The sequence below is a fragment of the Phodopus roborovskii genome, unplaced genomic scaffold, assembly GCF_943737965.1.
Source record: "Phodopus roborovskii unplaced genomic scaffold, PHOROB, whole genome shotgun sequence".
In the NCBI taxonomy this organism is placed as follows: domain Eukaryota; kingdom Metazoa; phylum Chordata; class Mammalia; order Rodentia; family Cricetidae; genus Phodopus; species Phodopus roborovskii.
The window spans coordinates 28,531,801-28,675,038 of NW_026126470.1; the positions used below are offsets into that span (position 1 = coordinate 28,531,801).

Genomic DNA, 143,238 nt, shown 5'->3' on the forward strand with positions numbered 1-143,238 from the left:
CAAAGGACAGTTTGGCTCCCTGCTACCTATGTCCTGATGAGGCTGGTCCATGCCTGAACAGACTGGTGGCCGCTTACTTGTGTGTGGAAGGTGATGACAGCCTTTTACAAGCCAGGAGGGCTACAGCTATGGCTCAGACAGTGCCCTCCTGACAAAGGACAGTGGCAGTGTTAATATTCTCCAAAGAGCTCCGGCTTTGTGTGTGTGTACATGGAACTTGACAAGCGACCGTTGCTGACTGTTCTCACTGTGTCTACTTACGGTAAGAATGTAGACTCCGCGTGACGTGTGTCCCATGGTGCATCAGTCAGTTACTGGGCAGCTCATGCATACTCTCCTGGCAGGGTCCGTCACTCCTGCCAGGCTGGGAGAGTCTGGCGGACGGGGGCGTCCCTGTGCTCTGAGCTACACAGAACAAAGCGAGGGCGGTTGCTAATAAATGTAGCCCTGCTGTGGCTCCTGGGTCTTTAAAACGAAGTCACTTTGTGTGACATCCCCAGCGCCCACATGTTCCAGGTGATCATCTGCCACTCAAAAATGTACACGACCCAGAAGGTGAATGTCGATCCCAAGCATTCGACTCCAAGCTCAGCCTTCGTCCATGACAAGAAGACATCCCTTTGTCCCCCGGAGCCATCCCTGAGCCCCTCTGGGAACCCCCAGCCCCACTCCAAACTGTGGCTTCTGTTGTTTCTTCTTATCATGCCGGAGAACCCTGAGAATAAGCTGCTGGTGACAGTTCACACTCAGACGTGTCCATGGCCAGAGATGCTCACCCTGCCCTAACCCAGGGTTCCGTTCCTTTCTCAAGATCCCAGGCAGGCCCCGAACTGCTCCACCCATGAAGGGCTCCCAGTGGCGGTCTGCTGGCCTTGACTTTCGGGGGACCCCGTGGGCTCCTGTGTGAGCCTGTCACCCTCACTCACCCTTTGGTTCCAGGCCATCTTGAGGCTGATGGGCAGCGGGGTTCCTGATGATGAGAGAACACTCGGCCACTTTGCTCTGAAACCCTCCTTTCCTTTCGAGTTCAGAAGTTAAGTTTGAGTAGTAAATGTCGTCCAAGGACCTCTCATCTCTCCTGAGGATGTTGCTGGCCATCTGGAAGATGAAGATCACACCATAGATGCCGATGATGGCGAGGATGTACCAGGCGGCGCCAGTGGTATCCAGCAGCCTCAGGTTCCTGGTGGAATTGGTGCAATTCCTCCCCTCCACAGGGTCTCGTAGGAGCGGGCTGGACTGGGTCTGGTTGAAGGCTTCCTGGGGTTTCCACTTGATCACTGCGGAAACAGAGACCCAGATGAGACAGAGTTTCCTGTGCTAAGAATGCAGGTCCATATCCAAGACCATGGCGGTTCGTGCCTGGGACAGCGTGTGAAGGCTTTCTCTGCAACAGGCGAGAACCTACCAACATATATGCCACACTCCAGAAAAAATCAACACTTCAAAACAGAGTCTTTGAATATAATATCAAATTTAACCACACTTAACATTGTTTAAATGTGCTTGCATGCCAGAAAAGCAGAGTCCGGGAGAGCAAAGAGATGGCTTATGGGTAAGAGTGTGTGTTGCTCTCGCGGGGTCTGAGTGCACTTCCCAGCGCCCATGTTAGGTGGCTCCCAACTGCCTGAACTCTGACCCTGAACTCCAACCCCTGAACTCTGACCCCAGGGACCTGTGCACCTTCTGGTCTCCTTCACACATATACAGAGACAAATGCGTCAGCACATAATTAAAAATAAAAGCTTTAAAAAACGTGCAAATGGCGAACTGCATAAACAGCGCCAATTATACTACTCAACAGCCTTCAGTCCTAAAAGAAAAGAATCTAAAGTCTCGGTAGAAAGACATGCAGTCGGATCACAGGAAAAAGGCAAAGGAATGTCAGCCTGAGAAATGTGTGCATTAAAAACGGGCTCGTGTGTATGGGGCAATGAGGGCCGCTGGCAAGTGTACGTCTGTTCTGTCCATAGAGAGGGCTTCTTGGCAGGATCTGTGGACACTGAAGATGTCCCCTGACCCTGCCACTTGTCCTGAGCAACTTGTCCAAAGGCACTCCAGCACAGGCCTGAACTACAGAATCAGGCCCCACACCCCCAGATCCAGCTAGCCACAGATAAGGAGCATTTGCAATGAAGACACTGAGCTTGTCCTGAATGCCTAAGGGCCTTTCTCCTTCTGTTATTCCCTAAACAGTACACTGGAACAACTCTTTACATGGCATTTACAAGTGGCTGCACCGGAAGTAGTGTAAAGATGATTGAGACACACAAGAAAGCACACAGGGTATCATTTTATGGAAATGACTTGCGCATTCACGGATTCTCTTATCTGTGGGAACCCTGGAGCCAGTCCTCCAAGGATAGCAGGGAACTCTGCTCTCTGAGGTGAGTCATGACGGCCAGCAAGTGAGAGGGTGAAATACACGTGGAGTTTCCATGCAGAGAGGCCATGTACAGGGTCTCAGATCTAAATATTAACCCGTGTAAACTTCACTAAAGCAGATGTGTGTAAAACCCGTGGGTGCATTGACTGCCCTCAGTCTAACCAGATTCCCTGGCCTGAGGTGAATGAATGTATGGAAAGGAAAGGTCGTTTGGTCCCAGTGTCAGAGGTTATAGCCCATGATCAATCACTTGGTGCCATTGCTTCTATCTGTGAAGGGGGTGTGTGGTAGAGGAAGGGGCTCTCCATATGGTGGCCAAGAAATAGAAGGGGCTGCTGGATTCCCAGAGTCCCCTCAAGGTCACTCCTCCAGTGACCTAATGCCCTTCTACCAGGTTGCACCTGCTCTCAGCAGCCACGTCTCCAAGCCACGGATGGCCACGTCTCCAAGCCACGGCAGCGTGCTGTAACTGTGGGAGAATATAAAGAAACGAGCACCGTTGGTCACCCCTAGAGACGGGAGCTGGGGGTAGGAGACGGACCTCCCATGGCGCACCCTTTTGGGCACTTTGTGTTACACAGTGCGTACTTATTTTCAAAAAGAAATTAATTTTCAAAAGGAAGGGGCACAATTTTCCTGTTCTGGTCTCCTTGGCTCTGGGAAAAGACATCATGCTCCTGTCTGATGAGAAGATTAAGACTTCCGCTGCTGTGTAGCTCCGAACTGTTGTCTGCGGAGGGAGTCAGAGAAGCCGCGTCCCCCACGTGACTGCTGGCTTCGCCTCAGTCTGCAGGGCCCACCACAGGGCTCGCAAACTGCCCACTGGACATTAGTTTGCTGCTCTCCTCTGTTTCCTAAAGCAAGACACCAGAGCTCTGCTCTGTTTTAAATCAGAGTTCCTTGGCAGAGTAAGTAGATAATCGTACTCATTTTATATAAAGGACTGCTTAAATGTGAATCTCCCAGCCACACTTGTCAAAGCCCAGCACCAATGGGATTAGAATCTCACAGCTCTCAGGAGCATTCTACACTGCTGGTAGAATACTTTGAGACCTTGAACACAAGGTGGGGGGGCAAAAATCTCACAATTACTACTATTTAAAATATCAAACCAACCCGGGAAGAATACAGTAAGTTTTAATTACCGCAAGAGAATTTAAACTTAAAGGGGATGCATAAACTCGTAGAACTTTCTGGAAATTGCTAGAATGTTGCTACATATTCAAGTACCGAATTAAATCTACCGAGCTAGGAGCCGGGTCTCAATTCAAAAGTAACTACTTTGATGATGCAATTGATGTGCTCTGTCTATTTAGGGTGAGAGTAAGTTTTACGGATAAATAGATCCTGTGCCAGGGGTGTGCCCACCAACACCTGTTATTTACTGATGTGAAACGAACACCCGGAGCTGCCAACCCCACTACTCACGGTCCATGAGCTGCTCTTGGCCTTGACTCTCAGGAGGCGAATTCAAGAGGCTTCCACAAAGGGGAGAGGGGACGATGACAGGGCTCTGTCCTGCAGACCACGGCCCCCGTGTGCCCAGGCTGCACCCTGAACACCGCAGAGCAATCCCAGGCAAAACTCAGCCCATGGCAAGTGGAGACTTCTCTTCTTTAGCTGAGCAGAGGGTCTGAGTCCTCTGTACCCACAAGAGAGAGCGCAGCCTGTCTGTGGCTTGTTAGAAAGGGCCAAATCAAAGGTCTTTCCTTTTAAAGTGCAGGCCCTAGGAAGCCTGCCGCCCTCCGCAGGGCACATGGGAAGCCTGTGGTGCTCTCTGAGCCGGATAACTCCTGCACCGCCCTGTTCTGCACTGCCCTGTCCTGTATTTCTGGGCAAAGGGTGGAAATATGAACCCTGCTCAGCCAGGGAAAAAAAGAGTTTGTTTGTAACAAGCACACTAGCCCTTGCAAGGATCCAACCTTTTCTGTGTCTGTGGCAAATTCTTGCTTTTAAGTATTTGAAATCGATCCCCTAGCCTTCTGTCTGTGTTCCTGGTCTGCATTTTCTTGTAGGGCTGTTCCCTGTAAGCTACAGTCTGTCCCCAGAAAGAGAATTAAGAGAGAGCAAAATAAGCCATACATGCTGGTTGCCCTGACTTCAACACCCTCCCCCTAAAAGTCATTCAGCACCAACTTCAGGCCCTCCTCGCCCTTTGGAAGCTGGTCTGAAGCCAGAAATTGGGACCAGAATTCTTGTACTACAGAGCTAGGTGGTACCCATAGATGCTCTGCTCCCTTGTGGTGAAAATGTGTTATAACAACCAGGCCATTGCCACATAGGTGTGTGATAGATTCTCTATGTGATCAGTCCACAAAATTTCAATAGGCAGCTATGCAGGTGTCATGATATGTTTTCTATCAAAATAATGGTTATTGTTGTGCCGGGTTCACAGAGCCCCAGACTAACCCAAGGAGACACACAATTCCAATGCGGAATGAGATGCCAACCAGCCATAAAGGGAAGCTTTTAAAGGGGAAGACCATGAGGTTGAAGGTCACAAATTCCAGAGTTTCCATGGTTACAGAGATTTCTTAGTGTACAAGTTTACAAAGTTTCCATACAAGGTAATTGAGAAACAAAGGGTATTTAGCAAAGGTGCCTTAACTATTGTCTGCTCAGGCAAGGTTGATTAACACATGCTGGGGTTTGGGAGAGGTAATCTAGTTCCCTTTTTCTTTAAGGACATCCTGGGGCCTGGGGGAATCTATGACTGGCAGGTCAGAGAGGCTACCTGGTTCCAGTTTTCTTAAGAGATAATGGGGAGTGTTATTTACACAGTTGGTGATGAGCTCAGGCTTCCCTATTCTTGTGAGAACTGCTCCTGACTTCCTGTCTCATAGCCTAGAGTCGAGGGTCCCTTGCTTAGTTGGGGTCTTTTATTTTTCTCATTACAATTATATATGTGGATTTTACATGGACATGCAATAATAATTTTTTTCGCAAATTTTTCACAATAAAAAAATCGTTTAAAAACTGCAAAACCAAAACCCAGACCAACCCAAGCATGTGTACACACACAAACACACATACGTAAACACCACCGAAATTCCGATAGTTATGCGTAGGTGATAAAATTTCTGCAAAGGATTGTGGGGTATGTTCAGCCTGGTCCTTCCTCAGAAGGGCTGGATTCTCATCACAGCTTCCTTGAATGTCCCCAGTCATGCATCACATAGCCGCCAATGCTCCATGAACACACAGGGGAAAAAAAAAAAATCATGGTGGCCCTAGAATACAGCTCTACCATGTGAACTTTCTATAAGGAGCAAGATCATAAAGAGACCCATAGAATCTCTTCTGTTGTTTTTGTGTGGGTGTGGCATATGTATGTGTATGTATGTGTACATGTGGATGTGTACCCATGTATGCGCATGTGAAGGCCAGAGTCGGTGCCAGATGTCTCCCTGGATCTATGCCTACCTTGTTTTTCCATTGGTTGGCCTGGTGCTCACTGTTTCAGATAGGCAGTCTGGCTGGCAAGTCCCCAGAATCCACCTGTCCCTGCCCCCAACGCGGCTACAGGTATATGGAGGGACCTCGTCATTTTTACATTCTCGCTTAGGAACTAAGTTCGGGTCCTCATGCTTGCCAAAGGATTCATCTTAGATTGTATGTAAGTGCCTGTGTCCCAATAAAATTTTACTTACAAAAAGGCATGGCGTGTATGGACCTACCAGAAAGGCCCAAACGCAGAAGGCGGACAACAGCAGGTCCTGCGGCAGCTCAGGCGACAGGAACCTCTCACAGGGCGCTCGTGGGAATATGGGAAGGGACAGTCACTGCATAACAGTGGAGGGCTCTTACCTATGACCCAGCAATTGCCATCCTTAGCATTTACCACAAGCAGTTGAAAACGTCTGTGCACATGAAGTCTGCTCTCAGATGTTATGTAGCTTTACTGTCTTTGCACAAACTCAGAAGCAGCCAAGATACTCTTCAAGCAGAAGAGTGGATCAATAAACCACGGTACCTTCCAAGTAGACTGTTATTCAGCACTAGAAACCGCGTGTGCGTGCGTGCGTGCGTGCGTGCGTGCGTGCGTGCGTGCGTGCGTGCGTGCGTGCGTGTGTGTGTGTGTGTGTGTGTGTTTGGGGGGGTGAGCTATGAAAAGACAAAGGGAATGTTAATAAGCACTTGCTGCCTGAAAGAAGTCAATTAAGAAACGAGAATGTTGTGTGATTCTAACTATGACACTGAGAAGGACAGATAAAGTTTGTGGGGAGACAGGGGTGATTGGGTGGAGCACCGGGCACTGGAGGGCAGGGAACAGCAGACACATGCCCAAGGCTACAAGATACATAATATCAAAAGTAAGCCTGTTATGGTTTGAACCTGAAACATTCCCCAAGGGCGTTATTGCTTAATGCCTGCCCCACAGCTGGCGGCTGTGGTGCGCTGTGGAACCCTAGGGGCCCAGCTGGTGTTTGCATTGGTACTCTGTTTCCTGGTGTCCAGTGCAGTGAAGAGCCTCTGCCACACCCCTCCTCCGCCGCATCCCTCCCATCGTGTCCTCTCTGCCTGTTGACTGGCATGTTTTGAAAGCTCGAGCCCAGGGACTGGGAGGTAGCCTAGCCAGCAAAGTGTTTGCAAATGCGAGGATGTAATCTATCCCAAGACCATGTAAAAGTGCCAGGCATGGCGGCATGCACTCACATTTTCATGCTGGTGAGACTGAATGGAGTGATGGAGAGGAGACAAAGCTCAGATCCCCCAGAGCCGTGTACCTGGAGGGGGTGGTGGTCTTCTCTCCAGGTGGAGCACCCATGGTCCCTTATGGCTGAAATGTCCTCTGGCCTGGAAAGGAGGTTATTTTCCTGGGGCTTGGAGGGATGATTGTGCCATCCCTCGAATGAGAGAGGACTGATGTCCTCACAGCTTTCCCGGGAACCTGAGCAATGACCTCGAGGTCTTCCCTGACGGATTGTCTCACATCACACCTGGAGAAGGCATCTCTTCCGGGACAGTAGGTACCATCTCCCAAGCACCGTCGGTTGATCAAAATTTCAGCCTCCCAACAGTGTCTCGAGGCTCTCAGAATTACCTAGGCAAAGGCTCTAGGCTGTGCTTAGAGAAACATCCTCAAAGTTACCACCAGGGGGCAGCCACACCCAGCAGTCTGATAAACCCACCAAAAGACAAGAAAAAGTCCAGCATTTTGAGATCTGTGCGATAGTGTGATGTGTACCTCGGGTAGACATGGCGACTGAAGGTCTCGCAGTGACAACTGCTCCGTCTCCTTTTCACGTTTAGGTTGGTTTTACACATCCCATGGCTGCGCATACAACAAGAAGCCAAACCTATCAACCCAATCAGAGCATGCGCACATTTCCCGGGTCCTCATGGCCTCCGGGCTTTTGCTTATCTCCTTCGGCCTGGCTGGGTATTTATGTCCCATTTGTTCCCATAAAGAGTCGCTACTGATGAGGACTCAAGATAGATAGCCCCCCTGGCCTGTGGACTCAGGCATGAACTTGTTGAGGCTACTGAGTTACAATAGAGTCCAGAGGGGACCCGCATCCAGATTCAAGGGAAAAGGTGTTGTTTCCAGGGAAATGGATGCAACTGGAGGTGATTGTGTTAAGTCAAATCAGCCTCAGAAACAGTGCTGTAGGCTTCTCTCGTTTGTGCTTCCTAGATTTTATAAAGATGCGGAGGACTGGGTGTGTACCCAAACTGCAAAGCTGTTCAGGGAGCAAAAGGACTTAAGAGGGAGGATGGAGAGCAGGGCATGGGGGGAGGGGGGGGGGGGGGAGGGGAGGGCAGGGCATGGGGTAGGGGGGAGGGGGGAGGGGGAGAGCAGGGCATGGGGTAGGGGGTGGAGGCGGAGGGGAGGGCAGGGCATGGGGGAGGGGGTGGAGGCGGAGGGGGGGGGGAGGGGGCAGGGCATGGGGGGAGGGGGAGGGGGAGGGGAGAGCAGGGCATGGGGGGGGGGGGGGGGGGGGGGGGGGGAGGGGGAGGGGAGAGCAGGGCATGGGGTAGGGGGAGGAGGGGGAAGGGGAGAGCAGGGCATGGGGGGAGGGGGGAGGGGGAGGGGAGAGCAGGGCATGGGGTAGGGGGAGGGAGGGGAAGGGGAGAGCAGGGCATGGGGTAGGGGGGAGGGGAAGGGGAGAGCAGGGCATGGAGCTGTGATGTCATCCCTATGGTGAGCAGTGCATGGGAGAGACAGGCGAGCAGGCTGCTCTCAAAGTGCCAGGTGAGGACAACCGATGCAGTATTCCCTCATTGATCTTGGGGTCCCCGTCGGGGCCCCCGGGGGATTACATGTTTCTGGTGCCATGGCTGGGCAGGGTTCCCTCCGTTTATATCTTCTGTTTTCTGTTGTTACAACAGAGTACCCATGGCTCATCTGGCTCACAGCTTTGGGTACTAAAAGCCCAAATCAGGCATCTTATCACCTGCTCAGCCTCTGGCTAGGGCTCCCGCGACTGTCTCGTGGTGGATGGCATCACGGAAGACATACAGGAGAGGAGGCGATGGCAGAGTATGGAGGGGCAGGTCTGACTCCTGTTTCAAAAAGTGTTTTTATTTTAGTGTGTGAGTGCTTTGCCTGAACGTGTGTATATGTATTATATGCGTGCCTGGGGCTCACGAAGGCCAAAAGAAGGTGCCAGGCCCCCAAACCAGGACTGAATTTACACTGTGTGGGTGATGAGAACCAAGCCCAGGTCCCGGGTAAGAGTGGCATGTGCTCTTAACCACTGAGTCATCCCCCCTCCTCCCCTCCCCCTCCCCCTCGCTCTTATAATAACCTCAGTCACTGGAACTGGCTGAAATTCCAGGAGAACTTCACTAACCCCTCCCAAGGGCACTCCCCCCCCCCCAGTGATTACCTATTAAAGGATCTATCCACACAATACCGCCACACTGACGATGATGAAGCCGCTACTGCCAGCCTTTGAGGGAAATGATGTCTAAAGCACCATGCTTCCTGTGAGGTGTGGGCTGGGGAGCTGGCTGAGAGTTAGAAGCCTGGAAATCCGAACCTCCCACCAGAACTGTTGTTACTGCTGTGACCAAACACCAGACAAGAAGCATTTTAAGGATGGAAGGCTTCATTGCGGCACGGTTTAAAGTTTGTATGTTAGTGTATGCGTCCATGTGAGTGGAGCATGCACAAAGTGCAGGTGTCTGCAGAGTCCAGAAGAAGACATGTGAGCCTCCTGGAGCTGCAGTCACAGGCATGTGAGCCTCCTGGAGCTGCAGTCACAGGCGTGTGAGCCTCCTGGAGCTGCAGTCACAGGCGTGTGAGCCTCCTGGCATGGGTCCTGGGCCTGAACTCAGGCTGTCTGCAAGAGAAAGTGTTTCTTTCTCCTTCAACTATGGCAGAGAGCTTTGCTGGGTATATATATGCCAGATGGTTTTGCTGGGTATATTAGTCTCGGTTGGCCCTGGTGGCCTCTTAGGACTTGGAGTGCATTGCTCCAGGTACTTCTGACTTTCCAAATTTCCATTGAGCAGTCAGCTGTAGCCAGATGTTTCTCTCCTGCCAGCCAGTTCCTGAATAACCATTCAGAGGCTTAATATTAATTACAAACTGTTTGGCCTGTTAGCTCAGGCTTATTGACTAGCTCTTATAACCACACTAACCCATTTCTATTCTATATTTTACCACAAGGCTTGTGGCTTGTTACTTCACGTCTAGCTTCCCCAGTAGCTGCTGGGGGCTCCCTGATTCCATCCTTCTTGTCCCTGTACCTCTGCTTGGATTGCCACTGACGAGATTCTTCCCCGATTGTTGCCTATCATAGTGTTACACACCTCCCCGTATGTCCATTTCCTGTGGGGTTTTTTTTTTTTAACTTTAACTGCTTACTTATTTTTATTATTTAGTTATTCCTTGCTTATTCAGTGTAAGGTCTGTTAATTTCATTGAGCTGTTTTGTTGTTTCCTCTAAACTGCTTGAATTCTTTGATTTGATTGTTTACGATTTTTTTTTTTTAATTGCGTGTTCTGGAGTCCATCTAGGCAATTCTCATTGGCAGCAACGAGATCTGCGCATGAGAACTCACTCACTAGTTCTTTGTCTGATGTGGACAGAGCCCGTGGGAAAGGAAGAAGGGATGCCTGAGCCAGTTGCCTTAGGTGGAATGAGGTCAGGGGAGCAGAGGGGACTGGACTGGTGTGCCAGATGTGTCCTGGTCCAAGCCTGGAGTGTGTAGATCTGGCTGGTTGGGTGTGCTGGGGGTGGGGTGGGGTGAGGGCTGTTGCTCTAGGCAGGCTGGGGAAGGCGTGTGAAGGGGATGATCAGGCAGACACACAATTGCTTGTAACTCTGGTTCTAGAGTCCTGATGCTCTCTTCCTGCTTTCCTTGGCCACTTCACACACTCGGTGCGCGCACATACACACATGAAATAATAAACAAGTCATTAGCTTAGAAGAAAATAAGATGGAAAGTGATTGGGGGAGACATCTGACATTGACCCTGGCCGCCATGCACACACATACACACAGACACACTCATACAGACACACACATACACACACAGATACACACACACACTCATACACACACACAGACACACACTCATACAGACACACACACATACTCATACACACATACACACACACTCACCCACATACACTCACACACACCCACTCATACACACACACACACACTCATACAGACACACATACACACACACACACACACAGTCATACAGACAGACACACACGTACATAGATGAAGTAATAGTAATAGAACTTAGTAGTTAACTTAGTCCTGACACGTGAAAGTCAGGAGTCTTCTCTTACAGAAGCCAAAGTCCATCGTCATTCTGCTTTGTATTCCCCACAGACGCCAAGTGTTAACGCCTGGCCCCCTTTTCAAGGTGTCTTGGTTTGGTTTCTACAGCTGTAATACAAATCAAAACCAAAAGTGACCTGGGGAGAAAGGGGTTTATTTATCTTACACACCCCAATTACAGTTCATCACCAAGGGAACCCAAGGCAGGAACGCGGGCAGGGCTGGAACCTGGAGGCAGGAGCCGACGCGAGGCCATGGAGGGAGCCGCTCACTGGTTTGCTCCCTGTGGCTTGCTCAGCCCGCTTTTGCGTACAGCACAGGACCACATGTCCCTGTGCTGGCCCAATAGGCTGGGCCCTGCCACGTTAATCATCAGTCAAGAAGAAGCCCCTAGCTTCTGATTAGTCTGATGGGGCATTTTCTCAAATGAAGACCCTCTTCCCTTGCTTGTGACAAGTTGACGAAATTACCAACCAGCATAGAAGAGAAAGGTACCCCCTGGGTGACTGACATCCCTCTGGGGATGTTCCCCTACTTTTGATCAGAGGGGCCCACGATTCTCCACCCTGACACACTGTGCCTTGATGACTGACTTAACTTCCCCAGGCAGTCCATACTCCTCATCCCACGGCTACCGGGGTTGCCTCTGAAGCCCCTCAGACACCTCTCCCTTTCCCAAAAGAACCAGTGATGTGAACAGGACAGCCTTGGGGCATGGAGAGATAGCTTAATGTTAAGAGCATGGATTCCTCAGCGGGGCGCTTGGGTTCAGTTCCCAGCACCCACACAGCAGCTCAGAGCCATCCATAACTCCAGGGGATCCAACACCCTCTCCTGGCCTCCACAGACACCAGGCACCAAGTACATTTGCATATATGCAGGCGAACAGTCAGGCACATAAAACTAGAGTAGATAAATCTTGCTTTTTAAAATACACACACACACACAATCATGTTTTAAAAGCTTTAATTAAAAAATGTTAACACAGCAGAAGGCACTGTCCTAACAACAGCAGTGTGCAAAATATCCACTGAGAATCCGTGGAGAGCTGGGAGTGATCCCTGCACGACAGGTGACAGTCCTGTGTGCATGTGTGATCAGATGTGACAGGTGACAGCCCTGTGTACACCTGTGTGTGTGTGTGTGTGTGTGTGTGTAATCAATCAGTGTTACAGTGTGACAGCCCTCTGTGTGTGTGATCAGATGTTACAGTGTGACAGCCCTCGTGTGTGTGCGTGCGTGTGTGTGTGTGTGTGTGTGTGTGTGTGTGTGTGTGTGTGTGTGCGATCAGATGTTACAGGAAGACATCAGGCAGGTAACATTCGAGGCTCAGTTCAGTTCTTACTTGTGCCTTCCCTTCTGCCTTTTAAATGAAGGGGCCAGAAGAGGGGAGAGATAAGGAGTCTGCAGTGGGTGGAGAGTGTGTGACCCAGTGCTCCAAGGGCAGATAGCTAGCTCCAAGGCCGGGGCATCTCCCTGCCTTAAAAGGCACAGGAATCCTGTGGAGAAAGGAGCTGGTGACAGGGAGTCTGTGTGCCAGGGATATCAAGGTCACTGTGTCACGAGCTAGTCACAAGCACTCTGGGTCCCTCTCCAAGCCTTCCCTCCAGTCTGGGCAGCAGGCGTCCGTTTGGAGCAGTTTGTTCCCACAGGGGCCATGGTTGCTGTAGCCACAGCTGTTCCAGGTGTCCATGAACCCCGGGCACAGCAGGGGAAGCGGCGTCCGTGGGCGTCTTGGGGTGGGGAGGAGTCGAGCATTCATTGGAATTCAAAGGACTCTGGCACACAAATAATTATTCAAGGGCAGTAGCAATTCAGAGGCGAGTCCATGCCAGGGTTTCCCCTGGAAATGTCCCCCAGCCTATCCCCAACATGGGAATCGCTGCTTTGTGGGAGACGAAGGGTGTGGTCATCAGATCAGATGGAGCCAAACGTGCTGGGGGACAGTCAGCGCTGCATCGGGCTGCTTCTCATGAGACTGTGTGTAATTCTTTACTACTGTTTTATGTGTGTACGGTTGTGTGTGTGTGTCCGTCTGTCTGTCTGTCCGTGTGTCTGTCTGTCCGTACCGGGCATCATGTAGAGGTCACAGGACAACTTTCTGCAGTCTGTCCTCTCCTTCCACCATGGGTTCTGGGGATCAAACTCAGATCACCTCTGTCTTGCCAGCCATAATTCAGTTGTCCAAAACTTTGGCCTCATTCCGTACTGTCCAGTAGTGCCAGGTGGGTGAGCTTTTAAAGAGCCATGGTACACAAGGTCCTCGTATCTCGGGTGGCAGCTGGGGACGGGCTGGCGCGCAGGGCGCTGGTTCCCCATGCTCTCAGGGCAGACGACCTGAAGTGTCTCTGCCTGTCTGCTGTGAACAGCGACTCTGGCCACCCCTCTCCACTCCCATTGTCCCTTCTGGTTGGAGGTGGGAACGGCCTCAGATACTGTATTAGCTGGCGAGACTGCTTTATCAAAGTCTACCAGGCAACAGACGGGCATTGTCCTGTGTTCTCAAGGCCGGAGTCTGGAAGGAAGGCTGGGGAAGGCCTCGTGTCCTTGAAAGCTGACAAGGAGAATTGCTCCGTCCGTAGCTTCTGTCCCCAGGCCAGGGGCCATCTGTCTTCAGCCCTCCATCCGTAGCTTCTGTCCCCAGGCCAGGGGCCATCCATCTTCAGCCCTCCTTGGCTTTCTTTTTAGCCCTCCCATCTCTGTGTCTGGCATCTTGTAGTTTCTGTGTGTGTCAAGTATTCCCCCCCCCTCTTAGAAGGGTGCCAGTAGGACCCACCTCAGTCGCTCACTGAAACGTGATGGTCGGTAAAGACCCTACTTCCAGACAAGGTAACATTTACTAGTACTGGGGATTGGAACCTCAACATGTTTTTAGGAACATAATTCATCCTAAGTCAAACCTGTCACAGCAAGGGCCTTGCTACATCAGTCCCATGCTTCAGTGCCCACATGCGCACCTTCCCCTGTGGCCTTTGGCATGGTGGGGTGGCCACTTTCTCTCCAGTCATAACTGCACACCTTGCTCTTGGTGCCGACTCTGAAGGAGTCATTTTCCGACTGTCCCAGCCCTATAAGAAGCGATTTCTATGCGGATTGAACAGTGTGTGTGAGTGTGTGTGCGCGCGTGCGCGTGTGGATAAGGAAAGCTGTGAGGGAGTTGGAGGCAGGAGGCTAGAGTGTTTGGCCACTGGCTCTTCAACTTTAGCAGAGGTTACAGGAGTGGGGCAAAGGCCCTTTCTTACCACCCTGGCAGCTGGACAGCGCAGGAAGGTGCCGGGCCCTGGGTCATCTGTGCCTCCTGAGAGTGCATTGCTGTTTCTATCAGAGCTGCCTCCAGTGTGTCGACGTCCTTAAAAGGGACAAGGAAGATGGAGGGCACACCCTTCCCTTCTCAAAGGCTGTTTACGAACCGGATTCATCACGTCCACATCCTCTGACTAGAACTTACTCGTGTGACCCTGCTAATATCCAGAGATTTGGGGGAGAACTGGGCTTGCATTCCCAGAGACCATACTGTTGGGGGCTTGGCTCGACTTAAAGAGACAAGAATTAGTTGATCATCTACTATAGACGGGATGTGAGTTTAGAAAACTTGTATTATCGATTCACCCCTTGATCCTTCAATAGCAAAAAATGCAATGGTACCCCTACAATAAAGACTATGACAGGCGTGTGACTAGAGGGACCAGATTGTCCCATGCAGGGTTTGTCTATTAACGAGCTATGGGGTTCATGACAGAGGCTTCAGTTCAGGAAGGTGTGTGACAGGCTGTTCTACAGCCACCTGGTTCTCAATGATGTAGCAAGCCCTGCAGCTCTCCAGAACACGGGCCTGGAAGAAGGCCTTGTCTTTCTCCTGCCAGGCATCCGACTCGATGTACACATTGAAGGGGTCGTGAGAATGCTCCAGTTTCTTAGACCGGATGTAGCTCAGCATGATGCCCAGGGTGAAGAAGCCAAAGAAACCCAGTACCATGAGGATGTAGAGAGCTTCTAGCTTGCTGTCATCTCGGAGCTGAGACTTGCGAGCCAGGCCCGACACGTTGCTGCCCTGTTCGGCTGTCTCCTGCCACAGCGTGGCCAGAAAGGGCACCACAGTGGTGGAGTTAGACAGGATCATCCTGGGCTTCAAGCTTTCCCCGGATGTAGAGCAAAATCCCTGGAAGGAAAATGCAACTTGAAATCAAATAGTGTGAACTGGCCCACCTCCCGCCCATGCTCACAGTTCTTTAGTCTCAGGTGACGGGGGAGTGGACAAACATCCTTCCGTGGCGTATGCCATCGGGAAACGGACAAACATCCTTCCGTGGCGTATGCCATCGGGAAACGGACAAACATCCTTCCGTGGTGTATACATACCATCGGGAAACGGACAAACGTGCTTCTGTGGTATCTGCCATTGGGAGTCTCATTGACCTCTCTTGGTCAATCAGCTAACAACTTGATTCACTGTAGTTCTCCTCACCATCTTCTCTAGTAGGTGGCCATTGGAATGAGTCTCCTCAATGTATGTTACTGCGTATTGCTATGTTGCCTGTCGTAAATGACGTGGGGTCTCTTTCCTGTTTCCTTCATTACTGTCTTTACGGCCCTTTCATGTGCTGTATGCATGTTCACTTCCTTCCAGTCAACCCATGTCCACGGCAAACGCTAATTTCTCTGCCCACAGAGATGGACACCGTGGTAACTACTCCATAAACAAAGCAGATAGCCTGGCTAAATAGCCCACTGGGTGAAAGTTCTGGTTAAAACCAGGCCTGATGACCCGAGTCCCATCCCTGGGACACACAGGGAAGGAGGAGAGAGCTGACTCTCCCCTCTTAACACACGCGTGCGCACACACACACACACACACACGCACGCACACGCACGCACACACACAGAGTAAATAAATCAATAAGTGTGTGTTTTTAAAAGTTAAAAATAAAAATGCACCCGGAAGCAGAGGCAGGAGAATCCCTATGAGTTTGGGTCTACGGCTGGGGATAGTGAGATCCTGTCTCAGAAATAATGAATAAATAATAAACGAACGGGAGGTAAAGAGCCCCTCTCTGCTTCTATGCACCTGGGAATTAATTACACGTCCCTACACTAGTTCCTGGTGGCTGTGGTGGTGAGTGGGAATCTCCCCCATAGGTTCATGTATTTGAGCGCTTGGTCCTGAGCTTGTAGCGCCCTTGGGGGAAGCTGTGGAGGCGAGGGCAAGGGCACCGCGAAGGAGGCACAGCACTTGGCGAGGGCTCGAGGGCCTATGGTCCCGCCTACTTCCAGTTCAGTCTCTTTTGTGCTTTCTTGTTTGCAGATGAAGACGTGATCTCTCAGCTTCCTGTCCCGGCTGTCTGCTCCCAAGCCTCCCCCACCGCATGGACCCTGCAACCGTAAGTCAAAAGAAACTCTTCCATAAGTCATTTTTGGTCATGGTGTTTGTCGTCGCAGCAACAGAGAAGTAACTACAATGGTTTATGTACCTACTCGGACTGAGGCACCGTCCGTCACCTTTGGAAGGGTATGCAATGGGTGGTTGCTATAGTGTGAATGCATCTTCCCCAAAGGCCACACCTTGGAAACTTGGTTCTCAGTGTAACAGTGCTGAGCAACAAGGTCACCCAGTCATTGTGCTATAAGGATATGCTGCCCTCATAATTGGACAAACCCATTTAAAGATGAATATGTTACTGAGGGAATGGCTTTGTTATCCTTGAATTTATTCTTAGATGGAATGGGTTATCCATGGCGGACTTGCTCTGTCTAGCCTTGTGATGCCCTCTGTCATGTTGTAATGTAGTACAAGGTGCTGACCACCCCACACCATTGGATATCTTCAGGACCACGACCCAAACCAAGCATTATTATTCCTCACAAACTGCATAGGTGTTCAGATCTATCGAGAATGGGGGCGGGTCCGTTCCACTGTGGCTGTCTCTCGGGGCAGCTGTATCCACTGAGTAGAAGGCATACCCTATAACATGGCAGCCCTTGTACTGAGTGCCAAGTTTACCAGCACTCTAGTCTGAGGACCTGGTGCTCCAGGCCTCAGGCTCCCACCCTCCAGCTTTGGACTCTGGCTCCGCAACTTCAGGGACGCAGGGTTATAGGAATGTCCCTCAGCCCCTCTCGGGTTGTGTCTTTTCCTCTTTGTAAAACGGAAACAACTCAGCGCTGTTTCCAGGCTGTTGGGTCCCTGACCACGCATGGAATGTGGCCGGGCTGGGTTGACAGCTGGTGGTCCTGAGTGTGAACGTGGATGGTTGATCTTGACTGTAGCCTTGACGGGTTCGAGAGACGCCTAGGATACTGGTGAACGGCACCTCTGGGCACATCTGTGAGGCCCCTTTCCAGAGATTAGATCATGCAGGCTTTGACCTAATCAATGGTTAAGTCCATAATGGACTCGGGATTTGGGTAGACTAACAGGAGGCGGTAGACCCGCAGAGCCGAGGCCGAGTTGAAGAACGTGGGTGGTGGCTGTCGTCTTCGAAGGGTGTGCATGCCCCTTGGCCCTTTCCTGATACTGCTTGCTGCCTTCCGGCTGCAGCACGGTGAGCAGAGCTGTGCGCTTCTCAGCCCAGAACCGGCAGAGCCAAGCAACGGAGGATGGAAACCTCTGAGAGTGTGAGCCAAGTCAAGTCCTTCCGGATGGCTTCCTTAGTGTTTGTCACAGTCAGAGGACATGACTGACATAATGAAACCATTGGGTTTTCTGCCTCACTTAGGAGCTGCATTCCTAGAATTTGTGGCTTTTGGTTTTAGGTTTCAGTTTTACCATGGTTGAGCACTGGCTCTCTCCCGCACTTTCTGGAGAGAGCTGTCCTGAACGAGAAAGGAAGCCCATCTTTCTGATTGCCAGCCTGTTAGGGGTGGGGAGGGTGGAAGGAACACCAAGCTACCAATTCCTCAACAAAGGAAAGAAGTCTAGCCCCGTTCTGACCACAGCGGCAAGCAGGAGTCATCTAGAAACAGATCAGAACTCAAAGCTCAGCGACGTCTTCTTAAACAAGCTGAAACCATTTAGGGATTCTCAGGCCCCTCCCCCCAGAGAAGAGCAGGCATCCAGCTGACAGTATAATTTTATCTCCAAAATCCCAGAGTGACCGACCGACCGACCGCACTGACAAACAACCCTGCTACCATCAGGGAGTTCTTACAGGCCAGTGCCTATGTGGGTGACGCAGGCAACACAAGGGGACCCAAATGTTAACTGATTTAGAACCAATGACTCTAAACAGCAAACTAATTTCAGAGTCAATTCTGTATTTAATTTGTACTTGTAGGTTTTTTTTTTTCCCTCCTGAAAAGACCTGTTTCTTAAAACCAGACAGAAATCACCACGGTTAGAAGAAACGGCCCCAAACATCTGTTTCAAATCCCCCTGAGCCTCCACTACCCTCTGCTCCTTCTGAGGTTGAGTTTAGCAGGCCCGCCCGCCCGCCCGCCCGCCCCAGAAGCACCTGTTGAGCTGGGGACTGCCGAGCCCCCCCTTACAGGGCTTCGGCCTCCTAAGACTCAGGTGGAGACTGGGAATTTGTCTGCCAGGTGCCATCTGACACCTGCTCTCTGGGTTCTCACTGCTGCTCTGGGCACTAGCTTTGAGAAGCCCATTGAGAAAATGATGACGCCTGGATCCCGCCTCAGAGACAGAGACGCTAACGATTCAGCCCCTGGTTCCTGCCTGACGAGAAGCGGCACTTTTAAAAATGCTCCCCGAGATGGCGTGAATGTGTCCCCAGATCAGGTGCTGGAAAGAATTCTCAGGGAAACTGTGCTGAGAAATGGGGGCTGTAAAAGGTGCTTAGGCTGAGTTCTGGGCTGTTAACCTCCCTCCCTTCCTTCCCCTCCCACCATGGGACTGCACAGATAGAAAGAAGGCTCTGGTCAGGTGTGAGCCTTTGGCCTTGGGCTTTCAACTTCCCAGGACGGGGTGAAGAGATTTGTCTCCCGAGAGTGTCTCATGTAGTCCACACTGGCCTTGAACTTACTGTGTGCCAAGGGTGACCTTGAGGGGTCATGCCTCCACCTCCTCAGCTGGGGTTCTACGATGTCACCACACCTAGGTGACTCTTTCCCAGGATTGAGCCAAGGGCATCAAACGAGCTACACACCCAGCTGGAGATGAATTCCCCGCCTTATTGAGTCCAGGTGCTTTTTGTCACAAACAGAGCTCTGTACTCCCGACTGACATTGCCAGTCAGGTCTGAGGCATCGGGGCTGTGCAGTGGCAACTTAGAAACAGACCGGTACTTTCTACAGAACACCTGGCAGAATTAACTGACTAAGGACGTAAAGCACAGTTCCATGGTCTGCTGTTCACATCTTCCTCGTTTTCTAGATCTTTCCTAGTCTTGCATGCGCCTCCACAAAGTATTGCCTTCACTACGCATGTGCTGACTCACCCTGGCGCCACCTTACGCCGTGATTATCTTTATGCTAGGCCAGAAAAGCCTGCTTAAGTCCCCGCCTTTCACATAAAATCTCTACAGTACTTTGCATGAATGCATTGCTTTGCTTTTGCTAAATGCCCCCGCAACCCCACAAACCTTGCAGGTCGTTCGTTCACTATGTATCTCATACACCGAGACTCCAAATGCGTTCGCCAGTGGCCTTGTGGTAATCCTGGCAGAGACTGCACAGGGTGCCATTTGGGAGCTTATGTCACATTCTCCAAGTTCACTTCCATGGGTGTAAGGGCATCCACAGCCCGGGGGCCCTGGGGTCAAGACTGTTGGGCTCTGATGGGTGTGGAGAGCAGCTGGTCCCAACAATCTTGATTTACAGAAAAGTGAGCCTCACGGCACTGAGATGGGCCTCCCACGGTTATCCCTCCTATCCAAACACCTGGGGGCGGGATCTTTTAGCTACCAGCTCCCATTTTATCGGCACAGAGAGCAGCGTCCCCAGGACCTTAGAGAGAGGAGATGGACACCTTAGACCCAACGGCCTGGGGAAGCAGCCACTTCTCAGGTGTAGCTGGGCCTCACATGTGAGGGCTGGCTTTGTCCCTAAACATTTCCTAAGCTATTAGTCCTAGGTTCCACACAGACAGCGCTGCCCTCAGAGGATGGTTGGCGTGAGTCCCTGACGCTGCACGGGCAGCAACACCAGGACCCAGGAATGCCCAGTTTCTAACACAGCCAACCAGGGCTCAGCTTGGGCAATGGCTGGGATTTCTACCTATGTCTGCAGGTGCTGGGGCTTGAAGCAGGGGCATGGTCCCTGTTACAATAGTGCATGTGTGCTTTTTCCTTGAAAGCTCAGACCCAGAGCTGCAGGTCCCCTGGGAGTCACTGGGGACTCGGGGCTCTGGGAAGCCGAGCAGAGTGAACAGCTCTGTGTGACGTCCTCCGCTGCACCCTTCTGCATCCGGGCCCTGCCCCACGTGCTCTGGTTAGGTTACCTATCAGCACCGATAACAGTGTGGAAGCTTCAGAACAAAAGGCTTTCCCAACACTGGTAACCTTCTGAGAATTTGAGGTTTGCTCACTGGGCAGGGCTTTTCTAGCAGTTTAGGTTCCAGGAGAGGTGGGGGGTCACGGTCAGAGCTGAGGTCTGGTTCCTGTGCCTCTCAGGTTTGGGCGAACCAAAGAGCCCTCCCCTAACCACTCCTTATCTCCATGGTGTGGGTACATTCTTGTTCTTACTGACAAGATTCCTGAAGCATTTCCTCGAAAGCACACCCCTCAAGCAAGACAGGGCGCGCTGAGTTACAGAAGCATTTGGCCTTATCTATCTATGGAGAAGCAGACTGAGAGCCAAAGGGACTCCAGACAGCCCTGATCTAGATGGCCGTGACCTTGGCTGAGCCTAGAATTTACACCGATTGTCCTTGGAAGCAAGTGTCTATTGCTTGTGGCTTCCTTTCAACCCCATGTCCAAATTCTGGGAAACACATGCTACATTTATCCCTCAGCAAAGGTCCTCCAGACTCTACAGTCTCCCATACTTCCCTTGGGGACTGAGGCAGATGGGGCTTCTCAAGGAATTAGGACAAAGCGTGGAGATCCAGAACTACTCTCCCCAAGCAGGGAAGCTGCTTTCCGCCACCTCCTGGTGTTACGAGGTCTGAAGCCTCTGAATCTGGTTCTACCCCCCTGGCTTCCCCAGAACTCCCCATGGGCGGGCGGGCGGGCCACAGACACAGAGGTTGGGGTCTGGGCAATGGAAATGCAGACACTGAATATTCAATAAGGGAGGAGTGTGAGAATTTTGGATAAAGAACAAATGACAGCTGAAATTGTTCCCAATGAAGGAGGTAGGAACGGTACCTTCAGCAAACTTAGTAAACCCAAGAAGCCTCAGCTGCCCCATCTAAACCCTTAGAAGGGAGAACTCTACCCTCTCTGCATGCACACACCACAGGGTCAAATACAGCACAAATGACCCTGGCATGACCTTTGCCCCTGCCCTCTTCAGGAGCATGCGTAGGACATCACTGTGGTAGTGTGCTACAGGTCCTCCAAGGGCTACATGGGACAGCACAAACCCCACCCGGCTCTCCCTGTTTCTGCCCCCCATGGTCCCAGCCTCTCTGGAGTAGTTCGCAAGTATGTCTGGACATTTCCTTCCAGGAGCCTCTCGAGTCTGTAGACTATTATCTGCCTCCAGCACTTAGATTATTTCAAGGGGTAGCTATGTAAACGAGAGCTTCGAGTTAGCTTTGATACCACTGCAGATAGAGTAAGTAACTGAGGGGGTACAGTGCATGCTGGGAGGAAGAAGTCTGTGAGGCCCCGGCGACACAGAATGTTTTCCTGTTAAGATTTTAGTTTTTTATTTTTATAAATCTTTTGCATGAGGCGATGTTTATTACCTGTATTGCTACCAGTAATTATTAACATACTATACGTTTGTCCCTCTCTCAGTAATGCTTACGTTCCTTTGTTTGTCTTTCCATAGTATCGATTGAATGCTACCACAGTATGCTATAGTTTTCTTAATCATTGTGCTCACTGTTGAATGTTTATCTTTCCCACCAAAAGGCAAGCTTTTAGAGCAGGGATCTGTGTGTGTGTGTGTGTGCTGTTTTTCATTCTGTCTAAAACAGCTGGAACCTAGACTGCATCTGGCAGGAATGCTGTAATCATTCATCAGAAGCAGGCTTGAATGCATGGGTACCTCTGAGTCCCACCTGGCCTCCAGAGGCACACAGGAGTCCTCGGTGTGTCTGTATATGGGATTCATTCCCGGTCCACTATCACAGGCAAGCCCTGAGGGATGATGGCTGTGCTGGCTCCCTGGGAATTTGGGGTGCCTTCCTCACCCGCTGGGAAAACCACACTGGCAAGGGAGGCAGAGGGTTTTGGCCTGGAATTCCCACCGCCCCGCAAGAATTCCAGCAGGGCCTGTGACCTCAGCAAAGGGACCATCTCCCTGAGCACAGATGACAGCTACAGTTAGTCTTCCTCCTCCGTGGAGGTGGACAGCACTTCTCTTGCTGAAATGAGGGATCAGTGCACAGAGACTTCCCAACAACCCAGGGCGGGGGTGGGGTGGGGTGGGGGGGGTGGTGGTGACCTGCATGACCCGAGGAGCCCTCTTGACCTCAGTGGAGGGTTAGGGATTAGGCTGTCATCTAGCTTTCTCCTACAAGTTTCCTATTCCCTCATTACTGCAATCATGATCAGATACCAATCATGCTCTCCATGTCCCATGCCTTCCCCATGGGAAAAAGGTCAAACCCCAGGAACCTCCCTGAGCAAAAATAATTCAATAATCAAGCAAGCGATAAAAACAAAATGGGTCACCTTCAAATATTTCAGAGCTGGGGTCTCTGAACTTGAGAAATGGGGTGGGGGGTAATTTTCTTTTGATGCGTTTAGGTATTTTCCAAATTTTCTCCGAATGCCTTTGAGTTAATAATACAAGCAAAGTGTTTCCGTATGACTTTCCTATAAGTAAAGACAGGCTGACAGGGGCTTGGCCCCAGTATGAGGGGCGTCTGTAGGCTAAGACTGAGGCATCATGGTCCCAGGAGAGCAAGCATCTGTCACAGAGCAAGCATCTGTCACAGAGGCAGGGGCCCCACACTTACCCGCCTCTGGAATCCAAGGGAGCCGGGTGTCCAGCCCGAGTTCTTGGCGAAGGCTGAGGTTGGGATCCTGGAGCCCTAGGAACCCTGTGCTGTATGACTTGGGGCGGGCGGAGCCTCGCAGAGCCCGGGGATGGGGGTGGGGGGAGTCCAGCCCCGCTCCGCCTACACTGGCCAGCCCAGGTCCCGGAGGTCACCCAGCCCACCCTGCATCCAGCACCAAAGGCGGGGAGCCCTTTGAATGTGGCGGGTGGGCTCAGGGCAGTCTGTAGGGGAATCAAGAGGCAGATCCAGGCAACACTGGACAAACATCCCGTTAATCAGCTCCAAACATATTCATCCCAGAGATGGCTCAAAACCTCTCCAGATTCCTTTCCTTTAATAACCCGCTGGGCCCCTGAAACCCTGCAGCTACTCAGCCAGGCTGCCTTGAGTATCTACTTACTGGATGCTTGGTCCTGGGTCGAGAGGGCAGAGGGGAGGCTCTGCTGTGGGCAGTCAGTGGCTGGAGGCACCCCAGCCCTGGCACCAGCTCCAAACCTCGTGGGCTGGCCGGTATGAACTGCCCTTCTGTCCCAGCGGGAGCAAGCCCTGGAGTAGCTCAGAGAACTTCCCGGTCAATTTCATAGTTGCGCCCACCAGCTTGACAGGTGTGAGTAGGCAGGAGGCAGTCCTCGGGAAAGGGCCTGGCCGGGATGTGACCTACAGCTGGAAGACAGCCACAGTCCAAGGGGCTGCGGTCTTCCTCATCATCTGGTCACTCCCATGGACCACAGCCTCGATGAGTTCCTGGGAACAACTGGCCGCAATTGAGCCCCCCCCCAGGGTCTAACCGCGACGTCCCCAGGCAATCCTCCTGTTGACAAGGCAGCTAAGGAGCTGCCCTCATGTGGGCGGCAGACTCGATCCACACCCTTGGCCACTTTGTGGAGCTCTGAGATGCCTCTGGCTTTGGACAAGTAATTTTACTCCGAGAAATGTATTTCAGGGAGAGGATCTGGCTTTCTATAGTTGTATGTGCAATAACGAAAATCTTGATGCCTAAACCCAGAAAAAAAAAATAACTAAATTATGGCATAGGTGATACAAGAGAAATCATATGAAGTGACTAGCCAATGTTTACACGTGGATTGTAACGAGTCTTTTGCTTGTTTGTTGGTTGAGGCGGAGTCTCTCACGGTGTGTCCCTGGCACCCTGTGCAGCTCAGGCTGGCCTCAGGTTCACAGAGATCCACCTCTGCGAAGTGCCAAGATTAGAGTCGCACAATACCACAGCTGGCTCACACAAAAGTATCTTTATGCTGTAGTGTTACATCAAAAACACAGGCCCTGGACTTTACATAGAAACACACCACCTCACGTCAGCATCGTTTGCCGCCGCCTAGCATCATTGTCCCCAAGAGTGACTTTCCTACTCTGTACCTTCAGCGCGCGCACACACACACACACACACACACACACACACACACACACACACACACACACACACACACGCGCGCGCACACACACACACACACACAAACACGCACGCACGCACTTCCCTTCCAGAGGGGAAGACCCTCCATAAACCTAGTCTACAGATTCGGATTCTTTCTCCTCGGTGCCATGCATGTGGAATCTTCCTGCCCACCTTTTCAAAGCCAGGTGTCCAACGCGGGATGGGGGGTGGGGTGGGTGAAGGCTGGAAGCAGCATGTTTGTCCTACCAAGAATTTATGTGCAGTCCTTTCATACCCAACCCAGACCCAACCAGCTTCCTGGATCACTATCTCTCTCATCAGGGGCCTCCCACCTGCCCCTGGGCTTTGTGAACGGGAGCATTTCCAGAAGCGTGGCGGCGTCTCCAGCTCTCTTCCGGGTTCTCTCCGTCCCACAGGACGAGTTATTACTACACTGCAGTGCTTGGCGTCCCCTGATTGTCACTGTGGGGCATGCTCTGCCCTTGCAGAACTTGACCTGGCTTCCCCCTCTGTTCCTCTCTCCCCTTTCCTACTCGCCTCTGACCTTAGGTATGATGTACATGACCCCAGCCCCTCCCCCCCTCCTCCTTTCTTCGTGGTCCCTTTAGTAAAGTCATGGCAGATATGGCCCTGTTCTCCTCAGTAGATTTAGTTTCATCTCCCACGAGCCCCTGCTCCAGTGAGCATGACATCCCCAGACCAAGCACTTCCCATCATCCTCTGGTAGGAATTCCTCAAATCTAGACATCCTGCTTTCTCCTGACTTTTCCCATTCGACGATACATCTGGTCCTTGGCCGTCCCCTGTTCAGCTGGTGTGCAGCTTCCTGCATCGAGCTGGGCCGCTCCCCACCCTCTGGCTTCCCTATTGTCGTCCAGGCTAGTTAGCTTTGCATTACCTCAACAGTCACCTTAGAAGAGGAAAGGTTCACGTTGGCTTCTCTCCACGCTTTGTTGGACCCATGGCTTTGGGCTTGTGGTGAGTGTGTGTCACTGTGGGGACACAGGCACAGCAAAACCAGCCAGACCCTGCCCCTTGCAGAGGTGTTCCCCAAATGTCTTAGCACCAAGCTGAGGATCAAGCCTTTAATACACAACCCTCTGGGGAACATTTAAGGCCCAAACCACAAGGCGGGAGATGCTCAGTGAGTAAATTGCCTGCCTTGTTTGTATGCAAGGGGGCCTGTGTTGCCCCCCCCAGAATGCAAGCTTTAAAAGAGGGTGCATGTGTGCTTGTGTGTGTGCCTGTATGTGTGTGCGTGTGTGCCTGTGTGTACATGTGTGCCTGTGTGTACGTGCATGTGTGTTTGTATGTGCCTGTGTGTGTGCGTGCATGCGTGCGTGCGTGTGTGTGTGTGCGTGCGTGTGTGTGTGTGTGTGTGTGTGTGTTGATCTGCCCTTATAATGAGGTCAGGCAGCTTACCTCAGTTGGGGAGTTCCAGTCAGTGAGAGACATACACACACACACACACACCTTTTTTAAGGTGGACCGCACCTGGGGCCAGCACTGGAGGTCGCCCTCTGTCATCTATGTGCAGGCGCATGTTCTGTGCACAGATGTGCAGTCCTCACATCTGTCTTCTCCTTTTCACCTACACTCTTAAGGACCTCCTAACATGGAACCCCGGGCTGGCCCAGACCCCAGCCCCACAGCAGAGGTCACGGACCAGCTTTGAGCCTATAGGTCTAGGTCTGTTTGTTTACTTAGTTTCCATTTAATTTTTAAAATTAAAAGTGGAAACATCTAGATTTCTGGTTTCTATTCTCAAACTCAAGGAATCTGGCAAGGACCCATCTGGTAAGGTGAGCCCCTCTATGCGCAATTGGAGCTACTCAGCACAGACCTCCAGCCCAGTCCCTCCCTCCAACAGGGGATCCCAACAGGCTCACCTTGCCATGGCCTGCCTAGCTCAGCAGGGTTGGGATTTGTTACTCCCTTCTGGAGTCCACTGACTGTAAAATCCTGGCCAGCCTGGCTGGCCCTTCCTTCCTCACACCCGAGAACTCCTTCCCTGTTTACTTTGGTCTTGGTCGTTGTTGGGGTCTAAGTACCTTTAGGCCGGTCAGTTGTATCATCTTAGACCGATAGTTACCAGCTTTGCCCAGGCAGCTCTTGGGAATGTGAAATAAACAAAACAAAACAACAACAAAAACCTCTATCAGTCTTCCTACTTCCAATTCAAACACCTATAACCAAAGCTGCTGGGATCACAGATCCGTGGCGCCCGGTGGCAGCCAGAGCCGACAGACATGGCTGCACTCAGACAAAGGCTGTTTTTTCCAGTCACCTTAACTGTGCGTCCGTTCTGTGGGACTATGATGGACAAACGTGCCCAGGGCCCAGCCACCCGCTGGACAGCAAGGCACTTATGAACTCTCCAGGCCTCTTGCCCAGGGCTTGAGGGCGTATCTGTGAATGCGGCACACCCTTGAATGACCACGCGAAGAAGTTGTAGCTGACTTTAGACCCATGGCTGCCCTTGCCCTTCACAAACCGCCATAATCTTTATATAGCATTGTGAAAAGAACACCTACCCAATCAAGACAGCTTTTCCAAAAGAAACAATAGAGTCCCCCCCCACCCCACCCCCCCAGCCTCTCCCTACCGTTGCTTTTGTCTGGGGAGTGATGCTGGGCTGATGGGAACACGGATAAATTAATCGCGCCATGGAATGTTATTCGTGGGTGTAAACGGACACCAAATCTGCCCACACAGGGTTTGACATTTGAACATAAACATCGCCTTTATACTTTTCTTTTTAAACTGAGTCGGTCCAGTTTACCCAGACATGGGTATAATCCCTTTAAACACTGTGGGTTTAAGGTTGAAAAGGTAACAATATGCTGGGTGTTCTCCCAGGCCGGGGGGGGGGGGGGGGATGGAGATGAGGGAGTGAGCCTGACATCTCAGCCCTTTGCTTGTCTGTGGTCTATCTCCAGTTCTGAGAACACAGAAGCCTTGAAATGGAAGGGCACTGGCACTCACTGGTACAAGTGGCCTTCCTGGGAAGTGTATGAAGGGTATGTGTGTGTGTGTGTGTGGGGGGGGTTACAAGCACATGTGCGCATGTGTGGGCATCAAGGGAGGTTGATACTGGTGATTTCCTTACTCCGCCTTCACCCTGGTTTGTGAAGCGGGGTCTCGTGCCGAGCCTGGATCTTACCACCTTAGCTAGACTGGGTGGTCCCCTGCCTCCACCTTCCCAGGGCTGGGGTGCCAGGCGTCCACCTCAGTGTCCACCTTCTTTATTTGGGTTCTGGGGATCCAAAAAGGTCTCTGGCCTTGCAGTTAACCAGCTGAATGGTCTCCCCAGCCCATGAAGATTCCTGGGTTTTTTGAAACGGTTGTCTACAGTCACAGTTGTGGAGTTTCTGAGTTTCTGTTTTGTTTTCCCATCTGGAACTTAAGCCCCGAGGCCTAGATAGATATGGATGGTTGTATGTGTCCCCATGGGTCAGTAAGTGGATAAAACAGAAGCAGAGGCAGAAGTAGGCAAGACTTAAAGGAGAGAAACAATAGATTCAGATGGAATTTTCAGGAAAAGCAAATGTGAAAAATCATAGCGTACAATTCATAAAAAAGTAAAATGATTTTAAGGACAGTGTTGATCTTCCAACTGTGTTCTTGTTTTACGTGACATTCTGATCCATTTCATTAATTTTTTTTTTTTTCTCAACAAAGAAAGCGCTGATGGCTTCTCAGGGGCTGATGGCTTCTCAGGATGTTTAGTGTTTTCTGAATTCTTAGGTGGAGCGGGCACAGAGCCCTGGGTCAAATGTATGTATGTGTTTGCCCACCTTGAAGGGCAAAGGCAGAATGCCAAGCCCCCTCTTACCAACATGCCCTCCTAGGCCCATCCACACTTTCTGACAGAATAATCTCCACCCTTGCTGGGAACCCTTCGTCCCGAGAGCTCTTAAGACTGTTTTCTCTTTTCACCCCTTACGCCCTCGCCAGACGCCATCCCGTATCTGCATTAGACAGGGTTTGAACAAGAGCCCCAGGCTGATCGCTTGGTCTGAGGTTACCCTGCTCCTCATGGCCTTGAGCGCTCCATTTCAGGACAGGCCGTTTCCCGTCTTAGCTTGGCTATAACGGACCTCGTCTTCACCTGTAAGCTTCCGAAGGGCGGCTTCTAACAATTTTGCTTTATTTTCAGTCCCCCCATGACCAAGGAGGGACTTGGTCACATTGCATGGCCTGTCCATGCATTTCTGAAATATCTGGTTACTAGTCTGTCCGTGATTTAGGGGAGTACCCTTTCCTGGAATAGTGGTGGGCCAGCCTGAAGCTCCTGGTGGTATTTAAGCACAAAGAGCCTCTGTGACCTCAGGGTTGAGTTGAACTCAGGTGAGGGCTGGAGCATGGACATTTGGACTAGAGCCATGAGCAGGAAGAAACAGTATGAATGGCAATCTAAATGCAAGTCTGCTGTGGGGACAGCAGCTCACGCCATGTCTCCCTGACATTGTTCTTGTGGAAATCGCAAAATGCCACGAAATCTAATAGCTGAATAAACGGACAAGGACATAGTCCTCAACAAAGGCCGCGTTCACCTCATGTTCTGTTACACTTGGCAAGAGTGACCCAAATGAGGTGGATTCTGGGATGCCTCATGGGGTCCCAGGTCCTGCAGCCAGCCAGCCAGCCAGCCACTCACTGGCCCTGAGCAGGGACTACAGCTCAGTTTCTGGTTTTCTGCATGTGTCACTCACACAGTAAGAATGCGTGTTCTATTTAACTTAGACTGGTGTTAGGTAGAAATTCTATGATGAAGTAAAATCACTTCCTGCACAAGAAATTGAGCTGTAAATAAAGACAGGAAGAGGGAGTGAGAGAGGGAATTGGTGGAGGCAGATCTGAGCAGAGCACATTATACACGGGTACAGTTATGTCGTATGAAACACGTTCTTTGTACAGTTAATTCACACTAAGGGAGAAAGGAAGGCTAGAGAAGAGCATCGTAGCCAAGGAAGGTCAGCGAGGCCATGCTCTGACTGTCCTTACCTCTGAACACAAAGCCATAACAGGTAACGTGTTACAAGTAAAGAGCTGAAAAGAAATGTCTGGTTCAACAGAAACAGGAAAGAGTGGCAGATAGTACGCCAGCTCACTGGACTCTTTGTCTAAAACCAGCAAGGAACTTGGCCCTTGCGGGGCAAGCCCAAAGTGTCCCATAAGGAAAGCCCACAGGAACCAAACTCAGCAACCCTGAGGGTGGGGGGGAGGGTCGGGAGAGACTTTGAAAGGAAGAACAGTGACTCATCCATCATACTCAGAGGCCAGAGCAGACCTAAGGCTAGTGACATACTGGCCTCATGGTGGGAAATGGCCCCTAGGGTCCTGTCGGGAAGACCCCTATGTTTTTGTTATCTGGTCTAGGAGTCAATGCAGAGCTCAGGCAGAAAGTGTTGTACAATGATGGTCAAGGAAGGACCGGCTGGATGGGATGGAGAGGAAAGGAGATAAAGACAAAACTCACCCGTGATGAGCCTAAAACCTACAGCATATGATGAGTTCTGATTCTCAGGGCATCCAGCGAGTCTTACCTTAGGTTAAGGAATTAGCACACACTGACACCAAATCAAAAGGGAGAGCCCAGAACGAGATGGAAAATCACAGGACAACACAACTCTGAAAACAGATGCCAAAATACTAGCATTAGCAGGCAGGACCCAACGATTCTTAAATAAATAGCATTTTAAGCTAACTGAGGCAAGTTATTCCTAAATACATTAGGTTGCTATGGCACTCTGTAACACTGGGATCAATGGCTGCATTCACACATCAGCAGTATTGATGCGAACACAATGGTACCACGGTTATCTCCATCAGCTCGCCCAGGACATGAAGTGCCCGGGTACTTGGTCACACATTATTCTGGGGCTGAGGAGATGACTCAGTGGGTTCAGGTCCCTACACTCATGTAAAACGCTGTGAATGGTGGTGCGTGCCTGGTGCTCTGAGCTGTGTGGGGAGACACAGGTGTACCTGGGTGCTCACTGGCCAGCCAGTCTAGCAGGAACTGCAATCTCCATGTTCAGAGGGAGCCTGGCTCAAAAAAGGTGAAGAGAGGTAGGAGAAGACAGCTGACATCAACCTTAGGCCTCCACAGTGTGCATCCATGGGCACCAGCATACCTACACATACATGTACACTCATACCCCCACACCCTCACACCACACACACACCCATATCCTTACACACACACACATCACATCCATACACATCACATACACACATGCCACACATATCACACCCTCCACACCACACATACATACACACATACCCATATACATCACACCCTCCACACCACACGCTCACACACACACACACACACACAGCCCACACACACCAAACACACACAGTGCACACACACTACATGGTCACACACATACACTCACACATGCTCACACACACATGCTCATATACACACATGCTCACACACAGTCCACACACACCACAAACACACACACACACATACACACACTCTTACACACACACTCATGCACACACACTCTCTCACACACTCTCTCACACACACAGTCCACACACACCACAAACACACACAACACATATACACACACACTTTCACACACACACACTCATGCATGCACTCTCTCACACACACACTCTCTCACACACTCACATACAGCTCACACACACCAAACACACACAATGCACACACACTACATGCTCATATACACACATACCACATGCTCATATGCACACATACCACATGCTCACACACATACACTCACACATGCTCACACACAGTCCACACACACCACAAACATACACAACACATACACACACACTCACACAACACACTCTCTCTCTCACACACACACACTCTCTCTCACACACACACACACATTCTGGATGGTTGCTTTGATGGCGATGTCTTGGGATGAGGTTAATATTGAAATCCACACACTGAATAGAGCATCTTCCCCCCTGGCTGTGGGTGTCCTCATCCATTCAGTCTGTGGCTTCACTAGAACCAAGGCTTCTCCCTACTGGGTACAATATGGAAACAAAGAATAACTTCTCAGCGCACAGATCTGATAAGCGCTGCTTCAGACAGGTGACCGAGGCCGTCGTCAGCACTCATAAATCACGATGACAGTTGGTACACTTGATATGATGTGAAGAAAATAGCCCGTCCCCTCTGCTGCTGTCCTCTCAATGACCTCTAACCCCAATCTCATCCTAAGGCAAACATCAGACAGGCTCCCCAGTGGGACAGCCTGCACATCACCAGGTGACCTCCCTCCTCTACACCATCAAGGGCAAGGAGGAAAACGGATGCCTGAGAAACACACAGCCCGGCCCAGAGTGACAGGAGGAGGTATAGCGTGAGCCCGGGATATAGGAGATGGATATCGGGCAAGGGTCTCAAAAGCAGACACAGGTTAGGTTATGAATTTACTAATCACGCATCATTCCTAGCTCTCTGTAATGGACGGGGCAGACAGATGCAGGTTTTAATAAGAGAAGCATCATTCCTAGCTCTCTGTAATGGACGGGGCAGACAGATGCAGGTTTTAATAAGAGAAGCTGCTTGTCGGGGACGCGGGGACCCTGTTACTACCTTCATCACTTCTGAAATTCTAAAACCTACATTAAAACGGGTCAGTTAGCTCACTGTTGCCCCGCCCACAGAGACGAAGCCCCTCAACCAGGAGGCAGAGCTGACTCCTTGGGCATGAATGACATCTGAACCTGGGAGAGCGTGGGGGTGGGGCTCCTTCACGGACGCAGGGACGCAGACGGGTGCTGACTGGGTGCTGGGTTTCTTGCTCCGGTGGGATGAAATGGGCGTGTCCCTCATTGAACCAACACTCATAATTTTTCTCTTCCCATAAACGTTAACAAAGGGAACAAAACAAGAATGAACCAGAACTGCGTGCGCCCACACAGACAGATCTCACAAAACAATGCTGGGCTCAAAAGGTGTCAAACAAAGGACGCGAGCAGAATTTACTCCAGAACGTTCAAAGTACTCAAAAATCACAAGACGTAAACAGCATCCACCCCCCCCCTTCGGTCCCGATTTCAAGCAGGTGCGCCCTGGGGTGTTAGGATAAAGCTCCAGGCGGGGGACAAACACGCCGGGCAGACAGAGCTTAGGGAGAAGTTTTATTAGAAAGGGGAGAGAGGGGGAAGGAAAGGGAACAGAGGTAAAGAGACAGACAGTAGAGAAGAGACAGGAAAAGTCCCGTCTGCCCCCTGCGGAGAAGCGAGTGGAAAGAGCCGGGAAAACAGAGCTGGTGGGTCACCAGCCGGGTCCATCCTTTAAAGCGTCCTTTGCACCTGCGTGCAGACTAGGCAACCATGGCACCCTGGGCTGACCAGGGGACTGCCTGAGTGCATTCTGCCAGGTGACGGGTGGGCTAGCATCATGCCGGAATCATTACTCCGGGGAACTGATGAATTTACTGAGCCGGAATCGTTACTCCGGGGGAACTGATGAATTTACTGAGCTGGTTTGAAGAACAATGGGTGGGAACATGGGTGACCTTAAAGCAGACACGCTGGAAGGCCTGCACCCGGCATGGAAGATGGCTTCCCCAGGGCTGCTCAGACAGAGCCCCATCCCCCAGCCTCCACACCAGTATCCTCTAGCCCCTAGGCCAAGCAGAGCTAGGGTAGAAACTCGTACAACCTGTTGTGGGGGTGGGTGAGTTGGGGGCTGGGGGGGGGCTAGATGTGGAGGCGAGGTCCTTATGACCCCCTTGGCCTCTTCCTTCTCTGATGGGAGGTGATGGTACCACTGGCTCAGAGGAAAGGATATACATGCAACACAGGGGTTCATGTCGCCCAGGTCGGCCTCAAGCTTACCATTTAGGAGGAAATGATCCTGATCCTCCTGTTAACAGCATGCACCACCACACCTGTTTTACTCAGCGCTGGGGACGGGACCCAAAGCTGTGCATGCGCCAAACAGGCCCTACACCAGCTAAGGGTCGGCGGCGTCAGTCCCTACAGCTCTTTCTGCATCGTAAAAAAACGGAGCTGGACCGCAGCTCAGCAGCAGAGCGTTAACTTAGCACGTCCAAGGCTCTAGATTTTATCTGCAGCACCACAGAAAAATTTGAAGGTCGTATTGCAAAGTGTCGCTAGGAACAGTTGGATTCGGCTACATGGGCAATTGCGCTTTGTGCTCGTTTCCAGTTGAAATGTGTGTGCATACATACATAACTGTGACCAAATGCATACTTAGAGGAAGATAACTAGGCAGAGTCCCGCAGGAACTCGTGACCGACACCGGGCAGAAGAACAGCTGAGGAGCTTGACGTGCCCACCGTCCAGTCACACCCACCTGCTCTGCGGCTGAGGACAGCAGACTCAGCAACCTAAACGGACAGCAGCTTTCCGTTGACTGGTTCTAAGCCCAAGTCCTCGGACCTTTCCTCCTCACCAGCTCCTTGTTACCCTCCTATCATCTGTGAAATCTGCTCTCCCAGGGAACTGGGAGAGCAATTATACTTGCTGACGAGCTTGCCAGGTGCCTGGAACAGTCAGTAGCTGGAGGTCGGTGGTAAATCCACTCGGCTGCCTGAGCTGACCGTCTGCCTGGCTCCAGCGGACTGAGCAGGCAGTGAGCCTTGAGCGTGGCTGGAGATGGCGAGGGGGGCAGGGGGTGAGCTCTCAGGATGCAGAATGGGTTTTAACAGCCTGTCAAGGCCTACGTCTTAGAGCCTAGGAGACAGGAGTGAGGTTGGTGAAGGGTTGATGTGCACAGCTGTGTGGAGGTCGAACTATTTATTAACAGCAGCAAGAGCAGGAGGAAGGGACGGACGGGGAACGTTCTAGGCTAATCAAGTCTGTCTTCTGCATGTGTCATGTTTGAGGTATCTTCCGAAGTCTATGACTAAAGACAGGGAGTTGACTATTGCATCTGGAGCCAAAAGAGGCTCAAATCCAGAAGCAGGATTAATACCGGGGAACTCATGACTCCTTACCCTAGAGGGGTCTGGGCATCAGGTTCTGAGCCACTGCAGGGAGAGAGGCAAGCAAAGGCTGCTCTCAGCTAATGGTAAAGCCCGCCTCCCGCAGGGACCCAGAGCCAGGCAGGAGAGCAATATAGTTGCACAGAGGGACAGGGGGGAGGCTTCCGGGCTGTCCAACCTAGAGGCCGCTGGCCTAGGAAGCTGCAGGTGGGCTATGGTCAGAGGGTGTGTTTGGCTGTCTCCGGCAGTGACAGACACTGGTCGAGAGAGACACCAGGGACTTGATCATGCCCTGGCCATCTGTGCCTGTTGCTAAAGATGTTATTTCTGAGCTTCCTCCAGGCCTGACCCATGGCAGACTGGCTTCCCTGGCTGTTCTGTTTTCTTACTTGCACACAAAGGAGATGGTTTCCAGGCAGGTTGCTGCAGGTGCTGAGCCAGAGTTGTGTTGTCCACGTGGTTTGGCCACTGTCCATTGGTACACTGAGTCTCTCTGGGCATCAAACAGGGCAGGGACCCACAAGGGAAATTAAGCAGAGGAGGGGGGAGGCGAGGAGGGAGACCAGGGAGGGAGGGGCAGGGGAGGAGAGGAGAGATACCTACCCGCAGAGACATCCTCTTGGAAGTCATGAAGCCTCTGGGGGCTGGGGGAGGGGGAGGGGACCCGGGGCAATGGCAAAAGCTGCTTGCTAGTCTCCTGTCTGCTAAGAAGTTGCCAAGGAAGGTGAAGATGATACAGCCATCGTTCCTGTTGAGTTCTCAAATGCAAAACACGCATCTTCCCGTGGCTTCAGGAAGAGTGAACTCAGAAATAACTTAGGAAGGGACACAAGCTGCATCCTCGCTGAGAACTGAAATGCCGAAACACCAGCCGCCATGTTCATTACTTGTCTCCTTCCTGTGAAAAAAGGGTGGTCTGTTTTGTCCTCACCTCAAAGCAGGGAAGGCAGGGAGCAGGAGGTGCTGGTCAGTTTCCAGCCAGGAAGCAGAGAGAGATGAATGTCCCTGCTTAGCCTGTTTTCTCTCCTCCTTCATCGGTTCACGGAGTCCGTGGACTGGAACCAATAATTTAGGGTGAAACTTTCCGCCTCGATTAGTCCGGTTTAAATATAATTTCTTGCAGGGACACCTAGAGACTTGTTTCCATGGTGACTGTAAATCGTGTAAAATTGTCGATCGGTATAAACCACCACGGCCTTGTTCTGAAGGTGCAGCCCTGGGTTGCATGACAGTTAGAGGGCCCCAGCCCAGCCCAGGCACTTCAGCTCTAAGGCTAAACCTCTCTCTCTCTCTCTCTCTCTCTCTCTCTCTCTCTCTCTCTCTCTGTTTCACAACCTCGTGTCTCACCTTGGGAACTTTACATCAGCCACTAGACTGCTTAATAATGCTTCCCATCATCACAAACGCAGATTTCTTCTACTGAAGTAGGGCAATCACGTTTCAAAAATCTGCAAATTGGGAAATGGGTGAAATTTACCAAGAAGTCAGTGGGTTGCCAAAAAAAAAAAAAAAAAAAAAAAAAAGAAGAAAAAAGAAAAAAAAAAAGAACACGAAGTTGAAGGGGGGTAGGGTTGGGTCTGAGGGGGTGAATTAGGGGAGGCATGGGAGATTAATATAATCAAAACACATGGAATTAAATTCTCAAAGTCTTACACACTTTTAAAAGTTACCCACAGTCTCTCTACCTAACATAGCTCTTTTAGAATCATCTTATCGCCATCTTTTTATTTTTAATCTTAGTCAGTTTCTAACATCCATGCATTTCAGGCTGGCGTTGGCGTCTCTTTATAGCCAAGGATAACCCTGGAGTGCCTGCTCACTCTACTCCCAGTGCCAGGATTTCGGACATGCGCGAAGGGGATGGAAGCCAGGGTACTGTGCGCGCTTGCTTGCTTGCTTGCTTGCTTGCTTGCTTGCTTGCTTGCTTGCTTGCTTGCATGGTGGGCGAGCATTCTACCAACTGAGCCCGCCCCCGCCCTTTGTAAGGTCACCTTTGATGAGTGATGTGAGCAGGTTTTTCTGCCCCCCCCCCGGTGTGTAGGGGACACTCCCTTGCTTGGTATATACACCAATGCTTATTTCTTTGGAAACGTCCTTAAAGATGGCAGAGGATGAAGAGCAGAGAGAGGCGGGAAGGGACGCCCTTGAGGGATGGTAACGTCAGTTCCGGCTGTGGGTTTTCTGAGACTCGGGCTTTTCTTCCATTTCTCTCGTCCCTACAGCCTAAGCCCAGGGGGCTGTTGTCCACCAGTGCCCCGATTTGGGTCATTTCCCTACAAAAGCCCACCCGTAAAAGTCTTGGTCACAGCCCCCCGGCACTACTAGGAGCTCATGAAAACTTGAGGATGTGGCCCAGCGGGAGGCTTTCAGGCCTTTGGGCTGTGTCCTCAGAAGAGGTAGTGGGGTCCCTGGCTCTCTCCCTGTTCTTTCCTTTCTGGCCATGAAGTGAGCGGTTTTGCTCTCCCTCATGCCCTCGCCACGATGCATTGCCTCACCACGGGTCCCAAAGCAATGAGGCCAATTTACCACAGACTGGCACCTCCAAAACTGTGAGCTCACATAAACCTTAGCTTTTTATAAGCTGGCTTTTCTCCGATATTTGTTACAGTAGTAGTATCGCGTAGTAAAAGCTGGCTAACGTTCTGCAGCCTCCCGGCTGGAGGTTCCCTAGTCCTTTCCTAGCCATCCTCCACACGACCACCAGAGTCTTTTTGAGGCCACGGGGTGGCACTGCTCCGCTCCCCTACAAAGCCCCGACGGCTTCCCTTGGCTGGGAAGTCCTAAGGCAAATCCTCCGGCAACAGAGCAAGTTCCTTCACACTCTATGAAGATCCAGGGAGATGTTCTCAACCTCGGCCACATTTCCGCATCTGGAGGAGCATTAAAAACCACCCCATGAGTTGTGGTTTAATTAGTCTGGCCAGGGCCCGTTTTATTTCGTTTCCTAAGACCAGGTGTTGCCCTTGTGGACTCTGCAGATTCCTGGGCCTCGACTACAGAGCCAGCTGTTTACTGATCTCAGATCCCAGGAGCCCCAGCCCCTGTCCCCGTGCCGTGATGGACCCGTACCCAAACTGCCAGCCGGTGAAGCCCTTCCTGCTTCCTTCCTGTCAGGGCAATTCCTGCCTCCTTCCAGTCAGGGCATTTTGTTGCAGCAATGTGCTTGGCACATGGATGACCACTGGGAATAAGAGATGCATGGAAAGGTCTGAACACAGAGAGTAAGTTTTCACAGGGAGAGAGAGGATCATGGGAATGCCACCTTCTCCCAGGATGACCCTTAAGGATGCAATGGAGAAGGCACAGCCCCAAATATGTCACTAGCTCTCACTAATCAAGCCTGTTGTTCATCACTCCTCATGGTTACTTTCCCGTGGTTATTTTCCTCGGCCACTCAGGAACACCCAACTTCTTTTTTTTTTTTAATTTTTATTATTGTTTTTTTTAAATAGCTGAGGATGGCCTTAAACACAAGTCTCAACCTAGTTAACCGGGCTATTTGTTTTTGTGGCACCGGAAATTTCCCATCATTTGTCAAGCAGTGTTGTTGCAGAGTATCATTGCCGCCACATTCTGGAGAGTTCTTGACATCCCAGGTGTCACCTGTCAGTCAGCTGTGGGCCTTGTGGAAGCTGGGGTGATCATTCCATCCTAACTCCGTTGCCTATTCTGTAAGGCACAGTTCAGCCTGGCCCGCTGAGCCTCCATGATTCCTGCATGAGGCAGTCTCTGTTGGTTCTCAACATGCTTAAGTGACCTCTAATGAAGGCCAGCCTCTGCTCTGCGCAACCTCCTGGCGTGCGTAGCCAAAACAGCAGACCCTGCTGGAGTAAGGATGGAACTAAGGCGTCTTGAGAAGCATTCTTGCAATGAGCCACAGTCCTGTTTGGCTGAATTTGTGTGGTGTGGCTGTTTTGGAAAATGCTCTCAGTCCCTGACTACATGTATCAGAATAATTTCCTGTTGACTAAAAGATGCCTTGATTAATATGTTTCCTTCCAGAGCATACAAACATCAAGGGACAAATTCTTAAGCTGAATTCATCGGAGAGACATATTGCTCGATTGGTCTTTTTTGTTTCCTTTTGAGCAGGTTGTCTAAAATGCCAGATTTTATTTTTTAATCATTTTCCCGCAACAGCAGCAAGTTCTGGCACATTCTCACAACACTCAGGTCCTTGGCAGGAGAGGAACCAGATGTATTATGCCAGAGAGTCCCAGGACCATTTCCAAGTACCAGGGAGTCATCGGGTGCCTGTCAGGAGGGAGATGCAGTCTCTGGGGAGGACTGGGCTTCCTGTGCACTCAGCCCTTGGACAGGGAAGCAGAGACGCTCATAACGGATTGGCCTCTTCTGAGTAGTTTTATATTCCATTGCAACTTAAGCTGCTTCCCCAGCATAGCATAACCCCACACCAGAGCAGGTTGTAGCTCAAGAGGACACCAAGTCACCCGAATAGAGCTGTGGAGAGAAGTGGAGATGTTTGTCATCGGGACCAAAAGAGACTGCAGCACGCGAAGCCCTCATGGTGCCATTGGAGAGGCATGTAGCGAACCAAGTTCATTTCACACAGACAACAGAGACGGTGTGTCCTCACTGAAGACGCAAAGAGCAGCTCAAAGTTCGCTTGGAGTGGAGGAGTGTTTCGTTGTGGAGGTGGGGGCAGGGCACCCACCGGTTTGGGAAGACACTTCCATCACCAGTCCCAGCCCCTGTTATCTCCCTGGAGGTAGAAACTCGGTTGTCAGAGAAGATGAAGTCATCCCTGCTGGTTTCAGGATGTGTACGTGGAGGCGCAGGGCCCGCAGGGGCAGGATGGAGGTGAAGTAGAAGGTTGGTGATGTCTGGATCTGAGAGGTGGTAGCTGATGAACCACGTGGGTGTGCTAAGGAGCCAGCACCCAGGAACAAGCCCAGACATGGGACCCGCACCCGAACCGTGACCTCATCCCTAGCAGGGCCACCACTGTACGGCTGCCTCATCCTGTCTTCTGCACACTGACAATGGCACCTGGCAATCACCTGCCCAGATACAACCGCACACCGGAAACTGTGTGTGCCAAAACAACCCCAAGCACCAGTCAGACCGGCGCGTCCCAGGCTGGGCGGTGAACTTGATGTTACCACCGATTAGCTGATAGGGACCTGTAGGTCCCACACCAGTCAGCCATAGCTGTGGGAAACTGGGGCTTGGGGTGGTTTGGGTGAGATGTCGCCCATAGTCTAGGGACATTTGAACCCTGTTGGTGGCACTGTTTGGGTGGTTCACAAGGCGTCCTTGTTGGAAGGTCCGTCACTGGGGATGGGCTTTGAGTTTAAAGACGGGACCACTTCTCATTCGCTCTCTTCCTCCTTGGGGCTCAAGACTCATGTGCAAGACTTAACTTTTCCTGCCTCAGCTGCCACCCCTCCACCATGCCAGTATAGACTCTCATCCTACTGGGGCCATAGGCCCAGAGACGCACTCTCTTCTAGAAGTTGCCTTGGTCATGGTGCTTACTTATCACAGTAGAAAAGTAGCCGAAGCAGGGCCAAAGGAGAGGAGGACATTTTATGTGTTTTTGCTGTTGCACCAACTGTCTGCAACTCTTTGCCGTCTTCGGTGTGTGTGGTCAGACCTTTCCGTTTGTTGGGATTCACCTTGGTAATGCGGACTTTGTTTTTAAAAGTATTATTATTGTTATTTGAGATGAGTCTCACTCTTTAGCCCTTGCTGTCCTGGAACTCGCTCTATAGACCAGGCTGGCCTCAAACTCACAGGGATCCACCTGCCTCTGACTCTCCAGTGCTAGAATTAAAAGCATGCGCCATCATGCCTGGCTTGCAGTTTATTTTTTATGTTTTATATTTTGTAAGCATGAGTGTGTGCGTGTGTGGGCATGCATGTGTGTGGGCATGTGTGTGTGGGCATGCATGTGTGTGGGTATGCATGTATGCAAGCATGCATGTGTAGGGGCATGCATGTGTGTGGGCACAGGTGTGTGGGCATGCATGTGTGTGGGTATGCATGTATGCAAGCATGCATGTGTAGGGGCATGCATGTGTGTGGGCACACATGTGTGTGGGCATGCGTGTGTGTGGGTATGCATGTGTGTGTGGGTACGTGTGTGTGGGGGGGCATGTGTGTGGGGCATGCATGTTTGGGTATGCATGTGTGCGGGCATGCATGTGTGCGGGCAAGTGTGTGTGAGCATGTGCATGTGAATGCAGTGCTCACGTAGGTCAGAACAGGGTGACAGATTCCCCAGAGCTGTCAGAGGCAGTTGTGAGGCCCCTGCCATGGTGCTAGGAAGTGAACTCAGGCCGCCTGAAGAGCATATGCTCGCTTAGCCGCTCAGCCAGCTCTGCAGACCCTAGGCTTGCCTTTCTTAAGCTTGCCTCGAGAAGACTCAGCCCTTCACCCTGGTCCCTTTGCATCCAGTCATGGGCAGGTCATGATGACCTGGGTTCTTCTCACTCCCAGCACTCAGCTCATATTTACTATTGAGAGAATAAGTGAATGGGTGAATGGATGAATTCAGCAGCAAAAGGAACAGGTGTGAATATTGTCTGCCCATGTTCAAGCCCCCCCCCCCACCCGGGTTAACTTAGCTTTGCACCTACTGGGAAGTACAGGTCAACAGAGGCTTGTTCATCCCGTGACCCGCCCTGTCCCTTGTGTAAGCATGGTTGTGCTCGTCATCCAAGACAGGTAGACCAGGTCTCCACAAAGGACTAGAGGTGACGCCCTCTGGGGTCACTCGTGCACCCCCAAGGACACGCACTGTGCGGAGCTATCAAGGTTTTTCTAGAAGGCGGAGGGCAAGGTCCAGTATTCTCACTTTCTTATCCAGAAGCATGCTCTGCCATTCTGAGCGGCTTTGGTTTTGCGCTTCCCTATGGTATGGAGTGTCTCCCTGCTTACTGGCCATTTGTTTTAGCCTGAAAAGACAAGCCTCCTCTGGCAGAGCCATCTCCCATCTTACTCCCCCTCTCTCCCCAAGTTGCCACCCGCTCAGCAAGACAAGGCACTCCTAACCAAGAGGGTCTTAACCGCGGAATGTTTCTAAATCATTTATCAGTTTTCATTGTGTGTGACTGATACGGGATGCTCGGATGGAGTTGGTTCTCTCCGCCCACCTTTAAGTCATGTCAACAAGCTCCCTTAGCATAGAGCTGTTACTGCCCTGGGCCCTGCCCCGTGCATTCATGCTGTAGGTTTACAGAGCATTGCTTAGTAAGTTCTCTGTCAGGGAACCGGCCAATGGGCTTGCACATGCTCCAAATTGGGGGTTGTCTTGTTTGTGGGTCCCTTTAGGAAGTCCCTCAGGAATGAAAGGTATTCTGCTCCCAGAACAATGTGGTCACAGTGGTTGCAGATCTGAAAACTCATGAGTGCGCCCTCTATCCCAGCCCTTCAAACTGGGCCCAAGGCTTCTCGATGCTTGGTTATTTCTCCCTTCAGTGTAATGCCCGCTGTCCTTGGGCAGGTGGCAGGGTCATCCCCAGGGCTCACGGGAGGAGAACCGACCCATCCTGGCAGCACCTGGGGGAAGCCAGGCTGCGGTTCCGGTGTTTGGACACAGCGTCCACTGAGAAAACAACCTCCCTCAGATCCGTCCTGCAGCAGCTGCTCGGGCCTCACCACCCACACAGTCCCAACCCGCCCAGCGGTGCTCAGACAGCTGGGTCCTTAAAGGGTTAATGAAGAGAGGGAACTGGGCTGAGGAACTGAAGCAGTCCAGAGAGAGGCTGCATTCCAAGCCTTCTGCAGAGAAGTCACAGCTCAGCTTCTCGGGGCTGGGAGAAAGGAGGAGGCGCCAAGCGTTGGCACCGAGTCGAGAGAGGAATGGTTGTGTGGGGAACACTATGGCTGGAGCTGGGCCACCATAGTGCGACCGGCAGGGTTCCTCAAAGGATGAGAGGCTCGAGCAGGGTCCGGGAGAGTGACCAGAGGCTGGAGGGTCAGAAGAGGGACAGCTGGGGAATGACACAGAGGTGAAGCAGCGTGGCCCATGCCCCAGCACACCCATCCATGGCCTCGTCTCCGTCTCCGTGAGAGCCAAGGGGAGAGTCTCCTCCGCAGATGGGGCCATGGCAGGAGGCTGAGCTTGGTCCCCAAAGACAGCAGGGACACAACCCTCACCCTTTAAAGGGCAGCAGTGGGGAGTATGGATGGAGAAGGCTCTGCTGATCACAAAGTGAGACCTGCTAAGGGGATGGACCAATGAGATAGCTCTGAGGCTGGGACATGGTGGGTACATCCTAAAAAGAGGAGACTGGCCAGGACTTCAGATGCAACTGGTGCTGGGGACTGGGGGGGGCAGGGGGCAGGGGGCAGGGGGCAGGGCAGCTTCATGATCCTGGCTCAGGGTACCCATTGCTAAGGTGCTGTGTCTTGAGTGTGCCCCCTGGAGTTCATGGGTTTGAAGCAATCCTTAACCGCAGGGACAGCAGAAGAGCTCTGCCAGGAGACCTCTGCTCTCACGAATGAAGACGGTTGTAAAGTGGGCAGGGCACTGGCTACCCATGTGAGCCCTCCAGCCACGCTATCCCCGATGCAGGAGGATGTGGTGTAGGCACCGTACCTTCTTGTTTTGGTTTCGTGTGTTGCCTGTATGTTGTCTGTGCACTGTGTGTGTGTGAAGTAACCTGCAGAGACCAGAAGAGGGTGCAGGAGCCTCTAGAACTGGAGTCACAGACGGTTGTGAGCTGCCGCGGGTGGTGAACGGAACTGAACCTGGGTCCTCTGCAAGAGCATCAAGTGCTCTTAACTGCTGAGTGAGGGGAATCTTTGATGCCTTGTAGTCCTATAAAAACTTCCCCAGACAATTTTAGACTCGCCTCTAGAAAGTAACAGTTGCTTTCTTATGCCTAGGGTGTCCCTCCCTTCACCTTATGGCTAAGTCCCACAGGTACTGTGTCAGAGGATGTCAGATACCCTGTGTCCCTGGGCCCTATGCAGTGTACTGAACCCGTCTGCCATGCCCTTCCCCATACAGAAAGCATTAGAAGGCACAGCCTCTACATGGTAGTACAGGTCTGTAATTACATCACCCGAGAGGCAGACACAGGAGGATCCGTCCACGCAAGTTCTAGACCACCCTGGGCTACACAGGGCTCTAATAGTTTTATATCACTACCAATAGCTACAGTTCCATTCCCATGGCCAGAGCTCAGGAATGGCTCCTGTCTTCAGGGAGTCATCAGGATGAAACCAAGGTGGCAGCTGGAACTATGGTCTCACCTGAGGTCCAAGGTCCCCTACCAAACTACACACAGGGCAAGGCAGCCATCATGGTAGGTGGCACCTGGGTCAGCCGCTGCCAGCAGGAGGCCCTGGTGCATGCCACAAGGACAGTCACCTCGGCCTGTGCTGTGTGGAGAAGACCGTGTGGCTTGGATCTCACCCAGTGGGGCTCTGGGTTCTCAGGGCCACCGGACAGCCTGGCAGGGGTCCCTTGACTGCCATGGTGTGTTTAAAGGGAGCTGCTCTGAAACAAAGGCATAGGGCAGACTCCTGTTAGCCCCTGCTCTGCTAGCCGAACCTGTTTCCCCACACTGGTAGCACAGAGGTGCATTTTCTCTTGTGGTTCCAGGTTAGACTTTTTTTTTCCAAGTAGAGGCAGGCCCCTGGAGTCCTTGCCACAAGGCTCCGCTCTCCAACAGCAGCCACTTATTTAACACTGGCCAGCAGGGGGCACTGCAGTTCTTAGCCTCCCTTAAGGGCCAGGCCCACTCCAGATGAACTTAAGCCAACTGCCAACTGACTCTGTAGTTTAATTTACTTCTGCAAATCAATCTCTCTCTCTCTCCATCTCTCTCTGTCTCTGTCTCTCTCTCTCCATCTCTCTCTGTCTCTCTCTCTCCATCTCTCTCCTTTCTCTTCTCTCCCTCTCTGTCCCTCTCTCCATCTCTCTGTGTCTCTATGTCTCTCTCTCCATCTCTCTTTTTCTCCATCTTTCTCCATCTCTATCTGTGTCTCTCTCTGTCTCTGTCTCTCTCTCTACATATCTCTCTCTACGCCACATAAGAGGGCTCACACAGTGCATGGGTGCCAACCATCCCATCGTCCTCCAAGATCTGCCCACACTCAGAGAGGGTTTTGCAGGACCTGTCCGCTCTGCAAATGGAGGTAGCCTCCTGAGGGCTATGCTAGCGTTAGTCAGCCACAACCCCTAGATCTTGTCCCCTCCATCTCGGCTCACAGCATCTGTCTGGGCTGCCGGCCCTGGGGACAAACTGACAGGACTCCCCCACCCACTCTGTGCCTGGCCACACCCTCCTCCATCCCTCCAGCCAAGGGGTACACTTCACTGATTTTTCTTTTGAGAATGTTCCCTTCCTAGATGGCCAAGACATGCCATCTAGCCCCCATTTTCTTCTGGTTCTCATCCAAGCTATTCTTCTAGTAAAACTCCTTAGGCTCCTTCTGGGACTCGGTCGTTCTCCATCTGTTCCTGCTGCTGTCCTGGGATGCTGGGATGCTGGGGTGCTATGGAGGGAAGCTTAGCCCCACTCAGGCCACTGAGCAACTCCCCCAATTTCCAGCAGCCTCAGGACTGACAAACCATGCGTGGGGGAAGAGGCGGTGCTGTGTGGGTAATCGTTCCTCTCCCTCCTAGACCGAGGTGTCCATAGAGGAGTCAGGCTCTGTCCTTGGTTGGGTGCCAGAGCTGTGGCTGAGGAACCAGTACAGACCCATGTATTCATGTCTGATCCTGGCCATTGCGTGTGCCAGGGTGTTGGGGTAGGTGCAGAGCAGGGCCTAATGGGCAGAGTCCACCACGGTATCCCAGACAGACTCTCCTCACGTAGCCCCGAGAGCCTGGCAGAGCCCTAGTAGGTGAGCTCCAGGCCCACCACCTTCTCCACTCAGCACAGGCCGAGGCTTGTTCTTGCAATGTATACCAGGTCCTGTCAGCACGCTGAGCCCTCAGGAGGCCCTCGGGGCCCTTGCCAGGCAGTGACAGGTGAGCACCGCCCACATCCGCAAACAGGTCCTCTGTGCCCTGGTGGCCTCGCTGTGAGTAGCTCCCAGAGGGCTCAACCCTACCTGGACGGAGCTGAAAGCAAAACAAACCCTGTGGGGAGTCCTTGTCACCATCCTTGTCACCACTGGATGAAGAGCTCTACCCACTGGGAGGGCGGCCATCAGCACAGACCCCTTGCAGGACTTGTACAGCACCGACTCAGATCAGCCAAACCTTGAAGAATTGGGGCACTCCTGCATCCAAACAGTGGCCACAGGAGGGCTGATACACCCACTTAGGATCCATTAGTCACTCTTGCCTCTAAGAGTACTGTCACTCAGAGACCATTCCAGCAGTGTCCCTGTATCCTTGGGAGGAGGATGGATTTACCCCCCCCCAAAAAAAGCTAGAGTTTTTTTTTTTTTTTTTAAGCAGGACCAGCCTGGGTTCCAGGGTCATTTCATGCCTTGGGACCCTACAGTATTTCTGTCCTGGAAGAGTCAGGGTCCATGGCAAGAACCAACAAATCTTGGCATGGCCAAGTGTCTTTCTATAGTTTACATACAAATGTGTGTTGTTCTTGAAGGAGAAAAAAACATTTATTTTAGGTATATAGGAAATCAATCATACGGAAGTGGCTGGGCACCCACCACTCAGAAGGCAGAGGCAGGTGGATCTCTGAGTTTAAGGCCAACCTTGTGTACAAGAGTGAGTTCTGGGACAGCCAAAGCGACACAGAGAAACCTTGTCTTGAAAAACAACAAAACCAAAAGCCAAGAATTTGAAGGAAGTAAATTTGGTCCAAGTTGACTTTTAAATTTCTGTTTATTTTATGTGGATGAGTGTTTTACCCGTGTGTATGTATGAGCACCATATGTTTGTCTGGTGCCCATGAAGGTCATAAGAGGGTGCTGGATACCCCGGAACAGGAGTTATGGATGATGGTTGAGAGCCACCATGTGCATGTTAGGAACTGAAACCCTTCAAGAGCAGCAAGTGCGAGCCATCTCCCTAGCTTTGGGTTTGAGCTCCCTCAAAACATACACATGCATACATGCACACACACATGCGCACACCTGGCACATACATACCTGTGCACACACATGCACACACATACACTTCTACAGAGTATTTCGAATGCTCACACACAAAGCAGGCAGGGTTCCTGCTCTGCCCTTGGGTGTAACAGCATCTGTTTTCGAATGCTGCCTGTCCTTTGCATCTCTGGCCTATCTCGAAGAGTAGAGGATGGGGATTGAGACTTTCCTTCCATTTTTGTCCACCGTCCAAGAGTTGAGCTGTTTCCTCGATGCTGAGTTTGAAGTCAAATCGCCGTTGCTAGGCGTGCGTTAACAAACGGCTCCGTCTGCATGTGTCTCAGTGCTTTCTGACAAACGCTGCACCTGTGTAGTCATTCTTCTGTCGTCACTTCTGTTAGTAGGTTGCTCATTCAAGAACAAACACTCTCATTACCGAAGAAAGCTCTTTCAAGGCCCTCCCAGTCATCCCCCTGCAGCCAATCTCTTTCTTAGAAGAAACAATTTTGAACAAGCCTTTCTTCTTCTCGGTGATTACCAAGCACAATCATGACTGCTAATCCCTGCCTTTAACTTCCTGTTGCATCAGCAGCCTGGCAATTTGCTGGATTATGGGCTTGCTGACTGGAGAGGCAGGAACAGGTCTCATTGTTTTTCCATTCTTTCTCAGCAGCAGCTCAGTTTTCATTCTTCAAAACCCCATTATCTCTCTGTCCATAAATCCATCTACCCATCCACCAATCCACCCATCCACTCACCAATCCATCCATCCACCTACCCATCCACCAATCCACCCATCCACCCACCAATCCATCTACCCATCCACCACTCCATCCACTCATCTATCCATCCATCCTTCCACCCACCCACCCATGCATCCATCCATCCATTCCTTCTCATCTTCCACCAACTGATCTATCTATCCATTGATTCATTGATCAATTGTTCTGTTCTATGTAGTATTCATCAAGTTGACATCTACTATAAGCCATTAAACTGGCTACTCAAAATTCAGGTTCCACCCAATTTATATTGGAACAAGGAAGGCAAAGAAACTGAAAGATGGTACACACTACAAGGCAGAATGGGGCATAATGGAAGACCCAGCAGGAGTAGCTAGCATTGATTCTCTGGGAAAGAGGCACTGGCGGTGGACACTTGTAGGCCAATATCGAGTTGGCTAATTATTCATCAATATTTGTGGAGCACCGCGGGCCAGGCACTGTGATAACTGCCTGTGACTGGACAGAGGGGCAGGACAGACACGGGGCTGCTCTCATGGGACAGACGCCATGATGTCACGGTGGAGTCAGCTGGGTTGGAGCACTGGGTGTTACTCTAAATGAAGACTTCATGAGAATTGGTGCGTACAGTAAAGCGCGGTAGAAAACCAAGTGTCTGCCAGAGGCTCAGCCTCTGCCTGGCTCCCCTTCTTGTGAAGAATGGAGACCAACATCCCAGGGAGAATCTGAAGAGGAAACGCAAATGGCAACCGTGGGCACCGCAGCCCAATCACTTGCAGACAATTTCCTTGTCTTTTATACACACGGCCATGATGAAAATGACCTTTCACAAACAGCAGGAAAGGCCTCTTGGAGAAAATGGGCGTGTGGGAAGAAAATCTGTCTGCCCAATGGCCGTGTGACTCCAATGATTCAGAGAGCATTTCCAGTGTGAATTACTGATTGCCTATACAAGACGACTTCAAAGAAAATCCTACATGTCCTACTTCAGAGGCAGGAGCCCAGAGACCAGGGAAGGGAGAGGGTCTGAAACCCAGAGGACCTTCTTCCTAAGTAACGTGGAGTCCTAATATTTGTGTGATTTCCATCTGAACTGCTAACCTTTCGATGAATGTCACTGATGCACACTTATTAAATGGAGATGAACATTCCGCCATGAGGTCAGCTGTATCCCAGCTGCCCACAACAGCTCCACATGCTGCATTTAATTCTTTGTGTGTTAATATTTGATAAATAAAGCCAACTTACTGCATAGGGAGTTCTGTATGCTTTACCTAAAAGTGAAAGCACACTGAAAACCCGGATTTCCTGTGGATGCTAATTCACAAACGTACTGCAGAAGCCCTCTCCCACACGCCGTGTTTCTGGCTGCAGATCACTGACTATAAGCCTTAACAGCTTCGAGAAAACCCATTCATCACTAGCCACTGTTTGGCATTCATTTCAAGGAGCTTTGTTTCTGGGATGATCTCAACCTACTCAGCAAGACATCCATGAAATCTCCACGGTCCACGTATCAGATGTTTTCTACATGCCGTGTGTTGAAGACTTAGTCTCCACATCACTTCACTTAGAGTCACTATTCTGGGAGGTGGTAGAAATTTCAGGAGGGGAGGGAGGGCTGACTTGAGGGAGAAGGTCACAGGGTGTGTGTGTGCCTCTGATCTAAAACTTGGTTCCCAGTCCCTGCCCTTTTATCTCTGCCTCCTGGCTGCTGTGAGGTGAGCAACCTTGCCTTACCATGTCCTCACACCGTGATCTGCCTTACCAGGGCCGGCCAGCATTAGCTGAACCTCAGAACCCCGGGCTAAATCTTCCTCCTTTAAACTGTGTTGGATATTTGTTACAGCAGTGCAATGTGTAGCACATTCAACCAACACCAAAAGACACCATGACCGGTCCCCTCGGTCCCCTTCAGATCCAGGTGGTCTCATCAGTGACCTTTCCAAGCTTTCGGCTGAGATCTCTGTTCATGGCCACCATGGAACTACGCACGAGGTCTTCCATGGGGGTGTTCGGTGACCTGAGTCCTACTATAGGCTTGGCAGTCAGGGTAACGCCTTTTCACAGCAGCTGTGTGTGTGTGTGGGGGGGGGGCGCGGGGGGCGGGGCTGCTCCAAGTCCGTTACTGGGCAACATCTCAGCCTTCTTCTAGGGCTATTTGTGAACTATTTATTACCTGGGGCTGGGGCACCGCTCAGTCCGCGTCATCCGGAATTGTGAAGGGAACCCCATGCTGTATTCCTATCTGGGAAACTGTCTCACCTACTTCCAGGGAGTCAGCAAATCTGTTCAAATATCAGCTCGGAGCACCAGGGTTAAGATGCGGCCGCGTCAACACATTTCAATCTTAGGCTATATATATGGCTTGACAAAAAAGCATGTAAGATTCCATGGAGGAAGATTTAATGTCAATCTCAATCAAGATTATTTCCATATATCACTTCACTATTGAGGCTTTTACAGGCTGGCTGGGAGCTTCACAACCCCCTCTGCAGGGGAGAGGTGACCAGAGGGTCAGATCTTCTGAACACAACTGGCCTTTAGGGTGGCTTAGCAGGTGAGCGTGCAGACAAGCCTCAGGGCCTGAGCTCGGTCCCCGGGGCCTGCATGGTCGAAAGTTCTCTGACCTCCACACGTGCAGTGTCGGATCTGACCCCCCCCACACACCTAAATTAAGTAAATGTTTAACAAGCAGCTTGTCTTCTGTGGATATTGCTCTGAGTGGACAACCCCTCAAACTAGCAAGCATCATTAGAGCTGGGGCGTAGCTGAGTGGCAGAAGCGCCTGCTTGGTTTCAGTTCCCACCTCCACACGGGAAACACCAGAACAAGTGAGGGACAGCTCAGCAGAAGTGCCGGGCAGCAGGGTGACGTCACAGTGCGTCTGCCCACCTGTGTGGACGCCACACTCAGAACTTTAAATTCTTCCCTGAGTGACGTGTGCTTGACAAGCGGAATGTCAAATGACAGCAGACTGACGGAGGCAGGCGTACTCCCGTGACTAGTCCCGGCAAGAAAACGACAGACAACTTCTCCAGAGAGCAGGCCGTGCCGTTTATTAGGGAGTGCGGTTAGAAAAATACCCTTGAGGTTGGCCTCTCCGGCTCAAAAGCACTGAAGTAGAGGAGACCGGGAACAGCAGTGTGACGGTCTCCGCCCCGCTGGCTTCCTCCCCGAGTGCTGTGAACAGGGCTTGGCGAACATTCCACCCACTTCTCCTTGAGGACTGATGGAAACCCGAATGCCAGCAAACACACTCCCCAGACTTCCCAACTCCCAAAGCATGCACTGTTAATTGGCATTAGGTTATTTCAGAGTGACAGACTTGGTAATGGCATTGTAAGACCGAAACAGAGTACCTATTTACCAGACACGCTCGGTGACTAGAGAAGGAGAAAGTCCCAAATGGCCACCGAGTGTCACGGTCCATCTGGAACCAAGGGGGAAAGGCACTGTGTCTCTCTAGCAACACACAGCTACGGCATCACATGCTCCAAATTCATCCCGTTAAACACATGACAGTAGTTTCTACCACATACAGCCCACGGGTAGCTCGAGACTCCTGCCCTCTGTCCTCACCCAGCTGCACGGCAGGTATTAAGATATGCTTGCTCTTGGCTTTATTTACAAGTTTATCTTCACGTTTCAATGGGGGTGAAAAACTGTCTCAACAAACAGTTGCCAAAGAGACTTTTGGCTGAGACCCACGTACAAACCCCTACAGGAAAGAAACAATGGAAAGGGATGCCTGAACCCAACACCTAACCTCAAACTTAACTTGCCACCCACCGGCACCTGACAGCCAAACCGCTGCTCCGCATTGCATAAGCTAACTTCTACACAGGAACTCAAGATCAACGTCTTGTGCAAGAAAGCACAAGTGCCATGGTACGCCGGACAGGGTGACATGTGGCCCTCTCCAGGGGCGACCCCACACGCGGGCGCTGCTGCAGAGAGAGCCAGAGACCAGGAAAGGCCATAGTTTCCCAGTGCCCCCCCCCCAGCTTCCCAGGATGGAAAACAACGGCGGATTCATACACAAACACACGTCAGTCTTAGAACCCAGTGACGTACATGCGTGAGCGTCAGAACACGAGGGGGGGGGGTGAGGAGGACAATTTCCACACGGCACCGGGGCTGTCCCGTAACCTTCCTGCACTGGGGGCTCGGTGGCTTTGTGGGGTGCCTCTGCCCACCAGTGGGGGCCTGGACCCTGAACGCTGGCTGGAAACAGAAACCTTTCCCCGGGGCCACTAGTCAACCTGTCCTTGGCAAAAACAGAACCTAGAAAAGAGCAAGTACGAGACACTACCATTATCATTATCTCAGGATGTCCCAGATACCCTTGTGCGATTACCACAGACTCAGCCAATGGCCCAAGGCACTCCTGGGTGCCACGGACACAGACTGAGGTGCAGCATCAGAGCAAGGAGACAGAGCCTTCATTCTCTTCTGAGCAACTGGAATTCCTGCCACAGTGGCCACGGCTGTCGCCTCCAAAGCTATGACCAGCCACCTGCACAGAAAAGACTCCTCCCCCACGCGTGGGGTTTCGAGCGCGCCGTCTCGGCCTGTGAGCCAGTTCAGCTGAGGTGGATGGGCGTGTACTCCGGCCTCCTCGTCTGGATGATTTTTGGCTTGGGCCTCTTCATTCTCTCCGTCTCCTCCTCCTCTTCGTTCTCTTGGTCACTCTCGCACACGTGGACCACCACGCTGGGAGTGGTGTCTGTCGCTGCATGCAGCTCATACTTCTCACCTAGGGAAGGAAGGGGACAGGTGCCCGGTAACTAGGTAACCGGTAACTAGGGCAAGCCCTTGAGCATGACGAGCAGGCTCGTACCGCGGGGCTGGCACCAGGGTTGAGAGCCGGAGGCAGGCAGGGAGGCAGCGCAGGAGGAGTGTGTGCTGTTAGCTGGCCCCTCCCATGCTCACCCTGAGGGCCCCAAGGGTGGTGTGAGGAGCATCAGTTCAGGGGAGAGCCGGGCCCAGGCCACCCTGGGAGCAAACGCCCTGAGCCTCCAGCGCGCCAGGGAGGAGTGGACAGGCCCTATGTGTGCAGGCGCGCACGCGCACACGCGCACGCGCACACACACGCGCACGTGCACGCACACGCACACACACACACGCGCGCGCACACACACACATGCACACGCACACACACGCGCACGCACACACACACGCACACGCGCGTGCACACACACACGCACACACACACACGCGCGCACGCACACACACGCACACACACACGCACACGCGCGCGCACACACACACACACATACACACGCACACACGCACACACACACACATACACACGCACACGCGCACACACACACGCGCACACGCGCACGCACACACACACGCACACGCACACACACACACCCGTGACTGCCTCGGCTGTGTCCACCCTCCTCCTCCTCTCTTACAGTGGAGACAGGGTTTTATATAGTGTGGGCTAGCCTCACGTTCACTCAGTAGCTCAGGCTGACCTTAACCTTCTGTCCCTCGTGCATCCGAGGCATGCCGCCATGCCTGGCTTATGTGGCATCGGGGCACCAACGCAGGGCTGCGTACGTGCTGAGCACGTCCTCCACCACCCGAGCGACATCCCCAGCCACAGCACCATCTATGCGTGTAGCATGTATGTATGCATGTATGTATGCACTATTAGCTGGACTGAGAGTGCTCCCTCACTGCTGTTCTGGGCTAGCCTGAGCTTGCCCAGCTTCTATCCCAGTTCCACCACTCTGAAGCAGCAGGTTAGGGTTAGCCTTCTGTCCCTGAGAGAGAAGGCTGGGAAGGAAGTGTCTGGAACGTCCCTTGAGGGGTCTGCACTGGCTGCTGGTGGGGGCCAGCACGAACCAGGCTGCCGCGTGGACTGGGGGGGTGGAAACACTTGTACCTGGGGTTGCTGGGCATGCCATTTCATTCCCTTGTGCCCTTCGCCCCCTCTAAAACGGGGCAGGCTCACGGCACACATGCCTGACAAAGGCCATCCATTTAGGTTTTTAAAAATGGAGGGTGCTTGCCAGTAGGAGATGTGAGGTCCCAGGAGGTTTGACCCCCACTGTGAAACTGGCTTGGTGGGGCCTCCTGCTTCCTCCAGTGCTTCTCAGAACGGCACTCATGAACAAGGAGGTGGCCTGGCCTTTACACCACCAGTAGGGCTAAATGCTGCCCTGTTTGCAAGCATGAAGGAGCCTCGGCCCTCCCAGGGTTGAGGGCCGCTGGGAATGGAGTATCTGCTATTGGCCCAGGGGCCCAGGGGCCCAGGGGCAGAAGGCTGGGGACTTAAGGCTCTATCGTGGAACCTCTGCAATCCTGAAAAGCATGGCTGGAACGAAAAATACAAAACCAAACAGAATTAACTCCACGGCTAACTAGATGAAGGGCAAACTGCTTTTGTAAGACCCTCTCCCTCAGCCCTGAAGGTGGGCTTGGCTCTGGGGTGTGGCCCTGGTGGGCACTCTGCCACTCCAGTTTGTATTTCTCTCCGTATCTAGTGCAGACTTCCCGAAGGGATGTTTCAGCCCATTCATTCCCAATGAGGGTCCTCAGAGATGGAAGGCTCACCCCCACTTCCCGCCTCTGGAACAGTTTGGCTCCTTCTGCACATGGAGACCCCGTTTCCATGTGCGGCACCCACAGATGCCAAACCCTCAGCTTCACTCAGGGTGCTTGCTAGGAACTGCCACAATGAGCCACCTGCATGCTCACACAGGCCATTTCCAGTCGTGACCTTCATGCCACAATTAGCACTAGCAATGTGATTCTCGCTTTGTAGGGCAGGAGAAACTTCCGTTACAGGCTGTGCTCTCAGAAATGTAATCTTTCAGCACGAAACTGCTGATGGGCCATGAAAACAAAACCCTTCCTCTAAAGGAACATCAGATAGCTGGTCAAGGAGAAACGAGGGGCTGATGGCCAGTGGTTATCCAGCGTGCTGTGTGGAGGCAGGGGGGACGCTCACATCTCTGCACCCAAGTCCTTCCTCCCACCCACCCCTCTGACAAGCCCTGTGACATAAGAGAGGAGCCACCAACATTTTACTATTCCTAAAACCACATACTGGGCACGGAGCTGCCCGTGGGCCAGGGTACCATGCAAAGTGCTGTGTACAGGGCAATGGTTTATCATCTACGGCCACGGTTCCATTGGGTATGATCCATTAGGATGGTTGGGTAGCAATAATGGCTGCAGATGATCCCCCAAGGTTCTGTGTTCCCTTTCCGAAATCCAGTTGCTCATCACATCTGGAACAACATGATCTTTGGCCTGGGAGTGAGTCACAGGTATGCTTGAGGGGCGAGGGGACTTACTCAGGGGACATTCTGGGGATGCTGGTGCAGAAAGCCCACAGGCCGCTATAGTCTCTCCTGCACACACTCTGGGCACTGGTGCCATGGATGATGAGGAAGCACTGCTCATGGGACACATTTGCATGGGGTCATGTGGGGGTCATGTGAGGGTCACGTGAGGCGGCGTCTTGTGTCTGGACAATCTCCCCACACCTGCCAGCCCCCTGACCACCTGAGGGCGCTGCTTACCTGGCCCCAGCTTGGAGATGGCATATAAAAGATCGTAGTTTATGACTGGGGTAGCATCTTCTACTTGCTTCCAACCAACGGGTGGAGAGGCTGGAGGAGAGATGAGAAACTGCTTGTCTGGATTGGGTGGAGCCAGGCGCGAACTTCCTATGTGTAATGTCTGAGGAGAGAGAGAGAGAGAGTTAGCTCACCAGTAGGCTGAGAGGGAGCGGGAACTGGGTCCACAGCAGCTCACGGAGTCTTTGGAAGGCAAGCATGGACGACAGGGCAGCGGCCAGGCAGTGGACCAGGCACCACGTAAGAGGAACCGAGAAGCTGGGAGCTGTAGACGTGTGTTACATGTTTATTGCCAACCAGGAAGCAAAGATAGCTTCAACCAGAAGTGGGGCTGGGCTCCAACCCCAATGTCCACCCTGAGTGATCCGGTTCCTTTAGCGTGGCCCCCAACTCTTACAGGTCCCCTACCCCCCAAAGTGGCATCACCAAGGACCCCCAAGTATTCAAACACACGCGCTCACGAGGACATTTCATGTTCAAGCCCTACCAGTGCCCAAATGGTGAGAGCCCCCCCCCCCCCGAGCTGTGAGCCTCACACTGGCAGTAAACTAAAGAGAACTTCAGATCAAATGACCACTTTAGACCAAATGAGGGGATGGAGGTGGAGAAGGCTCAGGGCCTGCAAAAACCGACTTTACCTTGGAACAAATTTCTAGAACCTTCTTTCTCTTGTCTTGGCAATCTACCAGTCCCTGTTACAATATCAAATGGAAGTTGGGAGCTGTCTTGTCTTGAAGGTGCAAGGGGTTGGCAGGACAGAGGGCAAACCCATCCATAGACCCCCCCCCCTCTGCACCCCAGCTAAGAGAGGGTCTCAACCATCTGACAGTCATCTCAGGCCCCTCCCCACTAACAACCCTGTGCTGATTTCCATATGGTTTCTTCACAAAGCCAGGGTGCTGGTAGGAGCCATGAGACCCCGCACCAGCTGGGGACCTCACCTGACACATGACTGGCCATTAGCCTACTTCCGGAGGAACTTTGCAGAGCCCCAATCCCAGTGTACCACAGGAGCCTGCAATGATGGCCCCTGCAAGCTCCCTGGGTGAACAAGGAAGGGTTTTCTTTCCCTCATTCATGATTTAACCCAGGAAGCTACAGGGTTCCCATCTCTGAGGGGTTTTTCACATCCATCTGATTCCTTCTTAGACCAGGTGAGAACCTGAGAATTCAGGGTAGGGCTCCTCTTAGAGAGGCTGGAGGGCGTGCTGTCCAGTGTCAGTGCGTGAGGTGCTGTGCTGTAGAAGCAGCCGGGGGGGGGGGGGTACCGGCTTCACAAGGCACACGCTCACCTGAGCAAAATACAACTTCATCTCCTTCCCCAGGAACTCAGTCTTATGCAGCTGCAGCCTGGCATCAGCTGCAGACAAGGGGTTGCTGAAGTTTATTCGGACACGCTTGAAGCTCTTAAAATACTGGAAGGTGATGTCCTTGTCATATGTCCTGAAGAGGGATTCAAATTTGGCCTGGAAAAAAAAAAAAAAAAGGCCGATAAGAGGGTCTAAAATTTACCTATTTTCTGCCCTAGTCATTGCCTTCCTTGTTGAAAAAAATCAGTTGTCATTTCAAACACACACACACGCACGCACACGCACACACACGCACGCACGCACACACACGCACGCACGCACGCACACGCACACGCACACACGCACGCACGGGGGGGGGGGGGTTGTGTTGTGCTGTGTGTTTGGTGCTGGGATGCTGGGGTTAAGGTTTTGGAGGCCTTGCGTCTGGCTAAGCACATACACCACCGTTAGACTAGCTCCGATGATCTTCTTAGAAGAGACAATTGTCACTCCTTTTAAAAGTGTCTAGCCAACTTCACCCAGAGTGGATACTGTGTGTGTTCTTCAAATAGTGCTTTCCTTAGGGCTCCAGGTCATGCAGCACATTTGAAGGGCTGGCGGGAGAGCCTCGGTAAAAAACGGAAGAACTAAGGAACAACCACCTTAAAAGAAAGTCTTACCATTCCTTAAAGGGAGCTCTTTGCGAACTCCCGCTGCGGTTCACCTCACTCTGTTAGTTAACTTTTGAAAGAGTACCGATTTAACATTTAATGTGCAGCAAACGGGCAGCAGGCGCCTGTGCTCTCTTCCACGCAGGCGGCCTGCACGCTGCTGTTGTAAGGGCTGTTGAGGATTGGGAAATATCATGAGCTGTTAGCGTGCAGAGCCCAAATTCTGGGATTACAAACTTGGCTCCTGGCTTCTGGAAAAACCTCATCAGCCGCCTAGGAAAGGCCGGGAGCCCCACCCTCTCCTGCAGCGGTGTGTGGGGATGGGCCTGCACCTCCTGGGGACTCCGGGAAGATCCTGGGAGCTTTTAGACGCCAGGTGGTTTCCGAGTTCCCTTCCACAGGCTGAACAGTAGACAGTTCGTGGGGACATCTGAAGGTGGGTGGTGGGTGAGGGTGCTGGCGTGGACCCTGGGTCCGAGCCCTGCTCTCACGCCTGCAGAGGTGGACAGCCGGGGAAGAAGAGGGGACAAGCCTGTCCTGGAAACCCTGAAGGGAGTGCGTGGGACTAAAAGCCCAAAGGTGGCTCTTCACCTGTCCCAGGCGGGGTGCAGTGCGTCTCCTCCAGGAGGCAGGTGCCTAGGAGAGCCTGGCCATCTCCCCCTCCCCCCTCATGCTCTACAGCCCAGGAGCGATTCTGTGACTTTCCCACTCACACAGCTGACATTTGACCTGGATGCCACCTGCTGGTGATCCGCTCCTGATCTCTTAGGCACTGAGCAAGGAGCCTCGGTAAAGCCAGGATTTGCATGACCTCATCAGTAGGCACTGTGACTAACTGTAGTTCTGAGTTATGGTTCAGAATTTGGGAGAGATGACTTGGTGAATATTTTTAGAGGGCAAGTCAGGGCTCAGAACCAGAGCATCAGAGAACACACATTACTGCTAAATCCACACACTTACAAAATAACCTCAGAGCATGAGAGAACACACATTACTGCTAAATCCACACCACCAAACACTTACAAAATAACCTTATTTGTTCTAATAGTAGATACCCAGCTGTTAATACTCGCTGTATAGGATCTTTACTTAAGTGTTTCTTAACTATCAGGCTAATGCTCAGCACATCAAGCCTGTTGTGTGTCTATGAATAGAATGTGTTTTATAATCAAATTAAAAAGCTACTGTCCCAGTCTTCCAAACATTATACACAATTAGCATACCACACAAACACCATCCCCACAAACAGGACATATTCAATATCCATTCATATAGGGTTCTTATTAGAGATCAATTACTTACTATTACTCAATGGCTTGATAGTAACTAATGAAAAAAAAAAAACCTCTTATGCTTTTCCCAAATAGAGAAGAAACGTATAGTGATTAAGATGACTAATTATCTCTGTGAGAGCTGCTACCTCATCCCACACTGAGTTTTAATATTTGGTATGCCTGCATTTTTCTCTAGTCAGAGAGATCTGGAAGCCGGAGGCAGACCCTTGCCATTACTGCAAACATGCAGTCCATTCACAGTGTGTATTTCCTACGAGGAAATCCGGTAATTTGGATCCCCAGGGTCCAGAGCTGGCAGCAGCCTCCCTCTAGGGTTCACAGGAGCCAAGTGTTGTCATACATAAATGTCCGCACCTCCCGCACACATAGGGGACCCGGGAGCGTCCAAAGCCGGAGCGTCCAACCCCCTTCCCAGCTAATCGGAAGCTTCAGGTAACAGCTTCTGATTTTCAAGACTCTAAAATACTCTAAGGGTAACTTGATAAATCCCACAAGAGAGCCACCCACCCCTGAGAATTTCGGCTAATTGTCCCAATTAGCGGCTTGCTTGGAAAATGGTCGAAAATCATGGGTCGCCAGAAGCCTTACCCTGGTTTCACTTTCGCTGAAGACATCACCGTTTGCCACACAGGCAATCAGGGAGCTAAAATTGTAGTTAAAGTCCCTAAAATGCATTCTGCTTTCTTACTGGGCAGACGCTAACGACTCAGTCACACTCACTCTCGAAGTCAAGCCCCAAGCTGGAGGTTCCTTTGCAAGAGACCAGGGGTCCTTCCTCCAGCAGGGGTTTATAAAGCTGCTCTCAGAGGTCCAGCCCCCTGGGGGTGGGGAGGGCTTGGCTTCCCGAGCATCCTGTTTGGACAGCAAATTCCTGAGTCGAGTCCCGCATGCTCGCAGGCAGACAGGGACAAAGTGTAAGTTTCTACTGGAAAGAGGTGACGTCAACACCTTAGTCATTTTCCCTATGCTAATTACCTTTGCTCAGAGGGTGGAAAAGGCTGCCCAGCCGAGGTTTGCTGAGCTCCAGAGCTTCACCCGCCCCAGCATAGTTCCCACTGGTAGTAATTCCACTCAGCCCAGACAACGCGCTTCTGGGGCTGCACTGGGCGGGCCCTGCTTAAGATGGAAAATGTTACAGCAGAGAGGGACCAAGGTCTGAGGCTGTAAACAGCAATTACCCTCCAGGGAGTCCTTAGGCTTTAAGAGACCTGGAAACCAAGTCCTGGGGAGTTGCTCGCCCTGAAAAACCTCAATGGATGTTTCTTGCTGGGCATCAGAGAAACATTTTGAAATCTGTCTTGGTCAGTGAGTTCTGTTTTTTAAGAAAAAAGTAGAGTTTGTTTTGAAATGCAGGTTTTTTTTTTTTAACCTCCTCCCCAATTGTACTTTATTGGATCAATGTCCCAGTTCTCAGTGGGATGGTGGGACAGACACCCAGGATTCTCCTCTGAACAACTTCCTGACTGGCGTGGAGGGCCAGGGATGGACAACTTAACGCACGTTTCCCAAGGAGCACATTGCCCTCAAGTTGATGCCCAATGCCAGAGAAACAAAGTCCCACAGAGAATCTGGCTCTGAAGCTGAGGGGTAACCCTGTTCAAGGACTACACGCTGCTTTCTTTTTATCAAAAAGGGAAGAAGAGATGGAAAACATGAGTTTGGCAAGCAAGTCTCGCCAGCCTCTGTGCCCGCAGGGTGTGGCATGCTGGGTACAGACCACCGCACGCACATCCAGAGCGCCCAGCTCCTGCTTCTAACTACCAGGCTTGGGCACTCAGTCCTTTCCACTTGCCCCAACCTCATGAAAGCATTCAAGGTACTGACGCCTTCTCTCGCCAATGTGCAGACTCAGCTTCCACGTGTCCAGAAGTCAAGCCATTCTCTCCACACTGAAAGCTTCCCTCAGAGCTCTTCTGAAGTCAGCCAGTAATTACAAAGAGTATATGCAACAAGAGCGAATGGGAAGCTCCCTCCACCAACAAGAGCAGCAAGCCAAGGCTGCCCAGATGAGCGAGGGTTGCTTAATTTCAAAGCCTGGCGCCTCGCTGCCAACTGTGGGGTTATGTAAGAAACCAGTTATGGTGTTTGCTTTGCCAAATCACCCAGGGCTGCCAGTCCCCCAAAGACTTAAATGCGTTTGTTTATTCTAAAAAACGTTTGGTGCACCGAAAGCAGGTGTGTGTTAAACACCCATGGAAATGGCAGCTTTGGGTGGCGTGGAGAGAGCCGTGCCCTGGGCTGCAGTGCATCACACCCCTCCTTCAAGAAGCCCCAGACAGGCTGCTGCCTCTCGGCTGCCCTCCCCCACTTCCCTCTTCCATCTTCTCCTAGAGCCCACCTTGGCAAAGGTCGAGGGGATGGATCAGAGGGAGGCGAGGAGCCTGCTTTCATGATGCTCACACATGTGTACGCAGACCAGAGAGCAACCTTGGCCATTTCCCAGGAATCATGCACTGGCCTGGAGCTTGCCTGTCCCCCTTCCTTCTGGGCTGGGATGCAGACACCTGCCACCGGCCCCAGACTTTTCACAGGGGTTAGTGCATGCGCGGCAAGTGCTTTTCTAACGGAGCTGCCTTCCCAGCCCCTCATTTTTGTTGTTGCAAACGATGTCATTATGCTCCAGGTAAGTTTTGCAGGCAGAACTGGGCCATTCCTGTCCAGCAGAGACAATGCAGCTGGCTCACTGAAGTTTACAACTTTGATTGCATTATGTGAATGAAGACAGGGGATAAGGGACATCAAGGTAAAAGAGTATTGCTCAAGTCTTCCTCACAGAGGTGATAGATACATCTTCCACTAAGCTGTCCCTGAAGCCGCACAAAACATGTCATTCTGTTCCCGTGTCTGAATGGATTGGCTTCATCTAAATCAAATTTCTCTTGGTGAATGTGAGGCTCCCAGTTGTCATTCAGGAACAGGGGCTGCTTCAGGTGACAGCTGGCATTATGCAGGGACACTGGAACAGGGTGACATCCAACAGTGAAATCACTGGTCACACAGTGTCCCAGAACCCCGGCCTAGCGGGGAGAGGGCACCTCGGCTGTGTCAGCAGAGGTGTCCTTGGCTGCAGCTCCAGGGACGTGGGGCCGACTGGAGGCATCCGTATTACCTGGGGAGCCTGGCTCCTTGGGAGCACTCAGGTGCCGCCTGGGGGCCCATCTCTTTGGAGCACCCTTGTCTGTGGAGCACCCTTGTCTGTGGAGCACCCTTGTCTGTGGAGCACCCTTGTCTGTGGAGCACCCTTGACTGTGGAGCACCCTTCTCTGTGGAGCACCCTTCTCTGTGGAGCACCCTTCTCTGTGGAGCACCCTTCTCTGTGGAGCACCCTTCTCTGTGGAGCACCCTTCTCTGTGGAGCACCCTTGTCTGTGGAGCACCCTTCTCTGTGGAGCACCCTTCTCTGTGGAGGAAGCATGGTTTCACACCTGTGTCACTTCCCAGAAGGCTGTCTCTTCCTTGCGAACCTAGATTCCTAAAGCTCCTGCAGGGAAATGCATCACCCTTAAGTCATGACCTCTCCTTACCAAGAAGAAAACTGGTCAACACATGCACTTTTAAATTAATTAGCTAATTAATTGAGGCAGGGTCTCTCTGTTTAGTCCTAGCTGTCCTGAAACTCACTTTGTATATCAGGCTGGCCTTGAACCCGAAGACCCTCCTGGGATTAAGGCGTGTGCCACACCTGGCTGTTTTTGAAACAGACAGCACATGCAGTTTAGAGGTGCACACTTCTTGCCTGCATGTCCCTTGTGGTTTGGGAGACAGGTGCATTCTTTTGGGACAGGGTTTCATGTATGCTGGGCTGGCTTTGAAGCTCTGACCACCACCTTTACTTCCAGAGGGCTAAGATTACAGACATACTCCTCTATGCCTGGTTTATGTGGGACTAGGGACCGCACCAAGCGCCTTGTGCATGACAGGCCAGTACTGTACAACTGCCCCCCCCACCCCAGCATTATTGATCCTGATTTGCTAGTTAATGGGGAGGGGTTGAGGGCAACAGTACTCAGGACAGGAACGAGGCCGAAGCTGAGGAAGTAACAGTGTTGCGGTCTATTCCATGCTCTTCCATGGAACCATGGGCCCCCATGGGAGCCGCTGCAGCTTGCGGCCAGGCCAGCAGTTCCTGAGAGGGGGAGCTGCTCTTCAGTGAACGCCCCCCCCCAGCACTTGGAAGCATGGCACAGGGCTGGGGGACCTCAGAGCTCGCACTGTGAGAAACCCAAGGAGCCAAACATGGTGCCAAGGAAGGTGTCACAAAACCGAGTCACCTGAGAGGGGCCACGCTGGGGACAGGTGTGTAAAACCACGCAGGGCAGCTGCGAGAGAGGGCGCTGCAACCCAAGGGAGGGGCGGGGCCGCACACAAGGCTGCGTCTGCAATCATGTGCCTGTCTTGAAGGCCGAGGCCTTTTTATTTTACTTATGTTCATTTTGTTTCAATCCTTTGGAAATTATCTAGGGCCTGTAGCCTTTCCTCAGACAATGTGGTGGGAACCAGCCATCTTCTACTCGTCTTTACTGTTTTCTAGTCAAAAGTCATTGTAGTCGACTGTGAGGAGAGGGTTCATGGACTCAAGGTGGAAACCGCCTATCCATTCTTCAAAGCCCATCACAATGGTCTCTGCTGATCAGCTAAATGCTCTCTCCCTCCATTAACCCTCGTCACCCCTGGGCTCGCATGTCTCCTTGGCAATCTTGTGAAAGCTGTGAGCTAGGCTGCTCCCCGCCCAGCTCCTCTGGGAGGTCAGAGTTCATCACTCAGGGCAGTGCACCAGGGAGAGGACCCAGGCTGCAATGCAGAGCACCGGAGTGAAGGCTGCAGCGAGGTGGCGTTCCCAGATGCACTGCCCACGGCCTTGCTGTGGAGGGGTTGCCAGGAGCAGCATGCACTGGCCTGCAGCATCCTCAGGGATGGGGGCCTCACCACACAGATGCTTGGGGGCACCTCGGTTTCCATGGGGCTGAGGCGGGGCCTCTGTTATGTGGTAACCCATGTATAGAGTGTAGAAATCACATCCTTGGCAGGCAGAGCATCTTTACTTAAGAGGCTGTGATCAAAACATTCAGAGCCTCAAAGGTCTTGGGTGTGGGGCTTTTACAGGGTCTGCTGGGAGCCTGCAGCCAGGACAGGAAGCGGGGGAGGGTGATATGGCACCCACAGCCTTCTGATACTTTCTACATGTCTGACCTGCCGGCTACATGTGGGAAATGAGGGCACCTGGAAGTCTGTTAGCAGCAGACTCGATGGCAATGCCTTGGTAGGGTTCCCACAAGTACCCAGACTGCGGGGAGTTGACACCTAAGCAGCAGTGTGGCCAGGGTTCTAGAAGAGACCACCCTCCTCTTCTTTAGACTTCCTGATGGGCATTCATATTGAAGAAAGGAACTGTTTCTGGTATATCCCCGCCCCTCCCCCGCTGTGTGTGTGTGTGTGTGTGTGTGTGTGTGTGCGTGCGTGTGTGCGTGCACGCGCGCGCGCTGCGATTCGAACCGATGTCCTCTGTAAGAGCAGCCGGGGCTCCTAACTATCCAGCCACCCCTCCAGCCCCGCAGTGTCTTTAAAAGGGATTTCTATTTTGGGTCAGTTTTAGGAGCACTGGGAACGGTGTGCAGTGACCACGTGTGGGCTCAGGGATCTATTGTTCTCAGTATCGTCTTATTACCGGTAACAATCTGCTTGGTCAAAGGGAGCGAGGACTGTTTCTAAATTCTAACTATGGTGGATACAAATGTGCGCCAAGTGCATCCTGCTAAAAGGGGAAAGGCTAAGCTAAAATTTTAGTAGAGGTGAAGTTGATGGTCAGTGGAAACTTAAAGTGAACATGAAAATTACAACCATGAGAGAATTCTCATGAGAAGGCAGGAGAGGAGAGGAAGGGAGGAGGAGGGGGAAGACGGGGAGGAGGGGGAAGAGGAGGAGCTCAACCCTCTCTCCTCACAGATCTTCCTCTCTTGCTAGCTAAATTCATTGGCGCCTGTTTCCTTATTACTGCAGCCTTCCCTGGACACGTAAAGATTCCTTCCTTCTGCTACTTCCTGGAAAAGCACTGCTTGCAAAGTTTAGGAAGAAAAAACACCTCAGGCAAATCAGAGCAGTCCTAACCACCTGGCGGCCACCCAGGGCTAAGGGAGGCAGCACAGATTGGGTGATTACAAGGCCAGAGCTGCCGCCACCAGCCTTTCCTGTTTGGCGCTTTTGGGTCTGGTCCTCCTGGACTCGCTTGCTTCGATGGCCATTTTTAACTTCAGCCCTGATGTGGTCCTCACCCAAAGACAGATGCCGGCACGTCACACAAAACCTGGGCTGGGCCTGTGGGGACTGACCATGTGTTCCCACGGGCCCTGTTCCGGGAGGTTACGGAGCTATTAGCCGGTGAGATGAAGCCGGGGAATACAGGCTACTGCGAGGGTCTTCTGGGGGCCACCACGCCCTCTCCTGCAGGCCTAGTTCTCTGCTTCCTGTGTTGCTGCATCTCAAGGCTTTCTCTGACCCCCAAGCCCCACCCCACCCTGCCCTTTCTGTTCTTTCTGTCTGGCATTCCGTAAGGGCGGTAAGAAGAGGCATGGACAAGGGCCATAACGGGGAGTGGACAAGAATCAGAGCCTCGTTGTTCACAGCCCCTACAGAACAAGCTGGGATACATGGAAGCATTTGGGGGAGGGCTGAAGGTAGTTCCAGGATGAGATCTTGTAAAGATTTAAGTGGATGAGTGTTCTGTCTGTAACTACATATGTGTCCAGTGTCCATGGAGGCCGGAGAAGGACATTCGTGGAACTGGAGTTGCTGATGGCCATAAGTCGTCATAGGGTCCTAGAACCCTGAACCTCTCTCTAAGAGCAGCAAGCGCTCTTAACTGCTAAGCCATCTCTCCAGCCCCCAAGGTTTTTAAAAGATGGAAAACAAAAACAAAACCAAAAACCAAAAAACAACAACAAAAAAAAAAAAAAAAAAAAAAAACCCACAAGAACAAGTGATCTTGGTAAGACAGCATTTTAAACTGAGTATTTACCTCATAGTTGATCATCATCTTATGTTGAAAATAACTATAAAACATCATTCAATCTGGTTTTTATCTTAAGAAACATCCCTTGGATGAGCCAACATTCTGAGAAATGGTCATGGAGTCTCTATGATGCCCTCACCGGCTATAGGAGGGGAATTATCAGGGATTAACTTTGTCAGCTCAATCAACCAGCTCTTCCTGGTTCCCCCACAAAACAGGTCTTGTATGAGGGGTATTATGGGTGAGTGGTGCGGGGCAGGCCCAGGTGAATGACGACAGCTACACTGTGGTCCTGGCCCCCGTGGACACCTTTCTAACGGTGTGTGTGTGTGTGTGTGGTCCCAAGGATGGGGCAGGAGGGGTGGGCTTTGCTACCCCATGTTGTTCAGGAGTGAGTACAGTGGTTTCCCCTCAGCTCAGGTGATTGCCAAAGATGGCAATATCTGAAGGAGGCCAGGGGGTCAGCCTTCACTCCTGAAGGGTCAATGTCCCTGTTCCCAATTGGCCAAAGACGGCATGGGTTCACGGAGATGGGAAGGGCCACCATCAATCACCTGACAGTTCTGACACACAGGGCATGGTTTAAACCACAGGAAAGCTGCCAGCACCCATGGACATTAGCTCATCTACCTAGGTAAATAACTTGAAAGGAGGTGGATAAAGGAAGTCTGGCCTTCTGGTAGTGTCCTCTGAAACCCTCAGGTCACTGTCAACTGGTTAGTGTTAATGATAATGACTAATAGTACTATTGTGACAATTTTGGTGAAGAAAAAGAACATAGTAAATAGAAATAATGAGGAAGACTGCTGTGTTTCTCTTGTGGTTTACTGTATTCACAAAATTTCCTCAATACATATCGATTACTTTTTGAATAACAAAAAGGATTTTTTTTCCTCCTTTCCCTACTCGATGCTGTATCTTGACGGTCAAGGTTAGCAGATATGCTACATAAAGTTCAGGGTTAGAAGACCGATGTGGCATTAGGGCCATAAGTTTACACTGCACTTACTAGTCAACATTCCTCAACTTGGTAATTTCTTCTGGTCTTGTGTGCGTGCACATGGGTGCGCGTGCGTGCGTGCGTGCGTGCGTGTGCGTGTGTGTGTGTGTGTGTGCGTGTGTGTGTCTAGGCCAGAGAACTTATCCCAGCTGTGGTTAGTCCCTCAGCAGTATTATCCACCTTGCTTTCATGACATAGGGTCTCTGTCATTGACCTGCAATTCACTAAGTAGGTTTGGCTGGTTGGCCAGATGGCCCCGGAATCTGCCCATGCTTGCCCTGCTAGCACATACCACCATGCTGTTTTCTGTGGTTTCTGGGGTCAAATTCAGGTCCTCATGCTTGCAGGCAAGCAAGCTCTACTGACTGAACTGTTACCTCAGCCCAAGCTTAGTGTTTTTAATATATTCATATTTTGTATGGTCAGTCATTGATTTTTTTAAAAAATCCTTTCTCAACCAAAAATTTTACCAGAACTATTTATTTGACTTAAAAAAAAAAAAAAACTGTTCTACAAACCATCTTTAATGAAATATGCAATTAATGAGTTGTGTTGGCTGATGTGTGTGGTGATATCTTGCTTGTACAAATAAGGCTTGTCTGAAGAGCATAGGATGGAGCTGCCACTAGCTAACCATAGAGGTCTGGAGGTCTGTACAGACAGATAGATAGGAAGTGAAATGTTGGGTGGAGAGAGGTTGTATTCGGGGAGAAACAGGAAGTCGCCCTCTTTTCCCCTGGGAAGCGGATGAGGTAGAGGTGGTTGTGGCTTGCTCCTTCTCTCTGATCTCTCAGCATTTTCCTCCATGGCTGACTCCGGGATTTTTATTAAAATCACTAGATTTTCCTGTGATGTGTCACAGGTAGCTGGGCCAACCTCTGCATTAGTGTGAGCAGACCTCAGAGCACAGAACATTCTGCCGACGCCAGCATGGGGCTCAGTGAGCATCCCACACCCACTGGAAGGGCTGCCGTGTGGACACGGCTCGAGTCTTGTTCACCTGTTTCCACTTCTCTAGAGCTCTGGGATCATGCTGGCCACCCACCCCACCCCCGCCCCCGCCCCCACCCCCGCCCCCGCCCCCTCGGAATCACTCTTCTAACAAGACTGGAATGTTACCCAACAAACTTTCCCCATTACAGCACTAATGATAACAGCTGTTTAATGTGCAAAGCCTTCTAAGAGAATTTGTATTTAATCAGCAAATTCTGGAGATCAAAGTCTCAACTCCAGGAATGTATTGCTAAAGGGAACATTCCAGGCGAGAAGTTAGTTACAGAGGAAAACTCCCAGGACCTACATCAGTCAGGCTTTCAAGTCTCAAAGAAAGTGATGAATTTGTCCATCCAACTATCACTGACTGTAGATCTGTTGTGTGTTCTAGTTTGCTTTTTTGTTGCTGTGACCAAAGGCAACTTGGGGAGGAAAGGGTTTATTCCAGGTCAAAATGACAGAAGTTAAGACAGGAACTCAAGCAGAAAGGGAACCAGAAGCCATGCAGGGTGTTGCTTGCTGGATCTCTTATGAAGGCCAGGCTCACTTCCCTAGGATGGCATCACCACAGGGGCTGAGCCCTCCCACTTCAACTGGGAGTCAAGACAGTCTTTCACAGACATGACCTCAGGCCAGTCTTGTTGACACAATTATTCATCTGAGGTCCCCTCTTCCCAGGTGACTCTAGGTTGTATCAAGTAAAAACTAAGAAGCACGCCTCTACTTAACTACGAGCAGACTAAGCTACATACTCCAGACACTAAAACTCCTTCACAAGCATTTGCTGAAGGGCACATAGCACCTAGTACAGGCTTTCCCCGGAGACTCATACGGCAGGAAGGCTCAGTTACTCCTTCCAAAATCTCCCAGCCAAATCAGTCAACAAAACCAACCTACCACTGCCAGGCACGCTTTTTGTCCATACAGGGGTTTAGATAGAGAAACGGCTCAGTTGGTGAAGTTCTTGCTTTGCAAGCACGAGGATCGGAGTTCAGTACCCCAAACCCATGTGTTTTTTTTGTTTGTTTGTTTGTTTTTTGTTTTTTTTTTCCAAATGTGGTGACGCACATTTGAAACCTCAGCACTTGGGAGGTAGAGAGAGGAGGCCCTGAGGCCCACTGGCCAGCCAGCTTAGCCTACTTGGCAAGTTCTAGGACAGTGGACAGTGCCTATGGAACAGCATCTAGGGTTGACTTCTGATCTCCACAGACACACGCACACACAGAGCATCTAAAGAGATCCATAGTGTTCAGGGCTTAGGTGATGGGTTGGAAGCTGGTGGTCTACATCTCAATAACCAACCAGTATGATGATAGGCTGCTCCACCTGGAGGGTAAGGGCAGGACTTAGGACGGGGAAGCAGACCCTTGCTCCTGTCTAAAAGGTTGATGCTTCGTGCAGAATCAAAGAAGCAGATGCTACTGTCTATGGAGGAGCTCGTTCACTTCACCCATGGGGGACACCCTTCACCCTTGAGTTCTGCAGTTTGGATGGTTGTGTGTTAGGACATCCTACCTCTGTATACTTTATTTTCAAAGAAAAAAGTCCACACCTGTGGTCACATTTAAAAGTGTTTTGGTAAGAACAGCAACATAAATGAATGACTGTATTAGATAAAGCCTTTTATTAGGCCATATGCTGGAACGTGGGACTGGAGGACAGTGTGTGTGAAATGGGGGTTGGGTGCAGAGCTGCAGGCCTCTGTGATAAAGATCATCTCTGGAAACACGATTTCGAAAGACAGCTGCAACACCATCCCTCACTGACATGGCCCTGTGGACCATTGCCATCCTCCATCAAGAGGCAGAGTGTGTCCACTGGCCTAGAATGGTGAGGGCTTCAGCGGATCCGGTATGGCCCCTCAGAAGTTAAAAAGCCATGCGTATCTACGTCCCAGCCTCGGGGTACTTCTCCCTCTTCAAGTACGCTGTGTGCAGCATCATGAGTGGAGGCTCTCACTTCTGGGCCAAGCAAAGCCCAGCACTCCACAGACAGACAGACAGACGCCCCCGCAGAAGCGAAACTCAGGAGCAATGCTCATGGCTTTCTCTTTCAGCTGTGAAGTTTCATTACTCTGCAGCAAGAAGAAAGGGAACATGTCCCAGATGTGCTCAAGGGGCAAGGCTTGCAGCCAATCAGACTGGAATGCAAGCATGCAGGGCCATCGACTGCTCTCCCACCTTTCTGAATAGGAGGCATGCTTTTCCACACGCCGCTGTGTGAACTGAGGGCTCCCCTGGAGGTCCTGGGAGATGGATGGTGAAGGCTTTAGGGGTGTGTGCCCCTTGGAAGAGTCTAAAGTTGGGTGGCAGTAGGTTGGGTACCACTTCCTCTCTGGATATCTTCAGTGCATACGGCGCTGTGTTAGGATGCTCTCCTGCAAGTGTATGCAGTACACTGGGTGCTTTCCCTACCCTGCTACCCTTCACCCCCCCCCCCATTGCTTATTCCCTTGACAGTTTGGCATCTATCTAAGAGCCACATATGAGAGAGAGCATACAAGGCTTATCTTTCTGAGCCTGGCCTTTGTTTGCACTTAATACCATTACTTAATAGTTTATCAATTTTCTTGAAAATGATAAGACTCTATTCTTCTTTGTGGCTGAAAAGAGCTCCACTGTATACACATCATTTTTTTTTTCTTCTTCTAGGCACTGACATCTTGCTTTCCCAGCTACTCCCAGCATGAGGCACCGTCATCGTCTTCCTATCTTCACGGGAGGAAACCTCCAAAACGGTAAGTCTAAGTAAACCTTTGCTTTTTTTCTTTTTAGAGAATTAAATGACCCGAGGCATTCTATTAATTTAAGAAATGTGATGAGCACAGGGTCGTGGATGGGAATGGGGGGGGGGAATAATGTCTTTATACAACAGGAGGCCAAACTACTACGTATACACCGGGTAGGGCTGTCTGACGTACACAACAGAGTGGTCATGACATGGACTGCAGGGACACAGCTGGGCAGGCACTCTGACAGACACCTCTTAGCTGTGGGACCCTATACAGTGCGTGCGTGCGTGCGTGTGTGTGTGTGTGTGTGTGTGTGTAATATACATGCATGCATATATATTTATAAGTTCAGGTCTTTATCTGTGAGGATGGAGTGTCACAGAACCCAGCGTATGAAGTGGCTGTGGCATTAATGGCCTTATTTCCACTCAGGGCAAAGCCCCTAGAGAGTACCTACCAATGTAGTAGTTGTTAGCATCCACACCAGTGTGACCCCTGATTGTCAGGCGGGCTGACAGGGCCCCCAGAGATGGCGGCTCTGATCCTAGAACTGTGAGCTTCCTAAGGGCAAGAGCAACCACACAGAGGGCCAAGTACACCGTGAGTTTGAAACTGGGAGATGAAGGGCTACCAGGGTGGGTGCAATGGAGTCACAGTGCTCTATAACGAGGAGAAGACAGCAGAGGTAAATAAAGGGTGCAGTGACTGGGAGACATGAGCCACTAGCCGAGGGATGTGTGAGCCTTCAGAGCCAGGGGCAAGGCACTGGCTGCTCTTGCAGAGGGCCCAGGTCAGTTTCGAGCAGCACGCTGGGGCTTACAGCCTCCTGCAGCTCCAGCCCAGCACCCTCTCCTGGCCTCCGTGGGTGGTAGAGCAGTGGGTGCTCTAAAGTGCTGAGGTGTCACTCCAGCATCCCCACCCCCTTCTGTTTGGAGGCAGGGTCCCACTATGTAGCTCCAGGAGGCCTTAAGCGTAGAGCGATCTGCCCGTCTCTGCCTGCCCAGTGCTGTCATGTCTGGACGGGCGACTTAGCATTAGCCTACTGACGTAACCAAGGGCTTCCTGCTTGTGGTTCCTCCTCAGTGTAGCTTGCCAGGGTGGTCACAACGGGAGTGACAGCTAGGCTCTGGCTGTAGTCACCGTGAACCCTGACTATAGCTGAAGTGCTCTCAGCTGCAGCCTCCTCGTCTAAGGAAGCCGCCTGTACACTCAGCAGAAATAGGTACTTACAGCAGCAGCTGCCAGGAAGCACCATGACCACCAGCCGGGGCCTGGCGGAAGGTTCCATGTGTGCCCCATCTACTGCAGTAGGTCGGACCCTACTGTGGCCCCAGACACTTACCCCCGGTGTCCATGGCTGTAACTAGGGTGGCCTGCTCCTGTTCTGTGATTAGATTAACCCACTCATGCAGATTAAGCAGGGGCGCCCCCCCTCCCCAAGGGACCTGGCCCGCCCTGGCATCAGGGACTCAGGGTGAGACCAACCACCCTGGAGACTGAGATGGGGATTCCAAGTTCCAGACTAGCCTGGGCTACACAGTGTGCTCAAGGCCAGCCTGGGCTACATAGTGAGACTGTGTCTGAAAGGCAAGTAAAAAAAGGCGTGAAACATACTCTAATTTCGGACTCTGAAGATGCCAAGGACTCAGCAGGCAAGGGATGCAAGTACCATTAGGAGCAGGGGGCAGATCTGACCATGCTGGGAGGCAGAGTCCCCTCCACGGAGCCTGACATCAGTGCAGACCACGCCCCTGCCTCTAGGCACCAGAGCATCCTGTGAGCATGCCTGGTCCCAACCTCCAGCCCTGCCAGACACCTGTCGTCACTCGTCCCACAGCAACGAAAGGCGGCACATGTATTTACTGATTCGGAAACTGTGTGGCAAGCCTTCCAGGCGACCAGTGTTGCGCAAGCTGGAACGCCACTGGTGTGGATAATTGACCCACCTGGCATAGCTCTGGCCAAACCGGATTTGTCTGCGCACATATATACGTAGATTGGCCACTGGACGCCCTGAAAACCCCAGACTAGCCCCTCTGGACATCCCAGAAGCGATGTGAGAGGTGGCAAGAGGCACAGAGCCTACCTACGGCCCCGTATGTGTGCTTCCTGACCATGCGCTATCTCTAGCTACCAGCTCAGGTCCGGTCTCACCTGTGTCCCGGATCACTGATGCTCCCCAAAGCTGCCTTCATGTCTGCCTCCCTGAATCCCAGTCTCCATGACAGCACCCCCCTATCTTTTCCAGGCTCATCCCTACTTTAATAGACAGTTAAACAGCTCAGCTCTTCTTGGAAAGCCTGCCCTGGATGCCTCATGTGGGTGAGCCCTCTGCTGGCCCTGCTTTATTCTGACTCAGATGGTAATGGGTCTAGGTTTATCCTAAAAAAAAAAAAAAAAAAAAACCCAAGTTGCCCAAGGGCTGGAAAACAAACACCCATGCTTTCACATCTAGTCCAGTTCTGAGCAGGAAGGAGGTGGCTCACTGACGACTCATCTGTTGATGGAACACCTGATGAATGAACAGCCTAGATAGCTGAGCACAGCTCACCATTTGGGAGGGTTAGCATCTTGTCTCTCAGAGCTCTGAAAACAACTTCTGCTAATGGAGGGTGGACTCCCCATACCAGGAAGGCCATTTCATAAAGGGCACCAAGGCATGCTTGGGGTGTGTGCCTGAGGAGAAAGGCCAGTGTCTTAACACTCTGAACCCTGTTCCCACTTGGTGTTCCTCAACAAAAGACATTCGGGATGAAACAGTTTCTCTTTGTGTGGCCCTGTCACCTGACATCTAGACTTGGCCCCTTACGAGCTCCCCCTCCCCCAACGCTGCTCCTCCCGATTGTCCTGAACACCAGCCACTGTCCTCTATTTGTTCCTGCAACTTCGAAGCCTTCCAGAGACTGCCAGACCTCCCTGGGAGGGCAGCCTTAGAGAATAATAACGCCGGGATCTAAAATTAAGCAGGTTGTCCTAACATGCCAAGAATAGTCCCGGCACACCAAACGCACTCATTTAATTTCTTATTCAGCAGGAAAGAATGACCTCTTTTAATAGAGAACACCTTTGAAATGTGTCATTTCAAACAGGTCCCCAGCAGATCCTCATATTGTCCACACTCAGAAAGTGGGTTGACGCACACGGGCAGGAATGACGGGAGGCTCCTATGTGAAATGCCTCACACATATAGAATGCTCTTTGGCCAACCGAGGGACGCTAGCAGCAGGGGGTTTACTAAGTAAAAGAGAGTGAGGGAAAACACTTCAGTGATTCAGAAAATGATTCAAGGCTTGGGGATGTGGCTCGGTTTTGTAACTAGCGTGACAGAAGTTCAAGGCTGACCTCAGCTACAAAGGGGTTCGAGGCTAGCCTAGGATAGTAAGACCCATCTCAAAAACAAAACAACAAAAGATTTACGATTGTTTCGGGCCAAACGAAACGATTTTGTTGTCCCCCCTTCGTTAATTAAAGCCCATTTCACAACAGTTTTCTACTCCTGCCCATTTCTAAACCAAGAATGCATCGCACACAGGCTCTAGGAGGAAATGACATTTAAAAGTTGAACTTATGGTATGATGACAATTTCTTCCTTATTTAAAAAAAAAAATAAGGAAGTCAGTTAAAAAATAGCATAGAAACTTTGTTGCAAAATAAGTAGGCTCTAACATTTACTGCTGTAATTAAACTACTTGACCCCCCCCTCCCAAACCCTCCTGTTTATCCTAGAACTCAATGGAAAAATCAAATGCTAACAAGAAGACTTGCTGCAATTCGGAAGCCAACGGCCCTGAAAACAAATGCAGCTCCTCTAGTGCCATTCTGCACACAGGTAACTGCAGCTCAGACACTGGAAGCCACAGACAACAGCCGCAGACCATGAGCTCAACAGGAGGAAGCAGGTTTAGTATAGCAATGTCGATTCCCACCATTCATATTTCACAAGAAATGTTTGATTCCATTTCAGATGCGGAAAGAGAGCATGTTTTTCCCACCAAGAAGGGAAACAGGAAAGGCCAGGGGCCCCTGGTCTATCACCATGTCCTGTGTGGAAACTGAACAGCGGGGCCAATGACTAGTCAGGAAGGCGTGAGTAGGAAAAGTGGCTGAGCAATGGGGATGTGCCGTGAGGAACACAGATAAATACTATTTGGGGGTCTCTATGTAGGAAAGAATTACACAGTATACAGGACAGGACTTGTTCCCCCAGGACCCACAAAAAGCTACACTTAGTGATGCCTGTCTGTAATCACAGCTCTCCCATGGTGGGACTGCAGGCGGGGGGGGGGGGGGTCCCTGCAGGTTAACCTGGAGGGACACAGCGGTGAACAGCGGGAAGTCCCAACCCCCAAGGCTGTCGTGTGACTTCTCATGCTCCATGGTGCGCGCACGCGCACGCGCACACACACACACACACACACACACACACACACACACACACACACAAAGATAAATAGCAACACTCACTAAAGGACACACGAGACAGCAGCTGTCCCACCAGCAGAAGCACCTAACTAAGGAACTGGCCAGGGACTCCCACCACACAGGCTCTGATGGTGACCTCTGTCACCCCAGAACAAGGGTCTCCCCACCAGAGCCAGAGCCTCTCGGGGTTGGACTACACTTTGGCCTGCCACCTCCTCCACGGCACGGATGGCCTCTCTCCTCTGTCAGCTGCTCCCTAGGAACACACTGTAGGAGATGTGTGGAGCGGTCAACCTATGTCACAGAAGCTAGGAATCCTGCCTTCCAGCACGATGGCAGTTGGCAGGCTTGAGGAAGGGACTGGGGCAGATGAGGCCTGCGGATGGGGTCCTGCGGATGTGAATAGCTCCATCCAGGAGGAGACCAGAGAACCCGCTTCCCTCCCTCTTCTCTCTCTGCCCCCATGTGAGTGCTGAGCAAAAACCCTGCTGCCTGCAGAACAGGGCGAAGCCCTCCAGGAACCAGCCATCAGAGTGACGGGAAATGCTAGTTGTGTTAAGTCAACCCGTTCATGGCAGTTTGGGATAGCCTGAGCTAAGATGCCCTCAGCTTTTAGAACCAGGTTTTAACAGTCTGTGTTCTTAACTTTCTGCTGAGAGGCAATGAATTAAGACATCCAATGTCTTCTTTTAAGTACAGCACACTTTCTGCTTTCAAATCAACACATAAAACTGACTTGCAAAAGCTGGTTATATGCTGGATAAATGAGAAATTTGTTTGCCTAGTCAGATGGCAATTCTCCTCAATAGTCAGCCGGCAATTCTCGTCAACATCTTTTTCAGCTGAGATCGCTAAAGAGGCTTTTCTTCTCCCCTTGGGGAAGCATGATTACAATGTGAGCGCAGCTTGTGAACACGTTAAAAGTTTTCTGAAACACAAGCATGCTGACTTATAACTTATACGATATTACAGTCAACAGCTTCATACACCGATATAACTGACACATTGCTTGAGATCGTAAACGCTGGTTCTTGCGGCTGTTGTTATGTGTGGCGTGTGTGAGGTGCAGACATGTGACTATGCAGATTCACACCCGTGCACACACGGATGGGGCTCAGTGGACGACACCATGTGTCTTCTCCAGTACTTTCCACTTTATTCCACGAGACAGCACCTCTCAGTGAGCCAGAAGCTAAACGCTGTTTTGGCTGGCTGCCAGGGAGCTTCCAGGATCCACCTGCTACACACACAGCACGATGCTGGGGTTGCAGCTATCAGCCGCCATGCCCAGCGTTTCCCCTCAGTGCTGCAGACTTGACCTAGTGTTTGTATAGGAAGTGCTCTAACTTTCAGCGCCACCTCCCCAGCCCACTGTTTTAACTGGAAAACACCATTCATGAAACATTTAAACGGCCATTAACTTCTAGCTACCCATAAATGAACTTAAGTTCCATCTAAAATAGGTTAGCAGAAACATGTTAAATTCTCCCTGGGTGCCAACTGAATAAAACCGTAATTCTTCAGGCTGAAGCGCACATGCTGTTCTTGCAGAGGACCTGGGATTCAGTTGCCAGCCCCCACATGTGTAACCCCAGTTCCAGAGGATCTGGTGCCCTCTTCTGGCCTTGTACGGCCCTGCACACACCACACAGTGCACATAAGCTCACACAGGCACACACATTCACACATAACTAAGTGCACATATAAAATCTTATTCTTCCAAAGGACTAGCCGAGAGAGCATGCCAGGGCCACAGTGGTGATGCGTCTCCTCCGTGTGCTTGCTTTGTGCACGTCTGATGATCACGCCCTTCATACCTGCTGAACTGGCCTGTGGGTCAGACACCAGCAGAGAAGTGTTGGCTTGGGAGCCAGTCGGGCCTTTGGCTGCTGGGTGCTGGGCTACGCCCACAGCCTCCGTCATCTGCCTTTCGGCGTCCCTGTCCTGTGGAGGTCAGCCTTTGGTCCATGAGTAAGGTGCTGTGCCCACACACGCTTGGCCTCGAGTGCTGACATAGTGTGTGGGACTCATGCCTTTGGTGGCCCTCAGAGGGTGAAAGGGGAGTCTGGCGGTAAGAGCCACACTTTGGTCAGCATGAGGTCAAAAGATGTGAAATCCTCAGGTGGGTGCCGTCCAGAACTAACCTGTGATTTGATCTAAATATTGTTTTTATTTCCTTTATAATTGCCCGCTTCCTAACCCGGTGGCGAGGTGACAGTCTAACTTGCTCTGGAGCTTAAAATCACATATGCCAACCGATTCCCTGCGGCTGCTCCAAACTACTATTAGTGGCGAGAACCCGAGACCCTAAATGACAGATCACGAGAGCAACGCTGAAACCGGCTCTCACAGCCAGGGTGGCGCTGGTGGCCTCCACACAGCGAGGCCTGGGAGGGGATGAAAAAGCAGGAGTCATGCGCGCAGACCGGGACGCCCCCGGTGGCTGCCTTCCATGCTTCCGAGTGGGGTGGAAGCCATAACCCGGCGTCATCCCGTTGCTCACTGAGCACCAGCCATGGGCTGGGCTATGACTCGGCCAAATCTCGGGTCCAGATACAACTATGACACCATTCCTTGAGCTGATGGTTCCATGGGGCACGTATGACCACCCTCAAAAGACTGTCGGGGTTACTGAGCACAGACCCAGGAGTGATCGTGATGCTCCAGCCAACATTACTGGTGGTGCTGGTGGCTGGGAAGCAGCCGCGAGAAGGTGAGGCATTTGGAACTGAGTGCAGGGCCTCACACAGAACGGGCAAGAGCTCTAGCACCAAGCAGTTATCTCTGACTCCTTTCCATCTGCATTTTGAGACAAGGTCTCACTAAGTTGCCCAGGCCGCCCTTGAACTCCTTCTACAACCCAGATGGGCTTTGAATTTGTCATCCTCCTGCTTCAGCCTACTGAGTAGCTGGGATTACAGGCTTGCGCCATAACGCTTGTAAGTGTCAAAGGTCCACTCAAGTATTTCCCAAGACTCTTAAGGAGCCAAGCCTTCCCCAGTGTGGAGGATGTCACTTGCAGGGACAATTCCAGTCTGCCATCTGCCCACTAGGACGGAGGCAGAGCGCCCTCAAGAAGGAAGTGCCAGATAACCTGACTTGAGGAACAGCTCTGTGGTCCACCATGGATTCCATGACCTTTGTCATGGGCTGAATGGCATCCCCAACTGCAAATGTTGAGAGTCTACTATCCAGCACTGTCCATGTGACGGAACCTGAAGAGAGGTCCTTTATAAGAGGGTTATAGTAAAGAGACCATTAGGGTGAGCCCTAACTCAGCCGGCCTGCTGTCATTACGGCAGACTTGGAAGGAGACAGTAAAAAGCTCCTGCCAAGGAGAAGCCACAGGAGACAGTGCCACCCACACCCACGTGTTGTTCTTGAACTCACAGCCTTCGGGAATGGGAGGGGAAAGTCCCCGCTGCTGAACACTTAGTCTATGATTTGTGTTGGTGTACTCATAATAAACTAATATAATCTCCAACGTGAGAGGCGGCAACGGTACAACGCGCACCCGTCGTGAACTAACGTCTTTATCCTCCACAAGCCACTCCTATCTACAGCTTCTCGTTTCCAAGGGGAGATCAAGAAGAAAAGGATTAGGACTCCTGGCCACCCACCCCACAGCACTAGCCACCCTCCCTCACCTGTTCAGGACTCTGCTATGGAGCGGAGGGCATGCATATTCTGCCGCCCAACACAGCCGCAACTCACTCCTACACGAGAGCCCGGAAACCCACCAGTGAAAGAAGGGGACAGCGCTGGGTCGCGAAAGCCACCTCCCCAATGCCCCTCCTGGCAGTCACTTGGAAGTCTCCTCCCTCCCCCAATGACTCCAAGGAAAGGGGCACCAAGGCTTTCAAGGCGCCCATCACACCAAGAGAGACACAGTGGATCCTTGCCACTCCGGACTCTCCCGTTCCTTTCCCAAGGGTGGGGGGGAGGCTGCTGGCCGCTCCATGGTGGAAAACTCACACAGCAATGTATCCTTGCCTGGAAAAACAGATGACAAACCCTGAATCACATTGTCCAGGACTTTAAAGTGATGCTGACTTGCCGCTTTCCATTGGAGCAGGCGAGCGGAAGGCAGGTGTCAGTTCTGCCACTCAGTGGGGCGCAAGCCTGCACTCTGACAGTGGGTAAGCTTGGTACCGGCTGCTGGGGCCCACCCCCAATGGACTCTCTCCCCCTGCTCCCTTCAGGCTGCCTTTCCTTACAGGACTCTGGCGCCTCCCTCCTGCTCCCAGGCAGGGCTGAAGGTCCCCGACCCTCCCTGTAGGTCAGCAGCAAGTCCCCTGGAGGACATCTTGGTCTGTGTAAAAACACAGTGCAAAGAAGATGTAGAGCTCAGCTCACAGCTGAGGTTCTGGAGACATTCCTACAGAGACTCTGGGGAGAGCAGGAAGAGGCGGTAACCCCTCCCCTCCAGGCTGGGGATGCAGGCAGGAAGCTCTGCTGGGCTCCCTGAGGTGAGGCTCACACTGTATCACCGGGCACAGTGTGAATGGGCAGATCCTGTTAGAGAGCACCATGGCATCTCAGGCTCTGTGTTTCCATCAGGTCACAACCCTGTTATAGGTTAGGCCCTTGGTGGAGCGACAGACACACTTGCTATATAGTCTGGCTCCTCAAGGGACCCTGAATCTACAACAGGCGTAGGCCATGAGATTGCTGGAGAAACAGAATCCTGGGCCCCGAGATTCCCAGGGGACTCCTACGAGCGTAGTGAGGTGATCAGTGCATGGCTGTGTGTGTGTGTGTACGCACGTGTGCGCACTAGTGTGCAGGTGTGTGTGTGTGTGTGAGAGTGTGAGTGTGCAGGCGTGTGTGCGCGTGTGCGTGTGTGTGGTGACAACAGATGATGAAGAACACGGAAACACCAGACTATCACAAAAGGCCAACGTGGTTGTCAAGGGTGTTAGAGTCAGCTCAAATTCCATGTACTCAGCGCCAGGGCTGGGGGTGTAGTGTCAGAGCACTTGCATAAACTGGGAATGGTGTGTGTAAGCCCGCAACCCCATCACTCAGGAACACAGGCAGGAGGATGAGAAAGTCAAGGTCATCCTTGACTGCATAGGAGTTCCAGGCCAGTCTGGGACGTGTGAGGGTCTCAAAGAACCAGAAAACGAACACGCAACTACTCATATACAGCCTCTATTCTCAGCGGAATCATTCTGTGTGATGCGCTGGTTAGAAATGTGTGAGACAAGCCAACCTGAGAGCATGGGGGGAGGAGGGGCTGTGTGTACTGCTGGTAAAGATGGGGAAGCAGCTGTCTGGACTTCATTTTCATCGACTTACATGACCAATAAAGTAATAAACTTCTTCCCCTTCGTGAGCAATTGTAGTGGTTGCCTGTACTTCCAGCATTTTCCTCTAGAGACCAGTTTTATAGGCTTCACATGACTCAAACTTTTAATCTGCCCTGTTCCCACAAGTTTTTCTTTTCTCTCTGATGGGATGAGAGAGGACTGGAATACAATGGCCTTATTCTGAATTCCAGGCTACCTGAGACACAGCACACAGAATTCTTTTCTAGACCACGGGCGTGACAACGGTAAAATCTGCCAGCCCAGGGCTGCTGAGGGAAAAAGGTCAGGCCCAAAGTTCTATGGAAGAAGTTCTGCCATTGCTAACTGCTTCTCGGACTTGACCCAGCAGCCCCCAGTGGGTTCTAGATGGACAACCAAGTCCTGGCTGGGTGTGCGGGGAGCAGACACCCTTTCCCAGTGGGGACTTGCTGGGGTGGAGAGGCCACTGGCAGCCTTTGCTAAATCAGCACTTGTCAGTTTTCTCTCAAAAGTTAGGACTGGAAGAGAGGAACAGAAGGCCCAGCCAGGTGCCTGGAGCGTGGGGACCACATGAGTCACACCATGGAAAGTCACACTACTTCCCGATGGCTCACAACCCTGCTGGCCACTGCACCAACACTCCTGACTAATTCATTCCACGCCACAGTTCCCCATGGCTGACTCACAGCCATCGTCTCCTCCTTGCCTTTCCCGGGTGACTCTGATGAGGGTTATTCCACATTTCAAAAGCTGGATAGATATAAAACCCAGAAACCCAGGCACAACTCATGAGTCCACGCCCCAAATAAATGCTCGGTCATAAAAATCCCAAGACTCTCAGTGTTCTGGGCCCCAAGGGGGCAGCCACATCTACTCCAGTGGGAGAGCTTTTGGCGCTGCATCGCACCCCAGACCCCAACTCAGAGCTGCTACCTGTGAGCCGCAAGAAGAGTGCAGGAGGCAGCAGGGGAGTTTGGAACCCAGGGACGCAGGAGTTAGGATGCAGGAGTTAGGATGCAGGAGTTAGGATGCAAATGGGCTACACCACAGCACAGTTCTGCTGAGTGGCAAGGCAGGAAGCGGCCTGCCTTAGCCTGTCTGGGCTTGACGGAAGTCACTGATTTCCTTCTAAAACACTGCCCACATTTTCAGTTGTCACTTACGGACAGGCAACTCTACCCTTGAGCCACAACACTTGGCCTTGATTTCTGTGTTTCTAGTCATCATCCTGAAAGGTGTCCCTATAGGAAGACATCAGATACTGAGAATTATGCAACCACTTTGACCTTCCTAAGAGTCACTCACTGGCTTAAATGAGTAATTACATGAGTTTATTATTTTAAAGCCCACTTTCAAATTGACTTATACATTGAGTGAAGGCTAGGTTCTGGGTCGCTGAAGCCTTAACGACGGCACAGTGCTGGGTAGAGGTCAGGAATGGGCCGCTCAGTCCAGGTGAAAGGCTAATGTGCAATCAAACAAGAAACCCAAGTGTGACCAAGGTTCCAGCCTTGATGCAGGGGGAATAAAGCAGGTGCTCAGACCGTGGGCCGCCTATCAGACAAATGAGACCATTGATTCGAATGCAAACGATGAAGGTGGAACCCTGATATCACGACACAGAACAGACAGGTCAGCCAGACAGAGCCGGCGCTGCTTCAGATTCGGATTCAAAGTGCAGATCATAAAAAGGCATCCATGGAGCCAATTTGGGAAATCTGGGAACAGAGTGGATATTTGATGACTGTATCAAAGTTACTTTGTTTTCTTATTAAAACAGAATTCTTAATGCCACACTCCTTTAGTCCCAGCACTTGGGAGGCAGAAGGCAGGTGGATCTCTGTGAGTTCAAGGCCAGCTTGGTCTACAGAGTGAATTCCAGGACTCATAGTGAGAACAACCCCCAAAATAAAAAGCAAACAATGCTGTGTACAATGGAACATGCTGCCTGAAATATGTTCAAAATTATTTCAAAGTGTGCAGGAGGGAGAGGGGTCCGTGTGCTGTCCAGGATTGAGCTTGGGATGTTAGGTGGGAGACAGGCTCACGTCAGAGCACCCTTCAGGCCTCTGTATGTGGCTGGAAACCTGCATACTAAAAAGTTACCTCATGAAGTGTAAAGGTTAAGAAAGATCCGGACAAGGCTGGCGTTGCCCACGCCATCCCCAGGCGGATGCTAAATGGACCTGTGTCTAACAGTGTTCATAATAAAATGGGGGATGCGTGAAGCTGAAATGGGCCATTTGAGTTTTAAGTTTTTCCCAGATTACAACTCTCTTAGAAACAGCTTCTTTGTACAGTCGCTACAAGGAGTGGCAAAGGTGTGCAGATTGTTTTTTACAACAATCACTGCTCAGCTGTCAGGCACGCCGTCTCAGGGAGCCTTGCAGCCCGGGACAAGAGCCAGCACACAGCTGTTTTGTCCTGTGTCACACGGGTCTAGCCAACTGCGTCAGGGGAGAAGGCACTCTTTCTGCTCTGCTGGTGGACACATCTGTCCACATGTGGGTACTTTCAAAGCTGAGAGGGCCATGCCGGAGCCATCGGGTGCAGTGAGTTACAGCACCTCACACAGTGCACTAATCCCCAGCCCCTGTGGCAGTTGGATGGAGGTGGCCAGCCTGGGTACCACTCCAACCAGGAGACACTGCTGTAGGGACCGTTTGCTCTGGTCACGGCAGGCGTCATGGCCAAAAAGCGCCTAGCCGGTGCTACCGATCCCGTGCAGGCAGCTTTGTTACCAGGGAATTGCTGCCGAGCCTGGGGGAAATGATAAACGAATGACACGTCCAGATAAATGATAACAAGTGTCATGCGGTAGCTTTTTGGATTTTGAGGTCAGTTTTAAAAATAGTAAACACGGGAACAAGTTTCGTATGCAGCATACTTGAAAGATGAGAAAGACGGTGTGTGCCGTTCACGGATGATGACCTTGGGGATTCAGCAGCACCTAGCTTGCAATGGGCGTGGCAGGGTTAATGCCCCCACGAAGGGACTGCTGACTGCGCCCGCCAGGTGCCGAGGTGGACACTCTGCAGGCATTACCGCGCCACTCTGAGACGGGCAGGGCTATTCACAGGCAGGAGTAACCGGCCTGCACTGCTTAGGTCTCTGATATCTGATTTGCAGCCAGGATCTAAAGTAACTGAACAGTGAAACTGGACCCAGCTTGACACAAATTCTTCAAATAGTGAGGAATGATCCATCAACCCCGTGACAAACTATGATGACAAGTTCAAGCTGCCATGGTGGTGTGCATGGTCCCGGGCACCACTGCTGGAAAAAGCCTGTCATGTTCAACCGTGCAGTACCCACCCCAAACCTGGCCGCTGTGTAGACGACAGTCTCCAGGCCAGGGAGCACCTCTCTCTCTCCAGGCCAGGGAGCACCTATCTCTCGGCCAGGGAGCACCTATCTCTCCAGGCCAGGGAGCACCTCTCTCTAGGCCAGGGAGCACCTCTCTAGGCCAGGGAGCACCTCTCTCTCTAGACCAGGGGCTCCTCAAGAGAAGCTGCTTCAGACTCTCCTCACTGGAGCTCTACAGACAGACACCATGCTACCCTGCAGAGAAGCCCTGCACTCACTGACAGGTATGTGAGAAAGCAGGGGGCTTTGCCTAGTGGTTAGACACACAGTGCGGGGGATATACACACACACACACACACACACACTCTCACACACTCACATGGACGGACGATCCATACACACAGGGCAGGGGACCCACACTCACACACACGGGGGATCCACATACACACACACACGGGGACCCACACTCACACACGGGGACCCACACTCACACACACGGGGACCCACACTCACACACACACACGGGGACCACACTCACACACACACGGGGACCCACACTCACACACAGGGACCCACACTCACACACACGGGGGATCCACATACACACACACACGGGGACCCACACTCACACACGGGGACCCACACTCACACACACGGGGACCCACACTCACACACACACACGGGGACCACACTCACACACACACTCACACACGGGGACCCACACACACACACACACACACGGGGACCCACACTCACACGGAGGGACCCACATAAACAAATAAAAGGACAGGTGGCAAAGCTCCCCAGAAAGGCAGGTTTTGGGTTGGGCACTGGGTTCCTAGCAGCCCCGCCTCTACCTGTGACTGAGCTTGGGGCAGATGAGCTATGGACAGAAAAGGCCTTACTAAGAACTACCAAGAAAGCAGATGGAGGACTGGGCTGACAAGATGTCTCGCGTGGATAAGGACGCTTGCTGACGAGCCGGATGGCCTGAGATTGATCCCAGAGGCAGTCTGGAGGAGGGGGAGAGCCAGCTCCCACAGGTTGTCCTCTGAGCCCTACATGAGTGTGTGTCTCTCCCCCCCGCACAGTAAATGTAAAAACTTCCTTTACAAAGAGAATGGAACTCTGACTTACACAGATGAGTGCAGTTCTGGAATGCACATGTTCTACACCAGTGGCTCTCAGCCGTCCTAACGCTGTGACCCATACAGCTCCCTCTAGGTGACCTCTGTAAAAGGGTCATTAACCCCCAAAGGGGTCTCAATCCACAGGTTGACAACTGCTACCCTGCACGGATGCCCAAGTGGTCAACCCTGTAGAAATCCACAGTTACCCACTTGTAGCAATGCAGTGGGATAATCCTCTTGAACACAGCAAAGACTTGTTCTAACAATTCACTTAGTAAATGTTGGTTACTTTATTATTAAATAGTAAACCAATGGCAATTGGCTTACCAAATAAATTTAATAATTGGTTTGATAAAATGCTGATTGTGCAGTAGCCAGGCAGGAAGTACACGTGGTGCAAAGAAACGAAGGATGCTGGGAGGGAGAAGGGCGGAGTCAGGAGCTGACAGCCAGCAGGACATGTAAAATGTGAGGTAACAAGCCACGAGCCGTGCAGCAAAGCATAAACAGAAATATGGGTTAATTTAAGTGTAAGAGTTCGCTAGTAACAAGCCTGAGCTATTGGCCGAGGGTTTATACGTAAGATTAGGTCTCAGTGTGTTTCTCTGGGAGTTGCTGCTGGGGCAGAAATTTCTGCCTACATGGCAACCTTCAGCTCTCCAAACCAGCTGTCCAAATGGTGGCTTCTAGAAGACTTCAGATGGGGGCATGGTTTTACTCTGTCTATCTGAAGAGCCATGTTGGCACTGTGGGAGCCTAGAGTCCTGTCATGACAGGCCATGTGCTCCCATGGGCCTGACTTCCTGCTCCCTCCCTGGCCATTCTTGTCTGTCACTAAGCTGACGGCTAGCATTCACTCCTTCAGCCCTGATGCTCAGAGCCCAAGGACTCCACAGGGATGCTACTGAGAACCATCGTTAGGTCAGCGTGGCTAACTGGGCCCAGCGAGCTGTAAAGATACCGAGTACCCAAAATAGGCTCCGTGTGACCCTGGCGGCGGTAGAGACATCCCTCTGTCAGTTTGGCTGCACGGAGTTCCCCTTAGGGGCACTGGAAACTGTGAAGGCAGAGGTGGGCAGATGCACTCTGTTCATTCCAGGAACAGTTGGAAAAGCACAGCGAGGCTGAGTTAGGGGAGTGAATAGGCGGAAACATGCCAGGAAGTAAGACAGTACGTGTTTGATTCTCAGCACAGGACGTCTGCTTGTCCTGAGCACTGGTCTACGTAGGAGAGGGTTCTTCTGCGTGCCCCAGCGAGGCATCTCAGCCATCACTAAAGGTCTCTGCAGTTTTCACGAACAGGGACGGAGGTAAAAGATAAAGGACCCGTTTATAAAAGACAACAGTGCCCCTCTGGTAATAGTCTAGTAAGACTGTGGATCATATGCTGAAATATCTCTTTGTTCCAAGTAGGTTAAGTCAGTCAAAATGTCTGGAACCAGGTCCCACATAAGGGCCTGACATTCTCCTGAGCGTAGCTCATACTTTCCAGTTTATGAGGCAGCCTTTGTCTGACATCATGTTCAAGTAGCATTCAACCTACACTTTGCGGCTGGCAGTGTCCTTCCCCCCCCCCCCCACATTACCACACTCGTTACGAAATCCTGACATTTGCAGGGAAATGGATAGAGTCGGAGAGCGTGACAGTACCAGATAATCCAGACTCAGAGACAAATACCACGCACGCTTTCCTGTGTGCAGGATCTGCATTTACAGCTTTTGTATGTCCACACGTAACACACACATGCACATGTATATGATATGAAGGGGGGGAGGTCTGCGAGGGATGGGCTCCCGGGTAAACGGCAGCAGGCTGAGCCAGGGCGCAGCGCCCCTCTGTGGCTTGCCTTGACTTCCTGCCTTGGTTTCCCTGGATGGCTGGCTATAACGCGTAATCTAAATAAACCCTTTCCTCCCCAGGCGCTTTTTGGTTACAGGGTTTACCAGAGTAACAGACAACAAGCTAGAACCCTGACAGGTCCTCGGAAGGCGCAGGGATTACTGGGTGAGATCAGTGAGTGCCCAAGGTGTCTGACTTTGTGCTGAGAAAGGTTGTACACTAACCCAGTAAATGCTGGTCAGGGGCTAGCGCACGTCTGAATGCCCTACACCCAAAGCTGTCTCAATCGTTGCCACAGAGCGCACACCCGTGGCTCCGCAGCATTTCTTATCCCAGACGGACGCACACCGGCACGGACACTTAGGAGAGCACTGGAGGGGCTGGGAGCGTCGTCAGAAGCACTCATTTTAAAACCCTGAATCCTTCACGTGAGACCATCTTAGTCAGTGTGTGTGTGTGTGTGTGTGGTGTGTGTGTGGGTGTCTGTATATGTGTCTGTGTGTATGTTTGTGTGAGTGTGTGTCTGTGTGTGGTGTGTGGGTGGGTGTCTGTGTGTGTGGTGTTGTGTGTGTGTGTGTGGTGTGTCTGTGTCTGTGTGTCTGTGTGTATGTTTGTGTGGGTGTCTGTGTGTCTGTGTGTGTGTGAGTGTGTGGTGTGTCTGTGTGTGTCTGTCTGTGTGTGTGTGTCTCTGTGTGTCTGTGTGTGTGTGTGTCTGTCTGTCTGTGTGTGTGTGTCTGTGTGTGTGTGTCTGTGTGTCTGTGTGTGTGTGTGTGCGTGTACAATGCAATAGTTGAGACTTTGTAATGTGTGAGTGAGCTGATGTAATTGAGGGTCCCCAGGGTCTGCAGCCACTGAGGACCTCCTTCTCCTACTCCTTCAATCAAGACAACAGATGGGGCCAGTGTTAAAAGTACAGCAGTTGTAAGGATTCAGGCATTATACTGGCCTGCCTGTGACCTGGCAAAACGCACCCAGGCAGTGCCCTGGTCAGCCCAGGTGCAAAGGACCCGTTTAAAAGAAAGACCTCCACCCATTTACACTCCCTTTCCTGATGTTTCCCTGGGGCAGATGGGACTTTTCCTGTCTCTTCTTTCCCTCTGGGTCTCTTTACCTCTGTTCCCTTTCCTTCCCCCTCCCTCCCCTTTCTAATAAAACTTCTCCCTAAGCTCTGTCTGCCTGGCGTGTTTGTCCCCCGCCTCTGTCACCCCCGCCTGCCATGGGATCCGCCAAGGTCCCACACTCAAGGCTCCCCTGGAGCTTTATTATAGCAGTGGTCTTGCTCAGTAACAACCCACTCTTGTGAGAAACACTCCACCCTTGAGAAGTAGCCCAGGCCTTTGGGAAAGGCCTTAATGGTTCTGAATCCCCCAAACACACCCTCCTTCCAACACAATTCTCAGGAGTAAAATTTCAGCATGTGTCGGCTGTGACAAACCACACCGGAGTCACAGCAGATCCCTAGACCTCTCTCCAAGGCTGAAAGCAAGACAGTGTCCTCTTCCTTCCTCCAGCCTTTACTCTGAGAACATGGGGTAACTGAGGAGCGAGAGTCTCAAAGGCTTTCCGTATGGCTGTCTTCCTTGGGGCTGTGGACTTTGGTGGGAAACCACTTCCTGGAAGCATATTTACAAAGATAGCTGGAAATGAGGAAAGTAGGGTTTTATAATGGAAACTGTTTTGCAATTCTTTAATACTTTTAATGCTTAATAGAATAATCTAGAATGTTCCAGAAGGAACTCTGGTTGAAGTGACAACAAAAAAGATGACTGTTAGAGACTGGCTTCAGAGAGACTCCAGAAGGGCCGCTTGGCTGTTGGGGAAGCCACTGGTGCCTAGGGCGGGGGCAGTGAAGACAATTAGTGGTCAATCAAGAAACAAAGAGATGGGCACATCCAGTAAGCCACGTGACCCTGCTGTGAACTGCTATGTGCTGAAATCATGGCAGCGCAGACAGAGGGGATGGCCCTAGTCATGACCAGCATAAGCAGGAGACAGCTGTAATCCAATTTTCTCCAGCACTAGGTTTTTTTTTGTTTTTTGGCAAGTGGTTACTTTAAAACTTTTATTTTTAGTGCAATGAAAAATGGTCTCTACAAGTATTCTTGTAAGCCATGTTGGCCTGCCTGCACACTCTTTCTGTATCAATTCTATGCTAACACAGTATATACACAAAAGCATTCAGAATAGTTAGTCTTCCTTCAAGGGATAAAAATATTGAGCAAGCTCTATGTGGCTCAAGTATTTTTTTTTTAAAGAGATTTATTTTTTAAATTTTGTGTGTATGTTTGACCTGCATGCATGTAATTGCATCGGATGTGTGCCTGGGGCCTGTGGAGGCAAGGGCAGGGCATCAGCTCCTCTGGAACTGGAACTGAGCAACTGAGTGGGTGCTAGAACTGAGCCCAAAGGCTCAGAATGACAGCCACTTCTCTAGCCCATGTTCAAGCAGAATTGTAGGGACTAGCCATTTCTAGAAAGTGTTGCCTCTTTCTAGATTATTACACGTAAAATCTACACCAGACATCTGTTTATGAAGACCAGTCAAGCAGTTATGAGGCAGTATATGCCTAGTGTGGTGGCTTATGATGTTTGGGAGGCTGAGACAGGGTGACTGCTGGACTCCTGGTGGATCTGGGCTCTACTGAATTTTACCCGCAGATTGCAGGTCATTTACCATTCATGCACCCCACTCAATAACCTTTTCTTGCATGTGGCTACATCAGCTTAGTTAGGCGGGCCGCTCCTCCATCTGCCTCCCGGTTTCTGTGAGGGCGTACTCGGGTGGCACAGCCTCTTACCCAGGGTCCACTCAGTTCTGTGTGGTTCCTGTAATGAGGGCTCGTACAGCGCTCACTGCACCCCACTTCCCGCCAGGACACATCCTCGGGGCAGAGTGACATCTTTAGTGATATTAGTGCTGTGTCTTTACACTTCTGGAAATCAAAACACAGCCGGCCATCTGTACCCATGGGTCCTGCCACACAAGTTACAGACTGCATGGAACAAATTGAGAAAGCACACTGTGTGTCCAGGCACAGACGTTATTTCCTGCACAGTGCAGCGCGGTGGCCGTGCAGAATGTCCACACAGCACCAGCTGTTGCATGCACCCTGGAGACACAGAGCGGTGTGCACAGGTTGAGTCTGTCATGCAGGACGGGAGCGTCTGAGATCCAGGCCACCCCAGAGCCCCTTCCATGGGGATAATGCAGGACGGCTGTACTCTGCATCCACACTCTCCTGTAAGCATTCTGCTTCCTTCCGTCATCAATGTGTGGATGTCCGCTCCTCGCCAAATGCAATAGGGGAGCCCAGCAGCAAACGTTGTGAAGGAAGCATGTGCTCTTGGGAATGGTCTAGAGAGCAGCACCCTGGGGCAGCCCATGCTCAGCAATGACAGTGTCCCCAGATGCTCTGTACCCCAGACAGGGCTGTGGTCCCTGGCAAGATGCTCAGGGTAGAGGGGCTTGGTGGTGGAAAACAGCTGTGCTCTACAGTGCACAGCCATGGCCAAACAGATGTCCCTGTGTGTGGATCACAGTGCAGGGTTAATGTCCCACAGGGCAGAACGCGTTACTAGCACAAGACAGGGGCCTACCATCCAACAGACCCAGAACCTCTCATGGCTCATTGCAATGGGGGAAGTCAGTGACCTTCCTTTGTGCTCCGCATAATCTGTGACTTGAAAGAAATAAATATCTGTGACTGGTGTCATAGTCACCATTAACTGTCAATCGACAGCGGAGACTCTCTTGAGTAGCGGGTCGAGCAAGTGTCTTCATCGAGGGCTGTATTGACAATTATGACTGCAGGAGGGCCAGGGCCACCGTGGGTGGCACCATCCCCAAACAAGGGTCCTGGGCTGAATAAGGGACTGAAATGAGCAGGAGCCTTGCAAGCCGCAGACTGAGCCTGAGCTCAGCAGGCAGCATTCCTCGGGGCCCCTGCCTCTGGGCATCTGCCCTGAGCTCCTGCCTGGACTTCCTCAGTGATTGGCTGTGGCATGGAGCTCCGAGATAAAACTAACTGCTCAGAGTGCTTTATCACAGCAACACAAGGGAACTAGAGCCCCTGGTCCACAAGGTGATATGGGAAGACCTGTGCTGCTCCGGACGTGAGGAAGCAGACCTGTAATCCCATCCATTTGGGAAGAAAAGGCAGGGGTATTGCAAGGTCCAGGACAGCCTTGTCTGCAAACATGGAGAGAGTCTATCTCAAAGCAAAACCAAAACCCAAACAGAAACACAATAGATGATACGCCGTTAATTACGGCGCTTGTGGCGTCTCTGATGACTGCACACTTGACTGGCTGGTGTCTCCTCACTATTGATGGCTGTGCACACTTGACTGGCTGGTGTCTCCTCGCTATTGATGGCTGTGCACACTTGACTGAGCTCCACATGAGATGGCTCTAGCTCCATCCTGCCTGTGTGTGTCTGTGTGTGTGTGTACACGCGCACACGTGTGCACGTGTGTATGTGTATACTGCACACAGCACTGAATGGTGGACAGAATGCTAGCCCTCAGGATGGAAGGGCACAGGACAGCATCGGGCCTTTCCCTCTCCTGACTCTTGCTCAGCACAGGCTTCTCACACTGGTCAGAGTCCTAGAACGCACTAGATGACACCTCAGAGGAAACGGAGGCATTTCTGGGGCACTGGAGCACTCTTTGAGAACCATGTAAAGATGAGATGGCTGCCTGGGACCGAGGATGCTCTTGTGTCACAGCACAGGCAGAGGTCGAGCCATCACTGGTGTGGGACCAGCAGGGTACCAGTGCCAAATGGCTTCTGGGTAAAGAGCTTCTGAAGTCTGTTCTCTGCTTCAGCCTACAATCTCCCAGTCCCTTTCCTCTTCCTTCTTAGCACATATGTGTGGTGTGTGTGTATACGTAGTGTGTATGTGTACAGTGTATGTAAGTGCGTGCATGGATGAGTATGTGTGCATGTGTACGGTGAGTGTATATGTAGAGTATGTATGTGTGGTATATGGGGGGGCAGGGGGGGGGGATGTAGAGTATGTATGTGTGGTATATGGATGTGGTGCGTGTGTATGTACAGAGATCACTAGCTCCTGGTGGTACAGCTTCAGTCTCCGGAACAAAGACACTCAAGCCCCACCTGCAAAGGGACACAGAATGAGAGCCCCTTGTAAATAAGCTCATACCCTCATTCTTCCGCTGGATGACTTGGAGCTCAAAATCTTACACACCTCCCCTCTACCCCTCCAGACGACTCTGAATATACGTATTTTTTAAATTTGAAATCATGTAGACATAAACAGAATGTTTCAAAATAAGAGAAATGCTGATAATTCACAAAAATAAAACATATAACTTTGAAAACCCCAGCTCTAAGGGGTAGCTCTGGTACGTGGCAACCATAGTTATTCAGCGGGATCTCAAATCAGTCTGGGAGCTTTGAACCTCGTCTTTGCAACTGTGCAGGCCACTCCTCCACAAGATTAAGGGCAGCGAAAGAAAGCCCTAGCAGTATGAACTTGGCGGTAATCCCCTACTGCCGCCACTGCGGACATCGTGACCTCATGATGAAAGAGGCAGGAAGTCTCCTGAGTGTTGCTCATATGCAGGGCTCACTCGTGGCTCCATGCTGGAGTAGAACACGCCTTTCCCCGTCTCTCCCGCAACTAGTCAGTCAGTCTCACCAGCAGGACTCTGGGAACATGAGGGGAAGGACACACCAGGGTGGAGTATACTTCTAGCAGTTTCCACTGGAATCTCCCTCAAAGGCTGCCCCACCAGAAGGAAGGTCAAGGGGTTTCCTTGAAAGCCAGCCTCCTGTTTCAGCGCTGCAGCCTCCTGCTGGCTCCAGGGTTCCCTCCTCGTTAGCCCCGACATCAGAGCTCAGCCTTGGAGGCCAGCAGAATTCTTTGTGCCTCGGATGGATGCTCTTGGGACCGGGTTCAGTGCTCCCCCAGCCCAGTGTCTGTCAGAGGCCTTTGCTGTATAATTACACGGGCTGTTAGAACTTGATTTCAAATGTGTTTTTAAGGTTTCCGTTAACTTTGAAAGTTGCGCAGCCCAGAGCCTGGAGCCAGGCTGTGTGACTCCCTGCAGTTTCCTGGCAAGGGTAATAGAACTACAGAGGTTTGAGACGAAGCGTGTGAAGCCGTGTTCAGTCAGGGCTCTCTGTGCAGAAAGGAACCTTGTTTCTGTGAGGGGCTCTGGAATAATATTTCTGACATGGTGAGAATGGCTGTGTAGGAGCCATCATACCTGAAAAACTGGGCCTCGGCAGCTGCTCCATTACAATCAGTGGGGGTGGGGGGGTGGGGGGGCTGGGGGTTCGGTTAGGGGGAACTGGAGGATGGGAGGGAGAGGGAAGGGGGATTGGTATGTAAAATAAAATTGTTTCTAAATTTAAAAATATGAAGAAAGAACGATGCACACAATGCTGTATAGAGGATTTCTTTTTCTTCTTTTCAAACCCTTTCTCCCATCACAGACTGCTAGCTCACTCTTTAACCAAAACCTCACACACAGAGCAGGCGACAATGAGCAAGGAGCCGAGGACAGCTGTGTGAATCGCGGGATCTGCTCTGCTCTATACATGGGACTCCTATAAAGCACATGCAACTCATCTGAGTGTTCCATGCTGCTATTAGGTTCCTGATGTAGTTGCTAACCAAACAAAAATAACTACTTAAAAAACTAGTTAAATATATATCCTATAGAAATTAGTGTAGCTACTCCTTAAAAATAAGCAGTGCTGTTAGAACATGGAAGAAATGTAAAGAAATTAAACCTCCTTAATATTACCACTTAATTACATTAGAACTACATAGAGGATACGACTAAGTCTTTTAAAAACACATCATTAAATTAATTTACTTAGTTCGGTGAATTACAGCAAACTGCCTTTAGTTCACGCCTACCCGACCCCTAATTTAATAATCACTGGCAATGATCTCGATCTGTTGAGTGTGAGAAAAGTCCTCTTCTATCACCAGAGGAGAGCAGAGTTGTCTCTCGGTATCCATGAGGGGTTAGTTCCAGGCACCCTTGGCTACCCCGTCCCTCACAGAGACGGTCTTTGCACAGACTTCACACACACCCTTCCATAGATGCTATGCCATCTCCGAGCTACTTATAATATCTAATAAGCACTGGGACACAGACTGTTAGTAAACTGAACTGTTCAGGAAACGACCACGTAAGACGACAGGGAAACACACTGTGAGCTTCCTTCCACTTGATCTTTCTGAGCCGCAGTCGGTTGGTGCCACAGACGTGAGCTGTGAATGCATGGGGATGGCTGCGCCAGCTGCTCTGCAATGGACACTGTCAGTTTGTGCAGGAGACTGACGCAGGCAGCGTTCACCCGCATTTTACCTGAGGGACATGGAAAAGGCCCGCGAGACAAGAACATGGCTACCGACTGCTCTGTGACCGGGAGACTTCTCATGACGCCAAGATAATAAGGCCCTGAACTACTCCTGTCCTGAAATCATTCCTCTTGTTGGAATGTCAGAAGTCTGGATTCAACCATATGTCTGTTGGTCCTGGGAGCTGCTGCTTCTTGGGCAAGGACATGGAGGCCAGGTCAATTCCAGCCCCTCTTCCTGGCTTGATTTCCTCAACCATAAAATAAAGACACATTCTAGGCAGCGGAAAAGATTCCGTGGGCACAGCAGAACACATTGTAGGGCTTCAAGGCTGACTCTGTACTTCAGAGTGGCACAGCTCTGTGTTTATATGTCAGGACTTGATAAAATAAGTCATTTGGAAAACTGTTTCATTCACAGCATCACCAAAACTTTAAAAAGAATCTTTTCATAATAACAGAGACAGTTGGTTGATCTTTAGTGCTTCTTCCAGATTGGTCAGTGCCAGCATCCATGGAAGTGTGTGAATCTTGTTCATCTGCTCCCCATTCCCAGCAAACATCAGTAGACATTCTGAATGCAAGACGGATCACTTAAGTGGGTGAGGATGTGGTTTCATATCTGGTATCTAAAGATGCTGTCTGAGTTCTGTTTGTTGTCTGGGGAGATACTGAAAGATGGTCTAAGCATCGCTTGCAAAGACATGAACATATGCTGTCTGTGTGGACGTGGATAGAGACGCTGTCTGTGTGGACGTGGATAGATATGCTGTAGTCTGTGTGGACGTGGATAGAGATGGTGTAGTCTGTGTGGACGTGGATAGAGATGCTGTAGTCTGTGTGGACATGGATAGAGATGCTGTAGTCTGTGTGGACGTGGATAGAGACACTGTCTGTGTGGACGTGGATAGAGATGCTGTCTGTGTGGATGTGGATAGAGACGCTGTAGTCTGTGTGGATATGGATAGAAACGCTGTCTGTGTGGACGTGGATAGAGATGGATAGAGATGCTGTCTGTGTGGACGTGGATAGAGATGCTGTCTGTGTGGACATGGATAGAGACACTGTCTGTGTGGACGTGGATAGAGATGCTGTCTGTGTGGACATGGATAGAGACACTGTCTGTGTGGACGTGGATAGAGATGCTGTCTGTGTGGACATGGATAGAGACGCTGTAGTCTGTGTAGACATGGATAGAGACGCTGTAGTCTGTGTGGACATGGATAGAGATGCTGTAGTCTGTGTAGACATGGATAGAGACACTGTCTGTGTGGACGTGGATAGAGATGCTGTCTGTGTGGACATGGATAGAGACACTGTAGTCTGTGTGGACATGGATAGAGACGCTGTAGTCTGTGTGGACATGGATAGAAATGCTGTCTGTGTGGACGTGGATAGAGATGCTGTAGTCTGTGTGGACGTGGATAGAGACACTGTCTGTGTGGATGTGGATAGAGATGCTGTAGTCTGTGTGGACATGGATAGAGACGCTGTAGTCTGTGTGGACATGGATAGAGACGCTGTAGTCTGTGTAGACATGGACAGATGCTGTCTGTGTGCTGTTTGGGTAAACATGGACAGATGCTGTGTATTGTGTGGATGGATACTGAAAGATACTGAACAGAGAGCCACCACTTGTGGATTCCAGGTTCCATTTGCTCTCGTTTCTTCTCCAGACATGCACTGGCATGGAAATGGTGATTCCATGCAAGAGGGAGGACTCAGAGAGATGAAGTCACACATTTGGACACAGCTCTGATCCCTGAGCTGGTCCGTCTCTTACGGTAACTCTGAGTGATGGAAACAGTGTCCCCTCATCAACATTCCATCACCATGATGACTGAGCCAGATTTCAATCTAGCTCTTGGTCATGGGTCTTATACCAGTACTAGGAACTGGTCCCACTACAAACACATCCTATGTAATTCCAGACAGGTCTGCAAGGCTCTGGGTCAGCATCAGCCTAAGCGTTGACTCCCAAGGCTACCCTGCATTTTTATCCTGATTTGAGCTTGCTTCTCTCTAGTATGTAAGAAGCAACCACTGTTTCCTCCCAAAGACAGAGAAGGCCATCTTTTGCAAACCCGCCTGTCTGCTTCCTCCTCCCTCCCCAAAAGGATCTTTCCCAAAAAAGAAACCACCCTGCCCCTTTCTCCCGTGTCTCAGGGCCCTGCTCCTCCAAGGCCTTCCTTCGCCCCTTCCATCATGGCTGATACGCTACACGCTGCTTTCCTAATTGCTAGAAAACTACTAAAATCACTAGTGTTGCAAAAGTACCCAGAATACAGTGTCAGAGATGGAGACCATGTCTTCAGGAGGCTCAGCAGCACCAGAACCCTCAGAGGAAATGAATGAAGAATGCACGAACACTTTAGAAAGGTCCTCAGGACTAAAGGGACTGGGCTGAGAGAGCTCAAGAGACACAAGGTAGAGAAATGCCTCAGGAGGAGACTGCCAGGGACTGGAGCTCAGGCTTCTGTCAGTCAAACTAGAGCAGAAACAAACAAGCATCTCCACTCCACCTCCACCGCCGAAATCCATGTTCATCAGAGAACAGGCAGATGCCTTAAGTACTGCAGGGGGAGCACATGCACTAAAGATATTTTCAAGACGGAGGAGTGTGGTGTTCACCCCCACAATCCCAGCATGTAGACCAACACCCAAGGGTTGTGGGACATTTGAGGCCAGCCTGCACTACACAGTGAGATGCTGGATGGCAACAAAACAAAGACAAGCAACCAGGAAAACATTATTGAGAGACTACGCAATTTACTTGCAATCTTTCCTGTTTGTGTGTGTGTGGTGTGTGTGTGTGTTATAGTGTGTGTGTGTGGTGTGTGTGTGAGTGTGTATGAGTATGTATGTGTGATGTGTGTGTGTATGTGAAGGAGAAGACCTAGGGTCTAGAAGTCAGTTCTGGAGGCTGAGAGGATGCTGTGGTGAGGGCAGGTTAGCCTCAGATCTTAGCAAGAGCCAATGCAGAATGCATAACATGGAGGACAGAATTCCAGGAGATGCCCAAACTCAGGACTGTGATAAAACACATGATCCACACAAAAAGACTTACAGAAATCAAGTGTCCCTCAAGAAAGTGAGGTCCTAGAGCAGGCAAGGCCTGATGTGGCATGGTATAAGTCAGTGATGCTCAACCTTCCTGATGCTTGGGACCCTTTAATATAAACAGTTCCTCTTGTGACCCCCAGCCATAAAATTATTTCATTTTATGTTAAGAATTGTAACACAAATATCCAATATACAGGATATCTGATATTTGACTGCTGCGGAAGGTTTGTTCACCCCCAAGGGGTGGAGACCCACAGGTTGAAAAGCATTGGTTTAAGTGGTGATCGGCGAGTGAAACAGGCATACCATCTGGTTCCTTCCCGCTCAGAGCCGTGGGCGGCTCAGCCCTGTGGCATGTGCATATTTGTAAGCCCTACTTTCTGACTTAGGGGCTATCTTGGTCAGATAAGGGTAGTAGCCCGGCTGGAACCCTTCAGGCTCACAGCTGTGCACCCCACACTGGGGCCACCCTGTACTCGAGCTGCTCCTTCCAAATACTGCCTTGGGGACTGTCCCCAAGCTGGGCTCCAGGTGGCCTCCACAGGCAACTAAAATACCAAGAAATGCCCAAGAGACAAAAGCGTGCTAGAGGACAGCAAGAACAGAGAGCCGGGAGCCCCAGAGAGAGCTGTGCCTGCGTCCTCGGGTGACACGACAGAGGTGACGGAACAAGGGAGTCGGAGGCAGAGTCCAAGGACAGCCGGTGTGAAGGCAAGCATGCCGAGTCCTCAGAGAGTGAGAAAAGCTCTGTGAAGATACAAAGCTTGCACTCTGACCCCTAGCCGCCAGGACACCCCCCCTCCCCACCCAACACATATCCCAAATATATGATTTGAATAAGCAAAGGAAATCAAGCTGGACTTTGTGGTGACTGGAAAGTGAGGTTGGGCACAGTCTGGAAACCAGATCCCACTTAATCTTATTGAGCACTGAGCTGGGATGTTCAGCCAGAACCTTCAGGAAGAGTTGGGACAGAAAGACAGACATCGGCTTGTTCTCTCTCACTATGAGCAGCCAAGGGGCCCAAGGAAGAGCAAACAACACGTTCTCCTGGGCATGCAGCTGCCACAGACGGCGGGCTGTGGGTGGAGGGCTCTAACCTAGGGCAGTGCTAGCATCCACTCTGCTCTGAGGCGTCCCTCTGTGGGTACTGGGTCGGAAGGAGGGAGAAGGCTTTGCAGGTACCAAACAAACAAACAAACCATTGTAAGGATGCAGGGGGCACCCTCAACTGTGTGCACCTCCATCTGAGAAGAATTGCCTCTTCGCAAGAGCTCCAGGTAGGCCACTGAAAGTCAGCGTCCTCATCGAGTAACAACAGTCAATGCAAAAGTCATTATGTTTAGTGGTGCGTTTCTACTAAATAAAGATGGGTCCCCGCAAGATTTTTGGCTTGCTGTTTAGGACCCACATGTTAAAAGTGCAATGGCTGGGGTGAGGAAATCGCTCAGTCAAATAAAATGTTTGTCTTGCAAGGATGAGTTTTATCCTCAGCATCCATGTCTAAATAATCAATCAATCATCATCATCGACCAGGTGGCCTACTTGTGAGTTAGTTACACAAGTCAGTGAGAGACATCAATTTAAAAACAGAAATGGGGGATGGTCACCTAAGGCTGACCTCTGCCCTCCACACATACACACACACACACACTCACACACACTCACTCACACACACACGATTCCAGGCATATGTTTCCCAAGCCCTCATGACCAACTCAGTACTGATGCCCTAGAATAGAAGCAGAGGCCGGCAGAATCATGGCGCACGAGCTCCGCCTACTCTGTTCGAGCTGCTAGTTTAGTCATGGGCCTGAACACTGGAATTTTCATTTCTTTTCCTTCCAATTACCTTTCCACTCTGTGAGCAGCTGAGAGGAACAGGTAGCGTAAGCTATCATTCGGACAATCACTACTCCAACAGGCGTCAGGGCTCGAGGGGACAGTGTCACACACCAGCTCCGTCAAGACCCCGCATGTCTACAAGCAGGATTAGAATAACAGACGAGAGGCCAAGGACTACCAAGGACAAAGGGGTGGCTGGCGCTTTGCTCTTGTGGGTACGGAGAGTCCAGTGGGACACGTCAAGCCGTCTTATCTGTCATCGAGTGCACAGAGGCGCGGCTGCTCGGCAGGTCCACAGCTGTCACTTCCTGCAGCTAGCCCTGCTGGCATGCAGGCCGGACAGCGAGCGGCGGGGTCACAAGGATGGAAAGAGTGACAAGGTGCCCTCCTACCTTCCTGAGGCCCGGCTGATATGGAAACTGGCTGGCCTGGCGGTGATGGAAAGTATGAACCCATCCTCCTCAGGGTTGGGTGACTGAATGAATAACCAGCCTGGGGCCCATGCTAAGATATCACTGCAGCTCAGCGTGCTGGCTGGGATCCAGTCATGCCCTTCCTGGGAGCTCAAGGGACCCGAGTGCCCGGCCACGGGGGTAGGGGCCGCTGGTGTGAACACACAAAGCACCCGGCAGCATAGACGCTCCCTGCCGCTCCCCACCTGGGGGCTGGACTAAGGGTCCTCAGGGATCTGTAGTTCTTGTCCACTCTAGGGATGAGTCTGTGGCTGACTCACGATTGCACAAAGCAGGGCTAACTCAGAGCTTGCAATCCCCAACCCCCCACCCCCACACAGGAAACCCAGCAGAGCACCAGGGGGCGGACTGTGCAGGGGGATGCCTGTGAAGTGGGTTGGGGACAGTAGCGAGAATAGCTTTCGGTCAAAACTTGGGAAAATGTCCTGTGGATAAGGGCAGGGGAGCCAGGGAAACAGGAGCTAACAACGGAAGAGAGAAGAAAGATGGGAGCCAGGCTTCACTACAGCTACAATGCCACAGGGAAGCTGGAGGGACAGAAGAGGCTCTAAAGCCTCTGTTCTCCACTTACCAAACTGTTTGGGGACATCAAACAAACCCTAAAGATAGTAGCAAGCATTTCTGGGAAACTGGGAAAGGGGTGGGTGGTGGTGGGAGGGGATGGAGCGGATGCTGATGTAGAACTGAGGGCCAGGGACCCCGCCAGCTAGCAATCCCTCAGCAATGTGGGCTGACCTGGGCCCAGACACTTAGCCTTGCAGGCACCTTTCCCTGGCTGTGTCCGACTATGAGGAAGGCCCCCAGGCCTTTCCCAGCTCAGGGCTCAGGAGAGGCCCTCAGCCTCTGACGCCTTGGACTCACTGGAGCCACAGGAGGACACTTATCAGTGTGATATTTATTCAAGAGCCAGGTGCTGTCTTGGGTGCTGGGTGCTGAGCGGTCAGAAAGACAATTTCCTGGGCACAGCTGACATTTCAACAAAGAAAAGAAGGCGATGGTGTTCTGAGCTGTCAAGAGTGACCTGTGCCACGGGACAGCTAAGGACGGGGCACTGTGTGCTGGGGGAGCCTGGGAAGTGGTCTGCGAGGAGGAGGGACAGCCTGGGACCCACCACACGAGCAACTGCAGGAGGGCAGAACGGCCGGCCGTACCTTGCCAGAAGCAGAGTTGAGGCTCTGGAAGGCAAAGCAGTCAGTTCAGCCGCGTCCACCGAAGCTGTGGCATGCAGAGCTGCCCTTGATGTACTGGCAAAGTCCCAATGTGAGCAGCCAGATGTGGCTGGTGTTTAGGAGCACCACTGGCTTCTAAGGAGCCTGGCACTTCAGGGACGGGACAGGTGGCAGCCAGGAGACTGGCTGAAAGGCAGAGAGGAGCTGGAGAGATGGCTCGGTGGCTCAGAGGACTTGTTTTTACAGAGGACCCAGGCTCAACTGTCAATACCTACAGCGGCTCACAACTGCCTGTGATTCCAGTTTCTGGGAGTCTGATGACCTCTTCTGGCTTTCCTAGGCACTAGACATACAGGGTATACACGTACGTACACACACACACACACACACACACACACACACACACACACACACACACGTTTAAAAAAAGAAAAGAAAAGCAGCTGTGCCTACGCACACAGGGGACACAGAAATCCTCAGACATGCCATGTTTCATGTGAAGGCGCGTGAGGGTGTGGGGAAGGCGTGTGAGGGTATGGAGAAGGCGTGTGAGGGCATGTATGGAGAAGGCGTGTGAGGGTATGGGGAAGGCGTGTGAGGGCATGTATGGAGAAGGCGTGTGAGGGTATGGGGAAGGCGTGTGAGGGCATGTATGGGGAAGGCGTGTGAGGGCATGTATGGAGAAGGCGTGTGAGGGTATGGAGAAGGCGTGTGAGGGTATGGGGAAGGCGTGTGAGGGCATGTATGGGGAAGGCGTGTGAGGGCATGTATGGAGAAGGCGTGTGAGGGCATGTATGGAGAAGGCGTGTGAGGGTATGGAGAAGTTGTGTGAGGGCATGTATGGGGAAGGCGTGTGAGGGCATGTATGGGGAAGGCGTGTGAGGGCATGTATGGAGAAGGCGTGTGAGGGCATGTATGGAGAAGGCGTGTGAAGGTATGGGGTGCTCACTCTGCAGGCTCTGCTCTATACCAGAGGGGAAAATGTGCCGTGCTTGTTCATTCATTAGCTAGACAAGATATCAAGACAAGTCAGTGACACTGGGTCTACATACAACCTGCATTAAATCAGACACATCACCTGTGAGGTAGCCATTCAAACAGAAAACAGAAAATCCTATCTCTAACAGCCAAGTTACTGGAGTGGAGAAGTCATTTTCAAAGCCACTTGCTACAAAGTACAGTAACACAGACCACGTGAAACAGATGGCAAACAGAACAGGCGGCCCAGGTGGGAAAACGGGAGACAGGCAGCCACCAATCAGAGCAGCCCAGGACAGCTGTGTTCACACGGTACCCACAGGCTCCACCCAAGCATGACTAGCAAAGGCGCTACAGCCTGGACCCTTGACGCCCTGCAAAGGCCACCTCTAAGGGTGCTGGGGGGGGGGGCGCTGGACCCTGCCGTTCTCCTTAGGTTGCATTCTGGCCTTGAGTTAAACAGCTGTGTTCTGTGCACTCCCCATCGCTGCCCTAGAACCCTCCTGGAGAGAGGAAGGCAGGCCGGCCTGATCAAGACCGGGGCTGCTAAAACTAGGAGAAGAGAATGAACTTCCTTCTTAAGTCCAGTATTCCAGGAATTTTGTCATAGTCACAGAAAGCTGACTAAGAGAAGCAAGCGCATTTGATGGGAAAGCCCAAAAGGGTCATTTCCCCAATCCTAAGTTTGTATGGACCTGATTAACCTATGGCTTCAAGACTTCCCAGACTGCAGAGCAACAGCTGGCAGAGCAGGAGCAGAACAGGCAAATCCCAATGGCTGGGAGTCTGAACATGCCTCTCTCCACAGGGATCTCACCTGCTGCCTGCCCTCGGGCTGATGCCGCCCACCCCTAGCTCCCCTGGTTCTCAGGTCTTCAGACTCTTGTGGAGTCACCATACCTGTGTGAGTCCCCTGCTGGCAGGCGAGACACCAGGTGTGTCTCCACAGGACATCTACAGTTCCGTGCGTGGATCTGCTCACCAAGTCTGTCCTCTGGAGAACCCCAATCCAAGGTATCCCTCGGACCTCAGTGTAAAAGTCGCCTCCTCGTGTACTTTATCCGTGGCAATGATATGTGACATCATATGTTCTGATGTAGCCCCTGACTCACGGAAATGCACATTTTGTCTTGTGCTCCAGTGAGCCGGCTTGCTGCCAGAATGGATGTGTAAATCTCTGTTGGATGACGCGGTGGATGAATGGTGAAAAGTCTGGCGCATGCCAGTGCAGCAGAGAGAGAGGACAGCAGGCTCTGAGTCCCCTTCTAACCCGCACATCTGCCCCCCCACCCCATATCCCATCCGGCATGCAGCAGCACTGGCCCTTCCCAGGCTCTGGCCCCAGGCCACTGAGCTTTGCCCAATGCATCCCATTGGAGCCTGTGGCTGACCTGTGGCTGACCTGTGACCCTCAGTGGTCCCCGAGTGCAAGGTGCTCTGAGGGAGGGTTACAAGAGGACCAGACGACTATCTGCTCCATGCAGTCGTCCCGCAGTATCTAAGGAAATGGTGCCAGGGTCCGAACCCTCGGACACCCAGGTACATTATGTACAATGTTGTAGCATCTGAAAATAACCTATGCACATCCTCCTGGATGGCCTAAGTGCCCATGCTGGCACGAGGCTTTTCAGCCAGGCAGACAGTCCCTGATGGTGGTACCTAGCCAGATGCCCATGCTCCTTGGTCCTGTCACTGGATAAGACTAAAAACAAAACAAAATAAAATCAGGCTCTGTAAGTCCTAGAATCGGTTCCGGACTGCTGTTCTGCACACACCACTGGTGAGCTGCTGAATCAGGTTCACACAGGGGGGCAAAGTACCCTTCCCAGTTCAAGGCACAGATGGAAGTTAATACTAAAACGGGACAGTGTGTACCAGCACACCCAGCCCAAGCTCTGACCTCCTGCTTCAACAGAGCCACATTTCTGGGTCAGGAAACATCCCGGCCACTATCCCATGTCTTGTTATAAGTATGGAATCACTTACCTACCAAACCACGGGCTCAGTCATCTGTACCGTGTTTTCCAATTCTAGGAGGAAATAAAAACACACTTCCCGGCTGAGGTAGTGTCACCTCGGCCCTGATTTTCCTATGTAATGTCCCCAGCGTGCTCTAGTGCCCGACTCTGAGACATTGTGGCTTGGCTTCATTAGCTTGAGGGAGGCTGTGGGATGGGGTGGTGGCCCTAGGTCCATGGGAAAGGACCATGCTGCCCCCTGTGTTCACGGCACTGAAGAAGAATGCTTGCACATTCCTCCCTGAGACAAGCTCAACCGTCCCATGCTGTGTCTACAAATCCTGCCTCTACTTCCTATAGCTGATGGCCTCCACCTTGCTGGGCCCCAGCAGCTCATTACAGGACGATCTCCGAGAAACCTGATCACAGAGCGGCACAACAGGGACACACTCGGATTCTGGTGAAAATGCCAGGCACTGCTAAGTTCAAGAGTCTCAGCCTGATTCTTGCTGGCCCCACCCAACTGTCACCTGTTGAGGGTGCCTGAAACTGCCAGAGTCCCCTATGACTCTCTGAACACACTGGCTGGGCTGTCTTGAGTCTCCGTCTTCCATCTGGGGAGTTATGCACTGTTAGACGAGGCAAGCTCATTTGCCACTTTCCCGTCACTGACCAGTGGCACTCAGCAGCCCCGACTGGCTGGGCAGTGGGCTCGTTAGGAGACAGGCGTGACCACCCGTGTTACCTGTGTTACAGGACAGCTCCCCACTGCTACAGGGAGTCGAGGAGGAGACTAGGCTTCCAAAAAGATGGAAGCCGTCTAGAACGCTGAGCTAGATCCCATCTGCCCTCAAGGACAGAAGAATGGTTTATGCCCCTGGGTGACTGATGCCCCAGCCAGACCCAGAATTCTACAGTCAATAGGGAAGCAGGCTGGTGTTCTCTCGCTTTGAAATTCTGGAATTGGGAGGGAGGGGTGGGTGAAGTGTGCTCTTCTATGCTCATTTAGCATTGTGGGCAAGTGAGTATATTATGAGTTGTTGCAAAACAGAAAGGGGACAGAGATGCTCCCTACAGACTGATGACCCAGAGGAGTGTCTCTCCTGGCCCTTGAATCAGATGCGAACCTCCTAGAATAAACACACAGACGCTGAACAGATGAGGGCTCTGAGCTGCCACCCACAAGAGCGAACACATGGGAAGGGAAGGGTCTTGGAGTCTGAGGAAATGGCATTCTGTGCAGCAGAGAGGAGCGGCCACCCTTTAGGGAGCCCGTGGGCCCTAACGTGTACCATGGGGCCCCGTGGGCCCTCACATGTATGTACTGTGGGGTCCCGTGGGCCCTAACGTGTACCGTGGAGTGTCTGCTTCTTTTCCTGCTGCTGGGATAAAATACTGGCAAAAGCATCGTAAGGGGGAGAGGGTCACAGTGCAACATGGTGGGGTGGGTGGTCAAGGCGACTGCGGCTTGAAACAGCTGCTCACATGATGTCCACAGCTGGGCGCACACAGGATGCCCACGCAGCTGCTCACTCCCTTTCTCTACTGGCACAGCCCAGGATCCCAGTCGGGGAGTGGCCCCGCCCACTGTGGGCGGGGCTTTCCGCCTCAGTTTACACAATGAAGATAATGGCCCACAGGCAGGCCCAGAGAACTTCACCCAGGTGACTAGATTCCACAAGCTGACGGTTAACACCGACCATCACAGGAGGCACCGGGCAGGTCACAGCGCAAGGGGCTGAAGTGGACAATGACGGAGGCAGCCAAGTGCTTGAAGAGCTGCAGGTTCTAGTTTTCAGCATGCTCCCCAGGCTTTAGTGCCCTCTTAGGAAGCAGGAGTGAGTGTCCCAGGGATCCTGGGGTTAGACACAGGACAGACCAGGGCAGCAAGGGTGTAAGAACGGGGGCTCTGAAATGAGACGATGGGGGCTCATAGCTACCCCCCCTACTGGCCGCGCAATACCGAACAAGTGGCCCTCCTTCCAGAGGCCTAGAGTACTCCATCCAGAGAACTGGGGAAAGCTCAGAGGGCATGCTGGGAGCAGAGGGCCTGCTGGGAGCAGAGGGCATGCTGGGAGGCAGGAAACGAAAAGGGTCATCTAGGAGGAAGGAAAATGACTGAATGCTGAGGCTCTACTCCCTCAGGGCTTCCCCTGACCCTGACAGCAAGCTGGAGCAACAGCCCTGGGAGAGCAGAACCCAGCCGAGGGAGACCTTTCAGCAAAAGGCCGCTTCTGCCAAGAGTGCGCAGCTCGCTCGCTCGCTCAGCACCAATCCCCGTGTCTGGGAAGCGAGTCCCAGAGCTGGGCCTGCAGGTGGCTGCTGTTACCTAAGCCCCTGCAGAAGCTGCTGCTGAGGAAGGGGCCAGGGTCCCGTCACACCCAAGGATCTGACTTAACTGGCCACAGGCAGGACATCACACAGGCTCTGCTGCCTGCTAGGAGAAACCGTGTGTGTTAGTCAGTCTCCATCCCGGGGATGGAGTGCCGAGGGTGCCAACTTACGGAAGCCAGGTAGGGGAGGAAGGGTGAAGGCGGGGGGGGGGGGGGGGGGGGGGCGGGAGAATGGGAGAAGGAAAGCGAGGAAGGAACGGAGGGGGGCGGAGCTAAGGTTAGGAGCGTGCACCAGAATGCCTGGCTTCCCTCTTTATCCCATCACGCGGACTCAGGAATGGCAGTGTTCTCGCAAACGCTGGCCTCCCTAGGAGGCAGTGGTAGATCTAGAGCAGGAGGGCCCGGAACACAGATTCCCACTGCACAGCAAACCTTAGGATACAGGACAGCCAGGTGCAGGGCCTGAGCCACAGTCGGGGGACTCTGCCTACCGGCCTTATCTTGGCACAAGAGAGAGGTGACTTAAACCAAGAATTTATTTAACACTTGCACAAATACTTGGGCCAACCCAGCCTCGGGACAGAAGTGGGCTCAGTGCGGGTCTGTTCACTGTGCTGTTTGCTGAGTGCGAATACGGGGGTGGGGGTGTCAGCATTTGCATAGCGGAAGTGGAAAGAGGAGAGTGGGAAGGAAACACGGGGTGGGGGGACACAGAGACCCTGTCTCGAAAATCCAAAGTGGGGGGCACAAGCACAGAAGCAAACACTCCCGGCACACACAGGACGAAGGAGGATGGAAGAAAAGGTCCTGTGAGGCCGCCATCGCCAGTGAGGCGGGGGCCAGCTGGAGAGAGTCTGCGAGGTCAACGGGAGTGCGCCAGTTTACTCATATATGAACATAAACAAACAGCGCTCTTAACAAATGCTCAGAAATTCACAGAAAATCAGTAAATGATGGCAGCCATTTACAGAGACCACGTAACAAGTGACCAAGGAGCCCGCCAAGGTGGGGGCAAACAGGCTACTTAAAACAAGGTGTCCTTTTCCATCTGCCAAAGACCCCAAATGGCAAGGCACAGGATGCCACGGGGCTGGTGGCAATGTAGACACAGCCGTACCGTCACCCTGCCTCAGAGTCCAGCGCGTTTACACACAGAGAGGCTGCGTGAGAGGGCGCTGAGCAGAGTCACCCACAGCCGCCAGACGCTCATCAGTGCACAGGGCTGGTGGTGCCAGAGCTGAACCTCCGGCAGCCGAAGGGATGCAGGGTGCAGGCCCACCACACGCGGAAAGGCAGGCAGTAATCACACGGCACACGGTTGGCGGCACTCTACCCCACTATTAAACATGCGTGGGAGACAACACACGCCATGTCCCAGAAGCCTCCTCTAGCGAAGGGGCTAAGAGAAGAGGCCGGGTTTCTGTGAACGCTTGCAGTTTTCTTTTTACGGCTGCTTGTGTAATTACTCTGACTCCCAGAGCCACCTAAACGGTGCAGAAACCCACGGTGGCACCTGCCACACCGTGTGGAGGAGTGGGGCCCTCCACACTTCCCACCCTAGCGCTACCAATAGCTGTGCGGCCAGCACGGCACACACAGCAGGGCTGACAGCTGCAGGGTAGCTGTCTGCTGAACCCAGCCGGGGTGAGCTGTGCTCTCCGGCTTCAAGGAGCTAGATGAATTAAGGGGGCCCGAGAACTGGGTATGGATCGCTCGGCGCCAAAGGAGTTGAAAGGACTGGCCCACTTAATTAAAAGCGCAGCAAGGCCTTCAAGATTAAGAAGCCAGCACGCACGCAGGACGGCAGGTCACCTTCCCTGAAGCAGCCTCCGGCAAGCCAGGACAGCATTCGGAGATAAAAGGGTCACGGCAGGTTTGGCCTTCCGAGGACCAGACTTGTTAAAAGATGCCCAGCCATAGTCCAGCAGGGGGCTGGAGGCCAGCAGAGATGATTCTGAAGATCTGAAGAGGCGTTCATCTCCTAAAAGGAGGGAGAAGGGGAAGAAAGAAGAGGGAGGGGCAAGAGGGAGGAGATGTTCTAGTGTGTCCATGAGCATGAGCAGGTCTAAGCACATAGATAGCTCTGGTGGCCGATCAGTGTGCATATGCTTGTTCTGGGCCTACAGAGAAGTGAGCAGGTCTGAGCACACTCTCTGGTGACCAATCTGTGTGCATACACTTTCCCTTTTTTCGGTACTCAAGTTAGCAACCTGAAACAGGACTCTGCTCAGAATGCCCTAGTGTTTCTGAAGTAGTGGATTTCCACCAGTGAGTTCTCTGATATTTTATTGCGGTGGTCATGGTACTGGCACGAAACCAGGGCCTCACCCATGTCAGGCAAATGACCTTCCATGGAGGACATCCAGTCCTAATTACTTATTCTGATTATTTATTCGTATCATTTAAAAAGCCAAGTTTCTGGAAAGAAATCTCACAAACGTGTGAGCAGTGAGCAGCGAGAGTCACTCCATTAGTGACTCTCCTCTTACGGCAAACTGTCTCCGCCCTCAGCGCCTAACCAGTAGTGGCCCTGCGCCCCAACAGAGGAGGTGGCAGAAGGCAGCTTCCTGCTTGCCTGCTTCCTGCTAGGATGGTGTCTCTCCCCTCTGAGGCTGAAATACAAGCTGGTCTTTGCATCTCTGAGCATGACTGCTCCTGCTGCCTCCAGGGAAAGGCATGCCTGAACAGTCTTCAGCCAAGCAGGGGATGTTAACCCCCCCTGGTGGTGACCAATGAACGGCACAGGTACAAATCTCTTCACAGGCAGGGGCACCTTGCTCTTCTGAACAGTGTGGCTTGGGGACAGTCTGATGACTCCCAATGCCCTCCCTGCTGCCTGGGTCCCCTCAGCTCATTTATGTAGGATAGGAAAGGAGAAGTCTCTACTGGACCCAGGTTGATGGCGATGCCCAATCTAGGCTAAGAAAGGAGATCCGTGTTCAGCTCCAGATGTGCTAACAGCTGGTGAACACTTGAGCCCATCCCATCACCCACTAGACAAATGCAAGGTGGCTCAGCCACTTCTTCCCCTGAGCTTTGAGGGTGCCAGGGTGAAGCCTCTAGAGGCTGTGAGAGTCTGTGATGCTCACTATTTTTATAAAGAGAAGTTACCAGTGTCTGGGAAATGAGCAGGTGACAGCGTCTCCCTTAGAAGAAAGACCAGAAAGGTGTCACACATACAGAGTTAGCACGGGTGGTAAAATGCTAGATGGACGTACTTAGAGTTCGTTTGGGTGTTACTAATTTTATAATTTACCGCCCAAACTGGAAAGCTGTGCTACTGAAAACGCCCCTAGGCCGGAGTAGTAGTATGCATTTGTAGTCTGGTTTACTTCGGAGGCTGAAGCCAGAGGGTTGCCTGAGGCCAGGAATTGGAGGGTAACTTCATGGGAAGGGGGAGGAGGAAGAACTGATTTCCCCAGACAATAAGCATAAAGCAGGTGGACGGACAGCTACTGGATGTCCTCTCAGTAAGGTAAACCTGCCGTGATATTTGGAAAACTCTCTGCTGTCAGACTTTAGACAAATGCCATTCTAGTGTTTTGGCAAACCTTCAGACAGTAGCTGGACCATTTAATGACCAGGGCTGGGATCACTTAAATCCTCTCTGGTGCAAGATCATCAGATTAATTTTACATGAATTTCCAGAATCAACTAAAGGTGCAAAGTTTAAGTGTCTGAGATTCACCCTCCTTTAGCCACAAACTAATAGCACAAGACACGCTGGGTAAGGGGATGGAGGGCCGGGGGAGGGGATGGAAGTCTGGAGGGAGGGGATGGAAGTCTGGGGGGAGGGGATGGAGGGCTGGGGGAGGGGATGGAAGTCTGGAGGGAGGGGATGGAGGGCTGGGGGAGGGGATGGAAGTCTGGAGGGAGGGGATGGAGGGCTGGGGGAGGGGATGGAAGTCTGGAGGGAGGGGATGGAGGGCTGGGGGAGGGGATGGAGGGCTGGGGGAGGGGATGGAAGTCTGGAGGGAGGGGATGGAAGGCTGGTGACCTGGAGATACCTCATCTTGAACAAATTCTAACTGGGGAGAAAGTCTGACTGAACCTGTGGGTTTGGGGAGCAGGGAACAAGGGACAAGCGGGCTGTGGCAGCCTTAGGGAGAATAGTACACTGTGGCTCTGAGCTAAAAAAAACAAAGGCCTCAGAGGCTCTACTCTAACCTGCTCAACCCATAGGAAGTAGACAAGGTTTGAACAAGAAAGTAATTCGCCCAACAACACATAGTTCATCACCTGCATGACGTGCGCAAACATCCCAAATTAACTTTTACATCTTCCCTGAGGCCTGTGATTTCAAAAGTGAGACGCTGACTGACTGTCTGGGGCAGTAGGCCTTCTTAAACAGACTTTCCTAGACTTTCGGTGGAGACTGTGGTGGTCTCTGCAACTGAGGAGGATGAGGAGGATGTGTCTGGGCTCCCACAGCTGGTTTGGGACTGTGTAGTGTTCAGAATGTGAGTGGTACCCAATAAACATTTGCCGGATGGGCGCACACATGGGTGGGCGAGTGCAGTGTGCAGTGCTGGACCCAGGGCGGCCTGGCTCTGGCGTCAGCACAGGTCAGCTTCAACACATGCCAGGATCGTCCCACACACCCGCTCAGTGCAAAGGCACAGGGAAAGGAGCAACTGAGCTGTAAAGAGTCTGCACCCTACGAAAAACAGGTCCCTCAAAACCCTCTGTGGATGAGGCGTGCAACATCCACATGGCTCCTCCAGGTGCAGTACCGTCCCACTGTGAGAGGGTGACAGCCACGTAACCTGGGATTAGAGTCACTGAACGCAGCACCTGAGCAGTGAGAGGACACCGCGGTGCCTATTTCAGAAAGGGACGCAATGTGTTCCATACAAACGGCTTAGTGAAGCACTTGTTACAAAGTTAACCAGGAATGCAAAGGTGGCTAATTAGGCACTGACTGTTTCTCCTCTATCAAATGCACATGCTGAAAACACAGTGTGGCTGGACTGGGAGATGAAGGAGACGAAGTCTCTAAGAAAGTGAGTAACCCAGGATCCAAGAGTGAGGCCTTTATGCCCTTACAAGTCCTCATAAAAGGCCACAGAAGGGCTCCCTGTCTCCACACACCAGGAATGGCCCTCTGATGACACAGTGAGAAGGCGCCACCTGCAGGCCAAGGACAGAAACTTCACCCTGACCCAGTCACAGAGCCTCCGAGCTGTGGGAAAATCAAAGTCTGTCAATGGTGTTTGGCAAGGCAGACTAATGCTGTGATAAAGTAAGGAAAGCTACTGTTTGTTACCTTGAGTGCGGGGGGGGGAGAAACTCCAAAATAAGCTCTTTAGATTAAATAACATTTCTGTCTTCTAATTCTAAATTCAGGCCAATCTCAAATACCCCTCTCTACTGGGTTAATTATGATCGCCGTGGGAATTTCATACCTCGCCTGTCAAAATTAGCAACAAAAGGAAAAGTACTGGGCCTTCCCAAGCTGGTCAGGGTTCGGTCTCTCCCATGCAAGCTAACTGGGCTTATCCTCTGAGTGCTGTGGTGGACGACAAGTTCAGTCCCCCATTCCTTCTGGAAATTCCGTGAAAGCTTGTGATTTTCGGGAGCTGTGTAGTGTAAATACAGCCCATCAAGTAGGCAGTTTGTGTAAGCTGCAGAGGCTAAACGTGTGCTCTGTGATGAGGTTGAAATGTAAAAGAAAACAAAACAAGAAAACCTTAACAAACACCCTTTTGCCTGTGGTGGGGCTTGAACTTGGGTCCTTGAGCAAGGCACGAGAAAGCTCTACACACTGAGTTCTACCTCAAGTCTGTTTTAATAAACATTTCTAAAAGATTAGTAGCTCCACAGAAGCCTAAGGGGTTTATAAGGAAACAAAACAAAACCAACAACCAAGCAGGCGTGGTGCGGGGCCCTGCAATCCCACTTGGGAGGTGGAGGCGGGAAATGCGGGATTCACAGTACTGTCAGCACACAGGTGCTTTCGGAGGCCTGAAAGAAAGTAACCAGCGCAACAAAGTAACCAGCGCAACAAAGTAACCAGCGCAACAAAGTAACCAGCGCAACAAAGTAACCAGCGCAACAAAGTAACCAGCGCAACAAAGGCCCCTGTGCTGCTGCTGGGTGCTCTGTTCTGGGGTCTGGAGACCCACCTCCTGCCTCGTACTACGTGTACTTACGTGTACTCACGGCGTCCATAAGTACCACCTCTCCCTCTCAGACGGTTAGGGAGGGGTGGTTGGTTCCATCCACTCTCACATTCCCTTGCTTTTGCTCTGAGGGAAGCCAGCAGCCACACTCTGAGCTGCCCTGTGGAGAGACCCAAAGGCAAGGGAGAAAGGGGACCCCCAGTCTTTAGCCATCAGAGGACTGAGGCTCCCAGGAACAGCCCACAAGAAATCTCCCTCTGCCAGTCTTCATGTGAGACAGACGATGCCTGAGTTCAGCTTTGGGCCAAGCTCAGACACCCTGAACCCCACAACCACACCCTTAGTTCACCCAAGTGTTGGGCCAGTTTGTTGCACAGCCCTTGAAAACTGATACAGTGACTCACACAGTGGTTGAAAGCTGATACAGTAACTCACAAGTGTGTTACACAGAGGCTGAAACTGATAAAGAAACTCACACTGAACCTTCGCTAGACCCCGGTCACCCACCCCCCCCCCCCCCGCCAACTACTACTGGCAACCCCATTTCACAGGCAGAAAAACCAGGACACGGGTTGGGTAAGTGTGGCAGACCGGGGGAAGACTATGCTCCTAACCACAATGCTACACTGCCTGTTTGTGGACAGGTCATGACAGGGTTTCTAGAGACTGAATTTTAGACAACAGGAAGCCAAGCCTTACCACACGGATGCTCCTAGCTCTAACGATCTCCTGACCATACATTTGGACATGTTTATTTTCCCCCAGATTATTGTGATGTGACGGCTAGTCTTGGGTGTCAACTGGACTACATCTGGAATTAACTAAACCCTAGCAGCTGGCCATGCCTGTGAGGGATTTTTCTTGGTTGGAGTATTTGAGGTGGGACACTCACCCCCAGTCCAGATCATCTGAGATGAAAAAAAGACCCACCCTAAATCTAGGCCACACCTTCTGGTGGCAGCTCTCTCGAAAGGATGTGGGAGAAGGAAGCTTATTCCTCCTGCCTGCCTGCCATCACTCATGGCAGGCCTGTCTATCATCACCCAGTGTTCAAGGGTGTTAGGACCCACTTCTTTGGGATGCCAACGTGGACCAAAATCCAGCATCTTTCTAGGACTTCACTAGGACTGCAGTACCAGATTGGGACTGCTGAGACATCCAGTCTCTGCCACTGAGCAACTACTGCATCCTTGGTCTTTCTGTTAGGAGACAGCCATTGCTGGACTACTTGGACCACAGGTCTGTAACGCTCTCTCTCTCTCTCTCTCTCTCTCTCTCTCTCTCTCTCTCTGTGTGTGTGTGTGTGTGTGTGTGTGTGTTCATTCTATCAGTTCTGTCCTTAGAGAACCCTGACCGATACAGATGCAGAGGAGTCATTTTTACCATCTAATTCTATAGGAAACCTGCCGCTGCTAGAACACAGAAGAGTCACAGTGTCATCACCTCAGTATCTGCTGGTTCTGACAGCAGACTTACAAAGGGAACTCCCCCATAGCTCTGAAAATGGGCCCTAATAACTGGGCATGACACATGTATAACCAAGGGGTGTATTCAACACACACACACACACACACACACCGAACACCACATACCACACACCACATACACACACACACACACACACCACACACCACTGCACAGAGGCAATGCATTCCTAGAAGTGAGGAACCCAGCCCTTTACTGCCTGGCGCTGAAGGCAAGACCATTGTGTTTTCCAGTCACAGTTTTAAAGGAGATAAACAAAGAGACAAAGGGCGCAGCCTGAAACATAAACTCAAGAGTCAACAGCCTCAGTCTCTTGCTCTATCACGAAGCCTATTTTTCTGTCGCCTTATGTAACTGTCCCAAGGATTGAAGAGTCTGTAGTTGTAGGCAAAGTAACAGTTACAGCTTCTGTTATGAAGAATGCTGCAAGGTTTGGTGGGGGCCTGACGGGGTGGCAGAGAGACTAAAAATTTAAAAAGGGAAACAAAGCATGGCTATAAAGAGCGTCCTGTTTGTGAAGCCAGAAATTCTAAAACCAAGGAAATGGTGGGTAAATTCTAAACCAAGCCTTGCACCTAGCTAACGCGGATTTTTACAGATTAACACAGCATTCCCAGTATGTCCAGATGAACACCAGACAACAGAAGAGGACTCTTCACCCAGGATCTAAGTCTGAGAGAACACAGGCTTTGCCCCCAATAGGCTGAAAGGTGAAACCACCTAGACGCCACGCTCTCCCTCATCCCATCCCCAGGACGCTGTATTTCCAGTGCTACACAGGCTGACTTGGCATGGAAGCACACAGAAACACTGGAGTGGAAGCTGTGGACACTGGCTGTACCGCTGCATTCCCCCACAACACTTCCACCATCAAAATTACCATGGAATGCGGACTTGCCAAAAGTCCATGGTCTGCCCTCGGGGACCGCATGCATCTAGAGGTCAAAGGAAGGAAGGTGACCCCTTCTTTAGAGTAAAGCGAGGCTCTGTGGCCACTTCCTAAAGACACAGGCCCTCTTACTGATAGTCAACAACCCTGCTTAGGCTTCAAAGTCACACAAACGGGCATGGAAAGGGAGCATCAGGTCAGAGAGCCTGACCTCCGCTAAGGACCGGAAGAAATCAAGGCACCGGCAGGCTGGACATCTGCTTAGACGGGACCCAGTGACCCAGCATTCCGTGTTCTCTTTAAATTATGCATTGCCTCTTTCTCCCAGCCGCCTTTTCTCCCCACAGGGTTTCACGCTGTAGCTCAGGCTGGACCACAACCTGTGTAGCCCAGCTCTCAAACAAAAGACAATCATCCTGCTTCAGCGCTTCCTCCAAGCACGAGCTACCATACCTGGCTAAGACCACCCCCCTTGTAGCTGAGGCACTGCTGGATTTGACTACCCACCCCAGCTCCCATGCCTCTGAATGGGGTTAGTTTGGACAAGGGGGTTTTTCAAACCTCCCTTGAGATTGGCTGGGGTGGGGGTGACAAGGTGACTGAGTGGATGATCCCTTGATACAAGCAAGACTGACTGTGAGTCCCAGAGCCCAGTGAGAAACCTGAGGCCAGGGCCCCCATGTAACCCCAGGACTCCCATGTAACCCCAGGGCTCCCATGTAACCCCAGGCTCCCATGTAACCCCAGGGCTCCCATCTAACCCCAGGGCCCCCATGTAACCCCAGGGCTCCCATGTAACCCCAGGGCTCCCATGTAACCCAGGGCCCCCATGTAACCCCCTCCCATCTAACCCCAGGGCTCCCATGTAACCCCAGGGCTCCCATCTAACCCCAGGGCTCCCATGTAACCCCAGGGCTCCCATGTAACCCAGGGCTCGCATGGTGAGGTGGGGGCAGAGACACAGACAGGAGGCGCACACAGCTTTCAGGCCAGCTGCAGAGCCTGAGAACTATGAGAGACCCTGCTTCAAAAACAGGACAGGAGGGGGGGGGGAGGAGGAGGGACAGGAGGGGGGACAGGAGGAGGGACAGGAGGAGGGACAGGAGGAGGGGACAGGAGGAGGGACAGGAGGAGGGACAGGAGGAGGGGGGGCAGGAGGAGGGGACAGGAGGGGGGACAGGAGGGGGGACAGGAGGAGGGACAGGAGGAAGGACAGGAGGAGGGGGGGCAGGAGGAGGGGACAGGGAAAGAACAGATTCCCAGAAAGTTGTCTTGACTTCACAAGCACATTCTCCCACCCAACACACACACAATTTTTAAAAACAGGTTCCAGGGTGCAGGTACAGTTGGACTCTCCTTGCTGGGCGCAGGGCATGTACGTAAAGAATTTAGGATCCCTGCTTAAGCTCCTTTTATGTAGATCAGAATATGTGTTATTAAAAGAAAATTATCTGTCATGGATCATAATCACTTTTTAAAGAAATGTGTGTTCAGTAGAAACAAGTAGATTCTATGTGATTTGCAGACACAGCCTTCGTGCAAAGCTCTATCCATCAAATAACACACATTCATGTTTGAGACAATCAAGGCAAGTTCATGTTCCCTACTGTCTCTGCCCTGTGGACGCCAAATGGGAATTCTGAAAACTGCCCATTAGCTTGGTGACGGCTAGGGAACCAACTAACCAGTGCCAACAGCCCAAAGCACAGGGATCAGTGGTGCAAAGCACAGCCTTGCTTTCTAAGTAGAAGTATTCATAAAAAGGAGCAGCTAGTAAACGGGGAATGCCAGGCCATATTCGCCCAAGTAGAAAATAATCTTACTTTAATAAAGGTTTCTACTCAGTTGTAACTGTATGAACCTCTCCAGTGAGATTACATGAATGATGATAGTTTTTTTTATGTAGACATTTAATTAACATATTCTACTAAAAGCAAATCTCACATATCCGACTCACATATTAGTAGTTAGAAAAGTTTCAGGAATTCTCAAACACTTGAGTAGCTCAGTTTCTTCTTTTCCTTTAAGACTAAGGTTCCAGAATCAGGAGAGCCACAGGTACTGAGTTTTCTTCTGCAGGTGCTCACTCCGCCCCCGCCCCCACTCCCCCCCACACCCATGGCCCTTCAGTGCTAGAAAGGGGCATGCCAGTTCCAGGGGCTTGCGTTAGCCTTGCTGTCAAACCTACCTATTCCGGAAGATACATTTTCAATCTGCCACCCAAAGGTGACCCACAGACGGAAGGTTGAAACCCCAGAGCCGCACTAGCTAACTGGGAAACAGTGAACTTTCTGGAAGGCCTACCAGTGACCTGCCATGATGAACGTTTTTTGTTAGGTTGTCTTCCTGTGTAGAGCTATTAGCCCAGTGGGCGAACGATGTCTGCATCTCTTTAACCCTCAGGACTTGCATGAACTGGCAACCCATCAGTTCCAAACGCTGCCCGTCCTGTTGATTCTGAAGTTCCAGACCTCGGGGTGGAGAGAAAGGGGGGAGGACCAGCCAGGCTCCATGTCTCTCTCCTTCAACACCACACCTGGCCATTAAGCAGTGTCTGTCCCAGCAACCCTGACAATGACCACAGCCTATCCCTACTTCCTCTCCTGCCCACCCACCTTCCTTCCCCGTGGGGCAGTTCCCACCCACTCTGAGGTTAGCGTCCAGCCCTCTGGGAACCCTTCCCCGGTTGCTCTTCAGACCTCCCCACCACAGCAAGCTGCCCTGCAAGGCTCTCCTGTAGCTCACCCTGGCATCAGCAATCCTGCTGCCTTTGCATGGGTCCCAGTCACAAAACTCCCCTAAGGAGCTTCTTTCTGCCAGCCCAGTCAGCCTGTGCAGGGGCCATGCTGGGCCACTCAATCTGATGCATCAGTGAGTATCTCTGTACCACAATGTCAGCACAGCCCTTCGGGGACAGACCCCACCACTGGATCTGGGATGCCCAGGCTAGGCTCCTTCCCGGCGAGCACCACAACTCCACCCCTTCAGATCTAGTGCTCCACAGACAGCTCCTCACAGGGATTTCCAGCCAGGCTGCTTCCTCTCCTTGATCTAGCCTCTAGCTGCTGCTCGAGGCCAATGGTCTGGACGTCTCTTGTGTGGCTCCTAAGGCTGCCCAGTTAGCCAGTTCTCTGGCCCAACGTCCTGAGCCGTCAATGTGCAACCCTGTGAGGACCTGGCTGCCACCCAGCCTGCCACCTGTCACTTCTACCTGTTTCTGTTTCCTTTACATTGTACCCAGTGCTGGTAAGCAGGCATCTGCACTGGCCTGTCCTGGGGGCCCTGACAGGGTTCGCTCCCAGCTGCAGCCACTGAGAGCACGGCCCGTGCACATTCACTGTTCCCTTTTAAAAGGGCCCCGCCCACCCACCCCCACCTCGTTCCCTCTGTCTGTCTTCCCCTCTCTCTCCTGCTCTCCTCTCTCCTGCTGCTCCTGTCTCTGAAGGCTGGCCTCCCCCTTACCTTTCCCCCTCTTATGATCCCATTCCCTAATTTTAAAAACCCTCTGCTTCACATGGCGCCTTTCTCTCTTGAGCCAATCTGTTCTTGTTTGTTTTAGGCTCCACCTGTACAGATTTAGGCAATCAAATCAGTTTTTTTTTTCTTCACAAAAACTGCACCAGCAAGAACATGTACAGACCTTCCCTTCTTGTCATTATTAAAAAAACAAAAAACAGCATTTAACAACTATTTATATAGCATTTACAACCCAGTGGATGTCATAAGTGACTTAGAGATGAGTTAAAGCACGTGGGCTGATATGCTTAGGCTATTTGTAAGCATTACACCCTTTTACATGGAACCTTTGCCATTCGCGGAGTTTAGTATCAGAGGGTGTCCCAGAACCAAGAACCCACCACAGACACAGGAGTAGGTGAGCTTAAAAATCCCTCACGCACTTGCTTCTCTCCTGCAATTGTTCATCTCCACGCTACCCAGAATCCAAGCCCCAAGAAAGTGACAAGCTCACCCCCACCCCTACCTGTGAGCCTGGAACCTTGTGTGGAAACCAGCACCAGTCATTAGCAGGAACCACCTCATTCACAGCAGGGACTTCTACTCCCTGAGCCCTCCTCCGCCTGCCCGCCCGCCCGCATGTCACCTTCCGCCACAGCTGATATTTACCTTTTCTGTTTCCCTCAACCAAACATGTCAGCAAAGCTCCCAGCGCTTGGCGCTGGGCCCATATGTCAATGAACTGTAGCTGAAGGTCACTGCAGGGAGACCCCACTGTGTCTTGGTAATTCATAATTCATAAGCCCGTTTACTCTCAGGAAGGATTTACAGTGACCGTGTAAGCTTCAGACATCCTGTGCAAAGCAACAATTGTCACAGTTCAGGGCCTCCCTCATCTCTGTAGCAGACTTAGCTCTGGTCAATCTCTGTTAGGGACCACAGGGTCTCTCTCCTTCCCGAAGCCAGATGACTTCATCGTGGGGCTGTTCTTACTTGCTTGGGTGCCTGGTAATTCATACATTGTGTGGAAAGATCCCAAAACAGCATTGTCTTCGGATCTGCCCCCCTTGGCCAGCTACTAATTTCGACATTTACTAAGATTCGGTTGTGGGGCTGGCTGGGGGATGTGAGGGTACAACAGAGAATAAAACTGCAATCTTGCCTTCAGGGCTAACAGCAAGTGCTGCTCCTCACAATGAGTTATCACCCGAAGTGGCCTGGGAAGCAGCTATACCTTGTCCCTTCAGCCCCTGGCCAGCATTTACTCGGTAGAGGAGGGGGTTGCCTCATTCATTGGGAGAAAGGAGGAAACAGACGTGACTCACTGTTCATAAATAGGACGCCGGCTCTGCATTCGCAATCTGCACTACTGGAAGAAGAGCCCGTGTTTGGGTGAGGATCCTGGTTGCTCATTATCTTGCGGTTGATTGGCCAATTTTGGCAGAATGGTGTTAGGGGGAAGGGGGCCCCTTCCTACACCTTTCGGGTATTCAGTTCCTTCCAGGGGTGACATGCCACCCTCGGGGCACTCAGTACACTGGGAGTTAGGTGTCCCTTCCCCTCCCTGATGCACACAATTCTGACACTCCGGGAAGGAGAGGGGAGCAGGTGAGAGCAAACCGCGGCAGTGGGGAGGAGGAATTGATCCCAAACCCTGGGCGACCCCACTGGATCACGACCCGGACCGCGTAGGCGGTGCAGGAGGAAGCCCGCCCCGGCCGCGCCCGGCAACAAGTGTCCGCCCTCCCCCCGCCCCGACGGCCGCACGGCCCTACCCGGCACAGGCCGTCCACGAACACGCGCGGGTCCAGGTGGCAGGCGATGGTGGCGCTGGGCAGGTCCTGCAGATCCACCTCCTCCATCTCGCAGTCGATGAAGCTCCAGTCGCCGCCGCCCTCGTCCGCCCCGGCGGCCGCGGAGAAGGGCGCGAAGGGCCTCAGAGTCACCCCGGGGGGCGCCCGCGCCGCGGCCGCCTCCGCCGCCTCCCCGAGCCGCGGCCCCGCCACGCCGTCCTCCATGCCCGGCGCGCGCTCCGCTGGGCTCCGCTGGGCTCCGCTGGGCTCCGCTGGGCTCCGCGCCGCGCCGCCGGCTCCCGCTTCACCCCGGCGGGGTCACCGCGGCTCCGGGACGCCGGCTTCCAGCGCCCGCCCCCGCCCCCGCCCCGCGCGCGCGCGCCGCCGGCCTCGGAGCGCGGATCCCGAGGGACACGAGGGCGGTCCCTTTAAGGACGGCTCGCGCGGGCCACTAAGTCCCGCCCTGCCCACAGGCGCGGCCAATAGCGCGGCAGGGTTTTGTCACGTGAGGCCCGGCCCGCCGCCCTAAGCGTGACGCCTCGGGGCGGCCATGTTTGTTAGGGGCAGAGGCCTGGCGCCAGCCCTGCTGCTCTGACAGCTGGCGGTGCCTGTTGAAGGACACCAGCCCGGGGATGCGTGATCGCGGCGGGCGGGCGGCGTTCGGAAACATGCCTGGCAGCTTCAGGGGACTTGGACGAAATCAGCTGGAGGGAGGCACTTCTCAGTGGCCACGGGCAGCCTTCGGAGGGTTGAATGACACCATGGAAACACGCCTTGCGTTTGTATTTCAGCTTATTAGTCCAGCTCTCAGATAATTTTTAGCACACAAAATAATGGGTTTCAGTAGTATATTTTCATATGTGTGTGTGTGTGTGTGTGTGTGTATGTGTGTGTATGTATGTGTGTGTGTGTATGTGTGTGTGTATGTATGTATGTGTGTGTGTATGTATGTGTGTGTGTATGTATGTATGTGTGTGTGTGTGTGTGTATGTGTGTGTGTATGTGTGTGTGTATGTGTGTATGTGTGTGTGTGTGTATGTATGTATGTGTGTGTGTGTATGTGTGTGTGTGTATGTGTGTGTGTATGTGTGTGTGTGTGTATGTGTATGCATAGACAGATACCCTCGGGTTCTTCTCACGGCTGTCTCCCACGCCCCTCCCTTGAGCCCTTTCCCCCAACGTGCCAGCCTCTTTTCTTCCCTCTAAATACTTCACTTTCCGCTTTGGTGTTGTTGTTGTTGTTGTTATTATTACCGTCCATAAAGCTGGGCTGGGCAGTGGTGGCACATGCCTTTAATCCCAGCACTCGGGAGGCAGAAGCAAGCGGATCTCTGTGCGTTCCAGGCCAGCCTGGTCTACAGAGTGAGTTCCAGGACGGCCGGGACTACATAGTGAAACCCTGTCTCGAAAAATATATATATAAAATAAAATACCATGCATATCAGTTCCTTTTCTGCTACTATGATAAAATACCATGGCCAAGGCAACTTATTAGAGTCTGAAATAGGGTTACAGAGGGATAAGAGTCCACTTTGGTGGTAAGATCACAGCTATAAGTAACAGGCATGGCAGCAGGAGCTGGAAACTGGGAAATGACAGCTCTGCCACAAAGCCAACCTAAAGCAGGGGCAGTGAACTAGAAATAGGGTGAGACTCCTCTACAAATGCCCATCTCCAACGGGGCATTTCCTCCAGACCTCCCAAACCTCCCCAACCCTGCCACCAACCTGGGGACCAACTAATCAAATGCCTGAGCCCACGGAGGATGGGGTACACTACTCATCAAGCCGCTGTATACAGTAGGACAGTGGTCCTCAACGTGGGGGTTGGACGACCATTTCACAGGGGTCACATAGCAGATATCCTACATATCAGACGTGACTCATAACAGCAGCAACATTACAGTTATGAAGTAGCAATGAAATAATTTTATGGATGGGGGTCCCCACAGCATGAGGAACTGTGTTAAAGGGTCACAGCATTAGGAAGGCTGGGAACCACTGCAGGCTTGGGGAAATTTGTTGTGGGGGCAGGGGACAGGAGACCTCAAGTGAGCACTATGCAAGGACCGCATGGCAGAGTGAAAACCTGAGAGTGTGTTTCGTCTTTCTGTTAATTACTTGGAGAGTAATCTAGACCCTGGTTCCCTTTCTAGTTAAATGAGGTCACATGGGAAGGGATCCCGTACATGCCCAGTAAATGGTACCCTCTGCTAGTGGCCTTAGGTTCTTAGAGGGATGTTGGAGTCAGGACCACGCTTTCTCCTCAAGTAGGCACACCAACAAGTCAGGACGCGAAACTTTCTCATAAAGTGTACATCCAACTAAGAGCTGCAGTTTATTCAAAGTGTGCCGTGTGTAAGGCCCTGTGATCGTCATTAACAATGTCCTCAAGAATCCAAGAGAAGAAAGACAGCTCACGCAGAAATAATTCCACAGAAATAATTCACAAAAGCCCAGAGGTGGGTCTGTGAAGTGACATAATCACTCTGCTAAAGAGTTTGGCGGTCCCCCTGGAAAAGAAAAATCGAGAGTTACCAAGTAGGTCTATCAAGTGGTATAAACCCATGAAAAAGAATGTCAGGCAGCCACACAAAAACCTGCACATGGCAGTTTATGGCATCATTGTTTATGGAAAGAATTTAAGTGCCCTGTGGACGGAAGCGCCACAAAGCATGTCCACACAATGAAACAGTGTTTGGCACACGAAAGAAATAGTAATATTGTCACCCCTACCCCCACCGCATGATGGACCTTGGAGACATTGTGCTAATGAAAGAAGCCAATCACAAAATATCTATTCCATTCATCTGAAATGTCCAGATTAGGCAAATACACAGAGTAATAGCTCAGCGGTTGCCAGGGACGGATGGGCGGGAAGCAGGGAGTGACTGTGAATGAGTCACATTTCTTTGAGGAACGATGAACAACTACAGCTGATTTGGTGATGCCTGCTCAACTCCTTGTATATTGGGGGGGGAATCACTTTTCGGTGCCTTGAGGGGTAAATCTTATAGCATGCCATTGTCTCCACATAGCCGGCATTTTAAAATAGAATATGATAAAGGCCATGTGGGATTAGATGACGTTCAGCAGAGGAGAGAATAACATCACAGAGTGAAAAACCCTCTGCAAACCCCAGCCAGACGTTCTCAAGGGGATGACAACGGGAGAGAGGCCCCAGTGTTGGAAAATAGCACCCCGCCAAACAGTCGCTGGGTGGGTCTGTTGTTTTCATCCTGGGGCCAGGGCACCGTTTCCACGCTGGCTTACTCTAAGCCATTTGTGGTGTGGGAGGGATGGGCAGAGAGAGTGGTGGACACAGCGTGGGGACAGAAACCCAAGGTGTGGTGGGACACACCGGCGCCACTGGCTCTGTGTTGCAGTGAAGCCGGAGAAGGGGACAACCTCGGCAAATGGCAATGACAAGGCCAGAGTGCCAGAGCCGCTGGGTAGGAGGACGCTTCTGCGTCCCTGGCAGCACAGTGGAGAGAGTGGGCTTCTTAGGTCTGATGGCCAAGTGGCCACAGCAACAGTAACAGGGCACGTGTTAAATTGTATTCTCCTCCACCCCTCTCTCTCTCCCCTCCCCTCTCTCTCTCCCCTCCTCTCTCTCTCCCCCTCCTTCTCTTCCTCCTTTCCTCCCCTCCTTCCCTCTCCCTCTTCCCTCCCTCCCCCTCTCTCCCCTGCCTCCTCTCCCCATCCCCTTACTATCTCCAGGAGCTGGACTTACAGATGGTTTCGAGCCTTCTGATGAAGGTGTTGGGAACTAAACTTGGGTCCTCTGAAAAAGCAGCAAGAAATCTTAGCTCTGAGCCATCCCTTCAGCCCCAAACAGGTTCTTTCTTTTTCTTCTTTCCTTCCTTCCTTCCTTCCTTCCTTCCTTCCTTCCTTCCTTTCTTTTTTTCTTTCTTCCTTTTCTTTCTTTTCTTTCTTTCTTTTCTTTCTTTCTAATGTAATATTTCATGGGTGCACCTGTGAGCCAGCTCACATCTTCAAAGACAGGTGTTACTACTGCAGCTTCTTAGAAGGGAGGCACCGTGAACCCATCAAACGCCTCTCCCTCAAGCAAACAGGCTATTCTCATGCACGTGTCTTGACACACCTGAGCCTGCTCCAGCTGGATGCATAGAAGACAGGACTCTTAAAAATACCAGGTGAAAACGCTATGTACTAATGAGATTAGCACCATGCCTCCCACACCTGGGTAGCCAGAGTTCATGCTTCCCACAGGCGGCAGCACACTGAATAACAGAATGCCCTTAGGATATAGCATTCTATAGTCACTGGAACCTTCCCCGTGCCTTTCAAATTCAAGCTTAACGAAGCTATGCCTTGTGCTTCCAGTATCAACGATCAATAGCTGTCCCCAAAGAGGGGGAAACAGCATAGGTAGAAACCAAGCATGACACACTCCTGGAATAAATGTAATCACAGCCATTTCTGAAGGGAAATCAACTGAACTCGGGGCAACCTTTTCAGAGAGCACGCCACCATAAAGAATGGTGACCCCCCTGCCCCGCCCCGGCCCCCTTTGAGGGTCGTTAACTGAAGCGCTTTTACTGGTTGCAGCAAGGGAGCCTCAAATCTATCTAGTGTCTGACTACAGACATTTCCTTTCTCATTGGCGGGAGGCTTGATGCTTGCAGGCTTTTCCCGCGGAGCAGGGGTACTTTAAGTAGTATGCTGCCCCTTCTCCCCCCCCCCCCCGCATTCCACCTTATGCTGCTTTATGTCTGCTCATGCCATGACTGGTTAGTTTTGCCCCTGGGACCAGCCTCTTCCATTGCCTCTCCCCAGTTACGCAGCCATGCCCTCCAGGAATGAGGCAGCCCATTCTTTTGACAGGCTCCCTTCTACCACATCTTCAGTAGCTTTCTGTTCTGTTCTCTTCTGAAGATGGAGGGGGCTGTGGGCAGCAGGCATTGGTTGACTGTTTTCTAAATGACCCAAAGACACTTCTGCAGAGTCTGGGGGATTACAGACATTTGCAAATTTTACCTAAAGCGGAAGGTAAATTGCTGACTTTTTGAGTGTTCCAAAGGTTGCTCAAGCAATCAGACTGACTAACCAATAGAACACACAAGCCAGAATAACATTTGATTTTTTTTTGTTTTGCTTTTGTTTATGTATGTATTTACTTATTTACTTCTTCCATTTGTGTGTGTGTGTGTGTGTGTGTGTGTGTGAGTGTTGCCTATATGTATGAAAGTTGGATGTGTGTAGCTACATTTGTATGGGTCCATATGTACATGGATGCACATACATGTGTTGGTCTAAGACTGATGTTAGGAATCAACCATTCTTACACCATATTCATTGAGTCAGTGTCTCTTAGTCAAGTCCAGAGCTTTCAGAGATGGATAGTCTCGATTGCCAGCTTTCTCTGGGAAAGAGCTGCTGCCTCTCCGGGGCTGGGACAGCACTACACACTCACAACTCACAACACTCATGTGGGCTCTGGGGACCCCGAATCTGGCCCGGATTCTCATAGCTCGAGCAGTTTAGCCACTTTTCCAACTCCCCAGCCTCTTAGCTTTGCTTTATAGAAAAAAACTTTTTTTTTTTTTTAAACTAAGATTCATTCTTAAAAATCATTCCTTAAAAACTCAAGTAGTCCTGATGTTCTCTTACGGTTAGAAAAATATCATATAATTAACTCAGGGGTCACCGTAGTCATCAATTCTGTTTGGAGAAACTATTGGAACGCAGTTTGCAAACTAATAGTTTGCATGTCTCTTCATTTGCTTGTGGACACTCAGTGAAGATTCCGTGTGTGTCAGGGTTCTTCCGGGCTGTGGGAACAGGAATCTCTGACGGTGGTTATCAATAACTTTTCCCTGAGCCATGAGCAAATACCTGCTGAGAAGCCCGGTAAGGGAGGAAGGAAGGGCTCTTGGTTTGAGGGCATGCAGGCTGTTGAGGTGTCAGGGTGCCACAGAGGTGGATCCTCTTCATTTTAACTTACCTTACGCTCAGACAGTTCAAAACTGCCCTTACTCTTCCAGGGTTAAAGTCATAAGTCCTAAAGGTCTACGGCATGTCTGGTCTTGGTCATGGATGTCTTATCTAAATAACAACAGTCTTGGTCTGAGGTGTGGTTACCCTGGACCCTCAAGGCCAGATGACAAGAAATTTAGTCTAAGGTGTGGTTACCAAATGTTTGAACAATTAGGGAAGAAATCGTTCCTTGTACATGATAATGAAGTTTTAGCCATGTTCCACTTTTTGGCTAGGTTATTTAAGAAAGGTGAAGAATAAACTTGGGGTGTCCAGTATTCACTGGGTTGCCCCTGAGTCTATCCTGTGTCTCTGTCTTTTTCTTAGCGTCTTTACCTGCTGTTCCTCAATCCATGCTCTGCTCTCAGGTACGAGCTGGGCAAGTCAGCTGGATCCGACTGAAGCCCCACAAAGACAGGTTACAGCAGGTACTGGTGGCGGGCGGCAGCTCTGAGCAGCAGAAGCATCCAGCAGCTGTTTCCTCGAATCTCGGCTGACCGAGAAGCAGGCCAGACTGTAAGGTTCAAGAGATTCCTCTAGCATCCAAATTCTCCCAGCTAGGGCCTGTCTCTTGATGATCTCCCAGACAGTGCCACCAAGTTGGGGAACAGCTACTCAAATGCATGAGCCATTGGGGGGGCAAAGTTACATCTAAGCCATAGTAGCCAGCTTAAACAGGAAAGGAGTTTTTATGGAGAGGTTTATATGTGCTTAGACCCAAACACAGGAGAGAGTGGGGGCGTGTGAGGTAGCCGTGAACATTCCAAAGGGAATGGCACTGTTAGGAGGCGTGGCCTTGCTGGAGTGGGTGTGGCCTTGCTGGAGTGGGTGTGGCCTTGTTGGAGTGGGTGTGGTCTTGTGTGAAGGAGCGTGTTGAGGTCTCATGTGCTGAAGATACCTCCCAGTGTCTCAGTCCACTTCCTGTTGCCTGCATATCAATTTGTAGCAGCTCCTTCTCCAGCACCACGTCTGCCTATACGCTGCCATGCTCCCTGTCATGATGATAATGGACTGAAACTCTGAACTGTAAGCCAGCAACAATTAAATGTTTTCCTCTGTAAGAGTTGCCATGGTCATGGTGTCTCTTCACAGCCATAGAGACCCTAACTAAGACGAGAGAGTCACCACAGGGAATAATTTAAGGAAAGGATGAAGAGTACCCCATGGGAGGTAAAGGCTAGAATGAGGCCAGCCAGGTCTCAGAAAAGTTCTAGAAACTGAACTCTGATAATGCTCAGAAGCTGTCTGTGGAGGCTATTTTGAGCATACCAATGGGCACACTCATTGTTTAAAATGTCCCTTGATTCTGAGCAAAAATACTCACCCCCATCTCAGAGTCACACATACCATGCGTCCAGGGAGGCAGACAAACCTCATGTGACTTCACTTCTCACCGTGGCTGTGCGGAAATCCCCAAGCTCTTTGACACAGTCTCCTTCCAAGATGCTCCAGAGCTTGCACAATGTCCAGCCAACGCCTCAGAAGGGACCAAATTCTTACACTTCCTCTTCTGTTCAGGGACTCGCTTTCCTTCTGTAGGATGGTCTTTTGACAACGTGAGGTCTTCCCCTCTAGCTGGCTTCCAGGGAGGGAGTGCCAGGGAGCAGCCTGGGTCCCTCTGGGTCTCTTTTTACCTTTCCCAGCTTGGAGTTCTCCATGTTGTGACTTGAATGGCCCATAATGACTCAGCCCATGTCATGGCCAGGCAGCTGGCCTGCACTAGCTAATCAAAATGCTTGGTATTTTGATAAGGAGAGGGCTTAAAGGAGGAAGGGCTTGTCGTGGCTTATAATTTTAGGGCACACACAGTCATCATTGTGGGGAAGTTACTGCAGGAGGGGTGTGAGGCAGCAGGTCACATAGCATCAGCAGTCAAAAGGAGAGAGACAGACAGGCAGACAGACAGAAAGGGGATAGAGTCAGGGGGGATAGAGTCAGGAGGGCAAACCACTGAACATGGAACGCCCCACGTTTATTCAACATTCTTAAATGCCCCAACCAGAAAGGAAAACATGGCCAAAGACTTCTTTATCACGTACAAGGAATGATTGCTTCCCTAATTGTCCAGACATTTGGTAACCACACATTAGACTCAATTCCTCCTTATCGGTCGTTGAGGGTCCAGAGTAACCACACCTCAGAGCAAGTCTGTTGTTATTTAGATAAGAACCCACAACCAAGACCAAAAATCCTACTGTTGCCATGCCTTAGACCTTTAGGAAGAGTAAGGACTGTTTTCAACTCTCTGACCTTAAGCCAAGATGAAGTGAAGCCATTTTTATGGGCCCTGACAGACACCCATCTATTGTCATGGAGAGATGGCAGTGTGTGCCCTGCATTGTCCCCAGCACAGGGCTAGAGAGAAGCATGGCATAACAGCCTACGGGTAGAGGTTGGGAAATTCTTTATGTTTGCTTCAATCTTGTGAAAGAGGAAGTGAGAGCATTTAAAGTGAGAGGAGAAAACAGCAGAGCACTTCATCTGGGAAGCCGAGATGGCGGGCGGGTGGAGGAACGCGTCCACACACACGAATACGGCATTGGTTGTGTGTAGCCAGAAAGAAACACACATGTCTAACATATAGGAGGAAACTACATGCACAGAGCTAAAATATATGCATATGTATTAATAGAAGTGAACCAACATATAATATTGACAACATGTAACAACACAGTCAAAGCCTACAGGACCCGATAGATACTATATGCAATGTGATATATGGGAATATGTCCACATATCATACATGAATATGGAAATATGGTTGATAGTATGTCATAACATTGTTACGTTATATACGTTAAAATGCAATATTTTAAACACACGTATTACTCATGATCTCAGCTTCTTCCACTCTATTGATAAGTTTAATGCCTGCTATAAAACATACACTATGCTGACAGCATAAGGAAGGAAATGACCACAGATTTAAATATCTCTTGCATGTCCTCTGTTCTCTAGCATGGAAGCTTGATGAAGAAGATAAAATGTTAATCCAAATTATGATCTGGATAGCCTAGAATGTTCTGAACACATACAGGATCCCAGTAACATTTGCTAAATGAATTAATAAAGTAATGTGTTTTGTTTTTGTTTTTGTTTTTTTGTTTTTGGTATGGTGATGTAGTTGTCAGCTTGGGCACAGTGTAGAGTTGCGTGTGAAGGAAGAGAGTCGCAGTGAGGGCTTGTCCAGCTCAGGTAAGCCTGTGGGTGTGTCTGACAGGGATTGTCTTTGCATACTAATTGATGTGGGACAGCCCAGCCTGAAAGTGGACCCTGAGTTTCTGTGAGCCGATAATGGAGTAGAGCAGGGACATCAAGCTGAGCAGTGGGCAGGTGTGCGCATGTGCGCTCTCTCCTCTTGCCGGGATGTAGCCATGCCAGGCTCAAGCCATGACTTTCCCTTCAGTAATGGACTGCAGCTGGGTTTGTAATCCAGATAAACACTTTCTCCCTCATGTTGTGTGTAGTTGGGGTGTTTTACCCCAGCAACAGGAATGAAACTGGGAACTTACCAAGGGTCTAACACAGTCTGTCGGAGTGCCGTGCCCCAAACCTGTATCCCTCCTGCTCATGGAGGCTGAATTAGGAGGTCACCAGTCTGAGGCCAGGCTGGGCTTCGGAGAATAGACCGCTCTACCTTCTGAAGACCCTTTGTTCCTTTTGATTGCTTATCAACAACCACTCTGTCAAGCGTATTTCCTCTTTGGGGCTGCCATCATTGTGCGCCATGCTTATTAATTTACAGCATTCACATTGCAACCCCATCTGCATAAAAATAGGAGAATATTATTCCTGATTTATACAGCTGATGTGTTTCCATATCCCTTGATGTCAGTGAGTTGCTCTTGCAAATCAATTGCAATTACTTACTTTTATGAACTTCACCAATGGGTGCAACCCACAGGGCCCCTTGAAAGCATCTGATTGAAAATTGTCTTCAAGTTGTAAAGTGTGAGATAGAAATTTTACAGATACCACGCCTTATTTTTTGGCACTAAAATTGCTTAAAGACAGAAATCTTTCCAAACTTCTATTTTTTCTTTGCTTTTCCTTACTTCCTTTTTTCCTTTTCCTTTTCTTTCTTTCTTTTCTTTTCTTTTTCTTTTTTTTTTTTTTTTTTTTTTTTTTTTTTTTTTTTTTGAGACAGGGTTTCTCTGGAACTCACTTTGTACACCAGGCTGACCTTGAACTCACAGAGATTCACCTGCTCTGCCTCCCAAGTGCTAGGATTAAAGGCATGAACCACTACCACCCTGCCCAAACTTCTAATATTTTTATTTTTGTGTTTTTTTTTTTTTTTTTTTTTTGAGACAGGGTTTCTCTGTATTGCTTTGGAGACTGCCCTGGAACTAGCTCTGTAGACCAGGCTGGCCTCGAACTCACAGAGATCTGCCTGCCCTTGCCTCCCGAGTGCTGGGATTAAAGGCGTGTGCCACCACCACCATGCCCAAACTTCTATTTTTAAAGTGTTCTTCTATAACACAATTTCCTGGCAGGATGTGGCTGCTTCTGCACTCATTGTGAGCAGGTGACATTTGCTTAAACTGCTGTCAGTGCTCAGTCCCTATAACCATGGCTGGCAGCTGTTCATACCAGGGACGGGGTGGGGGGGGATGCCAGCCTTTTCTGCCCATCTTACTTGCGTTGATAGAATGAGTTCATATGTTTCTTAGCGTCTCTGTAAAGCGATTGCACCTCTCAGGGAGGGTTAACTTGGTAATACGTGAGGCGGTATAATCCACAACTTCTCCTCCCGGGGCTTCAAGATCTGCAATAACAGCAGAAATCTGGAAGCAGTGCAGTTGTATAGCGCCTCCATCATGTGACCGGCAGGTGCCACATTAGCGGCTTTCTTGGCTTGGCTGGCTCCTGCTGGGAGAATGTTCATTCTGGGCGGGTCCAGGTACTCTGTGGGCGCCTGTCCATACAGCAACTATTTCTCTAAGACTTCACAAAGCAGTAGTGCATACTGCCTCGTTTGTCTTGTAAAGAAAACCCCCCAAAAAACAAAGGTCCAAATATTTTTCCCTATTACAGTGAGTGGAAGCCATCACTGTCTACCACGGAATCCTGATCCAGTGCTGCGCACAAAATGGATGGGATAAGACCTTACTATGTATTGACATCTGTCTCCATAGCAACTGTCTTGCTCTGTGCTCCTGGGTGTGTGAATTACTGTGTTTGCCCAGGTTAGAAACACTGACCAAACTCCCAAGACTATCTCAAGTTGAAAGGGCCAAGGAGCAAGCCATCTTGCCTGCTGCCAAGCCTGATCATTGTCACAGCCACTGGGGAGAAACAGGCCCCCGTGAGCTGCTCTCAACTCACCCGTCACCAGAGGGATGGGTGTCAGGTCCTGAGCATTTTGCCTGGTGAATCACTGTGCTGTATTAATGAAATTAACGGCTCTCTTCTCTTCCTACTTGTTGACTAGCTCAGGCCTGAACCGTAGCTTACTTCAGATGACTCAGGGCTGAGACCTTGCTCCTGGTCTCATTGGCCAAATACCCCCTCTTCCGGCCCCCTTCCCCATCCATCCTATTCCCGTAACTCTGATAGGTTTCCTCACCCTATGTGCGGATGAAATGAGTCTGTGTATAATTTTAGAAGCATCCCAGGTTCTTCTTTACGTTCCATTGGATTTCTCCTCTTTAAGTGTGGTACTTTGGATGTAATTGCTCGCGTAAACTCATAGGGAGTGGCATTATTAGGAGGTGTGGCTTTGTTGGAGGAAGTGTGCTACAGTGGGCTTTGAGGTCTCATATATGCTCCAGCCATGCTCAGTGTCTCAGACCACTTCCTGTTGCCTGCTCACCAAGATGCAGGGCTCTCAGCTCCTGTCGCAGCACCTCGTCTCACCATGATGATAATGGACTGAGCCTCTGAAAATGTAAGAGGCCATGGTGTCTTTTCACAGCAATAGAAACCCTAAGACATTAAGTCTTAGCTTTATTATCTTGGATGTCTCTAAGGATTTTGTTTGTTTGATTTGGGTTTTTCAAGACAGGGTTTCTCTGTGTAGCCCTGGCTGTCCTGGAACTCACTCTGTAGACCAGGCTGGCCTGGACCTCACAGAGATCGGCCTGCCTCTGCCTCCTGAGTGCTGGGACTAAAGGTGTGCACCACCACTGCCCGGCTGTTGTCTTGATATGTTGAGTTATTTTAGTGACTTCCAAAACAGGTCTCCTCGTTTCTCTTGGTTGTTATCTTTCAGCGGCTCCTCTTTACGTGGTTGCTGAACCTTGATGGGCTTCAGAAAAGAACCAGGTCTCTCCCTGTTGTGCATTTCCTTTGCTGTTAAGTAAGACCCACTCCCATAAGTGATTGGCAGTGCTGTGCCCAAGGAAGGCGCTGCTGAGTGAGCTAACAGTTGGCTGTTATTACCCAGCTGCTAACCTTCGGATCCCAAAGGCTGGAAGGGAAAGGGTGTTACTTAGGTTGTCACCGTGATGAGGGCAATAGACTCTCCAGAGTCTGCCATTTGTGGGAAGAGCCACAAATATTTTTATGTACTCTGTATGTTGTATGTAGGCACACACATGTGTATACATGTTTATATGTATATTGTGTGCAGGGCACTTTACACAAAGAATGAACTTTATTGTTAATTGCGAATTTAATTGTGTACCAACATCAGCTTCTGAGTTTAACAACTGAGCCTTATAACTGCAAAATGTTAATAGGTAGGTCAGCCATTTGTAAAGCTCAGTGCCTCCTCCATTAATTTTTTTTTTTTGGTTTTTGTTTTGTTTTGTTTTTTGTTTTTGCTTTTTGTAACCCCAACCTGCTTGAAAATATAACTTGCAATAGCAATACAAAAGCAATACAGGAAAGCAAGACAGTGTGAGTTGCGACTTGTATCTCTTCAGGACCACACAGGATAACAGTCAAAAGAATGATTTTACTCTGACAGCCACCAGTTGTGCAATTGTGGCCTTTTCCCTCCTTTTAAATATGTGTAGAATAGAATTCATTCCTCTCTCGAGTCCTCTACCAGCAAATTCCAAGGTTCGGATGCTCCGCTTGTGCAAACACTCCCCCTAGTGGTAAAAGACAGACTTCCAAAACCGTGGCTTTTCTCTGTCAGACTCTTTTTAGTTACAGTCTCTTTAACACTGGTCACATGCCCACACACACCCTTGTAGAAAAGCTGGGAGAAGGGAGAGAGGTGAATGGGAAGAAGGAGAGTTTGAATGCAGAGGAGGTCCGGTCTCTAGTGTTTTCCATCACGTCGATCGGCCTTGAGAGACCAAGGAGTCAGGAGAGCCACTCACTGGGCCTCGTGGCTCTGCCCACACACCCCACCCACTGTGTTATGCAAAGGGTGAACGCACACAGGATGTCGTCGTGAGGTATCTGGCAGTATCTGTTCTGATCCGGCACTCCGGTTAGGAGCTCAGGCGGGAGTTTAAAAATTACCGTAGTTAATTAATCAATTAACTACGTGTGCTCCGGCGCCTGCGCCTGCATGCATGCGGTATGGCGCACGTGTGAGATCAGAAGACAGCTTGCAGGCGGTTTCTTCCTTTGACCAAGTGGACCCTGACCGGCATCATCGGCTTTGCCAAGAAGTTCTCTGTCTGCTTTGCTGTCTTGGTGGTCCTCTAGATGGAATGCTCTCCACGGCACCTGGAAGCCTGTCAGCATTTTAGTGCCGTTCTGGGTGGGAGAGGTATGTTTTTCAGAGCGTGACCAGTATGTAGGGTGGGAACTTCGGAGGGCAACTCTGGAATTAGGGAATTGGGACCGAGAGCTCCTGGAGAGTATATTTAGTTGCAGTTTGGTTGTGAAATGTCACCTCCAGACTCCATCTGATGTCTGGCGCATGGCACTGTTTTGAAAGTCTGTGGGAACATCTGGGGCTTAGCTAGAGGAGGTGAGGCTGTCGGGACAGGACTTGAGGGTCACATACTGGGTTTCTAGCCTGTGGCTTCTGTTGTAACAAGTCATGCTGGAAGCTCCGAACCCTTGCTCCCTCACCATGCGGGACCATCTCACCTTAAACTCCAAGCCAGAATAAATACTGTTGCCTTTATTTGCTTCTGTCTGTTACTCTACCGCAGGGGTGGGAAAGTAACTAACACAGGTGTACCACCAAGCAGATGGGAGACAATCTGGATAAGAAACAGAGGTGCCAAAAATAAAAAGCCAACTTCAGGTCAGCCATGGACACCAAGTCATCTGCGTCTAGTGAAATACGGCAAGTTGTCAGGCGATGGCTGGTCTGTGTCACTTTGCCTGACTGTCTGTCTTCAAGGGACTCTGGGAGGGCTTAAGCCTCTGCTCTGAGGTGTGACCCTGAAGCTAACCCTCAGTATGGGACACAGTACCACCAGCAGGGAATGCTGGAACTCTCCGACTCTGGGGACCACAGTCTTAAGTCAGAGGTCAGTGGGACTGGACTGCTTGGAGGTCTGAGGCAGATTGCTTGCTGCCTCCTCCAGCTTGGGGCAGCCTCTGGTTTTCCTTGGTTTGCACGGCACAGTTCTGACCTGTCTCCACGTGACCTACTCCTGGACACGGCTTGATTTCCAAGCCGCCTTCTCTTCATAAGGAATCCAGGCACTACACTTAGGGCATCCTCGCATAGAATAGGACCTCAATTTAAGGTGATTACATCACAAAGACCCTACTTCCAAATAAGGTCAGAGACACAGGTATTAGGAGTTAGTGTTTCCTTCAACACAACCCACAGTACCTTAAGGGTAGTGTGTGACGCAATCCAGCAGAGTGGCCTCGTCTAGTTTCTAAAAGCTGCTGCTTAGGGCCCCACATGACTCAGGCCCTGCGTTTGCCACCCCATCTCTTCCCCTTTCACATTCTAGGGACATCTAAGATCACCACATTAGCACACCAGGAGAGTCCAGACCATCTTGAAGCCAGCCGATTAACGTGGGTCATTTTATTTATAGGTTTCATCTCTCTTTCCCATGTAGCTCTACATAGGTTCCAGGGACCAAGGCATAACCATGCTGCATGCTGAGGGCATCCTATCCAAAAAACAAAAAACAAAAACAAAACAAAAAAAAAAAAAAAAAAAAAACCCAAAAAAACAAAACCAAAAAAAAAACCAAAAAAAAAAAAAAAAAAAAAAAAAAAAACCAAAACAAAACAAAACAAAAAACAAAAAAAAAAAACAAAAAACAAACAAACAAAAAAAAAGCCTTTTTTTCTTTTTGGAAAATTCACAAAGGCAGGATCCTTCTTTATTTTCTTCTTTTCTAGTCTTTACATTTATTTGTTTGTTTGTTATGTATTTTTCTGTATGTGTCTGTGTGTGTCTGTGTGTGTGTGTGTGAGAAAGTGTGTGTGTATGTGTATCTGTGTGCCTGTGTTTCTGCATGCGTGTGTGTGCGTGTGTGTGTGTGTGTGTGTGTGTGTGTGTGTGTGTGTGTGTTGTGAATGCAAGCAGCATCTTGTCCACAGAGCTGCAGAGGCCACTGGTACTCCGGGCCTCTGCTACAACCCACAATAAATGTCTTTCTATGCTCTGAACCTGTGTTCACCAAGCTGCCTGCTGGTTGCAAATCTGCTTCCCAGGTACCTGGAAGACAGGAAGACAGCATGTTGGATCATATCCCAGGGTGCCCCAGGATCACTATGAAAGCCCATGGATGAGACACTTCCAGTGGCAAGAAGGCCCCCAAGGGGCTCAAGGGAGGAAGAAAGTCTCACACAAAAGCCTGGTCCTGGCCCACTGTAGCAGATGGATGCAAACTCATCAGTCACCAGACTGCTCAGCCTCCACACGGAAGTGGTCCATGCCCCGATGATCTAGAAAGGGCGTGGAGGAGTGGGTAACATGGGGATAGTGGGAGGCAGAAGTGAGTTCTCCTGGGTCTTTGCTCATCTTGACTTGCATACATGCACACAGAAGAACCCAGAGATGCAGTGTGATGGGCACACCCAGTGGATCAGTTAAAGGTGTGGGTGCAGTATTTCACACCTGCCTTGCTGGGTCAGGGGAGAAGAGTCACCCATGGTGAGACATGGATGGATTTCAAGCTTCCAAAGCATCAAGGACACACAGAAGATGTCGCTGTAACAGGATGTGTTCAACCCTGCGTCCCAGAAACCCCAACTTGGAAAGGCTCTAACAAGTGGCTGATTTCCTGCAGGAAGCTCAGACTTCAGGGCTGACCAAACCCCCTGGGAGCTCCGGCTACCAAGTTTCAGGAACTCATAATGCTGTATCTCCTCTCAATCACAGTTTAAACAAAAACTTTGCAGACTATGGGCTGAGGGGATAGTCCAGTCCTTAAAGTGCTGCCTATGCTGTCACTCAGGCCTGGGTTTGATCCCCCAGAGACCATGTTCAAAAGTTAGGCGTGGTTTGGGATCTCAGCACTGGAGAGGTGCTAAGAAGGAGAGCCCTGGAGCTTGCTGGCCACAGCCAATCAGCAGAATCAGAGAGTTCCAGACCAATGTGGGAGCCTGTCAAAAAACAAAAACAAAAACAGAAACAAACAAACAAACAAACAAAACCAAAAAAAACCAAAAAAACCTAAACAGAACATAACACACAAACAACAAAACCAAGGCAGACAGCATGTACGTCAGGTTAACATCTGGCTTCCACACATGCACATACGTACACATACATCTGTAGGTGTATACCTACCTGTACACACAGACACATAGACACCCACGCGACTGCACACTCTGAAGTGATTTCAGACGAATGTATGCTGCCACCAGGGGAAGAAATCCCAGGGCTAAGGTGCCCTGCACAGTCAGTCTCCAAATCTGTCGGCGCGGAGTCTTCCTCACTGTCCAGTTTCCCCTCCCTGCATGAAGTCTTCTCTCTGGTCCTGCCAGGGTTTTGATTCCCACAAGGAGAGCCAACGTAGGGCCAGACCATGGGAAGCCAGGGAGACTTTGGAGTCTAGGTACCTGGGCAGGGAGACACACCAGGTACCGGGCTGTTGGACATGTCATACATTCCAAAGGCCCTCCCAATAAGGGAGCTGGGCCCCTAATCTGGGGCTTTGAGAGCCTGTTAAGGCTTCAGATTCCTGGAGGCTGATCAGCCTGCCAAAAGCTCCTTAGCAGGTGAATGCCTTCTGGGAGGGGGTTCACACACCCTGGACATATGATCCATCCTCCTAGCCAGCAGCCTAGCATTTTAAAAGCCTTCTTGGGGGATGGTGGCTGCTGAAGAAAACTGGAACTTTGACCCTCCTCCCCCCCAGAGCCTACAGGTCTTAGTGCAGGATCAGGTGAGCCATTCTAAAGCTTCCCAGGGGGAAGAAATGCTTTTAGCAGGTAAGCCAGAACAAAAGAAAGTTCACTGAAACCAGACCTAGGAGAGTGGCTGGCCTAGGAGAGTTTAAAAGGAAAATGGAGCCCTTTTTATTTGTTTGTTTGTTTGTTTGTTTTAAGACGTAGGAAGCACACGCGCTTGGTACGTGTCATAGGAAATCAGCAGGATGTACCTGACATTTACTGGAGGTATACAAAATAGTCAGTGTTGCATTTTAATGAAGATGCCACACGTTTATCAAGAAGGAAGGATCTACAGATGAAGTTCAGAATGGGGTGGAAATTTGGGAAGGGAACTTGCTCATCGCTTTTTAAAATGTTAATTATGATTTTTCAGGTGGCCATAACTCAAAGATCCCCAAGGCCAGGCCATGCTAGGAAGGGATTCACAATGGTACCTCACTTCCCTTTGTTTGTTTAAGCCTTCCAGGGTTTCTGCAAACAGCACCTCACTGTGATTTCCCCCACCTGGAGCGGAGTTTGGACACACTCAGAATCCCACCCATGTGACCAAGACGAGCAGTTTAGCACAGGCACCATTCCACCCTGGTCACCCTCACCACCATTGAAATGGAGCCTTCCAGCCAAGCACAGAGAGGCAGGCCCGGTCCGGAACCCATGAGTCATGGCTGGAAGTTGAAGCAACGGCACATTTGCCTCAAGCTCTATTTGATTGGAAGCCATAGACAATTCTTCGAGGAACCGGGTAAAATGAGCTTTCCATTCCAATTCCAATTGTTGGAGGCTAGAAATTGGTCTAAATATTTTTAAAGCCCTGGAATTCACCCACAAATTTCAGCCTTTTGAGGTGCCCCCCACCGAGTTGTGTATGTGTGTGTGTGTGTGTGTGTGTGTGTGTGTGTGTGTGTGTGTGTGTGTGTGTGTGTGTGTGTGTGTGTGTGGTGCCTGTTGAGGGTTGAACTCATGTGTGATGAACACATGTTGTACTACTGGGCTATACCTCCAGGCCAACAGCTTTAGACTGAGTACCTCTGTTATTAGTGGGGGGAAAAATCAAGCACATAGTCTCAATATTCCAATTTATTATAAACATATTAGTAAACATCTCTGCATATTCATACACATAACACATACTTTATTCATGTTTTATGTATTAGTAAAGATGTTACTATACTTGCATATTATTTGTGCTGAAAAATTATGTAAAAATATGTAGTTAGAGTGAGGTCAGCACCCAAGATGTCTCAGTATGTTCTCAGATGGTCATGGCCTGATTCTTGGGGTGTGGGCACCCCATCCACCTAGGGACCACTGCTCTGCATCTCCTGACCCCGCGAGTGAAGTTCTATGTTGGTTTGTCTTCTCAGTACTTCACTGAATGTTCTAGATTGCTAAAGTGGGAGGTGTAAGGGTTGGGTGTTAATCGGGTATTTGTAATAAGTCAGACACATTCTCAGCCCTTCATGTCCTGGACACGGGACGTCTGACTTACCATCTGAGGTACCCGGGTGTCTGAGATGGGTCATCTGTTACTTGGCTCTCCTGGATGCAGACATGTGTGACCCCTATTGCTGACCTCCTCTGAGGTGTCAGGAGACTAGGAATGGATTTGAAAGCCAATGTGGTAATGACATTTTATTTTGTTTATTTAACTGTGTAGCATTATAAAAAGATCTATTAATCGATAACTTTGAATTGTGTGTGTATATGTGTGTCCGTGTGTGGGTACACAGATGCAGAGGCCCTAGGTCAGACCCACACAGGCTCCTCCCGGATTGTGGCTCCAGTCTCTGCGTGCCCCTACGAGCCCTGCTTAGTTGATTTTGTGGGCGGTGTTCTGGTGTCGTTGACCCTCTGGCTCCTCCTGCTTCTGTGTATTCCCTGAGCTCTGGGTCTCTGCATCTGTCCCCATCACCGGCAGCTGCTGGGGGAAGCACTCTGATAATGACCGGGCTGGGCACTGATCTAATCTGGTGACAACTGGGCTAGGCACTAATCGAGTGGTATAGCAGAATATCACTAGGAGACCTTACACTGAGATTAGGGGATGGATTTTCCCTCGCTCTCTGAGCCTTCCAGCTTCCAGATCCTGGCCATCCAGGCAGTGTTGGGCCTGGGCTCCCTCTTGTGGCTTGGGCTAGTCTAACAAGAGTTAGACTAGTCATTGGTTGGCCACTCCCACGGGCTCTGGGCTACCTTGGCCCGCCTCACCTTCCAGGCAGGGCCGGCAGGTTGGGAATCCTAGGTTGTGTGGCTGCGTTGGCATCCCAGTCTCACCAATGGGAGCATAGCAAGGCTGTGGAAGCCGCCAGCTCAGGTTCCATACCCTCCATTACTAGGCGCCCTTGCTAAGAGGTTTCCACTGCACTGGATGGTGCATATTTTTGCCTGGCAAGGGTTTCTTCCCTCCCCCCCCCCCACCAAGTTCATTTCTCTCTCTACCTAGAGTGAATGCCTTTCATTTTGGAGGGGGGGGTCAGTTAATCTCCTCTTCTTTAATGCATACCTTGAACCTCGGATCTGATTGACCCCGTCTCCACCTTAGCTGCAGGTCACCCCACGTGCAGGCCGTTTCATCTTCCACAGTGTCACTGCACCCTCAAATCGCTTGAGGTCTCCCAGGGAAGTGGCCGCATGAGGACATAATCTGTATGGCCTTGCCACCCCGGTGTCCTCAGCTCCAGCACGGTTACAATACCCCGGCATGTCTCCGTGCGTATCTGAGTGTGTGCACACACGGCACAGTGCCAGGATTAAAGGCATGCTGCCCAGAGCCAAAGGTGGGGGAGAGTCACGGGCACAGGCACTGGGACCAAGCTGTCTGGGTACTTTCTTGGGCTCCACTGCCTTCCAGCTGGGCGTCCGTGGGCCAACTGCCACTCCAGTTCTTCTTTAGTAGAGAGGTGAAGACAGCAATATTCAGAGATTACTTATTAAAGTCACATGAGCTGATGCACAGCATATGCTTAAAACAGGGCCTGGCCTACAGTCAATGAGAATTTCTTGTAGTTTCCAAATATCTCATGGAAATTACTCTCCGTGGAAGGACAAGACTTTTGATTGGAGGAAGTAGGAGGTGATTGTGGTGGCGCAAGGAATGATGGGAGCTAGGCTGGGAATCCTTGATAAGACAAGACAAACCTAGAGTTCTCAAAAATAACACGTGCTGGGTTGGAAAGATGGCTCGGTGTTTGAGAGCGCCGCCTGCTCTCCTGGTGGATCCTGATTCAGTTCTCAGCACACACGTGGTGAGCCGCAACTGTGACAACTCCAGCTCCGGGGAGTCTGATGCTCTCTTCCTGCCTTCAGGCACTGCACGCACGCAGTGCACAGACACACCGCAGGCGAGACACCGACACACACAAAAGAGGACTAAAACATGACTTCAGGCCCCAGAGAGGGAGTCGGACATGGGTAGGAATGTCTCAAGGAGTCAACCATTTATAGGAATTGATGATAGGCTACTAATTTTGGATCCACGAAGGGAGAGTAACATCCTTTCTCCTTTCTCCTCTCCTGGACTACTCAAGACTCACATGAAGGAATATTCTTGGCATCTGGTCGCTGTTTTATATCTAAGTGTGAATGTTAAGACCCAGCCTTCTAACCCTCTGATGGATCCATTAGGAAAGGGACTGGGTGTTATGGGAGACCGGGGTGATTTTGTCTCTCACCGAGCACTGGGTGAAGTGGGAAAGATTTATCGAAAGCTTCGCTAACTCTATGTTTAGCCTCAGGATACAGCACTAATCTGAATCCAGTTTGTATTCAGCCAGGGTGTCAGCTCTGGGGACTTGTGCATGCAGGGTGTCTTAGCTCCTGCTCTGTTACTGTGAGGAGACACCATGGCCAAGCCAGATTATTGCTTTCGTCTTAGTTGTTCTGTTACCATTAACAACTCGAGAGTTAGATATTGGGGAGAGTTAGATATTGGGGTGAAGGAGTAGCCAGCTGAGCTTCCCCATTCACCAGAGCCCCAGAAAGCCTGTCTTCCACACGTCTACACCTTCTTGTGCATCCTCTCTATCCGCCTCCCCGAGTCCTCCCTACTCTCTGTGGCTAATTCTTGCCAACTAGTCACTGGCTTTGCCCCCAGCTCCAAGGTAAATGTTATTAACACAGTCTTGGAATTCAGCGTGTTCAAACCTCCCCACACAACAGCTTTTAAAGGAAAACATTTAACTGTGGGCTTGCTTACAGATCAAGAGGCTTAGTCATGACCATCATGGTGGCAAGCACCCAGGCATGGCGAGAGAGAGAGAGAGAGAGAGAGAGAGAGAGAGAGAGAGAGAAAGAGAGAGAGAGAGAGAGAAAGAGAGAGAGAGAGAGACAGAGACAGAGACTGGGCCTGGCATTGACTATTGAAACCCCAAATCCCACCATCAGTGACACACTTCCTCTAACAAGGCCACACCTCCTAACCCTTCCCACATAGCTCCACCAGCTGGGAAACAAGCATTCAAGTGTATGAGACTATGGGGACCATTCTCACTCAAACCACAGCACAGGGGGAGCTGACCTCGAACTTCAGAACACAGTCCATTGCTATAGGAGAAGCCAAGGACAGGGACATGCTCCTGGGTCTTGAGCCTGTGTCCTTGAACGCACAGTGGTCTGTAGACTTGAGGTTACACAGGTTCAAGTGTAATGGGAACAACCCAGTTACCCAGCAGGTGTTGTGTTAATGGAAACAGCCTAACTGCCCTAGGACCCGGAAATGGTTAAACAAACCATGGTATATCCATATAGCAAAATATTTCTCAATGACAACTAGAGCCATAACAGTAATAAAACATAAGAAATGGTAAGCCGTTGATATGTTGACAACACAAATGGATCTTCAATTCATTACGAAAAGAATGGAATAAGCAAGACAAAAATATTCCGTGCTGTATGACTTAGGTAATTTGGTTGCCATAACCTGAAAAAAGGGACCAAACTCCTTGTTGGCGGTTCCTGTATACACCTTGAGGACGGAATGAAGGGCCTTTTGTATGCTGCCTCACACCTGAGCATAACATTTGGAAAAGATACACAATCCCATTTATCTCTGTGGCCTCAGAAACTGCTCATCTTACAACAGTGACTCCTTCAGCCCTAATGGAGGACAGCAGAGTTCTCTCCAGCAGATGGAATGTGCCCCTTCACCTCTACCTGGGAAATGTGCTTCCCAGGCTTATCACAGTGTCCCCATACCTAAGGTAAAGCAGAAAGAGTGAGAAGAAAAAGTTAGCTAAGGGTAGAAAGTACACTCGATGACTTGTGAGCTCAGAGTTTCTGTTGAAACAGAGGCCAATGTGATTCTGGGAAAACTCGGCTTCCTGGTCTGAAGACAGGCTTAGAAAAAGCTTTGAATTTTACATATATCAAATGCCTCCAGACTCACCCAACAGGATTTTCTTCACAGGTCACAAACAGGAGTGCGACAGAAATGTACAGGCCAGCGACCTCTTACATACCACGTACTTCACTTATTAAGTAGAAACACACCGAAAACCCAGATTCTGCCCCAAGTAGGGTTGTTCTGAAGTATATTCATTCACTCATTTTTCTCGTTCCTCAAAACAAACAACTTTTCTTTTTATTTCTCAGACAGAGAGAGAGAGAGAGGATGCTCATTGGCTTAAGCTACTATGAAGGTACAGTTAGTAGGCTGGTTGATTCTTAGAGTTGTCTTCCCTGGTCTGGAAGAGCATGAGGCGTCACTACAAAGCCCATGGAAACAGACAGCAGGGCCTGAGGCTGCCCAGCAGGAGAAGGGTGCCAGCAGGTAAGATGTAGGCACGGTCCGGACACCCTCACCTGGCAGTTCCGATGTGCGCCCCTGCCTTTGAACACTGATAGCCTGGACAACAAAGTCTTCACTTTATATGTCCGCAGTTTACAGATCTTGCTCATAAAATGAGCTTGGTCCTAAATAAATATGAGGCTGATAGGGGGGGGCGTCTTTCCCATAAAACATGCAGGCTGGGAAACTGAGGGCTAGAGGTGTTAAAAGGCCAATGGGAGGTACTCAGGCTCCAAGTTCAGAGATGACAGAGAAGAGAGGCTGAACTTGTCCTTGCCTTCTTCTGAAACTTTGTGGGAAAGTGAAGTAATCCAGGAGCGTCATTGGTGACAGGCGTGGGATTGCATGGGAAATAGGATCTTTTCTAAAAGCTTGCTTTAAAAATGCAGTCAGGAGTTGGGGAGACGGCTTGGTGGGTAAAGGTCTTGACCTACAAGTGTGAGCAGTAGAGTTGCAATGAACAGAGCCCACGAGAAAGCTGGGTGGGTGTGACAGCCCAAGTGCAATCCCAGCACTCAGGCAGAGGCAGAGGCAGAGGCAGAGGCAGAGGCAGAGGCAGAGGCAGAGGCAGAGGCAGAGGCAGAGGCAGAGGCAGAGGCAGAGGTTTCCAGAGCAAGCTGACCAGAGGAGTTGAATGCGCATGAGCAAGCTCTATGTTTGGCAAGACACCCTGCCTCAATATAGAAGGTGTGTATAGGAAGGCATCTGATATCAACCTCTGAACTCTATATGCACACATACACACACACACACATGAACACATACACATGAATCTACACACGTGAATATGTACACCGTGTGCACATACGTGCAAACATAATAAAGAAAAATGAGTGAAAGCCTTTCAGAGGGTCAGTATGCTCAATGTTAAACATGCATGTTTCTATTTTGAATCTTTCACTTTTGGTAGAGAAGATACCATCTGTGAGTCTGTCCGTACAGTAAGAGTGCTGTGTTTTGGGGGTGAAGGAGGAAGCTATCCCACATCAAGAGGAGGCCTTGTGGCTTATGTGTCCTGAGATGGGGCATTCAGACTCAGGACACCAGAAAGGGACTGGGTGCGTAAACCCACAGAAGATTTTGCTTGGGATTGAATTGTGGGGGTGTGGGGGACATCCTCCAGACAACAGAGACAAGGGACAGTGACGCTTACAGGTTTTAGCTCTTTGAGATGGGCAGGGCTCTGCAGAGAGCATCAGCTTTGGGTGGGAGGGTGGGGTATTGGTGGTTTCTGCCTGAAGCAATTCCTGGGATTTGGGGCCAATCATTGCTGGGGAGACCCTAAAGGAAGATATGTTAATATCACATGCAAATATACTCACATATTTCCAGCAAGAAAAAAAAAATAAGGGAGTAGTATTGAAATCTTGATCACATACAGAGTCCATAAGGTGAGTGAGTGATTCACTCTGCTCCACCTGGGCAACAGCTAGAGTCATTTG

General features: G+C 51.1%; 3 protein-coding genes across 3 annotated transcripts; all 3 read right to left on the bottom strand.

Moving 5' to 3' along the window:
- Positions 1–907: 907 nt before the first annotated feature.
- Positions 908–13,452, bottom strand: Smim34 (small integral membrane protein 34). Its single transcript, XM_051191636.1, has 3 exons — positions 13,343–13,452; positions 2,788–2,855; positions 908–1,280 (listed from the first exon to the last, which is right to left on the bottom strand). Exons 1-3 carry the CDS (start codon positions 13,450–13,452, stop codon positions 919–921), a joined length of 540 nt encoding a protein of 179 aa, XP_051047593.1. The 3' UTR covers positions 908–918.
- Positions 13,453–14,783: 1,331 nt separating this feature from the next.
- Kcne1 (potassium voltage-gated channel subfamily E regulatory subunit 1) lies at positions 14,784–15,253 on the bottom strand. Its single transcript, XM_051191908.1, has one exon. It carries the CDS (start codon positions 15,251–15,253, stop codon positions 14,864–14,866), a length of 390 nt encoding a protein of 129 aa, XP_051047865.1. The 3' UTR covers positions 14,784–14,863.
- Positions 15,254–50,909: 35,656 nt separating this feature from the next.
- On the bottom strand, positions 50,910–119,026 carry Rcan1 (regulator of calcineurin 1). Its single transcript, XM_051191905.1, has 4 exons — positions 118,769–119,026; positions 56,198–56,371; positions 54,849–55,008; positions 50,910–52,060 (listed from the first exon to the last, which is right to left on the bottom strand). The coding sequence occupies exons 1-4, from the start codon at positions 119,009–119,011 to the stop codon at positions 51,888–51,890; spliced, it is 750 nt and encodes a 249-aa protein (XP_051047862.1). The 5' UTR covers positions 119,012–119,026; the 3' UTR covers positions 50,910–51,887.
- Positions 119,027–143,238: the final 24,212 nt, after the last annotated feature.

Bases quoted from the DNA above. Each gene is read 5' to 3' on its own strand.
- Smim34 (XM_051191636.1), bottom strand. From the start codon at position 13,452: ATGGGGAACCAGCGCCCTGCGCGCCAGCCCGTCCCCAGCTGCCACCCG. The intron at 2,856-13,342 runs GTACGGAATGAG...ATTCTCCCACAG, and splicing joins CCACCTGGCACTACTGGACA to TTACAGCACGCTGCCGTGGC. The intron at 1,281-2,787 runs GTGCAACCTGGT...CTGTTTCCGCAG, and splicing joins GACGTGGCTGCTGAGAGCAG to TGATCAAGTGGAAACCCCAG.
- Kcne1 (XM_051191908.1), bottom strand. From the start codon at position 15,253: ATGATCCTGTCTAACTCCACCACTGTGGTGCCCTTTCTGGCCACGCTG.
- Rcan1 (XM_051191905.1), bottom strand. From the start codon at position 119,011: ATGGAGGACGGCGTGGCGGGGCCGCGGCTCGGGGAGGCGGCGGAGGCG. The intron at 56,372-118,768 runs GTAGGGCCGTGC...TTTTTTTTCCAG, and splicing joins TCGTGGACGGCCTGTGCCGG to GCCAAATTTGAATCCCTCTT. The intron at 52,061-54,848 runs GTAAGCAGCGCC...TTCCTTCCCTAG, and splicing joins CATCTCCAAGCTGGGGCCAG to GTGAGAAGTATGAGCTGCAT.